General features: G+C 35.2%; 5 protein-coding genes and 1 long non-coding RNA gene across 11 annotated transcripts in view; 4 read left to right on the plus strand and 2 right to left on the minus strand.

Moving 5' to 3' along the window:
- Positions 1 to 5,270, plus strand: part of LOC138336744 (uncharacterized) — a 23,072-nt gene extending 17,802 nt beyond the window's left edge. Inside the window, exons 2-5 of one of the 2 annotated variants that reach the window (XM_069286294.1) lie at positions 1,802 to 1,930; positions 3,295 to 3,373; positions 4,147 to 4,183; positions 5,110 to 5,270. In XM_069286294.1, the coding sequence (XP_069142395.1) occupies positions 1,802 to 1,930; positions 3,295 to 3,373; positions 4,147 to 4,183; positions 5,110 to 5,200 (336 nt within the window). In that variant the 3' untranslated portion in view covers positions 5,201 to 5,270. The remainder of the gene's footprint in view (positions 1 to 1,801; positions 1,931 to 3,294; positions 3,374 to 4,146; positions 4,184 to 5,109) is intronic. The other variant, XM_069286293.1, reaches the window with a different exon arrangement.
- A 16,230-nt stretch (positions 5,271 to 21,500) lies between these two features.
- LOC138336747 (uncharacterized) lies at positions 21,501 to 34,153 on the plus strand. Of its 3 annotated transcripts, none has more exons than XR_011210460.1 (4): positions 21,501 to 22,878; positions 27,428 to 27,532; positions 33,438 to 33,634; positions 34,014 to 34,153. It is a non-coding gene; the product is annotated as an uncharacterized lncRNA (long non-coding RNA). The 3 variants fall into 3 exon arrangements; XR_011210459.1 differs by having other exon boundaries at positions 27,428 to 27,511; XR_011210458.1 differs by lacking the exon at positions 27,428 to 27,532 and having other exon boundaries at positions 21,503 to 22,878.
- Positions 28,056 to 53,777, minus strand: LOC138336746 (proton myo-inositol cotransporter-like). 2 transcript variants are annotated; one of them, XM_069286297.1, is made up of 9 exons: positions 53,175 to 53,777; positions 43,893 to 44,052; positions 40,975 to 41,186; positions 39,436 to 39,547; positions 35,713 to 35,876; positions 34,589 to 34,703; positions 34,021 to 34,262; positions 33,217 to 33,369; positions 28,056 to 32,913 (listed from the first exon to the last, which is right to left on the minus strand). In XM_069286297.1, exons 1-9 carry the CDS (start codon positions 53,689 to 53,691, stop codon positions 32,744 to 32,746), a joined length of 1,845 nt encoding a protein of 614 aa, XP_069142398.1. In that variant the 5' UTR covers positions 53,692 to 53,777; the 3' UTR covers positions 28,056 to 32,743. The 2 variants fall into 2 exon arrangements, with proteins under 2 accessions (XP_069142398.1, XP_069142399.1); XM_069286298.1 differs by lacking the exon at positions 43,893 to 44,052 and adding an exon at positions 44,106 to 44,265.
- Positions 53,778 to 55,291: 1,514 nt separating this feature from the next.
- Positions 55,292 to 70,377, minus strand: LOC138336751 (carnitine O-palmitoyltransferase 2, mitochondrial-like). The gene is made up of 15 exons (XM_069286304.1): positions 69,629 to 70,377; positions 66,385 to 66,428; positions 65,349 to 65,554; positions 64,902 to 64,961; positions 64,272 to 64,375; positions 63,805 to 63,938; positions 63,470 to 63,583; positions 62,864 to 62,961; positions 62,054 to 62,200; positions 61,561 to 61,681; positions 60,872 to 61,068; positions 60,452 to 60,621; positions 59,860 to 60,088; positions 57,208 to 57,399; positions 55,292 to 56,652 (listed from the first exon to the last, which is right to left on the minus strand). Exons 1-15 carry the CDS (start codon positions 69,689 to 69,691, stop codon positions 56,504 to 56,506), a joined length of 2,028 nt encoding a protein of 675 aa, XP_069142405.1. The 5' UTR covers positions 69,692 to 70,377; the 3' UTR covers positions 55,292 to 56,503.
- A 1,363-nt stretch (positions 70,378 to 71,740) lies between these two features.
- Positions 71,741 to 89,645, plus strand: LOC138336750 (muskelin-like). Of its 2 annotated transcripts, none has more exons than XM_069286301.1 (21): positions 71,741 to 71,835; positions 72,094 to 72,163; positions 73,300 to 73,442; positions 74,008 to 74,096; positions 74,348 to 74,457; positions 75,391 to 75,528; positions 75,831 to 75,885; positions 76,209 to 76,283; positions 76,643 to 76,717; positions 77,733 to 77,845; positions 78,020 to 78,133; positions 78,331 to 78,488; positions 78,922 to 79,066; positions 79,823 to 80,051; positions 81,020 to 81,090; positions 81,535 to 81,611; positions 82,292 to 82,403; positions 83,399 to 83,476; positions 86,856 to 87,020; positions 87,265 to 87,322; positions 87,644 to 89,645. In XM_069286301.1, exons 1-21 carry the CDS (start codon positions 71,756 to 71,758, stop codon positions 87,772 to 87,774), a joined length of 2,286 nt encoding a protein of 761 aa, XP_069142402.1. In that variant the 5' UTR covers positions 71,741 to 71,755; the 3' UTR covers positions 87,775 to 89,645. The 2 variants fall into 2 exon arrangements, with proteins under 2 accessions (XP_069142402.1, XP_069142403.1); XM_069286302.1 differs by having other exon boundaries at positions 79,823 to 79,958.
- A 7,371-nt stretch (positions 89,646 to 97,016) lies between these two features.
- Positions 97,017 to 121,502, plus strand: LOC138336754 (VWFA and cache domain-containing protein 1-like). Its single transcript, XM_069286307.1, has 25 exons — positions 97,017 to 98,082; positions 100,428 to 100,555; positions 100,983 to 101,148; positions 105,423 to 105,549; positions 105,805 to 105,875; positions 106,596 to 106,706; positions 107,510 to 107,617; positions 107,895 to 108,069; positions 108,271 to 108,423; positions 109,241 to 109,398; positions 110,021 to 110,185; positions 110,551 to 110,682; positions 111,099 to 111,219; positions 111,695 to 111,782; positions 112,771 to 112,854; positions 113,237 to 113,347; positions 113,923 to 114,019; positions 114,561 to 114,613; positions 115,428 to 115,527; positions 116,306 to 116,497; positions 117,327 to 117,471; positions 118,000 to 118,093; positions 118,664 to 119,212; positions 120,015 to 120,133; positions 120,357 to 121,502. Exons 1-25 carry the CDS (start codon positions 97,573 to 97,575, stop codon positions 120,464 to 120,466), a joined length of 3,867 nt encoding a protein of 1,288 aa, XP_069142408.1. The 5' UTR covers positions 97,017 to 97,572; the 3' UTR covers positions 120,467 to 121,502.
- Positions 121,503 to 128,729: the final 7,227 nt, after the last annotated feature.

Consider the following 128,729-nt stretch of genomic DNA (forward strand, 5'->3'; position numbering starts at 1 on the left):
TAGCTGAAGTTAGAAAGTCTTTTTTGCATAATCACTTTTTTCACTTAATCAAAAAAAAATCTTTGTTGACTTAAGCTGAAATAAGTGATAATGCAAATAAACCTTATTCAACTTAAACTAAAAACAATCCGGTTGTAGATAAGTAAATCGTATTTCCAATATTCAACCTGCCATCCCCTTATATTTATAATGGGTTAGGCTAGTCCATTTGTACGTGTTCCCGACAAGCTTGAACAGCCATATTGCATTAAACAAAATGGCCGACGACGTGCTATCAGCAATTCAGATAAATATTTGAATGGTATCAAATCAACTACTTCAAGGTAACCCCAACAAGAAATGTTTTATGCATAGAAGACATTGTAAATATGGGGCGTTCCATTATTTTTTAAGATATGCACCTTGCTAGTAAGAAAATAAAGGTGCTGGATTTGAATAATGCCTTAAAAATAATTTTTCGTTAAAAAAAACTAGTATATATTAAATAATCTTTTCAGCTTAAAACACTTTTTAGCTTAAGTTAAAAAAACTTTTCAGCTTAAGTTATAAAAACTTTTCAGCTTTTTCAGCTTATAAAGTTAAAAAAACTTTTCAGCTTGGTTGTGATTAATTGTAGCTGGTCTAATTTGACTTATTTAAAATGCAATTTTTTAGATGAGCGACAGGAGAATGTGTTTAATCAACATTTGAATTGACAAATAACACAAAAATGCAACGTGCAATGGGTACTCGGCATATAAATATTGGGGGCCGCCATCTTGTTAGGCAGTTGTCATCGCACGCAAAGCAGTTTCGAAACGGCGACTGTGATTGGCTGTTATGTATGGAGTGTTTTCATTGAATGAATATATTGGACTAGTCCAAAGGCGATTTCACGGTTGACTTCATTTTTCTTCTTTTTTTTTCATGATCACAATTTCAATGTGTGATCGATATATTTTTACACTTAAGTTAAAATAAGTGTTAATGCAAAAATGAGAAATCTAACTAAGAATCTAAAAAGATTTTCACTTAAGTGAAAAAGATTTCAACTTAAGTGAAAAAAACTTTGATTATGTAAGTTTTTTAAACTTAAGCTGAAATCTTTTTAACTTAAGTTAAAATCTGTTTAGCTTAAGCTAAAATCTTTTTAACTTAAGCTAAATAACTTTTTAACTTAAGCTATTATGTATTTAATATCAAAACGGCTTGCCATACTAGATACCATTTCCTGAATATCTTTTACAATAAACGTGAAAACATTTAAATTATTATTCTTCAAAAATGAATCGTCATAAGAACTATGCCAGCTAACTGTGAACAGAACAATTCGTCAAGCTTTCCTATCATTGCTTCCTAATAAATAATGCTGTATGGTAGCCTTCTTAGCTTTTTGGGAAGCTAATACTTGTTATAAATTATTTACATAATTCACAATATAAGCTAAAGAAAGGAAAACTACCTTTAAATGTAGATGAGGTTGAGGTAGATTTTAATTATTTGTTCTCCTCTTTTCACTGTTCATTCCTCGTATGCTATATCTACTTTCTATCCTTCCACGATATTGAATACGTCATCTTGTCTGTTATTTCTCATCTTTAGTCTTCTTTATGTTCCTCATAATAAATATCTACTTTCTTATGCCTTCCTCCATTACAAATATCTAGAATCTATGCCTTCTTCATATTCCTTCACAATAAATGTCTAGTTTTTATACATACATCTATTCCCAAGCTTTCCTTGCCTCTTCTGCTACATCTTTTACTCTGACACATTTATTTTCTTATTCCATATTATTTCTCATATTTCAAACCCATTTCCAGCTGGTCCTCAGTACCTTATAGCCGGGACATTGCAAGCGAATGAATGTTTCGTATCGAATGGAGGACTTTCACACGAGGGCTACGAGGAAGGACAATCCTGGTACGAACTTAAGGAAATTAAGGGAGAGGTAAACAGAAATCTATGATATATATGTCGTATTTAGATGAGGTCTAAAATAATTTTTCCGACAACTTGTGTTCAAGTTATTTGCTTATTATATTATATTGATTTGTTCATATAGGTACAAATGGTATTGGATATCGCTAATGATACTAATTACAAACTTAATATCAATATTTGTAATATTTCCATACCTAGAAAAAATGATGCTTTAATTTGTTTGATATCAATCGGAGTTGTAGACCATAATCTATGACTCTTCACCACTCTTTTAAATAACATTTTAATTGTCATAATAAATCTTCTTTAAGAGGATCGAGATTAATGATACTATAATTCACTTCATTTTTGGGATCACCTAATTTCGCGATACAGAGTTGTATGATTCTACTGAGTGATGATAACGATGATGAATGATATGGTGAGGATTTTGAGTAAACGTTTTTGAAGATGATGATAAATGGATTTGATTTATGAAACTGATGATGAATGGTTATGACTAATGAGAATTTTGGGTGTGCTGGTGACGAGGATGAGAAGGCTGAACAGTTTTTAAGTTTGAATGACAATCACCGAGAGAATCATAAAAATAATTAAAAAGCGGTTTGCATGATTAGAAGGATGTGTAAAATACAAATTTGCTTTGTCTCTATATAGTACTGCTACTGGAAAATACAACAAGTACAAACAAAAATGTTCTATGTTAACAATGAAGGCTTTTTTAGATGGTTTTCTGTGTGGCGTAGTGATATTCAAATACTGGATGGCGTAGTGATGTTCAACTATTGCGTGGCAACGAGGAAGACGGCTAGAAACCTAAGACGACCCGTGTTATTGAAATTAATATATTATTCATCTATTTTAAATGGTTAACGAAGTTATGATAAGTGTAGTATCAACGGTAGGCTAATGTAATTTTTACAAAATCATCAAACTCGTTTAAACTACATCTAAAAAATAATTATCACAGTTTAGGTTAACGTATGCATTTTTTTAAACTATATAATGTCAGATTACATGTACTTTTAATGTTCATGTGATAACCAGAAAATGACGGTTATGTTTTACTTGCTTTATCGTGTTTAAATTACCGACTCATTCTATGTATATACATACAACATAATGGATATTGACGCTATTTGAATAAAAAAATAAAGTTAAAATTCGGTCGTTTAAGATAGTATCTGTACTCTAGACCTTTGCACACGGCATTGAATGAATTGTTTTTCAACACTGAATAGCTCTATGCGATCATGCATAGGAAAACTGATCTGCATGAAGACTACGCCTTAGATGTATGAAAGATAATATGTAGTACAAGATAAAGATGTTTATGAAGGAATGTATCGTATACCTCGTATATCTTTACAGATTGCCTGGGTAGATGGTTTTCATCTTCGCGCCAAGAATGCTACGTCATGCCCTAACACCGGAGCCGTTGTCCTCTCAGGTTTTTTTATCATTATTTTTCGTTTTTGGTAATCTTAGATTTTACGATGTCACGAACGTATCCGTTTACTAGTGATATCCTAGAATTTTTAATGATTTTGTGAAAATTACATCATGGATTGTGCTAAACAATTTTTTTTGTCACACTAGCTGCCTTCCTTTTGTATTCTATGCACACCTTTCTATAACACTAGTGTGTGCATACCCAGTCAACCTCTAAGGATACCAAGGGGGATATATATTTCCCACGAAAAGACTTTTTAAAGGGAGGATTTGCTGCACATTTTTTGTGACGTAAACTATGTTGTTTTCCACTTATTTTTATAGTATTAACTACAATACTTCAATATGATTTTAGCCTAATTTTAAAGTTCCCTTTTGTATTATCTTAAGGATGTTTTATCCTAATTTTTATAGTTTGTCTCGTGATAATTTGAAGAAGCCCCTTTTGCGTGTTACCAGGAAGTGTAGGTCGGGTTTTTTCCTCCTGTTACTCTGACTTTTCTAAACCTTCTACACTGGCTGACAATCTAAATAAGGAATGACTTAACACAAATAAAATGCGTAGCTAAATTTCGTTTTAATATACAAATTATCTTAAAACACTAACTAATTCTAGATTTCATAGTGAGTATAAATAAATAACGTTACCGAAATCCCTTCCCTGACATTTTCGTTCGGATTGAAATAAATCCACCGTATTCCCTTAAATTAAGTAACCTAAACTAGCATTGAAAACGAATTAAACCATCTATGTGTTTGGGTATGTTTCAGGGGCACAGAACATTCCAACATGTTTGACACCTGCAGGGTAAGTATATTAAAGATGCTCCACCGCCGACAGAGCATAAATGATATTCATCACTTGAACAATAATTGGTGTGTAATCGTGTATATATATGTCTAATTAACACAAAAATAATATAAAATAATTTATTTTGCCTTTGGTGCATGCGTAATCAATGCTTCATTCCATATAGGATATAGTGGCATGGAATTTTTTCGGGGTGCAATTAATTATTTTTCATATCTTTTAACTTGAAGTAAAATTAGAAGTTTTAACTTTTCAATGGTGGTAATGATGTAAAGTAAGTAACTTTTTGGAGCATCTTTAAAGATGCTCCACCGCTGACAAATGGTATTTTTTCACTATCAAAAACAGGAGCAGACGATTTAGTATTTTTCTTCGGTTACAAAAGTTACGTACTTTACACCATTACCACCACTGAAAAGTTTGAGCTTCTAATTTTACTTCAAGGTAAAAATATGAAAAATAATTAATTGCATCCCGAAAAAATTCCGTGGCACTATATCCTATATGGAATGAAGTACTGATTGCGCATGTACCAAAGACATAATAAATTATTTTATGTTAGTTTTTGTGTTAATTAGACAGATATATACACGATTACACACCAATTATTGTTCAAGTGATGAATATCATTTATGCTCTGTCAGCGGTGGAGCATCTTTAATGAATAAGGGTATTTATCTTTTTGAAAAACGTAAAAAAAACACTAATATGTTTATATTGAATTGTAGTATATTGTACATCAAAGGTACATGTATTAGTGTTTTCTTTACACAAAAGTGTCATAACTTTTAAGCGGCAACATCTTTAAAGTTATTAGAAACATGTTTTAAAAAGCTATGTTCAGTGCTACCACAATATTTTCAATGCGGAGGACATTATTCGGTGTAACTACTGTTCAATGATTTTGGTATCCTATTTTGTAGGTTGTTTCAGGAAGGAGACATGGTCCATCAAAGCGGACAAATGTGTCGATGTCAGAGCTCACAGATAATTTGCAGCTCAGTCGTCGGCTAAATTGATAAAATATCGGTATTCTAACGATTGTATCGCCCTAAAACCTGTCATATAAACAAGAAACGAACAATTTAGTTGCTTTATTTTTAAATTGGTATGTCTTGGCGCATTTTGAAAAAAAAAGTTATTATAAATGAATAATTTATCTTCAGTACTGCATGGGAACTTGCTTACTGTATAATTATTTACGATACCAAGAGGAAGACAGAGATGGTGGATAGATTAGTACTCGTGTACTATTTTTTTATGGGGGAGGGGGGGGGCTTTCTCGACACGCCAAATATTTGTTCTCAACAAGTGTAGAAATGTATGCTTGTTTGTTAATGATTATGAAAACAATTAACTCTTTTAGTTTTAGTTAACAGCTTTGCAGAGGGACTCGAAGTAACAGTTATTAATTATATGAGTTTAACTCCCGTTGATTACATTTCGCATGCCTTGATATCTAACCAAAGGTCTTACGACTGCCGCGTAATATGTTGCACTGCTTGTGAATTTTAACAAAATGTATACGTTTCAACAAAAATGTGCAGGAGATTCAAATCATATTTCTTTCAACAAAGAATCTAGCGCTTAAGTTAACTTCTCGATGGAATTTAAATTAACATATACATTGTCGTTATGACCATGGCATATATGACGCTTTTCATATTAGAAGCAATATATCGATTCCACAAGAAAAAATTGTCAATTCGAATTGTTAAAATCATTATTGTCCCCAAAAGTCTGCATGGTATGACTCAATACATGTACTTATTTCCATGTTCACTATTCCTTAAAGAATGGAGTTTTTGTTGAACTGCCTTCTTTTTATTTCAATAATTAAAGAAGACGAAAAAAATCATGTGATTTAAAGTAACAAGAGTCTTTCTTTCAGCCTTAACAAATGATAATATCCTACAAAATTGAACTAAAATTATCCTCACACCTCACCCCTTCCAGATGAAACTGTCATGCATGTTTATACCTTTTTGGAATTGAAAGTATTGTAGTAATTAAAAGCAGTGGTATTTCTGAAGCATAAGAGGGATTTTCTGCGCAAACAAAACAATTTACATAAATCTACAGTTACGCCTTCTGTTCGTGACCTTTGAAAGACAACTAATCTTAAACAATACGTAACCTTTCGATAGATATTTAATCTGAAACAAATGAAATATTAGCAGCCGCACTAGATCCGCCCTGATATGCATTAACACTTACCTAATCAAAATGACATTTAACCTACACCTATAGATAGACGACATTTACCGCTATGGTATTTTGATAATACACATTAATCCGATTACAGTAAATCACTTTTCTTTCGCAGCTATTAAATTTCGCGTTTTTCACAACCAAAGGTCCCGAAGATTAAAATTTCCAGATTGAAAAATTGACTGGAAAGTCTTATCAATAAAGATGCTGAGATGGTAATTCGCAGAGATAAGCTTGCGATAATTCACTTGGATCGCAAAATTCGCGAAAGTAAAAGCGAAAGTAAAATAGCACGCGAAAGAGAGTTGGTTTACAGTACTATCATGAGTAAGTAAAGATGACGTTTTGGTTATTCTCGCGATTTTGTGATAGGTCGGCATGGTTTTTAAACCGTAAAAATTCAGAATACGTCGGCTTCTATATCCAAAAACGACGTGGGTAAAGTACAATTTACCGTCGATTAGTCCAATCATGCAGTTATTATGACGTCATCATTTGACGTGAGTTTCGTGACGTCATAAGCCCCGGAAGATGAGACTAATCGACGGTAAATTATACTTTACCAACGTCGTTTTGGGATCTCGAAACCCCCGTATTAGCTAAATTTCATATTTCAATGATTAGATTGCATATGATTAAACCGATGAAATGATGTTTTTTTGTTTTGTTTTGTTTTGGTTTAAGCGAAAGTCACGACTTTTTATCCGCAAAGTGACAAGATATGCAGTAAATGAACCAGAATTAGGCTTGTGCATAAAATAACATATTTTATCGCACCTCGGACAGAAATGACCCCAAATGATTGGCGGAGAGCCGTCACGTGGTGACCCCCTATCACTTTATAGGGGGTCAGTAAATTTTATTATGGTGCAATATGGCGGCTCTCGCCTTCGCTTCAAAATTAAAACACATTATCTTCAACTAAATATACCACTTCATTACCGTAAAACTATATATTAATGATTAATTTTTGTGTAAAAATAACTTTAATCGTTTTAATACTTCAAATTAAATGAAATACATTTTTTAAATACGAGTTGCTTCTCCTACGCCAGTTTGAAAGTTGATGACGCGGCGAAAGTCAAACGTAACAATTCAAGCGTTTTCTAGACTGTGATTATAAACAAATGAAGGTGTTCGTACCTACAGATCAATCTTCACTCTACAATCAATTTATCGGCATAACCTTTAAGTGATTATCTCAGCGAAAATGCACATATGATCAAGGAGATTGTGCTTAAAATGTTAGATGGATGTTTGTGTCACTCTTGTTTGTGATGCTTTCAATATAAAGACGGTCTGGTGTCGTATTGAGGTTAGGCCTACTGTAGGAATGTCGAAATTATTGTTGATTTATGAATTATTCATTATTCTTCTGCAGGTTCCTTATACAGTATATTTGAAAATTCTTGAAAGAAATACACAGATAAATATGTAACCTAGGCCAATTATTTTAAAAGTGGCGATTGTTTGTTATCATTCGCGCCAGTATGATTTAAGTTTGATTTCAGATTTAAAAACTTCGAATAGGTTGTCTGCCCCTGAACACGTTGGTTTTAAGATTTTAAAGGTGATAAAAACAGAACGGACATGAAAAATGAGATAATACGCTAGAAACATTTGTAATGCCTATTTAAACATATACCAGTTTGATATTTGCTTATATTTTGTCTCTAAATAGTAAAATTAATGAAAGCAATCTTCACATCTTTTCGACGACAGATTTTTTTCTATGACTTACCTCCCTTGAGTTCCGATGAGTTGTGACGTCATCTGAGACAATCAACTACCGGAAGCCGGTGTGCCGATCGCGGAACTGTCAACATGCATGTGTATTTTAGCCACATGTCTTAGTACTTACGGAAATACACACGGAGAAAAATATGTTATATTTCGACTTATTGGGTAGCGTGATTTATCCCCTACATAATGACACATTATTGACGTCATAACCTATGAAATGACGTCACTACATGTAAATAATGATGTCATTAATGTCGCGGGTACATATGTCATGTGGCTTATGGTGTGCCAGGGGTTAAACCACGAATGAATAAGCAGTTCTTTCCTATTCAGTCCACCCTAGAGTAATACGACTGTGCATGTATGTAATTTATAGTTTACACATAAAATTAACCGAGGGGTTTTGATATACATAGAATCTACTGGTAATTTATGTGCGAAATAAGATCGTAGCGAAAATGGACAATTATTGGGGCCCACCTCTTTAGACCTACGTTTTAATAGAAAAATTATCTGTTACAAACATACGGAGACATGAAAAATACATGCAGATTAAAAGAAAAAAATCAATAATTTATAAGTTGTGTCTTTTTGCCCCCCATTTTCGTCGACTGAAATGTTCTCAAAATGCACATTAAAAATAAAAGAGGTCCTTCTGCACATTTTCCATACTTCATTTTAGGGATTTTCATATTTATTTTGGGTTACACAACAATGTACCGGTGGTGTGAAACCGGTATGTTCAGATCTAGTCCGCTAAACCTGCCTATATTATCATGGTTTTTTAATTTTTTTTTTTTTTTTTTTGTCTAATATATAGGGGGGGGGGGGGGGGAAAGCCTAATAATATAGGCAGGGTTTAGCGGACTAGTTCAGATCGAGCAGGGTTGCATAATGATATGACGACATTCACAGTTATCATTATTTAATTGCAGGAATTTAAATTCGAAAAATTACCATGTTAAGAACGCTCTAAAGTCATCAAAATACATCGTAAAACTCATCTCAGCAATCGTAAATACATTTAGTAATATTTTTCCTTCTCGGGGGAGACCTTAGGACCCCCAAAAACAAAATCTATGGACACGCGTTATACCTTAACGAAATACGAACTTTCATGGTACAGTTTAATCAAATCTCAGAGCATGAAATGAAATTTAAGAACAGCTTTGAAAGGTGAACCATTCTGATCCATATACATAAAATCATGTTATATGCTTCATATGTATTCGATGGTAACAGCTTAAATTTTCTTCAGAAAAAGCTTAAATTGTGTAAATAAATTGTTTGGGGAACACTTTGTCTGAACCACTGTGGCCATAATTTGGATTTTAGATGCATTGTCACTTTGCGTGGTTAACTGGCTGAAAAAAAGTGCAACTACATTATTGTTATATACGTAATCTTCTTTTAGGTTATCAAATTGCAGCTGTTGTGCTCAATTAGTAAGATTAGCACCGGGATTAAAGCCACGTGAACAACTCTTACTTTCCGCCCTTTCCTAAACAATTTGGAAATCAGGTATATTTGTAATTGAAAACCAGAAAGAAAGCTGATATCAAATCCAAAGCAATCGCATTTTCTGCGGCAGATAACAATTAGGTGTTGTGATATATATATCGGTTTTAGTGATAATGGTGTGTCATAGTGCAAATGTACTAAGACTGTACCCGGACACGCTTCACGAGCTATTGCTCACGTGTGAATTAGTCACGTTAGGTGACTGATGGTGTAAGGGAAATGAAACAACGATTTTTCATTATTCTTTAATTTACATACCTAACGTTTACGGCAATATGACCTGTAAACATTAAAAATATTTTATTGGTAGCATGGAATTCTTTCAATACCACAGAAACAACGGAAATCGTAAGCCACCTAAGGAAATCACTCAGCTATTGTTTTCATTTTGCAAAATGTCCAAAAAATGTGTTTGTTTGAAGAAAAACCATTTATGGCTGAAACTTGAATTAACGTTGATCTTTGATGGTTTTTTTAATTGGAAAATGGATTGGAATTTAAACACAGAAAAAATCCATGTAGACATGTATGTGTAAATCACGTGTATGTGTTATAAAAACGGAACGCAAAAAATGCAATTTTTTTTTATTTGTCAATTCTCATATTCAAATTCAGATATTTGTCTTTCCTTGAAAATTATACACCGCTAACGAATAGTATTTATTCTCTATCAAAAACAGGAGCAGACGATTTAGTATTTATCTTCAGTTAAAAAGTTACTTAATTCACACCATTACCACCATTGGAAAGTTTGAGGTTAAGATGGAAATATTAATAATAATTAATTGCGTCCCAAAAAACCTCTTTGACACTATTCCTCTTATGGAATGAATAATAATTGCGCATGCATCAAAAGCAAAAGAAATTATTAAATATATTTTTTGTCTTAATCATCGTCCCGAAAAGACATTTTTCCGGAATGAAGAACTGATTGCGCATGCACCATAAGCAAAATAAATTATGTTATATATAGTTTGTGTTAATTATACACATATATACTTGATAAAATATCCGTTATTGTTCAAAGGATGAGTATCGTTTATGCTTTATCGGCAGTGGGCATTTTTAAGAATAACAGTATGGCTATACTCATCACACATTTTGAACTTGATTGACGGCGCGGGTAAGTATCTATAAATCGTAAGATGACATTTTTATTTTCGGTATTGACTATGTTTTTGTCCACGTTTTAATCTTACAAAATGAAAAATCCTTACACGGTATCATGATCAAAACAACTTACATAAATAATCGGCGACCTTTTGTATCCTAATATTACCTGTGTCCTCTCCGATATGTTATAAAACTTACTGCATTAAACCACAATGCATGTTATCTCCATCATTTGACACCTGTCCACCTTTGGAATCTCGTTAACGGATAATCTCATTGCGTAAACAGCTTTTAGTGTTTCTTAACTCAAATAATCTATTGTAATGGTATCTATTGAGGTTCTGACGGATTGCCAGCTGTCAATCAAACCGTACCTGATTTTGCATTTTGTATTGTGTGTGCTTCGATGTTTGACATTGAAAAAATACACGTGCGTTTGCGAGCACGAGGTGTGGATATATTACACATGGCGATCGGCCAATTTTTATAATGTTTCCAGCCGAAAATGATTCTTGTATATGAGAAAAATTGAGAATCACCCTATAAGCATTCTATTTTATACATATTCATATAACTTTTACAATTACAGTTGTTACTGCGAAATAACATTATCATATTAAAAAAATGATAATTAAAAAACTAGTTTCCACTAATCCAGGTAATTCTTGTCAAGTTTAGAAGCCATGAAATTAAAATCAAATGACAGAAAAGATGGGTAGGATAACCTAATTTGCCATTTTCTAGTGTGATTTACGTAATATCAGGCCTTCTATTATAGGCCTACTGTAATGAAATTATCGTGTTTTTTTTTTTTTTTTTCTCTGCGTTTTGATTTTTTTGTGTGTTTATTTTGTCTCATCAAACATACTACTCCGGCTGTAGTAGAGAGATATCGCTAGATGTGTACAAAGAATTTATGTCCATTTATTAAAAAGATGATATTCAAGGAAATTTGATATGAAAATTATGTATGGTTGTGTGTTAAATGAATCTAATGTGTGAGGACAATTATATAATATCCTGTAAATTTTGAATAAAATTTGATATTGAAAAACAATGAGATACACAAAGTTGTGTTCGTTGTTGTTAATATATCAATACATAAAGTAAATTAAGTTTTATCTCATTTGCTAATGCAAAATGTAAATATAGACAATGAACGTTTAGTATATAACATTTGAAAGACCTTATTGAAAACCAGATGTAAGCATTCAAACGACTCAATGTTAAAATGGTGTGCTGAACCCGTAGTTGTTTCAAGGTAACGTTGAGAGATGGCTTAATTGTGAAGACGATGGTACTATCTGATCAGGGAATAATACTATGGAGTGATAGAAGAAAATTACACCAAGACAGTTCAGAAATCGTATTAATTAAGTGGTTAATGGACTAAGACCTCAACACACACTTACATGTAAATGCCCACTACTTTTCTGAAGCAAAATTTAAAGGTTTCTTAAAAACCCCATTAATAACATAAAAAATACCCATATTGATAGCCTAAGATCAGGTAATAACACCCAACATATGCAGAACTTCATGCGTAATGTATGAAAACTGAGGAGATTCATTTCGCTGTTTTTTGCCGTCTGGCGCAGTGATATTCAACTACCGCGCAGTATTTAGGACGACAGCGGGAAACATAAGACGACCCGCGTTATGAAAAATTAACATTGTAATTAAAGTTTGTCAGTAGATGATGAGTAGTTTTAATATTAATGGTAAGTTACTTAATTCTGCGTCTCTACCAAATTTTTCGATCTCGTTTTGCATTCCCATTTTAAAAATTAAAAGCCGTATCAGAAAGGTAGTGGGCCTTTAACACGTTGTACACACATGGATTGCTTATAAGTGATTACACCTATCCAATTTCATGCAGTCACAGGTATTATTCGAATCACAAATTACACGAGCAGAGTTCCAGATATTAAACCCTCGCTGAATAACCTCCAATCACAACAGCTAAAGCTGTATATGTGTTTTCTAATATTCCGGACAGGCATTGATATTTATGTCATGTGTTTGCGAACGGAATGTCATACATTTCAAAGAAAATGACGTGATATTCACACAAAACGTGATTGTGTAAAACCATTAATTTTCAATTATGGACCTTTGTTGAGCTTAATAAATTGTTACACCACATTGACCGAGCCAAAGGTTCTTAATTTTTATATTAGATATGGAGTTTCCTTACGAATATTTGATGTGAATGGGGAAAAAAAAACCACCACGTGATCTACATTTAATTCAGCAACGTAAATGGTTTTTTTTTTTTTTCGGCCACATGACTTCATTTCACATGACAACGGCGAGTCCTTAAAGGTCGTAAGAAGATATCAATAGTAGAAACTCGTACACATACATATTTAACAATTGTCTATTTAGTGGCTTATAATTAGACACGTGTGTCTTACGCAGTAAAAGGAAATATACACCCTTAACTTCTCCAAACGAACCAATTTTGCTAAAATGTCATTAAATAGGGTTCCTAGAGAAAGGAAAGAAAATATTTTTCTTTATTTTGCTCTATGATTGTTATTTTTTTCATTATTTTTTTTTTCAAATTATATAAATAGACTAAACAAAACCCTTTAATTGGTATTCTTAGGCATTCTTTTCTCGATCCTATCGCATGTTGTTGTTCTAAATGCAAACTCCATATACTTCACCAACTGATGTAGACATCTGAAATTAAAATCCAACAATGCACTTAAAGGGACAATTCACTCAGGCTAATTCTTTACATAACCAAGAAGCAAAATATGGCATAAATGTATTGTTCTACATTTCTTATGAAACATATAACATAAAATATTGACAAATTCGACGTCATTGTTTAATATTTTAATTAATATCGTTGAAAATACCAATTCGTTGATCAATACGATTAACAGGCACAATATGGACGCTGTCTCCCATCCCCGAGCCAAAGTCACGCACGTTAAACAAGTAAACTACATAACCACTGAGAAGGTGATAAAAATGATTTTTAGGCAAGACAATTCGCCTAATAAGGTAAACACACTACTGTCAGAGCGATTTGAGCAGTTCTAGACAAAAGTTGCATTACTCTACGAGCAAGGGACAGGGTTCGGCATACAAGAAGTTCGACCACAATGTGTAATGGCGGACAGCGAGCGAGTTTGAACATCTACACACGTGTCACAACCATGGGCTTTTCAGGCATATCACAGTAAAACCGACTGATCTAATTTCCATTAGAACTGGGGTTTTTCGATATATATGTACAAATTTTAATGTTTTCTTAGACTGAATTGTCCCTTTAACACAAGCAATGCATAATGTACCGGTTACATCTGAAGTAAGCGAGACAAGTCTTATGAATATGTAAAATTCACAGAGCTTTTTATAAAACTACAAAACTTGTATGTTAGACCAATTAGGTTTCGCCCAACCAAATAAATATTTTTTTGTGAATTGCGATAAGCGGAAGAAAAGATGAAAAAAACATATTAAAATATCTCAATTTAATTTCTTTATGTGTTTGAGATTCAACAAATGTGTCTTGAATACAAAATTGAAGGAAATCCTTGATTTATTACGGTGTCCGTCAGACAAAATAATATGCAAATGAAGCTGCGATGGATTGTGTTGTCGAAGTTTGGCGCATGCGCATTGTCACGCACTAAAAGTAAACAAAATGGCTGAACGAAAGTGTGTGCGATGAAAAAAAAAAATCTGAATCGGCAACAAAGTGGAGGAAAATATAATGGATTCGGTAGCACCCTAGGATATCTATAGGGAATCAAATTCAGAGATAGGCATGCTAACAATAGATGTAACTGAGAAGCCACATCGCAATGACGGATACAGCGTGCCGAATCGGGAGGGAACGCGTGTATTACACTTCATGGCACGGGGGAGAGGTGAAAGGGCATTCTTCATATGCATCGCACAATCAGCCGTAGACGACTAACTACAGGTAGATTTGGTCTGTGACAAAGGAGCAGCGCGGAGTAGGAAGCTAACATGAAGTGCTTGTAGTTTATATGATATGGTGTAAGACGTCCCCCCACTCGATGTTGGTTCGTCGTGGGGGCATGTTCTGTTGTAACGATACAGGCCGTGGCTAGACTGTCACGTCGAATCTACATTGGTTGGGGCACGCAGCCGTTTGTCGCTCGCGGCCTCCGGGTGTGGAAAAATAGACGGCAGGGGCTTATGTTAAACTGGACGGCGCGCTATTGTTTAGAGGAGTATTTTCCTGTCAAGCGACGGCCAACTGACCAACCCTGATGGGGCGCTGTAGGCAGTTGTTTTTGATCCTGGTAGTTGTATTGCGAGGGTTAAAGATAATGTTCAAGTATCGTAGTCGCGAATAGGTTAATTGGGCGGAAACCCTACTGTCAAGGTGATTATTACATCCTTGATCTTTAAAAACAATGTGTTTAATTTTTTGATTGTTCTTTTATACTCTATTTTAGATAAGCGAATTAAGGCTTTATTTCAAAGCGCCTGCTAATTTATGCCTGCGAATGTGCTGGGGAGTTTGGGTATCTGGACAAATGTCAATACAGAGTGTTATACGAGAGTAAAAGTAATTACATCGTAGCATGGGATTTTAGGCATGTAGTAGTTACCAAGCACATGGACATACATACTATGTCCGCCGAGTGATCTCCACCCAGTTAAAGTTCTGTTATATTTGCGTTCAATGAGCGACCTCGAATAGAATATATGGCTGTGTTGCATATACCTTGTATACACCGGAGTAACAGAGTTATACAGATCAAAGTGCCATAGAACGTGAAAATTGCCGCGACTTCCCAAACGCAGGTGAAATTTTTTGGTGTAATGACTGCAGCAGAGAGAGATCTGAGCATGAAGAGTTCGTGTCATTCTTTAGGTGTGGGATGCAAGGTATTTAGTTTTTGCGAAGTGTAATAGTGCGAGGACTTGGTTAATTTAAATGTTTCTTTTCTATTAACGCTTCTGAGTATTGGGTGATCAGTAAGAGATCATACTAGCACTCACCATCGTCCTCTCCATTGTTCAAGGTCGAAGATCGGTTGTCTCGTAAACGTCTGCCTAACCCTCAGTCACAAAACCCTAGTTGACCACTTTATTACGCCCATATATCAGAGGGTTCTTTTCAAAAATTATGAAAATTTAAACTGACACCTACAGGTTAACTGAAATGGCAAGATGAAATTTTCATTAGATGACAGAAGAGTGGAAGAATGTCACAGTGATCGGCAAGTAGAGTGGTCACGCTAAACAGAGCTTCCGACAGATATGTAAAATTACCCATCTATTTTGGGCACCATGGAGTTGTGCATAAAAATGTCGGGCAGACCAGAAATTCGCTCAGTATCAGTGTGGGAGAAGATAGGATGGTTAAAAAACTGCTCTGTTATTTGATGCTATTTTCACCGTTATAACATTGTCTGTATCTATGGCGGTTGTTAGTCACAAGTACCACCTGACTCTCAAGTCACATGCTCCGACGTTACCTGTCCACCTGTACGTTCTGATGTCCTATTTATCAGGTCCATTAGATCTCACATGCGATCTTGGTTCAACCCGAGTCAGCGGTACATGAAATACAATATGTACATGATATTCATGAACAGCGTATTAAACACTACCACAACGAAAAACCGTGCCCCAAACTAGTTCAACGTCATCAAACGAGAGAGATCACCAAAACAAAAGATAGGAGTCTCGCATAGTCACACTTGCCCACAACACGGGTGCCAATTTTTAAATGGTAGTTATCTATACTACCTTCATCAAAACACACATCGCATAACAACCAAAGTCCCACCTATGGCGAATGAAACTAGAGCCCCGCCTCCAGCAACTCAAGTTCCAAGGGTCCACCATCACAAGGTATCTCACAGATCCCAAAAACCAGGCACAGCCACAAACTTATGTCTACAACGGCCTCGAGCTCACAGCCTCCCGTACGCATCATGGGTCCGACTTCTTGATATTGGCAGTAGGAATTGACCCTCTTCAGTGTCAGAAATATTATCATGACCTGATATACAGGCTATAGTCCAACAACAGAAATAATGCCCCTCAGAGCTGAAAAATTAATGTGCTTAAAAATGTTGAAAATTCTCTCATTCGACGATCTGCTCGTGGGCCGGAAATGTTAAGTAGACATCCTGTGGATATTGATCTCTGGTCCGATAGTATGTTTGTGCTTGAGGAGACCACTGAGGTGGATATACACAAACTGAAATGCTTCTTGAATATGGTCAGCAAACTTACCTGAGCACTACTTCGCTAGGACCGGAAGGACTCTGCGGTAGCGGCGCAGATACGGGACTCGGAACCTCGTAATAACAACAAACCGCGACATATACCAGGCGTCTCGGTTGGCGAGTCGCGAGGCCAAACGGTATCGCGCAGGATGGCGAGGTAACTGTCTCAAGGATTGGCCTAGATGGTAAGAACAGTATGGTCAAGAAGTGAGCGCTCATTGATTGAGAATAGTGCCAGGCGTGCTATAAGCTAGAAACGGTCAGATAAAGCCTTTCAAGATCCGCTACACCTGGAATATCGGACGGGAAAATCTTCATAAAAAAATCTCTCCGGTGAAAAAAGACTCTATCCGACGCGAGAGTGATCTTGTACCCTATGGACATGTCCACACAACAGTCCACAATGGTGTCTCGCATTTCCAGTGAATGACAGTAGGGTGTAAATTCTATCTACGACACTGAATGTAGTCACTTACCTCATATAGAATTCATATTGATATCATGTTTTAAACTCTCTTCGTTGACATTGGAATGGGAGTTGAAACTTTTCAGCAATCGTCATGATCGCTGAGTACTCTGTGCAGCGTCAATTTAGAGTGTTGCATACATTTGCCGTTACAGATGTTGTATAACAGTACTAATTAAATATGATTGATATGAATCAAATTGATTAAAAAATGACCTTGATTAAAAGTTTGAATGTTCAATATTTTTACTTACCATTATCACTCTGTCGGTGCAAAAGATGTCTCCAATATCTCTTCCTTTTTATGTTTCTTCTTATATTTGTATAGTATATTTTGTTGTTGCTATTGCTGTGTATGTTGATTGTATTGCTAAACCTCCGGGGTACCCGATCCATCAATTCACATTTTCTTTCTGAATAACTTCCTATCACTGATCACTTATATATGTTGTCCTGGAAATACTTTATAGCATTAGAGGCGTGCGGTTTTAATAATACTAACTTCTCATTTCTGCGCGATGTCGCGTATTAGACACCTCTGATCCGCCGACTTAGATTGCATATATTCCCAAACATTAATTAAAACGGCTGCCTTCTATGAAACGAAGTCGCGTTACCTGAACAACGTGATCCATTACTATAGCATACGCGTAGCACCACTGATGAGATATTAGTACTTGTAAACCTAGTATTCCTCTATCAATGGAAAGCCTTACCTGTAATTGTAAAAAAAAAAACCCACTAAACTTCAATGGCTTCAGTTTCGTATTTCTCATTACATTCTGACCATCAATTCAAAATTATTTAAGTAAAGTATAGACCTAGTAGCTAGCCCTATGTGTACTTTCTGTTATTCTGAGAGAGAAACAATAATTAATTTAATGTGGGAATGTCGAGAAGTACAAAATCTATTGCAAAACTTTGAAACTCTTTTAGATGCTCTTTATATTCCTTCTTCAATTAACAAACAATCTTTTCTTCGTTGTCTTACAAACTAAAAACATTAATGCACCAGTTGATAATTTTATACTTTTAATCATTTAAGACGTTTTCATAAAACCTTAAATATAAACACATTGGCGAAAAATATAAAAGAATATCATAATATTCAAAGACGCATATCAAATGGTTAAAATGATTTTTCGAAAGCAACATTAAAGTTGTATTGCTGCTAATTTCACTGTAACGATATGTAACTTAAACATTTGATATTTAAACATTGACATGTAACTTGATGATTTAGCTCCCCAAAAGCATATGTCGGCCTATAAGAAAGCCGAAATCTAGGAATCATATATTCCTGGTTTTGAATAAAGCGCCTTCAATCACCGCCATGTTCAGTGACTTCGGGTTTTGTCGGATTCCTAATCGTATCATGTGACTGACGTTCGACACGACCTGCACGTGGTCAGCCAGGTAACTAGCGTAAGCACACATGTGTTTGTTTACGTTTTCCTTCTGGCCTATATGAGCAAATCATGCTAGTATATGTCCACAGATTGAGTATTTGAAACATCCAATTTACACAATACCGTAAAATGTTGTGTGTATCAAATAATGTAATGTGCGAGCATTATTTTCTTTGTAGATAGAGTCTGATGAGGTCGACCACATATTTTGTTTATGAAAAATTGTTGATATTTTCTCTTGGTTTCACAACTCTCATTTTACTTCGAGATTGTCGCGACGATGTTCGGAAGAGTTCGGAATGATTCGGCATCTTTCGAGCCTATTTTTCACGTGTACACGTTAAAAAGATTTTTAACTTTTATAATTAAAGATACTTCCAGTGCTGCAACTTTATAAAAAGTGGTAAAATTAGAAAGTTTAAACCTCAGACAGCCGGAGAAAAATATGTATAACACTTAAACAGTTTTCACTATGAAAAAAAGAGCGAAAGTTATAGACCATACAACATTAAAAAAGAGATGGAGTAAGTGGAAACCTTTGATACAATTTGATATATAAACTCTTTTATATTATGAAAAAATTAAGAACCAAAGATATTTAATTTAAATCCTGACAACTAATTACTTATACAAGAAACTCTCTATCTTTAGATAGAAAATGCATTTATTCCACATCTCGACTCTATCCTCCTATTCAACTGTTTCCTGTCTAACCGATCATCTCCATCTCTTCTAAATGTCATGCATGTCTGAACGAATGTGGTTGTATGGAAACCTTTGAATGTATATAATAATTTAAGTAAACTCTTTAGTATATGTGTGGGAGATGGTGAGTGTGTGTGTGTGTGTGTGTGTGTGTGTGTACATGACAGCGGCGTAGCTAGGTCTGTATAGGCCTGCATGCCTGGGGGTGCAGGGGGCTATCGCCCCCTGCTCAGGGTCCAGGGGCGAAGCGCCGGTAGGGGGTGTGGGGGAAGCCCCCCAGAAGCTAACGGGAAATTGTTTCAATGTAGTAACCATTTTACTTCTTTGGTAACTTTTAACGTATATACCAATGGTTAAATGGAGGTCACGATATTTAGGTGATAACCATGCAAAACTATATACATTGTATACATACTAGACTCCCGTGACAAGTGCTCGAACAAAAAACACGGATTCGGGTGTAAATATTAAATTAGTAAGTAATGGAAGAATTTTGAGTTATTTTAACTGATGAAAAACTTATGGAGAATATTTTAAACAAAATTATAATTAAGTTTACGTGTTGGTTTGTTTATGACAGCGAGTCAAAGACCACTGTCAAAATGGTGGAAATTGCGTAAGAAGGGACCAGTCCTCGACCACCTCAATAAAAAAAAAATTGTATTAATGACCTATTTTTCTACTTATTCTGTTCTATTTCTAACAATTACAACAACAAAAATTCTTTTCTAAATCAAAAATCTGTTCATATTCGACAAAAATAAAAGTCAACTATTTCGTGACACCAGAAATCACGGATTAACACGCGTTTTAACGGGGCGGGAAATGAACCAAATTGATCAATTCACTTTTTCGTTACTAAGGTCAAGAACATGTTGCAATTGCTTTAATTAAGTTATTTTGCTATCATTTTTAAGATAATTATATGTTTTTAGAATATTTCTAACTTTTCATGCGATGTTGTTTATTTTGGTATTCGTAAGTGTTTCCCGATTCAAAATCCACAATTGCTTGAGGGATTTTGGTGAAGAAGTCTTCTTCTTAATTTAGTCTAATATTGTCTTCGACAAAATTCAAACATATTTAACAACTTGGTAACCGGAAATTATAGACTATTCTGATAAATTTCCAGAATGGTCAATCTTCAAGTCTTTCAAATGTGCACAAAGTTATGTTAGGCATACAGTTGGGCATATCATATGTATTCATACATAATTTATATTCTGCAGCGTCACGTGTATTCAAATGTTGTGTTTTTTTCTGACTGTTCAAAAATGTAAGTCAGATTAATTTTTGCATGCTTGAGTATGCAAGCATGCACGGGCGCTACGCCACTGCATGAAGGTGTGTAAAAGTATCAATGTGAATGTCATGAAAAATTGATACAAATGAAATACTTTTGTTTTTGTATTTATGATGTTAAATCTTTGTCTGTATTGTCTTACAAATGAAAATGATTTCAAAAATAAAAAAGAATATATAAAAAGTTAAATAAAAAAATAGTGAGATCTCTAAAGGATAATTATGGATATATAACCTAACTATTACTACAAGTTGAAACTGTTCTAATCTAACTATCCTCGTGAATTCTTTTATAAAAGACCTTTGACTCAAAACTTTTCTATAAATATATACATCAGCTTCACACAAATCAAATTACAACTTTACTTCATTTAGACGCTCGTAGTTAGGTATAAAGTCAAGATCTATTCAAACAAGGTAAACCGATCTAAGTCGGCGTCTCCCGCCTACAAACTAATATGCAGAAACACGAACTGGTTTTGGAATGAATTAAAATATATATTTTTTTCTATTAAATAAAATAAATACGAGAGTATTTTTTTTCTATTAAATAAAATAAATACGAGAGTTTCGAAATCCCAAAACAACGTGGGTAAAGTACATTCTACCGTCGATTAGTCCTACCTTACGGTGATTTTGACGTCGTCCTTTGATGTGACTATTGTGACGTCATAATCACAGGAAGGTGAGACTAATCGACGGTAAATAGTACTTTACCCACGTCGTTTTGAGATCTCGAAACCACCGAATAGAGATGTATTTGTATAGTTAATTAGGTTTTATAATTGTTGTGTGTGCCGCACATTTTCTCGATCCGTTCTAAGAAATAACGAACCGCTCTAGCTTGTTTCTCGATTTTCATGAGCCTATATAACTATGTTATCGAAACAACGGCTAACCACATGACATGCGCGGGGTTCTTGCTAGATTGTCAAGTACTCGTCTGCTGTATGAATTTTCACTAACAACTGTTGAATCGCTGTAGAGACGTGTCAATAGGAGGCTGCCTTCAAATTTCACAGCAGTAGGCCTGTACAGCAAGACATCTCAGCGGCTGTTGTCATTGTCCTCAGTGGTAGAGGAATTCAAGGCATTCACAAGTGTAGACTGGTCATTACTTTTAAGGTTTCCGTCAGCAAGGTCATGAAGCCGAAGTAGTTACTGCGAATGGCTGGAAGTTGTCAGCTATCACAATCAGCACATTGGAGCTACATTGTGGGGAACATCTGTGTTGGAATATGAGGACTGGGAGTCACAAGAAACGATAAAGTAGTAACTGCGATAAGGAGTTGTACTAAATGAAACACCAACAGGGAAAGAGCCGTTGGTCACACGACAAGGTTCTAGACGCCTGTCATTTCAACAAAATTCTAATTCAGTAATAAATTGTTCTAAAATTGAATAAGATGCAATGTTTACTGTATAAAGGTTAACTTTCGCGAGAAGTTTATTTTCGCTGCATTCGCATTTTACCTGAAATTAGTCGACATCTCTGCAACAGAACAGCAAAACCATACTATGTCATACGGTTTAAGAAAATTCAACTGCTATCACCGGCCATTCACCACTTTCTTTCTAGCACCAATCTAGGAAACTAGAAAACTTCTTGTCTTTAGAAGAGATACATAGTGATATGGTCGCAGCGGCGCCGGAAAGCAATCATGGTGGATCTGACTGTGCCATGGGAAGAAGGATGCGAGAAGGCACGAGAAAGGAAGACTGACAAGTATGGAGAAGGGTTGGATGACTTGTTTGTTCCTGGCTGCGGTTGGTGCCAGAGGGCTTTCTGAACACTAACGTAGCTAAAGGAACTATAAATATCTCATAAGAGAAGGCTGGAGTAGCATCTTGCTGTTTAAGACGTCGCGGAAACGACCGGTGAAGTTATGATCCACCTGACTACGTTGTACAAAGGTTCCTACATCTCCATGCCTAGGGTGCCTTACCGAAATAGCGGTTGTAGGTTTATCAACAGCAAGTAAATCGGTAAGTCATCTCTGGTAAATTATGGGAATTTAGAACAGACTTTTTAAACAATTATATTTTCTAGTTCAATAGCTGTAAACTATCTTAATATTAGTATTATACATATGTGCTTTTGATTAGACTTTAAAGTTGAAACTGGGTTTCATTTCAGTAATACGTTACCATAACTTCAGTATGCATATCTTCCACAATTTCCCATTAATTTGTATTGAATATGAACAAAATTAAACTCCATAAACCTCCCGTTACCTGACTGTCGAGCGTACGCACGACCGGAAATACATCCTTCATTTCCATGGCGCTGAGCTGACTTGACGTGTTCTGAGCACAGCGTCATTTCCACACCTTACAGGGCGATATTCTCTGCTAGTTTCTGCAGTTATTACCGTTTGTTAATCCCGTTTGTTTGTGAAGCGTTCGGCCGTGTTTTTGGCCCATTTTCACCTCCCGTGTTCTGACACGTGGCGCCGTGTTTACGTTCTAGTTTGTTATTGTTACACTGTGTTTTTGTTGACGATATTTGCATCTTAGTCGTAATATTAGCAGTGTACCATGTCTCACGTCGGTCAACATCGCGGTACTATTGATGGGTGCGATCATTTTTATAGTGATGCCGACCCCCATCATTCATGTCCGCAGTGCCGTTCCTGCTCTGATACTTCCCTGTGTTTTTTTACTCGGTGATACTTCAGACGCGAATCCTCGCCATCCTCTGCTAGGAAGGCCAAGTCTTCTGACAGAAGAAGGGGAGACGCAAAGCTATTTCCGGCAGGTCTATGGACTCGCCGGCAGACATTATGTTTCTGACCTTTCCCTCCCAGCCCCGGCGGTATCGTTAGGTAGTCATGGGGCAGTCCCTTTATCCCAGCATCAGTCTGGTACTTTGATGGGACAGCCTGGAGCAGAGTTGGTACGCTCTGGTGCCGAATTGTCTTGGACCTCTCGTAAGCCTTTTCAGAGCTTGCCGTAAGGTAGAGTTGTGTCCCAGTCTGCAGACACCAACTCTGTTGGTGGCTCCGGTGTTCCGAGAGCTTCTGGTCCTTGAGAGGGTCCTTGTCCGGCTCCTTGTATGGCTCTGCCATCAAGTTTGGGTGCTCCTCCTGCAAATACCTTTGGGTTGCAGTTGGCTCCTTTGGTAAGCGCTGCTGGCAATCGGTCAGGGCCTCAGTAGTCCTTCCCTCCCTGACATTCCTTGCCAGGCTCCAGTCAGTCTGTGACTGGCCCTGGTTTATCGGTGTCTGGGAACCCGACTTTGTTTTCGTGCTCTGGGACGGTCGATCAGTCGGTTGATTTTCATCCGACGGCCTTCCCTAGTCCTTGGGTTAATCCTGCGTGCGCGCAGGGTTCTCTGGGACAACCAAACCAGCCTGTGAATGGTATGGGGACTCAGAATTCCGGCAGTTACGGTCCCAATCCGTCCATGTCCAGGTCTGCTACCTTCGTTCTATGGACAAAGTTTCCAGCCCCAGTCTCAGGCAGGTCAATTTGGCCAATCCTGGGGTCAATCACAACCCATGGGACCTCCTAATTGCCCCAAGGGTTTGGTTTTGGGCCTTATGGTTTCCCTCGATGGCAACCATGGGGTTTGGTCCCTCCCACTTAGCAGCATTTCGGTGAGTTGTTGGCTCCCCTCACCAACAACCTTTCTGTTCTGTTGCCTCTCTGGCCGGCACTAGGAAGCGTCACCGGACTCCTAGTGCTACTGCTTCGGCGGTCAATGCTGCTTCACGGTCCAAGGGGTCTGCTGGCTCTAGTTACCGAGCTTTTTCGTCTCGACCTAAAGTCAAGGTAACCAAGCGTTCTGCTATTAAACGCTCCCATTCGGAGTCAAATCCTTCTAGTCTGGAATTAGCTCCTTTAGCTACCCCTCTGTAGAATCTCACCATTCTGGTTTGGATTCCACAGGACCTATGGACAGTTGGGATTCGGGCACGGCAGAGCATGACGGTCTTTATCTGTCGCCTGGGTACTCTGATGTCGATGGACCTCCTTCAGAGAATCCATCTTTGGATGGCTCTCTCTCTGAGGACGAGTCTCAGTGTTCGGATGAGGCTGAGGATGATGCGGTTATGGAAGCTTCCCGCCTCATCTCGGGCATGCGTGCTTTACGCGCAGATGTTGCCCTTGTCCTCGGAGAGAATGATTGCCCAGCTCCTTCTACGTCATCGGTCCCGGAGACTTTGCTTAGTTCTGTGGTACCTCCTAAGCCAGCTCTACGCAGCGATAAGTCTCTGCCTGGGGGCACTATTGTGTCCTCTGCTTTGGACATCGTCCTTCAAAGAAGACTAGACCTAATCCCAACCAGCGGTATGCAGGGAAAAGGCCTAAACCCGTCTTCAAGGCCAAGGAGAAGGGGGAGGGTGGCAAGAGGCCTCCTTCAAAGGGTAAGTCGAGTTTCTGACTCGCTTCTTCCCTCCATACCATGTCCACGTGTCTTCCAGACCTGGATGTTACAAGGTGTTTAAACCATCTTCCAGTGTTTGGGAGGGTCTCGACGTGCCATTTCCGGATCTTCTGGAAGGAGGCCGTCTTACTTCCTTTCTCCCTCAGTGGAAGGAGATCACCCAGGACAGCTTGGCTCTATCAGTGATATAGGAGGGATTAGGCATTCCTCTAACTCAGGTTCCTCCCCTGTCTGCCGAGCCAGTTTTCCTTCCTTCATGGGATCAAGAAAAGGCTCTTGCTTTGAAGGAGGAAGTCAGGACCATGCTCCGCAAGGGTGTGGTCGAGGAGGTTCCTCTGGTGGGATGTACGCCCGGCTTCTTTTCCAGAATGTTTCTGGTTCGAAAGAAGTCCGGAGCTTGGTGTCCCATCATCGATCCGAGTGCTTTCAACAAGCACGTGGAATATCCTTACTTCAAGATGGAGACGCCACGGGGCATAATTGCTTCCATTGGGGAGGTTATGTGGGCAACTTCGGTCGATCAGAAGGATGCCTATTTTCATATCCCCATCAAAAAGTCGGCAACGAAATACCTCCGATTTACTTGCGACAGCAGAGTATTCCAGTTCTGAGCTATGCCATTCGGCTTCACCACAGTTCCTCTGGTTTTCACCAAGTTACTGCAGGTGGTGGTGAACTTCCTTCACTCTCTACAGAGTATAGATGTTCACATCTACTTCGACGATTCTTTCATGTTAAACATGGTCAGGAAATCGTTAGTGCAGGATACTTGCTTGGTCCTCAAGCTCTTGCTGAAGGTAGAGTTAACTCCCTCCAGAGAGAAGTCAGAGGTCACTCCTTCTCAGGACTTTGTCTTCCTGGGGAACCGTTTCAATACGGTTCTCGGAATTGTGTTGCCATCAGACTACAAATTTCAGAAGGCACAAGACATGGTTCTAGCCTTCATGAAAATGTCTCAGGTCAAGACACGTTGGTTCCTCAGACTTCTGGGGTATCTCAACTCCCTGGCAGATGTGGTCCCATTGGGACGCCTTCACATCAGGCCTCTGCAGATGTTCCTTCTTTCCAACTGGGTCCCTGCCTCCAGGGATTGGGAAGCAATGCTTCCTTTAACTCAGACTTTGCCTCTTGGTGGACCAATCAGGACAATGTCCTTCGCGGAGTTCCTCTTTGCAGGCCGAGTTCCAACATGACCCTGTACACGGATGATTCCATGACAGGATGGGGCGCTTACCTGGATGGTCACATACGGTCCGGGGAGTAGGAAGGGGATCAGCTCTCGGAGCACATAAATGTGCTAGAGAGGAGAGCAGTCCTGCTGGCTCTGTCATCCCCACGGGATGTGCTGCAGTAAGAGGTGATCTGCCTGGCGACTGACAACTCTACAGTTGTCGCTTACCTGGAGAGGCAAGGGGGTACCAAGCCCCATGTACTGTGCGCCCTGGCCATCAAGGTTCTCTTGGTTTGCCAGGAGATGCATATGACAATACAGGTCAAGCATCTTCCAGGCTGCTTGAACATCCTGGCTGATACCCTCTCCAGGCGTCGTCAACCGGTGTTGACGGAATGGCAGCTAAAACCGTCTATATTTCAAGTAGTTTGTCAGGCTTGGTACAGACTACATGTGGATTTGTTTGCCACAGCCCTGAATGCTCAGTTGCCAACCTATGTCTCTCCGGTTCCCGACCCACAGGCTTGGGCAGTAGATACCCTCTTCTTTCAGGAGGTCATGTCTGCAGCTTTCTGGCGTGGACAGACCACATTCACAGATTTTTATCCGAGATTCTTGGCATCTGTGTCGGATGACCTTTTTTCCTTGGGTCCTTTGGTGGTGGCACAGTCTCTGGCTGTTCCTCCTCCTAGTAATTATTATGCATCGCATGTGTCGGTACATGGGTGGCTTTTTGGTTCTGATATTTTTATACATCCCTGCGGGGTTTTATTCTTTTGGCCCATCTTACTGTCCTGTATTGAATTGCTTGCTTGCTGGGATGTTAGAGACTCCACTACGGTAAGACAAATTCGCATACTAAAGTTATGGTAATGTATTACTAAAATGAAATTGAGGTTTTTCTTGTAAAACCAATTTTCATGATATAATACTTACCATAACTTTACAGTGTCCCACCCTCTTTTTGGTTTCAGTCCAAAATTCTTGCCTCCCCTTTTCCCAATATCCTATGCTAGGCATATGTGGCTTCATGGATAAAGAAGGATGTATTTCTGGTGGTGCGTATGCTCGACAGGCAGGTAAGAGGGGCCTCCTACGGGAGGTTTATGGGGTTTAATTTTGTTCATATTTACATACAAATGAATGGGAAATTGTGGAAGATATGCATACTAAAGTTATGGTAAGTATTACATCATGAAAATTGGTTTTACAAGAAAAACCTCAATTTTCTTATAAAACGTTTTGTGGAATTTAATTATTTTCTTACCGTTTTTTCCCAAATTGAAATTACTTCCTTAAGTCCAATCTGTGAAATAGTGTAAAAAATTCTTACATTATAAATTATTAAAATCAAAGATGGGAACAGTCAAACATTTTGTTGGATTCGTATAAAAATGAGAGTTACACAAAGGTGTCCAACATTACAAAATAAGACATCCTCCCAGAAGCAGTTTTGAGAAATGCAATTTTAAGTATTGGTAGACACTAGAAGATAGGAAATTGGAAAAAAAGACCATCTGATCATGTGATGATGAAAATTGGGGTAATAACATTGACTCGATCTAAGTTAACCTAAATCTATCAGCAAATAACAAAGCTTCCTTATATTCATATTTTGTTTTATTTTGAAAACCATCCAAGCAATATTACAATTATACTTCAGGTGAAAACAATTGGTTACTTTGCTATCACATTTTCGGGGTACAAAACCAAAGCTCATGAAAACATTCAGCAGAGGTACAGTGTATTGTACAGTGTAAATTGCTAACGTTTATATGTAATATATATAGGTAATAGTCGAGTATGGTGTACTCTCACTGGATCTTTTAAGTAATTTGGAGATATAATTATGCAGGATCTTAAACTGGGTTATCACGAAATTTTGTGAAACAAGTCTTGGAAGTTTTTTTTTTATTTCATTTTTGTAAGACTTGCTACATTATTCAAGACCAGTTTCATAATAATTTTAATCAAGTTACTTGTTATTACTTATAACTAAAACAACCTCCATTTCAAAGAATTTCAATGCTAAAATATGGGGAAAAATCCAGTAAAGGCAGCCATTTTGTCCTGCCGTTCTCAAAAATCTGATATTGCGTCAACTTATTGTTTCTGTTATGACTTCACAATAGATCTTTTGCATGGCACAGCCAATGAAAATTGCTCCGGGTCATATTGTACTAGTGACATTTGCATAAAATATTACACAAGCGAAAACAGTTAATGGATATTAGGCAAATTTTGTGAAAACTTTTTCAATGTTTAATGTAAGCCTATCAAAACTGATCAACAATACACAAAGGAAAAATAATAATTATGGCATTACAATGTAAACTATCAAATTTAGTTTAGACTTAAAATGTCTTTCCTACCTTCATCTGTAATCGGAATTGGACAAAATAATGAATGAGGGAACAGAATGCCATTTTATCACGGGATATATAATAAAACAACTGGAAACATGACAGCAGGTAAGTGCGGCTACCAAATATAACTTACTTGTAAACCAAGTAATCCAAGGGATACAACTTATACAATAATAATGTTTTAATATCGTGAAAATTGTGAAATTCTTGTCAATATGAAGATTTTGTTTTTATAATTAATATTTTTTTACATGTACAGGTAAAATGCACATTTAATAACCATATTATTACTTTTGGATTATTAAACGCAACTTATGCAATGTGGTAATATGCTTTCATTGAGTAAAGTTACAATAATTGATACAGATACGGCAATCTTACCATTGATTATTAAAAATCCTGGACATCATGTCACAGCATTGTTGATTTTTGTTACGACACCATAAAATAGTGATTTGTGTTTATTGAAAATACAAGCTTTTTGTTTGAGCCACATTATCAGCTTGATTGTTAAAACAGTTAAATTATGAGTTTATCTATTACTAGACATGATTCAAAGATATGGTTATTGTTTCACTTAATGACAAGATGCTGTAGGGTTGTGACAGAAACATATTACATAGAAATTGGAAACATCATCATTGCCTTTGCTAAAGACAGAAGGGCATCCGGGTTATAGACATTTTCCCTTGGCTGACTACAAATGTATATATTTAAACATGATATTTTTGCATAAATATAAAGTTTAAACATATATATCATGGTCTCAAAACTTTACTCACACCATCTGAAAATTATTGAACTTTTTTAACACATCAAAGTTACCCTTTTTTATTAAACTATTTATGAGAATAGGGAAAAGCCTGAGGCACATACAGGGATGCTTCTGTCAATCGTAAAACTCTCTATCATATATGTTTCTGGTTGTGATACTGTACAAGAAATTAGTATTCTTTGTGTTTTGTAGAAAAAATATATAAGATATATGAGACCAAAATATAGCATCTGCAATAATATCTGAAGACCTAATGGTATGTCAAAATATGTATTTTGTTCTCATTCCTTGTAATCTAGATCAAATCAACATGCTCTACATCTACATCAGATCTCGATGAGTATTAGAATTTATTATATACTATGTACGCATTTTCTTAATCTATATTATAAATAACACATCCATATCATAAATAACATACAATTAACATATTTTTATATTAAAAGCTTTGTTCATGAAAGTCAATTAACTTAACGATTGATGCAAACATTCAAGGTTGAAAATCAATAATTCTTTTGTGATGGTTTAAAAAAAATAAATATAAAACTTGTATATTCATTCCTCCTTTTGAAGAAAAACAAAAGCATAAGTAACATCTTTAATATACAAGAGCTGTTTGAAAACAGCAAAGCGCATCTCTGGATTTTTGTTGATTTAAATCAGGTTCCTTGTGATTTACCAGTATTATAAAATATAGCATATCATTACAAATCGTAACTTTTCAGCCCCTTGGGACTCTTGAAATTCTCAAAATTAAGCAGTTTCCCCTTTCAGTGATTGTCAATACCTAATTATAATCCAAAATGATTGTAGAAATCAATGTCAGTAGTAACGGATAACAATATTACAACACTTACACCGAAACCTTAACCTGGCTATTTCGGCCTAATGGACCTCTTTAAATATCCACATCCATAGCAACAATTATAATCCAAAATGATTGCAGTGATCAATGTCAGTTGGCCTTTTGAAATTCTCAAAATCCAGCATTTAGTTCCTACGATTGTCCAAACCCAAAGCAACATTATATAATCCAAAATGATTTTAGAAATCAATGTTAGTTGTAACAGATAAGATTTTTTCAACGCTTACACCAAAACTTTAACCTCCGACGCCAATGTCAGATTCCATAAGCCCCCCTCTCTTCGAAAATTTTGCAACCTTGATATTCATATCAAAAAATCTTTGTCATATTCATGAAACAACCAATTGTGTGCCCATAATTTACATTTCCACCAAGTAAAAATCAACTAACTGAAAGTTATAAGGTGAAACAAACAGTTGTATTAATAAATACATTCAAACCATGTGAAGATTTTAAGTTTGCTTTGTAAATGGAATGCCTAATTACTCCCCTTTTAAATAATGTTTTGAACCAAGAAACCTTCCAACTTTATATGGATGCTCTAGCTATAATTGGTCAACATTACCGGTCAAGCACTGCGATAAGTAAATATATAAATTTTAAGCTGTCTGGTAAAAAAATCCCACCTCTGAAACGATTTTAAGTCTGACACCAAGGAAAAAAATAGTAAAACCTACAACACCTAAAGTGGTATAATCAAACAATCACCATACCATACAAATAACTGCATGTGTTTTAAGTACTAATCATGGAACACCCATAAATCAAAGGTAAAATTTCATCGTTCTATCTTAAAATCTTGTCCTAATAAGGAAATAGATGAATTTATGAAATTCATCAAAGAATCATTAGACAGCTGGTTAATGTTTTTGCCTAGGCTCTCGCATCAAAGCAATGCAGTCGTTAAAATGGTATATGCCTCGGTACTTTTGACACTCCATAAGAGCTTTTTGAATTCAGAACATTTCTTTTATATACCTCTAGTTCCTGTTGTTCCGTATTTAAGTACAGCCTGAAGTTTGAAATAGGAGCACCCTGCTTTGATGCGAGAGCCTGAGCTAAAACAATGTTACCAGTCTGATCATGTAACATGATGGCGAATATTAATGTGTTACTAATTAGTCTATAATACAAATTCTATCTAGGGAATATAGAGTCGCTAAACTATTATCTGAATACATTGCATTAGAACACAATTGATATTGTACATGTAGTATGTGAAAATCAGAAATGTATAAAGATATAATCATATAGCACCAATAATATAATAAAAATATATATACAGTTAATTGTGAAATACTTATTTTAATTTGTTCTTTATTTATATAATTTATAAGAGAAATATAAATCCAATATTGCTTATACATGTTTCACAAATAATCTAACATGATGAACATAATTATGTGCACAATAATTTATATTGGCCTTTTTATATCACATGATATTTTGGAATGTTATCACATAGGAAGCGACAAACAAAGGATTGTAGATAGGAATTATAAGACACAACTTTAATAAAACATAACCGTTTTGGTTTGGCAAAGATGAGGGCAGTAAGACTATGTATAGAATCATCAAGTTAGAAAGACATATGAAGGGAAAAGAAAATCAGAAAGGTAAAAAAATGAAACAGGAAGGTGCGAATTGAATTCGATCTGAACGAAAAAAATACATTAATAGAAATGACTACTGAATTTGAGTAATTTCCACCGAATTCCAAAACATCATATATACATAAAGCAGAAAGGGTAAAGAACTTTTTTTAAGTAAAATAAAACAAATATATATATCCTTTAAGCCTACGTAGAAAGTTAAAAAAAATATTTTAGAACCATGATAGAAGTATGATATTGTTCATTAGCTTTGCATCAACATTCCTGAGAATTGAGCAGAAAAATGGTGTTTATTTGAAATCTGAGATCTGTCTGAGAATGTATCTGTCTGCTGCCGATCGACACATCAGGGACAAATTCTTCTATTGCCAAATCCTTTCTCTAATAAGACCCCCTCCCCTTCCTCCACTCCCAAGTTTATTTATCCTTAACCAAATCTCTATAGCGTGTAAGTTTATTTGAATTTGGAGTAAACTTATAAATAGTTTATCAGTGTCATACTTTAAAAGCTGCTTCATGAACAAAGACTGATATTATTAAAATTTAAAAAAAGAATTGTGACATGGGACTAGTTGCTGTTAAATATAATGATGTTACCCTTATGGTGTCAATAACATTTGAGCAAATTATCTTATAGAGAAAATAACAAAATATGAACTTTTATTGGGAGATCACTCTTTTGTTGAAGTTATCTTCCCTGATCCACCTGAACATCTGGTGCACCAAGGCCCTTCAAAAAGTTCTTCAACTTCTTCCAAACGCTTGCCTTTAGTTTCTGGCACAGTAATGATCATAAATATCAAACCAATAAAAACAATACCAACAAATAACCAATATGTTCCTGCAAAAGAAAAAAAACAAACCTAAATATCAAATTGATACATTCAGGTATGCATTGAAAAAAAGGATTAGTAAACAAATTGACTAAAACTGATTGTTGTGCTTACAAAATGAAGTTTCATACAATACATATTGGATATACGAATTACATATGCTATGGTTAACATTTTTTATATTACTCTTGGTCATTAAAAGAGAAAATTTGAATTCACATTTATTTATTTTTTTATTTCAATTTCATTCCCCATATTCAACAAAAAGCAATGTAAAAACCAGTTTCTGCAATAATAGAAAAAGAACTTACCATATTTTGTAAGTGTTTCTGTAAGTGTGAGGAAAGACATGGAAACTACTAAATTGAAGGTCCAGTTAGTTGCCGTGGCGAGAGAGCCACCAGCACTTCTAGCCCAAAGAGGATATATTTCTGAGTTTATTGTCCAAGGCATTGGACCCATCCCTGTCAATAAAGAAAATTAATTTTAATCATAAGGTTCTTAAATTTGATAAAGTTTGCTTTTGCTTTAGGTCCTTTAACAAAATTCTGGGTCATTAAAGAGATGTCAGGTTTGGTCACAGATGAAAACCAGAGTTTCCTTTGAAAAACCAAACCCTATGGCTAGTACCTGGGAATTGCCAAAGTATGTTGACTTCAAATTCTCCATCATGAACTACAGGAGTAGACAAATAGATTTTTCAAACACCTTGGGTTCTGCAGGATATAGGTAATTTCTAAAACAAATTTTGACCCGAAACCATTTAAACTAAAAGGCATGTATCGTAAAAGGAAATGAACAAAAGTAAAAGAAGAGTTTTGATTTTGATTTAACAGAAACAGCAATAATTACAGGTAGCTTTTCATACTACTCTTGATAACTTTCAACAACCTTTTATTAATTTAGCTCATAAATTTTCTACTGCTTATAAATCCGATAAAATTTGTTTAAGATCTTAGAATATATACTTATGCAGTGAATAGCAGACTAAAGTTGATAACTTGCTATAATTCTGTGTAAACGAAAATTATATGCAATTCATCACTGACCATAAGACATAATTTAGTTCCCATTTTCGGTTACTGATAGATAAACTTACATTCCACAGTACTTACCCGGAGCAAAGAACATGAGGTAGAGGACAAGGCCAAGAATTCCCATCCAAGAGTAATCAGTTGGACAGTAGCCTTCGGCCCAGACTGTGTCTGGAGGAGGAGTGGTAGAGTTACACACACCCATGAGGGACCGACTCGTATCATCTGTAGCCTTGGGTAGACAGGAGCCATTCACAGCAGACTTCCCTACCTCTGTGTAACAGTACCCACAGTCACTATCCTCAATACAGCCTTCACACCAACTGTCAGAGAATAACATTCACTATCAATTTTAAGTGTTAAGAATTAATAAATCAAATTAAAAACTGAATTATGTAACCCCTTTTTAATTTGATTTATTAATTCTGTTAAGATAATAGAATTAGCCTCAATTTCAACCTCATTTTCAAGGAAAAGGAAAAGTGGATATCATTTCATTTTAAAATATCTTCTTGTCAATATAAACCTTATAGATACAAATTAGGTCGACTAGTCCTTTCCATAAATAATTATTAGATAGTAGATTCACCACTGCATAGAATTTAAGACTTCACTTGGAATTTTTTGATGTTGTCAAATGACATCTTACTTGTATGAAAAACATGGTGATGAGGTATTGTAGTTACTGTGGAATGAAACTGGAGGTGAGTTGAAGGCCATCAGTTGGAATCCGACAGCCAGCAATGCTAAACTAAGTAATACTCCTACAAAACAGACAAAGGGAGGTAATTCTATGTATGCTACAATTCAAAGTATAAAGAAATTAAAAGGACAGAAGTAATGCAATTACAACACTCAGATGTAGTGATTGGGGAAGGTATATAAAATTTGTCATCCTACAAAACGGACAAGGGGAGGTAACTCTGTGTATCCAATAATTCAGCATTATAAAATTTGCAGGTAATTTGCAGGTTTTCGGCCTCATTGGAAGTCAGGAGACTTATGGAGAGCCATTAATGGGCTCCGTGCTTGCGGTGCCTGATAGGTTTTTTTTAACCCCTCCCTACACCGACTAGAAATTGAGTTCCGGCTGCGCGAAAGGAACCAAATGGACAGAAAATATGTTTTCAAAACAATGTAATTACAACACACAGATGTAGTGATTGGGAAAGGTAATTAAAATTCATCATCCTTAAAAAAACCAACCCCAAATCCATGTATCCAATATGTAACACAGCATTAGTAAAAGACCGAATGGACAGGAAATCTGGTTCAAAAGTAATGTTCATGTAATAACAACATATGGAGGTAGTGATTGGGAAATGTAATTAATATTCATCATTCTAGGTGGAAGACTGACAAATAAACATAGGATAAAGTTTATAATTGTTAAATTAAAATTTATTAGATTTTACGAAATAGTATATGAAAATTTGCTCCCATAAGAAATATATGTTTCCCGAGGGCAAAGTCTGAGGTACATATGTTTTTTTGCGGGCGAAATGTCTGGTAGCAATTCATTTGAGGTTTCTGAAGAGGTGAAATATGATGCTTTCAGAGGTTTAGGTAACATTTTGGTCAGTCAACAATATATATAATGCTAGGCTTAAAACAGACCCTGCTCTATTAGGGGCATATCATTCTAGGTTATTCTTTTAGGCAGAGTCATGTAGGTGATAAACCAGTAACTAACTAATAAAGGTTATCCTCGATGTGTAGACTAAGCACCTATGAGCCAAGTTACTATTTCTAACATTGTACATGTATACATACCAAACAAGCTGCCAATGATAAGGGGGCGTCGTCCAATTCTCTCCACCAACCACAGCCCCACCAGAGTAAAAACAAAGTTAACCCCAGCGGTACCAGCTGCGATCCAGATAGCTGTTGATTCATCACGTACACCTGTCATTTTTACTATACTGGCACTATAGTACCTGCAAAATCAAAGACATCTTTCCATAGATTAGTTGAAATATTTCAACTTTTAAGAAAGCTGTATGGTCTATTATTTTACATATATAGTAATACATGTATATGTACTTGATCATTTTAAAAACAATAAATAAAGCATGACATCATTGTACAGTTAACCTTGATTTATCTCCACTCAATAATATCGCATCCCTCACATGCCAGCAAGTTGTCCCATAAAACTGATTTCTGCATTCTTTCCTCTTCCTGTTAAGTCAGCCACTCTGGCATACATAATACAATGCCAATGAAAGTTACAAGTTTTGTCAATGACGTCAAAATTCTCTATGAAATTGCCAATTATTTGATTACATTGTACTTACATAACATTGCTAATGATTTAACAGACCTACATTGTAAATTAATTACTTGATATTTCTAATGAGTTAATGGGCCAATATTACATTGACAGTTACTTTATAGACCTACATACTATTGCCAATGATTTTATGAACTTACTTTAATGGCATTATCACTAGGATAATAATAATAATAATAATAATAATAATGGACGCAGGCATAATGCCTATATATCCAGATCGCTAATCATACTATACATCCCGACTAGTAATAAGTTCAGTATTATCTATCTCATGATTAAAGTAGCATTCGGGCTGCCCCCAATGCTTATCCAAGCGAGAATAATGGACCTACATGACATTTGTTAATAATTCAATGGATTTACACAACATTTGCAAATGACTTAATATATCTACAGGCTTTTGACTACTGTACATATATACATATACTGACACCATTATACTGTTAAACCTGCCTATGTGTCATCCTGTATATTAATTAAGTCACCATGTCTAATGTATGTATAGATGGGTCCTTATATCTATAGAGTCAAACGTCTGTGATATATCTACATGACATTGCCAACAATTTAATGGACCTACATGACATTGCCAATAACTTAATGGGCCTACATGACATTGCCAATGAATTAATGGGCCTACATGATATTTACCAATGAATTAATGGATCCAAATGACATTGCCAATGAATTAATGGGCCTACATGACATTGCCAATGAATTAATGGACCTACATAACATTCAGCCACTAAAGTATTTATACACTGAAAAAATAAATCCGTGAATGTCTAAGAGCTGGCTATTATAGGATTTTAATGGGTCTACACGACATTGCTAACAATCTAATGAGTCCACATGACATTGCCAATAATTTAATGGGTCTACATGAGATTGCCAATAATTAAATGGGTCTACATGAGATTGCCAATAATTAAATGGGTCTACACGACATTGCTAACAATCTAATGAGTCTACATGACATTGCCAAAATTCAAAGGACCTACATGACATTGCCAATGAATTAATGGACCTACATGACATTGCCAATGAATTAATGGACCTACATGACATTGCCAATGAATTAATGGACCCACATGACATTGCCAATGAATTAATGGACCCACATGACATTGCCAATGAATTAATGGACCCACATGACATTGCCAATAATTTAATGGGTCTACATGAGATTGCCAATAATTAAATGGGTCTACATGAGATTGCCAATAATTAAATGGGTCTACACGACATTGCTAACAATCTAATGAGTCTACATGACATTGCCAACAATTTAATGAGTCTACATGACATTGCCAATAAGTTAATGGACCTACATGACATTGCCAATAAATTAATGGACCTACATGAAATTGCCAACAATTTAATGAGTCTACATGACATTGCCAATAATTTAATGGGTCTACACGACATTGCTAACAATCTAATGAGTCCACATGACATTGCCAATAATTTAATGGGTCTACATGAGATTGCCAATAATTAAATGGGTCTACATGAGATTGCCAATAATTAAATGGGTCTACATGAGATTGCCAATAATTAAATGGGTCTACATGAGATTGCCAATAATTAAATGGGTCTACACGACATTGCTAACAATCTAATGAGTCTACATGACATTGCCAATAATTTAATGGGTCTACATGACATTGCCAATAACCTAATGGATTAATGGACCTACATGACATTGCCAATAATTTAATGGGTCTACACGACATTGCTAACAATCTAATGAGTCTACATGACATTGCCAATAATTTAATGGGTCTACATGACATTGCCAATAATTTAATGGGTCTACACAACATTGCTAACAATCTAATGAGTCTACATGACATTGCCAACAATTTAATGGGTCTACATGACATTGCCAATAATTTAATGAGTCTACATGACATTGCCAATAATTTAATGGGTCTACATGACATTGCCAATAACCTAATGGATTAATGGACCTACATGACATTGCCAATAATTTAATGGGTCTACACGACATTGCTAACAATCTAATGAGTCTACATGACATTGCCAACAATCTAATGAGTCTACATGACATTGCCAATAATTTAATGGGTCTACATGACATTGCCAATAACTTAATGGATTAATGGACCTACATGACATTGCCAATAATTTAATGGGTCTACACGACATTGCTAACAATCTAATGAGTCTACATGACATTGCCAATAATTTAATGGGTCTACACGACATTGCTAACAATCTAATGAGTCTACATGACATTGCCAATAATTCAATAGATTAATGGATCTACATGACATTGCCAATAATTTAATGGGTCTACATGACATTGCCAATAACTTAATGAATTAATGGACCTACATGACATTGCCAATAATTTAATGGGTCTACACGACATTGCCAATAACTTAATGGATTAATGGATCTACATGACATTGCCAATAATTTAATGGGTCTACATGACATTGCCAATAACTTAATGAATTAATGGACCTACATGACATTGCCAATGATTTAATGGGTCTACACGACATTGCTAACAATCTAATGAGTCCACATGACATCGCCAATAATTTAATGGGTCTACATGACATTTCCAACAATTTAATGGACCTACATGACATTGCCAATAACTTAATGAATTAATGGACCTATATGACATTGCCTCTAATCTAATGGATCTACAAGACTTTGCTAATAACTCAATGGACCTACAAGACATTGCCAATGAATAATGGGCCTACATGACATTGCCAATAACTTAATGAATTAATGGACCTACATGACATTGCCTCTAATCAAATGGATCTCCAAGACTTTGCTAGATTCAATGGACCTACAAGACATTGCCAATGATTAATGGACCTACATGACATTGCTTATAATGTAATGGACCTACATGCATTGCTAATAATTCAATGGACCTACATGACAATGGCAATAAATTAATGGACGTACATGACATTGCCTATAATGTAAGCGACCTACATGATACTTACCAATGATTTAAAGGACCTACATGACATTGCCTAATATGTGATTGACCTACATGATATTTGCCAATGATTTAATGGACCTACATGACATTGCCAATGATTTGATGGACCCACATGACATTGACAATGATTTAATAGGCCTAAATGACATTGCCAATGATTTAATGGACCTACATGACATTGCCAAAGAATTAATGGACCTACATGACAGTGTTGATTCCACTGAGCTGCTGAAACAACTGTAAACCACATCCTACAAACACAGCCTTCCTCACGGCTCGGTTTTGGAAAATCTTCACCAAAACAAACTGATTTCCTACAAAAAAATATGATAATGATAGTTCATTTATTTTCCTTGAAATAAAAGAGGAAAGCATGTATTATATGAAAATTACATTTCATCATATATTTACAATAACAGGAGATTGAGAAGGTTGAATACTAACACAAAAATCTTCAACAAAACAAATTGATTTCCTACAAAACAAGAGATCCCAGAAGGATCTTGGCGCCCACCTAAGAACGATCTTTGTCTGACAAAGGAAAGAGGGATCTTTTCTCTGCTTTTCAAGCTTTTACTACATATTACTACACATGAAATTTCAGAAAGATCCTTTGACTGCTTTCTGAGATTGTATATAACGGTAACAAACTTTAATTATCAAAATCCTTGATGGCTACCTGTCGGCCATCTTGTTCACCGATCGGTCCTAAAATGCAATATGCACAACTAGACCCCTAGAAGAACCTGCACATACAATTTGAGACAGATCCCTTCAGTACATTCTTAGACATAGCGGAAAAAAACTTCAATTGTCAAAATCCAAGATGGCATTCTGTCGGCCATCTTGTTCACTGATCGGTACCAAAATGCAATACGCATAACCAGGGACCCAGGGGAACCTGCACATGAAATTTGAGACAGATCCCTTCAGTACTTTCTAAGAAATAGTGGTAACAAGCTTCAATTATCAAAATCCAAGATGGCGTCCTGTCGGCCATCTTGTTCACCGATGGGTCTGAAAATGCAATATGCACAACTAGACCCCTAGGGGAACCTGCACATGCAATTTGATACAGATCCCTTGAGTACTTTCTGACAAATAGTGGTAACAAGCTTTAAGTATCAAAATCCAAGATGGCGGCCTGTCGGCCATCTTGTTAACCGATTGGTCCCAAAATGCAATATGCACAACTAGGCCCCTAGGGGAACTTACATGTGAAATTTGAGAAAGATCCCTTCAGTACATTCTGAGAAATAGCGGTAACAAACTTTAACTATCAAAACCCAAGATGGCTGCCTGGCGGCCATTTTGTTGACCGATTGGTCCAAAAATACAATATGCACAACTAGGGCCCTAGGGGAACCTACATATGAAATTTGAGAAACATCCCTTCAGTACTTTCTGAAAAATAGCGGTAACAAGAATTGTTAACGGACGGAAGGACGGAAGGACGAACAGACGGACAGAAGGACGGATGGACGGACGGACGGAAGGACGGACGACGGACCACGGACAAAAAGCGATTTGAATAGCCCACCATCTGTTGATGGTGGGCTAAAAATATGATAATGAGAATTAATTTTGTTTTCCTTGGAGACAATGGGGAAAGCATGTATATATTAATATGAAAACAACATTTTTTTTTCAGATATCAATATAATGTGAGATTCAGAAGGAGACACATTTAAACACCAATAATTTTATTCAATCACATAATATCATAAAGAAATAAAGTAACCTTGGACTCGAGCCATTTCTTCATCCTCCTCACAACTTTGTTGTATAGATTTGACCTCTTGGTCCACGTTTTTGTTACCACGGATGAACTGGAGGACTTTTTTGGCTTCCTCTATTCTCTTTTTCTTAACCAGCCATCTTGGACTCTCGGGGAGAAACATGAATCCTATGAACTGTATTGCAGAAGGAATTCCAGCCAACCCTAACATCCACCTATAATATTGTGGTTTATAAAATTGAAACAAAGTAAAGCTATATATATATTTGTTTCCATATTAGACCAAGATAGTACTACTACTGCCCATGTCCATATATGTCTCCCAACTCCTTCCCTAATCCAAATTCTTACAAAATACTACATGAACACTGTAAAGAAATGTTTGTTGTTGTTGTGAACCCTTAGATATAATTTGTTATCATTGTTCCTCAGGTGAACCAAGATTATGTCTAACTACAAAATAATTTTGGAAGTTCAGAACCATGAAAAAGATTTCACGTTATATAGTTGACTGATGGATAGATGGATGCATGGATGAATCAACAGAAATCATTACATTTTGTATTTACATGTATTACATATTCTAAGTGAAGCTCGGGATAACAATTTCAGGAATGAATGAACGCTGAATTGGGTGATTCACAAGTTGCGACACATGCATGAAGATGTTAGCATTCAAATCAAGGTCACATGATTAAGTAACCTGAAGGCCATGAACAATTAATCACCAACTAAACAATACTAGGACAACTCAATGTTCACATGGTATAGAAAAAACTATGGAGTGAAAAGTCCACTTGATACATGGACTTGCTTCATAACACGTATGTGTCAAAGTCACAAGTCACCATTATTTATACAGAATCTTAAGTGTAGATTAAATAACGCTATACAGTTAAATTTATTTTAAGCGACCACTCAAGGGACATAAAATAGGGTTTCAAATGGAGAGTTGCACTTCTCTATCTCTCCAACAATGGTTTAATTCTTATAATAGCTTATAGTTATGTAGCTGTTATTCAAACATTCCCATGACCACATAAGACTTTGCACTGTACGTAAATGTTTATGCTCTAGCAGTCACTTTGACATTGGATGCATCTTCACATGCACAGGCTGTGCGGTAACTAAATACTGACTGATAAACATTTACAGACTAACCAATACAACAAATAATAACTGTAAAAGATATATATATATCATAGTGATTTTAGAGAGCCTCAGCTATATATAGCTAGTAACATAATTAGACTACAGTAACACAATAAATATATAATCTGATATTCTACAATAAAATGTTAGATAGAAACTTATGTAATCTACTATGTACATGTATGAAATTGTTAACTTGATACAAATTACTGATTTACATCAAAGAGAATTTAACATACCGATATGAGTTTAAATGCCATTTGAATGGTTGAATGACTTTATAGCTTCCATAAAAACTAGTATGAATTTCGCACCAATGTAATTGTAAGTCTTGCTAAGCAGCAACCTTGATACTCGAGGGATTACTATCACTTATAATATCCACCCCAGGACTATCACATAGTAAAACTGAATGCAGTGCAGAAGGAAATATCTGACTAATCACAGGCCTGCAAAGACTTTGAAGGCTACAGAGAGAGCGACGCCTAACATCAAAGCCACATACTCAACAACATTGTACTTTTATATGATTTTTTTATGTACATCAAAAGACTGAATTACCTGTTCTGTTGCCTCCAGTTTTACTATGAGATAGTCCAGGGGTGAAAAAAGTCAGTGATAGTAACCCCTAGAGTATCGAGGATAGGCAAGCAGGATCTACAATCAAACTTTGATTGCACATTCTTGCTAACTTTAAATGGCTAATAGCTATAAAACTTACTAACAGGAAAGTTATAAATTGTTGGACTCATTAGCTTAACTTTGAGTTAACTTAACTGTGTCCAAAATATTGCAAGAAAGTTTTATTTAGAACTCATCCAGCTTAAACATGTGATCACTGATATACAAAAATGTATTTTTAAAATGTTATTAGACCAAAGTTTGATGGATATATACAGGTAAACTCACAGTATTTGCTGTAGAAAGAATTAGCACACACTCATAATTTAGTGACAAGCTATAAATGCAGAAATTTGTCTAAACATGTATTTGAAGTGATGTATAGCTTAGCTGCATGACAAATATACTAGGGCACTATACAGTATACTAGCAAATAACTTAAGGGGTGTGGACATTGAAAAGTATTTCTGGGAATACTATACTTGCAGAAGGAGATTGGCAGATTACATGTACTTTACACGCTATACTACTTTAGGGGCGTGCATGCTGGACAATATTCCAGGACACTATACTAGCAGACAACTTTAGGAGCGTGCACGCTGAACAATATTCCACAATGCTTTACTAGTAGACAACTTTACGAGCATGCATGCTGAACAATATTCCAGGACACTACACTAGCAGACAACTTTAGGGGCATGCACGCTGGACAATATTTCAGGACACTATACTAGCAGACAACTTTATGGGTGTGCACGCTTGATAATATTCCAGGACACTTTATATACTAACAGACAACTTTAGGGGCGTGCATGCTGGACAATATTCTATTACACTATACTAGCAGACAACTTTTGGGACATGCACGCTAGACAATTTTCCAGGACATATTATATACTAGCAGACAACTTTATGGGCGTGCACACTGGACAAAATTCTAGCTAGGACACTAGAGGAAGCAGGCAGACTGAATAATATTCCAGGCTGCTATACTAACAGACAACTTTAGGGGAGCATGTGCACGCTGGACAATATTCCAGGACGCTATACTAGCAGACAATTAAGGGTTGGGGTTGTACACATTGGACAATATTCTAGGATGCTTACTATCAGACTAGCAGACAACTTAAGGGACTATACACACCTACCTCCAACCATTTTCCTTGTCGTAGCTGAAGCCCCCGTCGACAACACTGGCTATGAACTGACCCCCGGTGATAAATAAATTATTAAGAGTAACAAGTCGCCCTCTCATTTGTGGAGGGGCACATTCTGCTATATAAATGGGTACTGTCATTGATGCAAGACCTGAAAATTTAAACACACAATATTTAGGACTTTTCTGTGCTGTATAAACCTACCTCCATCCATTAGTCTTGTCATAGCTGAAACCTCCGTCAATGAGGCTGGCTATGAACTGACCACCAGTGATAAATAAAATGTCTAACGTCACCAGACGGCCCCTCAAATGAGGGGGAGCACACTCTGCTATGTAAATAGGTACGGTCATAGATGCTAGACCTGAAAATGAAGAAAAATATTTACATACATCCTAAAATGATTTTTTTCATACGAACTCGGATAATTCGACAACCCGGCTTAATACGAAGTACTTTGCCGGTCCCGGCCGAATTCCCTCTTTATCTTTGTTTAAGGAACTCGGATAATTCGAATTCGGAAAACTCGAAGAACTCGGATAATACGAAGTAAATTTTGGGTCCGAATTACAAAAATCATACATAAAATGTTCTTATAACTCGAAATGAGATTTTTTTGGACAACGAGCTCGCCGAAAATGCTGATTTTTTCCCCAAAAAACCTGCTGTAGAAAAGCATTTCAAAATATATATCTCGGTTTTAATTGTTATAATTTTGCAACTACAATCGGCGCTTTTTACATCTCTCTTGTTCACATCATTTTACGACATGGAACTGGTCTGTATATACCAAGTAAAGAGATCGTCATTAGACATGAGAACTCGCTTAATTCGAACACTCGGATAACTCGAAGTTTTATCTCGGTCCCTTCGAGTTCGTATTAACCGAGTTCCACTGTACATCCCAAAATGATTTTTTCATATTAATTACGGCACAACATCGTATTACTTTGATATAAATCAGATAGGGTCCAGTACATTCTCCCAGGGAGTGAGCAACTGGAAGCTATGGACAAAACTATTTTGCTTTATAAGGTCAAGAAACAAATAATCTTTTACATCTATGTGATGCTTATATCATATGAGTCTTTCACATTTGAATCAATCATAATGTAGTCACGTGTCACAAAGACAAGAATTCAACTGAAGTGGGTGTGTCGCCTGTACAGCATCACAAAAATAGTTATTTACTGTTGAAAATATTGTTAATAATTAGGTGAAGTTATCAAGAACCATAACTCTTGCAAATATTGATGGATTTTGACTAGTATCAAACCAATCTAAGATCTCATTGAAATAAAGCAATACACCAAATTTGGTTGAAATTGGACAATAAATATTCAAGTTACTCTTGCAAATATTGACGGATTTTGACCATTATTGAACTCATTTGAGATCGCATTGATTTATATAATAAAGTAATTTATAAAATTTGGTTGACATTGTACAATAACTATTTAAGTTATTTAGAAACCATGGATTTATCTGTTTTGACAATTTCAAAGTCCTGTAACCCTTGCAAATATTGAAAGATTTTGACCATTATAAAAGTTATTTGAGATCTCAGTGATATAAAGCAATACACCAAATTTGGTTGAAATCGGACAATAAATAATTAAATTATTGCACAGAAATCATCTCTCGGACGCCAACGCCGACGCCGACATAGTGATACCTAAGTGTCGCCCTTGCGTTGCAGACGACACAAAAAGAAGGCATATACATGTTTACTATAACTGATAATGTGCCATGAGTACCAAAAGACGTTAAAATATGTAAGACTTTTTTTACAATTTTCTAAGCACCCTGAGTGGGCTTTAATTACAGCAAATACAGTATCCATTTCCCATATTTCTTACAAGATATGCTACTTTCATCTATAATATTAATCAATTATTTCAAACAAATTTCATTTTTTGTTGTAATTATTATAACATAGATATATAAATATAGGAAAATAATTACTTTATTCGCCGTAATTAGCGTCCTTCCCCCTATAAGCGCCCTACCAATTTTGTGGTGAATAGTTGAAGTTGTATTATAATAGCCTCCATTCCATGGATTTAAGGATGTATTCTTCTGAGGTTTCAGTCCTGTTGAAGTCTCGTTTCGACAAAGATCAAAGAAGTTATGAGATTTTCAAATATGATCTATCAAAATCTGCAGCATGTTGCCAGTTGCAAACAAATTTTGCCAAAAAATTACATTTCTTTTCCTAATAGATTTTTTTAAATACAGAGATTTTAAATAATGGCCCATTTGGCAGCCATTTTGAAATTATGTTGCTTTTTTTTTTTGTTTTTAATAGAGCCACAGTTTTACCATTTTTTACAGAAATTGTTTTTACTTAAATCATCACTGTGCCGGCATTTTTAGTTGCATCAAGCTAATTTTTGCTGCAAATCTTTACTAGGTTCGTGGCAAATAAAATGTTGAGCATTAATGTGTGAAATTATACACTTTTGTCACTTTATTTTTAGGTTTTTACATTTAATGGTAATTTGGACACTTTTATTTTTTAATCTAAAATACATGTATTGAAAAATAACAAATATTCAAATGGGGCAAAAAAGTAAGCACACGGACCCCACATTTTTCTGCCTGATTTAGAAAGAAACAACCCTTTCCCTATTGATATTCAATATTATTTTCTATATAAAGGGTTAAATTTGGCAAAAATGACTGAAATGGTGCATTTCGTAGCTCAAAATTAAGGGGTAGCGGTAGCATATGTTGTTATTCTGAGACAAAATATGAGTCTTATTAATCAAAACTGGTATATATTCAAAGAAGACCACTGGGAAGTGAATTCTACAAACACCCATAAATGTCAAACATTTCATTAGGAAATTATATATATACGTACACAAGACCGGTCTTATGAATACGAAAGTCATGACAAATTAGTTATCGACCACAAACTATTTTATTTAGACCTGGCTATAATTTAAGACATGAGCACGATGAAGTAGACTATACTAGCTAGTGACAGTAAGTTTAGATAAGGTCGTCGTAATTCGGCCGTCAAATATATTTAAGACATTGATAATCAGTGATGGTTTTTTTTTTTTTTAGAAAATGGTGTAAAATTCAAAGAAGTAGAGAAACTGTAAGGCACAAGATAAGGAAATTTCAGTGAACTCCTTTGAAAGCCTTCAATATTTGACTCGGCTAGATAGACCGTCTCTATAATATTTGACTGTTGTCACAAACATTAGTCCCGGTCGCTGAAAATTTGACCACCATTATAAAATTAGACTGAGGTCATCAATATTCGACCCGTCGCTTAAATTAGATCATTGCTGTAATATTAGACTGAGGCCATCACAATTTGACCACAACTATAAAATTAGGCTTGGGTCATCAAAATTAGACCCGCCACTGAAAATTAGATCACTGCTGCAATATTAGACTGTGGTCACTGAAAATTAGACCGTTCACTGAAAATTAGACCCATGACCAGGTCACTGAAAATTAGACCAGGTCACTGAAAAATAGACCACCGCTGGAATATTAGACTGGGGTCACCAACATTAGACTGTTCACTGAAAATTAGACCCACCACTGAAAATTAGCCCGGTCACTGAAAATTAGACCCATCACTGAAAATTAGACCCATCACTGAAAATTAGACCGCCGCTGTAATATTAGACCGGGGTCATGGAAATTAGTACCATGGTGGTTATTTTTAGACCAGATTATTTGGTCATTTTCTATCAATATTAGGCCTATTTTGAAAATTAGGGCAATTTTTGAAAACAAGAGGCCCAGTTTGTAATGCCAAGTAATGTTCTGAATACAGGTTCATCGTTTCTTTTCTGAAGGAATTTTAATATTAACCTCTAAATCCCCTATTGGGCCCCACCCCTCCTGCCCCAAGGGGGTCAGAGCCAAAATTTATACAAGTTCTGTTCCCCTTCCCCCAAGGATGTTTGTGGCCAAATTTGGTCACAATCCAAGCAAAACTCTAGCACAAGTAGCGATTTATAGGATTTACCTCTATTTCCCCTATTGGGCCCCATCCGTCCTGCCCCCGGGGGGCCAGAGCCAAAATTTATACAAGTTCTTTTCCCTTTCCAAAAAAGGATGTTTGTGGCCAAATTTGGTTACATTCTATGCAGAACTCTATGACTAGTAGCAATTTAAAGGATTTACCTCTATTTCCTCTATTGGGCCTCACCTCTCCTGCCCCCGGGGGGCCAGAGCCAAAATTTATACAAGTTCTGTTCCCCTTCCCCCAAGGATGTTTGTGGCCAAATTTGGTTACATTCCATGCAGAACTCTATGACTAGTAGCGATTTAAAGGATTTACCTCTATTTCCTCTATTGGGCCCAACCTCTCCTGCCCCCAGGGTGTCAGAGCCAAAATTTATACAAGTTCTGTTCCCCTTACCCAAGGATGTTTGTGGCCAAATTTGGTTACAATCCATACAGAACTCTATGACTAGTAGCGATTTAAAGAATTTACCTCTATTTCCCCTATTGGGCCCTGCCCCTCCTGCACCCCGGGACCAGAGCCAAAATTTATACAAACTCAGTTCTTATTCTCCCAAGGATATTTCTGGCCAAATTTGGTTACATTCCATGTAGAACTCTATGACTAGTAGCGATTTAAAGGATTTACCTCTATTTCCCCTATTGGGCCCCGCCCCTCCTGCCCCCGGGGGGGGGCCAGAGCCAAAATTTATACAAGTTCTGTTCCCCTTCCCCCAAGGATGTTTGTGGCCAAATTTGGTTACATTCCATTCAGAACTCTAGGACAAGTAGTGATTTAAAGGATTTACCTCTATTTCCCCTATTGGGCCCCGCCCCTCCTGCCCCCAGGGGATCAGAGCCAAAATTTATACAAGTTCTGTTCCCCTTCCCCAAGGATTATTTTGGCCAAATTTGGTTCCAATCCATACAGAACTCATTGACTAGTAGCGATTTAAAGAATTTACCTCTATTTCCCCTATTGGGCCCCGCCCCTCCTGCCCCCCTGGACCAGAGCCAAAATTTATACAAACTCAGTTCTTATTCTCCCAAGGATATTTCTGGCCAAATTTGGTTACATTCCATGCGGAACTTATGACTAGTAGCGATTTAAAGGATTTACCTCTATTTCCCCTATTGGGCCCCACCCCTCCAGCCCCCGGGGGGCCAGAGCCAAAATTTATACAAGTTCTGTTCCCCTTCCCCCAAGGATGTTTGTGGCCAAATTTGGTTACATTCCATTCAGAACTCTAGGACAAGTAGCGATTTAAAGGATTTACCTCTATTTCCCCTATTGGGCCCCGCCCCTCCTGCCCCCGGGGGATCAGAGCCAAAATTTATACAAGTTCTGTTCCCCTTCCCCAAGGATAATTTTGGCCAAATTTGGTTACAATCCATGCAGAACTCTAGGACAAGTAGCGATTTATAGAATTTACCTATAATTTCCCTATTGGGCCCCGCCCCTATTGCCCCCCCGGGACCAGAGCCAAAATTTTTACAAACTCAGTTCTTATTCTCCCAAGGATATTTCTGGCCAAATTTGGTTACATTCCATGCGGAACTCTATGACTAGTAGCGATTTAAAGGATCTACCTTTATTTCCCCTATTGGGCCCCACCCCTCCACCCCCCCCCCCCCCGGGGGGGCCAGTGCCAAAATTTATACAAGTTCTGTTCCCCTTCCCAAGGGATGTTTGTGGCCAAATTTGGTTACATTCCATTCAGAACTCTATAACTAGTAGAAATTTAAAGGATTTACCTCTATTTCCCCTATAGGGCCCCGCCCCTCCTGCCCCTGGGGGATCAGAGCCAAAATTTATACAAGTTCTGTTTCCCCTTCCCCCAAGAATGTTTGTGGCTGATTTTGGTTACAATCCATGCCAAACTCTAGGACAAGTAGCGATTTAAAGGATTTACCTCTATTTCCCCTATTGGGCCCCGCCCCTCCTGCCCCCGGGGGGTCAGAGCCAAAATTTATACAAGTTCTGTTCCCCCTCCCCCAAGGATGTTTGTGGCCAAATTTGGTTACAATCCATGCAGAACTCTAGGACAAGTAGCGATTTATAGGAAATGTTGACGGACGGACGGACGCCGGACGCCGGACGCCGCGCCATGACATAAGCTCACCGGCCCTTTGGTCTTCCAGTGATAGCTTTAAACTCTTGCGTATATGGTTAAAACGGCAAAATTCCCATAAAATCCATTATTATGTCAACTAGGTATCGATCTATGAGTGACAATAGCTCAAAAACGAGCACAAAGACATATGTTTTTTCTTCCATTTTCTTTTATGATATATGAATTAAAACCCCTATTTCCAAAAATCTATATAAGAAAAAACGTTTAATACATGAAAATTTTGACTTCTCAGAGGAGTAATTCCTTAACAATGTTTTACAACTTGTGATGCCTCTAACATTAGCATTGTATCCCATATATTACATGAACTTGTGAGTCTTTTACATGTGAATCACAACGAAATGATAATACATCTGAAAGGAATCTTAAAAAGGAATATACATGTTCACACATAAATGTATCATTTGTACAGAAAGATTTAAAAAAATTTAATGTAACATAATATGATAATGTAATAAAGCATATTACTGAAAAAAGCAACCTTTGTAATAGAAAGATGCATGGAAAGATGGAAGAAAATTGATGGACTGGTGTCAAACCATTGCTGAAATACATTCACGGATACTTGAAACAGTAATTTGTAACATCTGAAGTATAAGCTTCAAAGCAGTAACATTTCAATGTAGTCAACAGCTGTGCTTTTACATATGTTGCTGTGCTTTTATATGTTATGTGTTGGGCTAAATACATAATTACAATATTCAGTTATGATATGGTGACATTCTTGTTTATGTCTCACGTCAATGCATTTAAATATCCAGGCAATATATTCTTCAATGTTTCCATATTGCTTACCGTATTGGACCCAACAAGCGCCCAGGGCATATACAAATTGAAAAGAATGAAATGCTGCTAATAGAACGAAATTGTATTGCAAATTTATACATTTTTGTGTAGTTTTGGTCTTAATTCATGCCTGGACAATTAAAATCGAGGCCTCAAAAAGGGGGAGGGGCGCTTATAGGGATATGAGCACTTACGGTATTAGGTCGAATACGGTAATTATTATTTATTTAATTGCATCTAATTATAATTAGTGATCTTTAATTACTGTAGTGACCTTTGTATACTTATATATATAATTATCATTCATGTTTGCCTCCTTCTTTGTCTTTGGTAAATTTACAGAGACAATATTGCACAGTTTCCTTTATAAGACTCACTGATTCCCATGATCAAATAGTCTTATAATTACTGAATGTAAAATGTAATGACTATACAGTATTATCATTTTTTTATAACTTTTGTTTTTGGGTTTCTTTAACTTGAGTATTACGAGACATGTATTTTAAAGGGAGAAATAGTCACCTTGAGAATTACCAGCTGACATTTTGGGTTATTTCTTGCTGCTAACATATTCCTATCACCCTGGAGACTAACATGACAAGTATCACAATGTACAAATCCACTGATATACATGACACAATTTCTTGGCAACCAAGCTACAAAGTATGTAGATCTATAGTAGCTCATCAATAAACATTTAGTTCTTTTAAACACACAGTTCAGCGGATACTCTCTTCCCAGTTATACAACATGATTTTGTTACCAGGATATCAAGGAACAACTGTCACAAATATGGCTCATAAAACCATTGACATCTGTATATAATAGATTTAAAATCATATATAAATAGTGTTCAAAGTTCCCCTTATCTGTATTTGACTGAATTTTGATAACAGAAAAATGTTTCTTTGTATGGTATCTGTTGTAGTGCAGATAAAACCAAAAAGAATAGAATCTAAGCAAACATAAATTATATATATATAAATTAAATCTACATCACTTCTGTCCAAGTCAATAGCCTACTGGAATGAAAGGAGAATGAATGAGTGACTGTGTGTGTGGGAGCAGTTAATAAACTAAAGTAATATTTCAATTAATTGAATTATATACATCACTAAAGATTTATATAGGCTTAGTCTATTATCTAATCCATTTAAAGTGAACAGTCGGGCAAGGATGGCTAAAGTCGGTAAAAATGGTGTGAATGTATCCAGTATAATTTCTTATGAAATGGAAAAATAAAATCTCTCGTCAAAATCTGTCTGCGTACGAAGAAATTAATTTGAAGTATGGAAATTCTAAAACGTCCTCCCGGCTCACTATGTCCGTGGTTACATTTCCACGCAGCCTCGCTTTCAATGCTTTCAATTTTTCTTTACTTTAATGGTCAGAACTGGGAAACTAAGCAGAACTTGGCCGTCGTATTAATATACGAGAACTTTTGGAAGGCCAATGAACGCATTTAGACTGGTTTTCTTTGCCCGACTATTCACTTTAAATGTATTTTTAATTTGTTGAAATAAAAAATAAGCAAACATCACTGATGCTTTTTTATCTCTTCTCCTTAAGCTTTTCTGCTTTTGAAATAAATCTATATCTTATATCATAGTTTAATATATGTACCAGAATTCAGCACCAAAGAGAAAGAAAACATGATGCAGTGCAACAGATCAAACATATAATCTACCAGCAATAGAACCAAAAGGACCATTATAATATAAACACACATAGAAAACTGTAATAGGGATTGTTTGTAGAAAAGTATGATCTACTTTTTTACTCTCATAGGACAAAAATAGATTTACTAGGATGAAAACCATTTAAAGACTTCTATAGCCCCAATTGTTCAGTTTAAAATACAGTTTAACTTGTGCATTCTGGATCCCTGTGTATTCTGTATAGCATTTCCCTTTTAGATTTATAGTAAATCATGTATGATTCAGAAACCTGGCTATACCAGCCATACATACTGGTCTCTTCGACAACCTCCGTTTTAGAAAAAATATACTGTACAATAGAAACAAAAATGTACCATCATTTTGATACCAATATTTGTAGGAGAGGATGAATGATAATTCAGATAATTTGCACATGAAATATGTTTGAATAAAAACAATGATAATTTTTTTAGTGTTTATGGGATCTACGGATTATGCAATCATATACATGTAGTTATATTATAGTTTAATTTATATCAACATACATTTACAATTGTGTATTGTAATTTAGGTAATGATAATAAATATTACAAATGAAGCTACATGTATTAACAAGACTGGCTCACTACAATACAATTAGGTAAAAATAACCCTACTCTCTCAAGTACCATCTTCCTGACATCAGGATTGTTTAAATGAAAAGAAAAAAAAAGGATCACCTATTCCAATTCCAAGTATACTTCTTCCAAAGACAAGCATGGTGATATTTTTAGCACATCCTAGGATGACTGCTCCTGCTGTGAAAACAGCACTAGCACAGACAGTTGTAAACTTCCTGCCGAAAAAGTCATTCATAAATCCTCCCACTAAAGCGAAGATTGCAGCAAACAGAATAGTTGCACTGACAATAATTTCTTCCCATAACGATGTCAACTGGAATTGTTTTTTCAGCAGCAGCATCGCACCCGAGACCACACCAGTGTCATATCCAAATAAGAAACCGCCAATAGCAGCGAAGAACGACAATACATAGAGAAAACCTGATGTTTTTGCATCGTCTGTGCCAACATCGGAGTTCGTCGACGTGCCGTTGACAGTGACGCGGTCGTCGCCCTTCACGTATTTTGTCTCACGTTCTGCCATCGCTGACGAACTGTTCAACAGAAGTGACGTTTCTTGACTGCTTGACATCTCGAAGTCCTCGTAGTCTATATTACTGTTATCAGCTAAACTCATGACCCAGTTTCAATGTTTACATTACCAAAGCCTAACGTAAATGGTCGAGCCATCAGCCGATAACAACTTCCGGTTATTAAACGTTTTAATAAAGGGGACGTAACTGTCATATGCATTTTAAAAACGAAAGTAGAATAAATATATAGACTTAAAAATTACAACTCAGAGGGTATGTTTTTGCAAGTTGATAATATTTTTGTCCTAATCTGAATGGTTTTTAAATGTTATTCATTAGATAAATGATCGTCAAAGCTTTCTAGAGATCATTTTTTCAAAGTGAAAGTAAAAGTGAAAGTAGAAAAGAAAAATAAATTTTAATAAATACTTTTATTTAACAGTATAGATAAACTTAAATTATACTTTGACTTATTTTGTATTATCCAGGTGAAAAGTGTACATATGTTGTTAAATACACGCAATCTCAATAACACAGCTGACAGGCATATGCATCCTTCTTTGGCTCATGTAATAAGTAGAGCTGTATAGGTTAGTTACACTGAAACCCTAGCCTTGGTTCAATTCCTGGTTGGGACACTTGGCAGGTCTGTGTACATATTTCTCCTACCTATGCATCTACATTGGTACCCAACTAAATAACCCACCAAAGCATAATAATTCAATTTCAATTATCAATTTTAGAGGTTTTGGTAATCAACAGCCATATGTTGTTAGCAGTCTTAATATGACTTCCCTTATCTAATTCTACTTCAATAGATGTAAATGTCGCAAAATTGGAAAAAGTTCCATATGATGGCTTGATAATAAATATTACTATACTGTACACAAACTGATTTTCGCGGCAATTAAATTCATTTTGCATTTTCAAACTGAATGACATTTTCACAACAATTAAATTTCACAATTTAGAGTCATTTCTATATAAAATATATATATGTACCTGCATGTGCCTGGAACATTTCTGCAGTGATTACAAATGTAGTTAAAGAGACAATTCACTCAGTCTAATTCTTTTACATAACCAAGAAGCAAAATATGGCATAAATGTATTGCTCTACATTTCTTATGAAACATATAACATGAAATATCGACAAATTCACGTCATTTTTTAGTATTTAAATTGATACCGCTGTTATTATAAATCGTTGATCAATATGATTAAGCAGGTACAATATGTACGCTGTACCAAAATCCGAGCCAAAATTTTGCACGTTAAACAAATGAACTACATAACCACTGTGGAGGTCATAAAATGATTTTTTAGATAAGACAATTCACCTAATAAGGTAAACACACTACTGTTAGAGGGATTTGAACAGTTCTAGATTAAAGTAGCATTTCTCTATGAGCAAGGAACAGAGTTCGGCATACAAGATATTCAACCACAAAGTGTAATGGCGGACAGCAAGCAAGTTTGAACATTTCACATGCATTTCACCACCATGGGCTTTTCTGGCATATCACAGAAAAACCGACTGGTCTAATTTCCATAAGGACTGGGGTTTTTCCCGATATATGTCCAAATCCTAATGTTCTCTTAGACTGAATTGTCCCTTTAATGTAGTTTTTATTTTTCAAAATTTAATTGCATGCACAATTAAGTTTGTATTCACTTTACAGAAATAAAAGAAAACAAAAAGAATACATTAGACCACTTTTTAATAATATTGTTCATCCATTTTCATCTTTTCCCCTTTATTATAATAATATAACTACCTAGTATTTCACTTGGATATTCAGGCATTTAAAGAAAGGTTAGGAAAAAGACTTTCATAGAAAAACAATCACATTCTTTCCTCAAAACATTGATAAGCTGTACACTTGATATCACAGTTAAACAATATTTTCTAGTACAATAGTTCAGCTATTTTCACATTTATCTTATCATACCAGTTAACTATGTGAGGAGAAAAATTTTGCAGCATTTTTCCCCTCCTCATAACAACTTGTTAATTTACAGAAGTTGTGCAGTAGTACAGATGTTCTTATAACTAATTAATACACCGTCTAACAAAAGAAAAATTCTTCCCTTCAAACATTTAAACTTAATCATATACATTTTAGGCAAGTTAAGCAACAAAATAGTTTTTTTTTCTAGTTTTGTTCTCTAATTACTTTTTACAGGTAAATAAAATAAACATTCATGGTCCTAAAGTATGATTTACAATCATTACAAACTTCAATGTAAAAAATAAGGACGTGTAGCCATATATCGGACAAACATTAACTGAATTGAAACACATTACACCCCTGATTCACATGGACAGAAAGATATAATTGGAATATTGTGCATACATTGCATGTGTTTTTTGAGCACAGACCTGAGTGTATATATTATATTTGATATTCATCATCTATGAAATATCATTTTCATTATGTATTATTAATACAATCATAAATACCTCCTGTCATAATAATATAAGTTTAAAGTCTCATCCAAACTGCTTATAAAGCCTATTTCTGTTCAGTTCAGTTAAATTTAAGAAAGTGCAGTGTTATAAATGTACAATTTCATATTTTTATAATAAGTAAATGAGATAGCAGAAATTTAATTTACTTGATGATAATCATATTTTTAAACACCATCTATTCAGCATGGGTGATTGCTTAAATGATATCATCATATCACAAACATTTTTATCACTGAAATCACATTCAATTTCTATTCACACATTTTATTGCCTAATCAACTAGTAGATCTGAGTAAAATGCTCATCAGTATTAAGATCTTTGATCATTCCTCACAAAATAAATATTCAACAGCATATTGATATTAATCCATTACTGCAATAAGTCAAGACAGTTCCAAACGGCATCAATCCATTCCACTCAATAAATAATCATCCTCCATGGTTCAAGAAGAGCTTCTAGGACTGGCTTTATTCATGACATCAAACAAATCATTCAGACTTATTTGTAGACAGTCTATAAATTCTCGTACATTAGTTGCTGGAGGGTAGCTGGTCACATTGAATCCAATTCTGTTACTCTCAATAGCATAACCTGTTAAATATACAATATATAAGAGTGAATATAGTCAATTCTGGGTCGCTTATCACAACAATAAAAAGCCAGTAAAATAACATCTAAGACTGTTACTCTCACTTACATAATATGAGTGAATCTTATTATAAAGCCTGTAAAATTACAGTTAGGTATGTTACACTGAAACAAATAACCCACAGATTTATTCAGCCTCTACATGAAAAGCCAATGATATATTTTTACTTGAGACAAAACAAATGTAATAGTCACTCTAGACTATCAAAAGTAAATAGCGAAACAAAAGCTATTGTGACAGTACTGTAAACCCAATCTTGGATTTCAAATTTTTTACTTCAAATCAAGTATGCAGATTTAAAACTGAATTGAAATACCTTTTAATTGTAATTGTTGTACATGTATATTTTTATTTGTGAAAACAAACTTTTCCACAAAAATAAATTGGTCTACAGGTATTTACAAGAATTTAAACCCATATGTTGACTGTAGTTAATGCAAACAGAAGATCTTTTAGGCTTTATATTCTATGGTTTTTATGAACAAAAAGACACCTACCAATTCCGTATCCGTCCGGAACGACTGGTGCGAAGCCTCCGATAATCACAGCAGGACTACTGAGCGTTGAGGTAGACAGGATTATGTGGTTGAGCTTCTGGTATGCAGGATCCTCAAATATCTTGTGAGGGAAAAAATTATTTTCCTCAGCCAGTGTTCGGAGAGCAAACAAGTGACGATCAAATCCTTTTCCTGTGTGAAGACATAATTGTAGAGGAATTAACCAAAGGATATGATCCATTGGGATTTTTTGATTGATAACATGATATCATATTATCATATACATCTGTACCTGTAATTGTAGGAAGTATAGATTTACAGATCTAAATCTTTAAACCAGAAAACTGATGTCTCTCAGAAAGAGCCTTGATAAAGTGGTCCCATATGTAGCAGTGATTGCCAGACCACATGGAAGTTCATGACCATGATATTTGGTGTCCCCATGAGCCCATTTTAACATCTTCATACCATCAGCTATTACCATGTCAGTTGTCGATGGACAGACTGACAAATGGATACGATGATTACTGTATTTGTGTATATTACAAGATTACCTGTTCCTGGAAAAGCTACTGATTATGATGTATTGCATTTAAGAGAGCGTAACATTATGTTTTGGATAAAATTATGACAAAATATACAACAAATTCCTGACATTGTAATGACACCCTGACATTATACTGACACTCTGACACTGTACTGACACCCTGACTTTGTACTGACACCCTGGAATTATACTGACACTCTGACACTGTACTGACATCCTGACATTATACTGACACTCTGACATTGTACTGACACTCTGACACTGTACTGACACCCTGACATTGTACTGACACCCTGATATTGTACTGACACCCTGATATTGTACTGACACCCTGACAGTGTACTGATAGTCTGACACCCTGACATTGTACTGACACTCTGACGTTGTACTGACACTCTGACACTGTACTGACAACCAGACGCTGTAATGACACCCTGACATTGTAGTGACATCCTGACATTGTAGTGACATCCTGACATTGTACTGACACTCTGACATTGTACTGACAACCGACATTGTACTGACATCCTGACATTGTACTGACACCCTGACATTGTACTGACACCCTGACACTGTACTGACACCCTGACATTGTACTGACACCCTGACATTGTACTGACACCCTGACATTGTACTGACACCCTGACATTGTACTGACACCCTGACATTGTACTGACACCCTGACATTGTAATGACACCCTGACATTGTACTGACACCCTGACATTGTACTGACACCCTGACATTGTAGTGACATCCTGACATTGTACTGACATCCTGACATTGTACTGACACCCTGACATTGTACTGACACCCTGACACTGTACTGACACCCTGACATTGTACTGACACCCTGACATTGTACTGACACCCTGACATTGTACTGACACCCTGACATTGTACTGACACCCTGACATTGTACTGACACCCTGACATTGTACTGACAACCAGACACTGTACTGACACCTTGACATTGTACTGACACCCTGACATTGACTGAATCCTGACATTGTACTGACACCACTGACAGTGTACTGACACTCTGACATTGTACTGTTAGTCTGACACCCTGACATTGTACTGACACCCTGACAGTGATGTACTGACAGTCTGACACTCTGAACGTTGTACTGACACCCTGACATTGTGTACTGACATCCTGACATTGTAATGACACCCTGACATTGTACTGACACTACTGACCCGACTGTACTGACTGACACTGTATGACACCTGCTGACACTGTACTGACACTGACACTGACATGACTGTGACACCTGACATTGTACTGACACCCTGACATTGTACTGACACTGACATTGTACTGACACCCTGACATTGTACTGACACTCTGACATTGTACTGGCACTCTGACATTGTACCAACACCCTGATATTGTACTGACACTCTGACATTGTACTGATAGTCTGAGATTGTACTTATTGTCTTGTACTCTAACATTGCAATGATTGTCTGATACCTTGACATTGTACTGATAGTCTGATACATTGACATTGTACTTACACCCTGACATTATACCTACACCCTGACATTGTACTGACACCCTGACATTGTACTTGCACCCTGACATTGAACTTGCACCCTGACATTGTACTGACACCCTGACATTGTAGTGACACCCTGACATTGTACTGATAGTCTGATACCTTGATAATGTACTGACACCCAGACATTGTACCAACATCCTGACATTGTACTGACACCCTGACATTGTACTTACACCCAGACATTGCACTGACACCCTGACATTGTACTTGCACTCTGACATTGTACTGACACCCTGACATTGTACTTGCACCCTGACATTGTACTGATAGTCTGATACCTTGATAATGTACTGACACCCAGACATTGTACCAACATCCTGACATTGTACTGACACCCTGACATTGTACTTGCACCCTGACATTGTACTGACACCCTGACATTGTACTGACACCCTGACATTGTACTGACACCCTAACATTGTACTGATAGTCTGATACCTTGTCATTGTACTGACACTCTGACATTGTACCTACACTGACATCACAGAATACATTTAACTGAGCTTGCTTGAATTAGGATGTAATAAAATAAAACATACCCATAGCTGCATTCTTGGTGAGTTCTCCATGTGTCTTAGAACATTTGACTAGGGCATCAAACAGGTCATCTGGGCTCTCTTTGTTTCCTCGGTCCACGATCATCTCTGTGGCCCTCTTGGTATCCATGGTAGCAGATCTCAAGGTCTCCGTGCGGCCATGTTTGTATGCAGCAGTACTACACGACTCGTATGTTGCTACAAACTTCCTGTTTTGTCGATAATATGCCATCTAAACAAATGATAAAGGCTCTATCATTAAATGAATAATTCTAAAATCTGATCAGTTTAAAAAGTTCCTATGGGTTTGTGACAAAAAGAAAAGTACTAATTTCAATAGAATTTCAGAGAAAAATTTAGAGTAAATGTTGAATTCTTATTTACCTTGATTCTTCAGAAGAATATTTATATATAATTGATGATATATAAGTTGGCTAAATGAGTGAAGCATATATATTTTGGACTAGTTTGTTTAATAAATCACCAGAAGGTGCGACTAATCAACAGTAAATTGTATTTTCCTGACATTAGTTTAGGGATCTCAAAACCCTTGTATTGAGAAACACTTTCACCCTAGAGATTTGGCCATGGATACCTGTATAGCTAGCTGCATGATTGAGTCAGGACTAATCTTCTTTGCTTTAACGAAATCCTTTGTGTAGTTGTCATACTCCAGGTGATGTAGATCCAGTGATCCAACCAGTTTATCAAAGTTAGCCTTGGCCGTCTGAACCCCTTCCTTCAGAGATGCATCTAATTCAAATTCTAAAAGAACAGAGGAAAACAAATAAAATTTAACCAAAAATAAGAACCCATTTTTTCAGGGATGCATCTAATTAAAGTTAAATAAGAACAGGGAAAAAGAAATAAAATTTAAATAGAAGAAAATCCTTGTAACAATTTCCCCTTCATTTTTCCCCCCTGCGTATTAGCATTGCATTGATATTAACTTCCATCAAATTGGTGGTAATTTTATTAATTTTTTTTCTAGATGCATATAGAATGGTATCCTTACCTAGTCTCTCAACTGCACTGTCTGAGTTCACATTTGGAACTGCAGTGGACGGATGTACAAATTGATTTTCTGTTGAATCCTTGAACACTTCATTGAAGTAACGCAAAACAGCTACGCCATCACCCCAGGCATGTTCAAAATTTACACACGCTCTTGAGTCTGGAGTCATGATGAGACTGAAGCTCTTGTCGAACCACCTAAATAATAAAATCTTATGATTAATAACTTACAGTATTATAGCTTATTGCATAGTTAAGTGTTTTTTTAAATGCCAAACCATATAAAAATAGAATAAACTTTTATACTGTTATAAGTTTCTTGGATATAAGATAAGTCAAACTTATCTTTTACATTGGCAATTCAAAATAAAGATGTAAAATATGAAAACCATTTAAATGAATATGTTTAAAACTAGAGCTTTTAGTCAATGGCTAACTATTGTATCATCTCTCATACACATCAACACATGTACATGATCCCCAACATTGCTGCCAAGTTTCAATGAAATTTATCCAGTAGTTTAGGAATTTTCTATGGATGGACAGACAGACACATTGATTCAAATTTAACCCCTCCCCTACCCCCATACCCCAACTTTGTTATAGAATGGGGTTATAATTAAATGTATTCTGCAAACCTGTAGTTCCCCTGTTGGGAAGGTTTATAAATGTTTAGATAATAACTTGTACCTGTTCATGCCATCGCCATGTAGGAACTGTCTGGTGATATCATTAGGATCATTTGAGTTCTTGTCATCCAAACACAAAGCGAATAAAGCAGTGTCAATTTTATTTAATGTTGGCCCATTACCTGGAATTACAATAAAATACTTTAACATGCAATTTTTGAGTTTTGTTTTTTAATATTATCAAAAAGAAAACACTAAGATCACAGATTTTCTTCACTAAAAACGATAAACACAATTTCACTTTGAAATATTCATCATAGAAGATTTTCTAATTTTCTAGAGAGGAATATAAGATTTGAGAAACATTTATTTTCATTCTTTTCAAAATTATCTGTATAACAGAGAATATAATTTTTTTACTCCTAGATATTTCCATAAGTTTGCAAGCTAAGAATGAAAGTATACTAACTTAATTTGTGAAGCTGACATTACTTATACTTGAAATTTTCTATTTTTTTTTTTAAACGGAAAAGTACTTGACGGAAACAACAAACCTTGAGCCAGTAGTTGGTCCCTATATGCTGCCCATTTGTCTCGGTTCTCAGCTGTGAAGTAGCCGAGAGGATACTCTGGTGGTGGTCGATTATCTTGTAGTATATACTGGATATGACCCATGATCTTTTCTGGACTTTCAATATGACCTACGAAAATTATGGTCAAATTGATTTCTCACTTAAATGAATCAATAACTTACATATTCTGTATTTGCAATATATATTACAGAGTTGTTTTCCTTGTGGGAAGGTATGGATCAGTTGTGATGTTGTTATGTTGTGAGTGGAATTCGCATCGCTTTCTCTGAAAAGTTTGATGTTACGATTGCAAACACATGATATCACAAACAATATATATCCACAAAATATTACTTGCATTGGCAATTTTTCGCAGCAAAAAGTTTTTCTTATAATTTAAAGTGGAAATTTCCAACTTGCGTTAATTTCTGCATTAACAGTGAAGTATTATTTCCCAGTGATTCGAAGTAGGAAAACTACAAAACTAGACAAACTTTGACCCATTTGTGATATCACAAAGGTTGGGATTTATTTTGTTTTACATTCTTCTGATAGTCAAGTTCATTTTCAGGATGTATGCCTGGAGTTGCAGGAGAGCTGGAGCTCATGGAGAAAAGCCATCAACCTGCAGTCAATATCTTACTAATGATTATAGCATCAGTCATAGATAAACTACAGCCAGGACAAGGCAATATGCATTGGGTTGGATGTAACTGTCATCTTTTCACTTCTAGTACTGACATAAATACTACTGCACAATCATTTGATAACAGAACTGTTAATTCCACTCACCTTCGTTATTTAAGACATCAAACACGTAAAAGTGACCATTTCTCATAACCAGCATATGTCTGGCGTCTGGATCTGTCAAGAACTCATCTTTACCCTCTCTGGAAATTATTTACATAATAGACTGATATTTTGGTAACATATCATCAAAATCTGTCAATATACAGTCAAGCTTATACAATATGTACTAAAGTTTTATTAAAATTTTATTCAAGTTTGTTTGTTTGTTTGAGTTTTACTTCCCATCAACTACTATTAAAGGTCATTTGGGACCAATCTACAAGTACATTGTGACGTAATTTAAATGTATAAAAGACATGAAATCAGGTTTAATTCAAACTGTACATAAAAATACAACTGTTGGTTGTATCATGTCATAGACCTGGATTCTTAGACAAAGATGGGCACTGGATACAGATATGTGTTTGAGTTATCTCCCTTATGAGGTAAAATAACCTTTCAAACTTACGTTTGTGAGATGGCATTAATCAATCAATTACTCAAAACAATATTCTTCATTTCAATGCATGCTATGATTTTAACAAGTTTAGAAATATTCTTTAAAATAAATAATGAAATCTGATTCTCAACACAAAATAAGAAACATACTTTGGAATGCGTGTAGAGTTGAAAAGACGTCCGTACTGACTCATGTCCAAAGGAAAGGCAGACTGCCTACTGTGTAGCAATGCTCCATGCCAGGCAAATCGTCTTGGTACCTTTCTAAATATGAAGTTAAATGATTTGATTACGATAATATAATTCAGAAGATGACATAGGCATGGAGAAAAAAGTTGGGTGAAATATAAAGATATAACTATAATGTTGATATAAAATAATGACTACCTGGTACATGTATATAACAGAACAAATACATAGAAAAATGGTCAATCTATCATTAACGTACTAATGTACAATACAACTACTGGTCATTGTATATTTACCTGCAAAATTTATCAAACTTTTCATTCTTTGTTTTCTCTGGTTTCAAATGGTAAACATCAGGTTCCAAAATGTTTTCCCTCAAAGATTTGAGAAACCGTAAGGAAGATATTATCATATTTGTTGACCTTAGTAACTGAAAAACATCAAAACTTCATTGATAGTGAGTGAAATTATTTTTCAGGAATTTTGAACTACTATACAAATGAAGACGGGTACAGGTCAACGGGCAAACCACATACAAAGATGAAAATCAAGAAAAGCAAAGATGTAACTATACTTACTTATTAAAATATCTCTTCTATCTTTTGAACTCATTTATAAGACAAGATACTATTCGATTATCATGCTAGTCCTGATTGAACTTTTCATAACATAATTAAGTGAAATACCTTATACACTATGATAAGCTAAAATGTAGCCATGGTTCAGCTGTTTTTGAGTTTTAAAAGTTTGACCATGTACATACTTGTGTACGATACTCAGGTTTGGGGTCATCAACAAATGACATGAATGGATTGAAGTTCAGTACAATAGGTAGTCGAGATTTCAAATACATGTCGAACCAGGGCTCTGAAAAATAAAAGATTCAGGTCAAATTAATTGCTCTTTATTATATTGTCATCAATCTTTCATTTACTTAAGCATCGGTTGTTATCTTTGACATGCATTGGTGTGTAACATACATTGGGTGTTCTAGCATATCTTTTAATGGCAATGGTGCAATTTGGGCTCATTGTTCTTAATCTTCTTGATAATACAGGTACAGGCGGTATCATAGATTTATCTTTTATAAAAAAAAAATAAAAAAATAAACTTTGATAGGACCAAAAGCAATTACAGGACATTCTGATCCTTTTTTTAATTTTGTATTTTTTCAAAATTATCTAATTTTCAAATTTTAACAGCGACTGAATGCACCGTATTCTTTCTAAAGTTTATCTTTTTTTATGCTTTAGTAGTAATAAATACTAATATTTAATTCAAACCTAAAAGTATAATACATCATTTACAGGTAATATAATTTTTTTAAATAAAAATAATAATACAGGTAATAAAATTATTGTATTTATTATACATTAGGGAAATGACTACCTACTGGAAACATAACTGGTGTGTTTGTTTGCCTTGTCCAATTTCTTCAACTCTTGTTGTAGATCTGAAATTAATCAAAAAAAGAAGTAGAGAATAAGTATATCTGGTACATATAAAATCATATATATTTGTATGTTCTGTAATGAAGTATATTTTTGTTAAAAGACCTTTTCTGAAGCTATTTTTATTTCATAATTTGTTTCAAGGTCATATAATTTCAAACATTGAATTCTAAACCAAGTGCATGTATCTTCATATCTAAAATCTTACTGATCTGTTTACTGATTAATCTGGTATGTTTTGTTTGGTGTGTAAAGGTATCTTTTTATACTCTACCCTCTATAGAGATGAGCGTATCAATAAACAACAACAAAAGAAAAGGAGCTCAATTTAAGAGACAGATTATTCGGTCTAATAGAGATACTATAATGGAATTTCTCTGTAAACTAACATTTTCCGTCTTCCTCCATGAATTTCATGGTCTTTTCCCGTGTGTCTTCCCATTCTTCTGGAGTGAGAATCACTTGCTGGGACTCCAGATAGTTATCACATGTGGCCTCTAGTTTGGGAATCGCTAGTCGAGGGAGACTGTCCTGGAAGTAGTCTGTTGGGACGATACTGCGTTGTAAATACTCCCAATCTGACCCAGACCTTGTACTGGATACATGAAATGAACAAAGGTATTGTCATAATAATAAAACAATTAACTAAAAACAGATCTATTTTTTTTCATTTCAACATACAATTGTACATGCAATAATCCTTAAAGAATCCAAAGTTATAAAATGAAATATATAATTTATATGTATAATAACATATTGCAATTTACTTTGAATGCACATGTGTTATTTCTTAATAATTCAATTTTGCTTGCTACGAGCATTTTCACTGGCTTCAAAATTTACTTTAACATCCCATAAAAGAAAAAAATGGCGTCGCCATTCATAACGTTGCTTCTGATTAGCTGAGAATCTGAAAAACTCACTGTTCGCAACAGTTATTCTTATTTTTCAAGATGCTTTTTCATAATGATACTGATATCAAAAAAGATTGTTTTACTATGGATAAGAGGCTGCATACTATGGATAAGAGGCTGCAGTATGCATAATGATATCAAGAAAATTTCATAAGCATTGGGATCATTTTTTGGAAAGTAGAGGCTAGTGTCTATAGGGACGTCTCCAAAATGGTACCTGATATGCCAAAACATAAGAATGCCAAGATGTTGAATAATACATGTACTGGGACCCAACAAGTAGTTGTGATGGAACAGTAGTCGTGATTGTGTGCATATTCTACAATGCATCCAGATTTCCGAATATCTGGAGCTGTTGACAAATACTTCATGATAGTGTTGACTACTAGGGTCCCAAGTATAACATGTAATAGTGACTGACTGAAAATAGGAATGCATGTTAAATCATTTTTCCGTCAAGTTGATCTTATATTAAATTTTTGCTTAAATCTGGATGTCAAAATAATTTTACCTGTAAACTGCTCGTGATCCGGTTTTTAACAACTGATCTGCAAACTGCAAAATAAAATAAAATTATACAAAAACATCATAACTGATATACAAATGCACTGAACTTCAGCAAGAATAGTCCAAATAAACAGGTCCGGTAGCAACGTTAAATCTGGCTACAGATGCATGTATATATAGCTAGATTTGACTATATATAGCCAAATCTGACAACACGTATGGTGTTCAAATGTAAACAAAAGTGACATACCTGTTCACAAAATCAGCGTACACATCGAAAATTTAATTACGAATCTTGAGAATCGGCAAAACAAAATATTTTTGTAGATTCTCAAGATAATTTTTGATGATTTTTTTTTAAAATCTGTCGTTGCATTTTTTGGTACTTGCATCCATTCATCATGTTCTGATGAAAAAGATATAAAATCCTAATTTTCTATTTGAAATATACCACATATCTTGTTGTTTATGAGCCAACTGAGCAATTTTTGCACGTCATGGTCAATTTTGCACGGGACCTGCATGCTCCAAGTGCACCTGTGGCCTGAATCTTCATCAGGTGGATGCTTATCTGTAGACAACACAGCGATGCCATATTGGATCGCCTCGCTATAGTTTTATTACCAGGGAATAGTGATAATGGATAAACAATTGCAACAATGGAATTTTAAAATGTCGCCTGCAAATGAGCAAGTAGGCAAACATTATTCATTTCAACGACTTACATGTTTCGTCATCCATGCTTTCATACTGCACAAGAAAAATGTGACCAGACCTCACCTGTTTGTTTACACTTGTCTACTATATGTGTAGTCAGATTGGCTATATAGTCAAATCTAGCTAAATAGCCTCACTTTTGGCCTTGAGTTGAGCGTTCGCCCCTGTGAGGAAGGCTCTGGGTTCTGTCCCCTGGCCGAGACACACCAAAGTCTATAAAAGTGGTAGTTTCTGCTCCTGCTTAGCGTTCAGCAAACAGGGAGTGGGACGACTGGTTCGCCCGTTGTCAGTATAATGTGACCGGGTGGGGTGTGTTGCTTGGTATCTTCGGCGGCATGCTTCAGTGATATAGCACTATAAAAAGGGCAACAGTTCCACTATACAAGAAGCCACAACACGAACATACCGCAGTCTCCCAGTCAACTCATCTCGCACAACATACACGCAACACACCGCATACATGGGAGGCCGTCCTTACATGACCATAGCTGTTAATAGGACGTTAATAAATCAAACAAACAAACAAAAGCTAAATAGCCAGATTTAGCGGTGCTACCGGTCATGATAAACAGTGTCGTATTGTGGTATATTTACATAAATAAAATACCAATAGCATCCGGACCATGGTTTATTATATATTGGAATTGTTTTCATGCTGTCACTGCCTGTCAGTAGGATATATCCAAAATGACTAGATACAAATGTAGATGCGACACCAATTGCAAGTTCAGCTCAAGTTTGACTCGATAGTCACTTTTACCCACAGGGACTTGTAACGTAGGTTGTGAGAAAGTCTGTTGTGTATACATGTGTACTAGGCCTATATACTATATAAAAGGACAAGGGAACCAACGGCTCGCTTGGAATAGGTACACCTGCCTCTACAAAAGTCGCCGGTATTCCGTCAAACACGGATAAATATATATATATTTAATACTAATATATTCTTAAATAAATTTTCGATACGGAAAACACAACTTCAGACACGAAATAATATATTAACATACCTTTATTTCATTATGAACGTGGAAAATGCAGTCAGATATCCTCACTGTCGTTATGCCTGTCCAGTGAAATCTAGGTCAAAGGCACTCATATTCCCTTGTAACAAATTTTGTATGCATTCATTTCACTTTCTGGTGATATTTTCCCATTGCAAATACAAATAGGCTATAACCGATAACGCTTTCATTAAATCCAATCCAACAACTAAGCGAGGAATCACACTTTTTTTATCCAGAACTCGACTCTTGTTCGTATAATCCGCCATATTGTAATTGATGATGGGTACCTTTTTAGTGTACTCGCCCTTACCCGATACTGCACTGAAATTCTGTACCCAGACTCTGTATAAATTAAGTTTCATGGTTAAGGTTCTTAGAAGTACCTTTATTTGAAATATACGTATCATTAATTGAAGAATCTAACTTAAGTCGAGACTCTAATGTTTTACTTTACCGTTACCACATTAATATTGTAGCTTTTAGCATACAGGCACTGTGTATATGGGGTTTCCAGTTCGGGTCCGGGTATGGGGTACACAATATCCACTCAAACGTGTTTAACCTAGATTTCAGTGGACAAGCAAAACGACAGCGAGGAAATCTGACTGTATTTTCCACGTTCATAGTGAAATAAAGGTATGTTAATATATTATTTCGTGATTGAAGTTGTGTTTTCCATGTCGAAAATTTATTTAAGAATGTATTGGTATTATATATGTACATATTTATCCATGTTTGACGGAATACGGGCGACTTTTGTAGAGGCAGGTGTACCTCTTTCAAGCGAGCCGTTGGTTCCCTTGTCCTTTTATAAGAGCGCAGCTCTCTGCGCGGCCAAAGGCCGCGTAGAGCGAAGCTCTACTAACCATAACACGTGTGTGAGCATATAGATTCCAATACATTCCAGTACCCCTTGGACTTTGAAATCGTGTCCCGCGGGAAAAGTCTCGCGCCTCCATGTAGGCAGCCATGTTTTAATTCTCGTTATCAGCACGGCGAGATTTGAGATTTTCTGTACTAGACGAAACGGGTCATCGGGATACGCTTTAAAATTACTTTAACTTACATATATACAAGAACAACGCAACAAATGTATTGGCCAAATATAATAATAGGGTACACTGTATGTTCTCAAGCGCACGGCACCGTCAGCAGTGACGTCACAAAACCTGACGCCAAAGATGACAGCACTGTTTCCCGCGTATTTTTTATAACATGTGTGGCATATTTCCAAGTTTTCTCCGCATCTGATGAAAAGTAAATTGAACTATTGCATTTGGATTATATCGAATTCTTTCCAACTATTGATATCCTGTGCATGTCAGTGAAATATATTTTATTGTTAATCTCGTAGAAAAATGTAAACAATATAAAGTTATGATGTTATATAATCCTGTATTTACATGACATGGAGCTGCGCTCTTCTGAGGCTTTGCCTTAAATTCATATTATAGTATATAGGCCTAGTACACATGTATACACAACAGACTTTCTCACAACCTACGTTACAAGTCCCTGTGCTTTTACCTTTTTGGCCTGATGAAGCCGTTTGCAATGTGAGGCTAAGGATTTTACGCTTGTCCTCAACATTATCTCGTTTTCTGGTATGCTGCAACGGTCTAATTGGAAGAAATTCCACAATAACAAAGCGTTGGACTTTGAACTTTCCGCATAAAAGAAGGTTGAACAGTCGCTATATTTACAACCCAACCGGCATCTTCAAGCCGGAAGTCCTTTCTACTTTGTAACTTTTCGACACGGAAAGAGGTTTCTCACTAATTCGGATTTGTTCAGTCTGTGGTCTGCCGGGCCGTGTACGATATAAATAAACCAATTACTACGGCAATTAGTCTCTGATTTTGATACATGGGATTTGTTAATGCTCAACTGAAAGTAATATAAAAAAATCACTTACCTTGTTTTGTGTGTGTGGGTTTTTTTTTTTTTTTTTTTTATTATTTTATTGTTGCGTGAAGCAAGGATACGTCCTTGCGTGTAGGGAGGGGGTAAATATAACTGACGACCCACTACATGCAAAAACACTTTCTGTATAAATGCGATTTTCAAGAAAATGGGAATTATTGATTTAGACCTAAAAACGGTGATCTTCCAAACTAGGCTCTGAGTATAGATATTTAGGTACAATTTTATGTAGTAATGGTAAATTTGTACTGACTGCTAAGGAACTTAGTATAAAAAGTAGACAAGTTTTGTTCTCAATATTAGGTAATAAAATACATGTAGCTGATATGGCTATGGAAAAAGTTGTTTAGTCAAACCAATCGTAACATACATTTCTGAAATACATGTATGGTACTTTCACAGCAAAAATTCAAATACAAAAGTAAAAGAGATAATATAATGTTTCAACATTTGACGAATTTTCATATTACCTTTTGTACATGTATAGATAAAACGCAATTTGAACAAACGAATTAAAAAAATGCAAAATGGCCCTTGCGGGTTGGAAAGTATGCAATAAATGCTGCTTTCAGGACTGAATTAGGGCAGTATACACGACGGTTTCAAGCATTGTGTTGTGTTGGCTAGACTATAACAAGATAACATGAATAGTCATGTAAAAGAAACTTTGAAGGTCGATCAGTAAAACATTCAAAGTGGATAATGTTCATCAATGAAAATAACATCATATTTGACAATAAAATAGGAAATTTCAGTAGGAAGGAACAAGTCAGATTAAAACGGTCATTTAGAAAATTTATACGTTGAAGAACTGCCATTATCTTCTCAAGCAAAATGTAGCTTTTAGGCTGTAGTAACTTATAAGCTATTTCTATATGTAGTAAACTTAAATAAAACCATAAAGAGGAAAGTTATCTTTCTTTGCAAAATTTTGAATTTCTAAAATTGCTGGCAAAACTTAGGATCAGCAATTACAACCAAGAAATTAAAGCTGGTGGGATAAAATATATACCTCGCCAACATACAAGTACATGTGTATATACAGTATAGCCTACAGTAAATTCTACTGAAAGAAAAACTTTCTTATCTTAATGCAAAATTAACTTTATATTCACGGACGATGAAAATCTAGTAAAGTTATTGTCATCTAATGAACCACAACTTCTGCAGGATTTGGGTCTCTTTATTAAAAAGTCGTTTGAAATAGCAGGCTTGCTGAAGGGTGAATGCATAAGTTGTTCTTGTTTGATACATGTAACATAATCTTTACTAATTTTCTATCGGCCATTGTGTGTGGTAGTCCGCTTAACCTGCCTATACTAATAGTTTTTATTATTATTATTATTTTTTGGCCTAAAAAATAAATAAATAAAAAATATAGGCAGGTTTAGCGGACTATGAGTATGGATGTAAAATTGCAAATAAAAAATGTATGATGGACCCACCAAAGTACCCTAAGACCATTTCAGACTGTTTAGTGTTCTAGATGAAAAACTTCGGTATGCTTTTCTAAAATGGTCTTCGGGCACTTATGATCCGGAGACCGTTTTGTTTATTAGAATCTTTTCCATTAAAAAAATTACAGAAGTAAGTGTAGAATGATTGGTTGTTTTTACTTTACTATGCCTTGTTCTCAGTTAGTTATCATTTTAATCTAGACTTCAAAACGTTTTAATACGAAAAAAATAAAATAAATGACTTCCGGTTTACAGTCCCGCAGTAAAGAAAACTATGGCCGCGAGTGCGGGAACGCAAATTTTGAAATATACCGTACACAAGTGGTCCAGTTTTTCATACAACTATGTACCAGAGTAAGACATTGTCCCAGTTTATTTTTCTCTGAAGATTCTGTTTTCATTATTTCCTGTTTATGTAACTATTTCGCTCGTGTATCGAACATGTCGTCTTTGAAAAGACTGAGCTCTGAATTGTTATGAGTAATATTTTGAACATCGAACATGACAGATAAATATGACGATATTGTATGAAACATTTACTTTTAAATAATACCAGAACCTTCAGATGCATGACATTGACAGTGTTTAATTTGTTTTACGTCGCTTTTGCAGAAATGTTTACGTAGATAACCCCAGTGATCAGTCCTCGCGGTGGTCATCCGATTCTAATCATCCTCCACAGGTAAATTTTGGGACGTATCGGACCTTCATCTGTGATGTTTTATCACTATTCAGCATGATAGAAAGCAAATGACATCGTAGTATAAAACAAGTGGTTGCTGTTATAGAAGTAAACAAACAATCGGACTGGGATAATGATATGGCATATACCAAATCTGATTTGTCTGTTGCATATAGCAGGTTGGGAACCATCCCGTATATGCAGGATAGTCCTGCATTTGAGTAATAGTCCTGTATTTGAGGGATAAATTTGTTACTCAAATGCAGGATTATGTGAAATGAAAATGGATAAAGTTGTTTTAAAAATTTGTATCAAAAAAGGGCGTCATCATTTTCAGATACCCATATAACTAATTGAAAACTTTATGTATTTGTTTATGAACTATTGAATTCTATTATCTCACTTTGTAATAAAGTGACAATTTAGGTGCTCTCCATAGACTACAGTGTATAGCCATCAGGGAAATTCAGTGCAAATGTCATGGTTGATTGACTTTTACCTGTGTTCTATTTTTAGCCCCATAGTAAGCAATAGAGGTGATTTTATTTGTGACTTTTACAAACATTTAGATGATGAAATTTGTTTCCATTTGAGTAATAATGTGGAAAGTTGTATTAGTGATGATGCCATATAAAAATTATGATGCCCTTTTTTGATGACAATGTTTAAATCAACTTTATCACTTTTCATTTCATAGAATCCTGCATTTGCGTAACAAAATTATCCCTCAAATACAGGACTATTACTCAAATGCAGGACTATCCTGCATATACGGGATGGTCCCTAACCTGTATAGAGGATCTGACAACATCCCATTCCGAGTCAAAAGTGAAGATTTGTGTTATAATTCATTCAACTACCACCCTTGATACTCTAAGGGCTACTATCTCTGTGGTAATATGTAGGACAGTCCACCCTTGGAATATTTCATAGCAAAACAGAAAGCAGTTCAAGGGGTAGATATGTTACGGCAGTGATAGTAGCCCCTAGAGTATCAAGGGTGGCAACATTAATAATTATAGTTTTTTTTACGCACATTGTCATATCATAGTAAAGTTGAACATGATAATTGTTTGATGTAAGTCAAATATGTATATTATATGATTTATGAAAATTCTGCCTGTATTTTCTTTCAGTATTTAATTTTGAAACTAGAAAGACCTTCAGTAGTGAAATCTATTACTTTTGGCAAATATGAAAAAACGCATGTTTGTAACTTGAAGAAGTTCAAAGTGTTTGGTGGCCTCACAGATGACCATGTTGTGGAACTGTTAGAAAGGTAAGCACATGCATATATATATTGGCTCTCTGCCTCACTGAATAAATATTCAAATGAAAAAGTTTGGCTTCAAGTTATAATGATAATTCTACACTTTGCATGCTCATTAAATGTAATTTCTAACAACATTGATACACAGGAATGCTAAGTGACACCGACACTGTTGTGATCACTTCTGCTATGATTAACATTGCATAACATTGCAATTCAAACACGGTATACAAAGTAATTATTCAAAATGTTCTGACCCAGCTTTCTCTAAGCAAATAGAAGTAAAAAAAAAATAGACGTATTAACATTAACTAAATTGGGGCTTGGTGGAAGTAGTAAAACATGTACCTAAACATTATTTGTATGTCGCTATTCACACTCACCTGTCAATTAAATATAAGTTATCATTGATTTGTGTCACTCAAAAAACCTATAAATTTGTTAAGTGATATAATTCAGTTGCAGAGTGAGAAATTAACTGATATCTTGAGACATTTTACATTATTACTAAAGTCATTAAATTGAAATAGCAGTATTAGATTTGTATATTATTTCTTACTCATTTCCATTTTAGTGGCTTGAAGAATGATCACCTGTCAGAGCAGTTTGTGCTAAAATGTGAAATTGAAGACCATTTTTTCCCCTGTAGATACATAAAAATAGGTAAATATCTGGATCAAGTGTTGGTGTATCTTAAAAAACTTTTAAACATCGCACTGTCAAAGATACGGATCATAAATTGGATGAAAATGTTTGATTTGGTATTTGATGCATTTAGTCTTTTTATTTTCATTTGTTATTTTTGAAATGGCTACAAAATTGTCCGCCAATAAATCTTTAAAATGTGAAGTATATATACAACATGTACATGTATGTGTATTCTGGAAATGAGAAAAATCGTTTTACTTTCACAGTGCCAATACAAGCCTGGGGCCCCAACTTTAACTTCAGTATTTGGTACATTGAGTTACAAGGTACAGACCAATGGGATATTGTGAAACCTTGTATAAATTGGTTTAATTCAGTAAGTATATACATATCAACAAACCAGGGTAATTTACTTTATGAATGACTAACATTTCTATATTCTGGCTACTTTAATTTTATCAATAGGGCTTGAAGTTGTTCCCATAATATTTCAAAGTCTAACAATATCATTGTAAAAAAATCCCTAATTTTCAGGACTTGTTTTTCCTTGTATAGAAGGTGTAAAACAATCCATATAATTTACCAGCATATAGAAACTGTAGGTAAGACTGAACCTTAAAGGGACAATGCAATCTAAGAGTACATTAAAATTTGCAACTATTTCGGAAATAAACCAGTTGTAATGGAAATTAGTTTGTTTTACTGTATGTTATATGCTAGAAAAGCCAACTTTAGTGAAATTTATGTGAAGTGTTCAAACTCGCTTACTGTCCGCCATTACACATTATGGTCGCATGTCTTGTATGTCGAACCCTGGCCCTTGCCAGTGTAGTAAGGAAATTTTTGTCTAGAACTATTCATATCTAGTGTGTTTACCTTATCAGATGCATGTTCTTGTCTAAAAATAGTTTCATCAACTCCTCAGTGGTTATGTATTGCATGTGTTGAACATACGTGACTTTGGCTCGGTTATATGGGTACAGCATACATTTTGTACATGCTTAATCGTATTGATCAGCGATTTGGAATTTCAACAATATACTGATCAAACAGTCTCTCTTGTTATATGTTTCATAAGGAATGTAGAACAATACATTTATGTCATATTTTCCTTCCGGGTTATGTAACAGAATTAGCCTCACTGAATTGTCCCTTTACGTCTAGATCTAGTGACTTATCATTGTCATTTCTTCTTTGACATCTTCAAATGTACATTGTCATTTCTGAAACTGTTTGAAAAGTTTGACAAGAATAGTAAATATTCTGTTATACAAAATGTTAATTTTGGATTTCTGATTGTTTTTCTTAGTATAGAGAAAAGGAAGCAATACGTTTGTGCCTGAAACATTTCCGACAGCGACAGTTCATCGAAGCTTATGATGCCCTACAGAAAAAGACAAAAGTTGAATTGGAACATCCTATACTGACAGAGCTCCATGATAAATTGGTAAGATTATAATGTTTGGAATGATGAGTGTTTTACACACTGTATTTATACTTAGGTAAGTGTGCCAGGTCCACAGATTAAAATTTCAAAGATAATCAAGAATCAAATTATATAGGTCCATCTAAGTGAGGGGATATTTTGCATACCAAAAGTAGGTCACTGAAACTGACCTTTATTTTGACCTCATTTATGATAATTTCATGCTGATATATGTACACACTTTTGTTAAGATTTCAATTGGTTTTTTTTTTATGTTAAAAAAAAAAGAAGCTAAATATTTATATTTTGTTTTCCTGGTACAGGTAAAACAAGGTGACTTTGATGCCTGCGAGTCTTTAGTTTGGAGAGCATGCCAAGGTATATTGCAGACGTTGTGTAAATCTCATTACTTAATAATGAACTATAAGGACATTATAAATGACATAAATTCACTTTTAACAGAGCATTTGACTTTCAATTCATTTACCCTATAGTTTAAAATGTCCAGTATGTATTTTTACCCCCATCCTCTACCGTTACATTGCATATCATCCTGTTTCAATTTCACGTGAAGGTGTCTTGAATTGGACATGTCTAGGTTAATTGTATAAAACATCAAGTTAGTGAACAAAAGATTATCAAAAGATTGAAGTTTTGTAAATTTAAACAATGTTAATGTTTGAAATGTTTTCTGTTTTCAGAGAGACTGTTTGATCAGTACATTGGTATGCTAGACTATAAACCAAAATGGACGCCAATAGAACCAATGACAAAAGGTTTGTAGCGTTTTGAATTATTTGCATATACGTCTGAATTCTTAATACAATGAATGGTTGGTTATTACAATACTATGTTGGACAGTGGTATAGACAATATCCTAGACAGTAAATTTAAAGGTATATTATTTGTTTTAATAAGTTGTGTGTTATTTCAGTAAATTTTGGATTCTTGAAGAGGTTTCCAGAATTAATTATCAAAACGTTGTGCATACTGGGTGCTGGAGAAAATAGGTTTTGATACAGTGTCAGTCGACACTTTGTTAGTGGTTATAAATTATCTGAATTAACTCTTGAAGTTTTGTAATTATTTTTAAAGGGACTTTGACATCTCATGGTATAAACAATTTTATTCTCAGCTGTTGGAGAATTGATGACAGAAAATCGTCCAGGGATGAGGGGCGGACATCAAATGTGTGTGGACATTCTAGCAGGTATAGACTATTTTGCATTCAAATTTTAATAACACGCTCCTAATGTGTAAATAATCAGTAGATAGATGTTGACCATATACAGTCCACTATGTACATTATCTAAAATGTGATAAAAACAACAAACATTTAGAAGCTGATTACTTTTACATCTTTAATTTCACTCTGACATAAAAGTAATTAAATGTAGGCTTAAGGAGAATCTTTCTTACCCTATTTCAAATCAACCACAACTTTGAGTTGAGTGGATTTTACACGGTTTTGAATGTTTCCCCAATTGAATATCTATAGTTAAATGGGAGGGATAGAATTAGTTATTACTGACAACAACTTTCTAGAGCTTTCACCCTTGCTGAGCGCTTCAGGAAATTCTTAAAAGGACAATTCAGTGAGGCTAATATGTTGCATAACCATGAAGCAAGATATCACATTAATGTATTGCTCTACATTCCTTATGAAACATATGGCAAGAAATAGTGACAAATTCCACAATATTGTGAGGTATTTTGATTAATACCATTGAAATTCCAAATCGTTGATCAATACGATTAAGCAGATACAACATGTACGCTGTACCCTTACCTGAGTCAAGGTCATTCACGTTAAACAAAGGCAATACATTACCACTGAAGAGTTGTTGAAATTAATTTTAGACAAGAACATGCATATAATGTTAACACAACTGTAAGAACGATTTGAGTAGTTCTGGACAAAAAATTCTTTACTACACAGGCAAGGGTCAGGGTTCGGCCTACAAGGCTACATGTATTCTGTGTAATGGCGATTGAACATTTCACATACATTTGACTACAGTATGCCTTTCTTACATAACACAATAAAACTAAATAATCTAATTTCCATTAGAACTGGTTTGTTTCCGAAATATGTGCAAGTTTTAATGTACTCTTAGACTTAATTGTCCCTTTAAACTTTTCTGAAGAACTTCGCATCATGGTTTAAGACGCTAGAACATTTGTAAGTATGGCTGAGTAACTGTGTGTTACTTCTATTATTACAGAGACTCTGTATTTGTTTGGGGGATGGGACGGAAGCCAAGACTTAGCAGATCTGTGGGCCTACCATATTCCCTCTCGGACGTGGTCCTGTGTCTGTAAAAACACTGAGGAGGAGGTACGTTCCTACATAAAGTTTTAAGTTCAAACTTGGCTGCTACAATGTTTCAATATTGTTATCATTGCATTGTCATATGGTGGGGCATGGTGTCTGAACCTAAATCAGAAATACAAATAAGCCTTATTTGAAATTATGTAGGTTGATGGATCTTTATGTTTTGATATTTTGCAGGGTGGTCCTTCTGCTAGGTCTTGTCACAAAATGTGCCTTGATCATGAACGAAAGCAAATCTTCATACTTGGACGGTATTTAGACTCTACAGTTCGTACATCAGACAATCTCAAGGTAAGATGTTATTATTGAATGGGGAAAAAATTGCTGATTGAAGAAATGCACTTTGAGCTGCAATTTCACTGGTTTAGCAAGTTATGCATTTTCACATTTAAGAAAATTGGTCTCACAGTTGATAATCATAATGTTGAATGTTGTTATTTGTAGCTTATAGGTATTTACTGATAAGTTTGACCTTTGATGGATTTCAGAGTGATTTCTACATGTATGACATAGGATCAGCCAAATGGACTATAATTACAGAGGACACCCATGCAATGGGGGGACCAAAATTAATCTTCGATCATCAAATGGTCATGGATATTGAAAGGCGTACTCTGTTTGTATTTGGTGGACGAGTACTCACAAGGTAGCTTAGAATTTGATTAATTTTACTTTAGAATGATGACTATGATATACAGTGTAACTTATCTATTTCAAATTGTGACCAGCATATTTATGGTTGTTATAGACAGGTTTCTGGATTATATAGGTTTTAATTAACAAAAATTAAGAAAGATAATGCCATACAATTATGTTCGAATATGCAGGTATCTGGGGTTAGACAATGGCCGGTTTTGAAAAGTTATACTGTATAATTACATGTGTATTGGATGGTTCAGCTTTCAAAGATGGTACTGATAAGTATTAAAAGGAATTTTCAGGAACATAACGGAAAATTAGTGGGTTCTTTTTAAACTGTAGTATGTATAGCCATATTTCCTATGTGTATACACAGATATAACTGTTGAGAAAGGAAGACTAATTGGTCATGTTTATCATTTTTGCTTCCATGTTTGTAGTGCTACTGAAGGGGGAGAGCGGATTAGTGAGCCAGAGTTCAGCGGTTTGTATGCTTACCATGTTCCCACAAACACATGGAAACAAGTGATGACAGATTGTGCAGAGCTTCGGTCACGTATTGGACACTCCATGCTCTTTCATCCTGTAAGTTTGTAGGTGATTGGTTTGATCAGTTTAATGTCCTAATAATTGCCAGGATTTAAAGGATGTACCAGATTTAGATAGTGGAGGAAATCTGAAGGACTCCCGAGAAAAATCACCGACCAGCGGTCAACTGCCCTACATGGGATTTCGAATGCATGACCCAGAGGTGGATGGTTTGTGGTAACATGTCAAGACATCTTAACCACTCAGTTGCAGCGTCCCCTTTGTGTAGATCTCACGAATATCTGATTATCAACAGATAGTAAGCAATAATGAGTTTTAAATGTTTTGGGGTCGACTGTCGCTGTTGCCAAGTGATTTTAGATCATTTTGACATAATGACCATCAGTCATCAACCTCTGGATTGAAATTCCAAAATCTTAGTGAGGCAGTTCCCAGTTACCAACCAGAGCAGTTTGATGGTTTTTCTCCAAGTAGTCTGGCTTTCGTCAACCCTATATATATTCTAAACCTTGCACATTCTTAAATTACTCTGACCTTTAATAAGACATTTAACAAAAGAAAAATATTTCCATAAATTCCCAGACATTGAAATCTCACACCAACACATATGTGGGCCCATATGAAGGGCTTTGTTTTTTGGTTTTAGCTAGAGAAGATTGCTGATCTGTATGAAGATTACATGATAATCCAATTATACAGATATAACCAATGGTTGATAAATATGCACTGCTTATAGGATTGTTTTCTTAGTTTTAAGTTTGATTTTAGAATCCTAATGTATTTCTGTTCCAGAAAAGGAGAGTGCTGTATGTGTTTGCGGGCCAGAGAGCTAAGGAATACCTAAATGACTTTTTCTCATATAATGTTGATACGGGACAGATTGAAATGATTGCAGATGGAAGTAAGAAGGAGCCGAACTCTGCAGGCGGTATGCTCACTTGTCCTAACCCCCTCAATATTCTCTTGGATGAAATGTCCTCTCATTATCATCCTGCGCTGAAAGAGTTCGTCAGAAAGAGTGGTGAGGGAGTCGGAAGCCTAAGGCTTCTCATTCATTTCTTATTTCAAATTCACTTTCTTTATTCAAAACTGTTAAGTTCACTATTACTGTTATTGGTTTTTGTAATATTTGGTATCACTGTGCGGTTGGCAGTGAAGAAACCTAGTGATAATTCAAGTACAATTGAGTTGATCAAACTCAATTTCATGCAGATCTGCCTTTATACCTGAAGTGCTTGCTCAGGACTGCTTTTCAAGTGCAAGGGTCAATGGTCACTGTGAGTGGAAGTAGAAGTTTTCTTTTATATCATGTTTTACAGCTGTGTTATGTTTTACAGCTGTGTTATTAAGAAAAATATAATTCAATTTCATGAGGAATATGAATAGTTTTAAAATGTCTTCACTACCAGTTCTGTTTTTGAAATTGGGTCCACCTATCATTTTAATAAGAGTAAGAGCAAATTTTCATAAGCAGCAACATGTAATATGTTGTATCGGACAAAAATATCCGCAGATATTACAAATTCTTTAAAACAATATTTTACGACCAGAATGTTTGCATTGTTCAATATGAGGAAGTTTAACATTTAATTGTGATATTGAATGAGTGTTTGTTTTATGAGTTGAGTTGTTGTTTCAATGTTCTGGTTTGTTACTTGTCTCACACATATTTTCATTATTTTGTATCAATTCAAAAGATGTATATATGTATTGTTTGCTTTTCCTAAAGCTAGTTTCAACATAGTCATACTGATAGTAACTAAAACAAAAATTGGATTACCATAAACCATGGTTCACCATTTGGCAAAGATACTTTGTTTTAAGGAAGAAAGCTTTTCTTCAGCTTCAATTTGTAAATTTGTTTTAAATTCACATTAATGATGCTTTGCTAGTCAATTTAAAGCTTGATTTTTTACCTATGAAACCACTTTAATACACTTGCAACTAAATTTATGATATGCCAGACTAATGATCGTTTCTCATGAACAGCAATACCAGCTGCTGGCTTTACACAGCGTGCTACTATAGACCCAGACTCCGATGAAATACATGTCCTTTCAGTAAGTAAGAAAGTCTCTGATGAAATACATGTCCTTTCAGTAAGTAAGAAAGTCTCTGATGAAATACATTTCCTTTCAGTAAGTATTAAAGAAAGTCTCTGATGAAATACATGTCCTTTCAGTAAGTAAGAAAGTCTTTGATGAAATACATTTCCTTTCAGTAAGTAAGAAAGTCTCTGATGAAATGCGTGTCCTTTCAGTAAGTAAGAAAGTCTCAGATGAAATACATGTCCTTTCAGTAAGTAAGAAAGTCTGATGAAATACATGTCCTTTCAATCGAGAGGTGAAGGATTTCTGGTAATATTACCAACCAAGTTTCTGATCTCAGAAAGTTATTAATGTGTAATGTCTGGATCTTAATATGAGAGAACAGATCTAAAGACTAAATAATAATTACGTATTTGATATTCTAATATTTTGATAATGTTCTATTTGAATTTACAGGGATTAAGTAAAGATAAAGACAAAAGAGACAATGTGAAAAACTCTTTTTGGGTATATGATATCAGTAAAAATAAATGGTAAGTAATGAATGTATATTATCAAAAATTCTGTAAATAATATATCTAGATAAAAGAAGTATTCAGCAAAAAAGACTAATAAGTGAAATCAGAAACTACTTTGAAATGTGAAATAAGAAATAATTTTGAAAAATGAAATTAGATATGTTTACAATGAATTAAGAGATAAAATAACTGAACACAATGAAACCAAGTTTAATCAAAGGGCTGACTATGGTATTGTGTAATGAGGTTAAAAAGTTGTTTCTGGTTAGTTTTGTTAGTCTGAAGACATTGCCATATTCCATCTTTGCATATTACAGAGTTACCTCCCTTGCAGTTATATATCTATTGTGATGTCATTAATTTGTGAGTGAACTCGCATCGTTTTCTCTGAATATTATGAATGTTATGCCTCCAATCTGATGAACTTACAATCAATACCTAGCTGCAAGGGCAGATAACTCTGTAACATGCAAATGCAGAATTAGATGTGAAAAAATAGGTGTATCTAGTCTACTATAAAAGGTATTTAAATAGTTGACGTAAGAAAAAATAAAATAAAGAGTATTTTGTCTTAATCATAATGAGATTCTTAAGTGCTGGGAAATGAAACTTTAAAAAAACATTAATGATTTTTAAATGAAATCAGTGTAAACATTAATTTATGACCAATGCATGTCCAATTTTATTGTGTACAGGTCATGTGTGTACAAGAATGAGAACTCCGGCCAACAGTACTGGACAAAGATGCAGCATGTAGAACCAGTACCAAGGTTTGCACATCAATTGGTGTATGATCATGTTCACAAGGTAAGAGTTTGTATTTGGATAATATAGCAATCTGCCCTTGTGATGAGGTTTGATTGTAATTTAATTTTAATTTAATTTTAATTATTGATGTTACAATCGATACCTATCTGCAAGGGAGGTAATTCTGTAATATGCAAAGACAGAATTTCCAGCACTCTTTATATCTCTTCCTGATCTGTGCCCATAGCATCTTTAACAACGATTGTGTGACCTATGGAGTGTGCGGTTTGCAAACAACGATTGTGTGACCTATGGAGTGTGCGGTTTGCAGTTTTGTTTAAATGAATTTGAAAATAAAAACAAGAAAAAATTCATCCCAAAATTGTAAAAATGCATGGCAAATAACTTGAAATGAAGTTTAGACAGAATTATCACAAAAAATAGTGTAAGTACAATTTGTCCCTAAAGCAGAAACATGTATTAGAGAGATTGGCAACCCTGCCAATTTTACAATCGGCAGCTGTACCTCTGTATGTGCTTAGGGTTTTTAGATAAATAGTTAAATACAGGAAAATAACTTTGATTAGTTACAAAAAATCAGTAATTTAAAATAATATTATAACTTATATACTAATAAAACAAAATGCACTTCCGGTTTTGAATGTTTGATTTTCGAAAAAACAGGTAAAATTGGTAATTTTCATGCTTACAAATATCATATTAATCATGACAATTGGTCATATTAAACCATGATATAATGTTTAGACTTTGTATTGATGCAGAAATATCATGTTTAAAAGAATACACTTAAAAGGAGTTAGCCAAGAGAAAATGCCTTTAAACCAGAGGCCTTTCAACATAGACAAAGAAGAAGTTTCCAATCTCTATGTTTATATGTTTCTGCCTAAACCTTTAACAGTTTGATCTGTAAAATGAAAATCTTTTAAGTTAGATGTGGAGTTAAACTATATACAAAATATTCAAAATATTTATATACATTAATGTTGTAGCTCCATTAGGTACACCATGTAACTATGTTATCTATGCTACTGTAGGTACACTATCTGTTTGGTGGGAACCCTGGGAAGGAAAGTTTACCAAAGATGAGATTGGACGATTTCTGGACGTTAAAAGTAAGTCTGCTTCAGGTGATTTACAGGTGAAATTGAACGATGCTTTGGATAGTTTTGGAGACGGAATTTAAGGATTCTGGAGCATGATAATAAAAAAAAGTTTTGTCTTCGTTTACAGACATGTTCAAGGATTCAAAGTTGAAGAAGTGTAAATTTGCTCAGAATGATGTTTCGATAATGTCTTGACATATTCAGTTTGATGATTAAATTCATTCTTCTCCCTATAAATCAGAAAAAGGAAAACTTTTTCTGATTTATAGATAAGACTTTGCAATGATTTTTGAAATTGAATAATTCAATCTTCTTGGATTGAATGATTTATTGCCATTAAAGGGACAATTAAGTAAGGCTAAGTCTGTTACATAACCACGAAGCAAAATATGGCATAAATGTATTGTTCTACATTCCTTATGAAACATAAAACATTGATGAATTCCATGCCATTGTTAAGTATTTCCCGTTGAAATTCAAAATGGTATAGCAATACGATTAAGCATGTACAATATGTTCGCTGTACTCACACCTGAGCCAAAGTCACAAAAGTTAAACAATTGTAATACATAACCACAGAGGAGTTGATGAAATTGATTTTTAGACAAGAGCATGCACCTTATATTAGGTAAACACACTACTGTAAGAGCAATTTCAGTAGTTCTGAACAAAAGTTGCATTTCTCCATGAGTAAGGGCCAGGGTTTGGCATACAAGACGTCCGACCACAATGTGTAATGGCGGACAGCGAGCAAGTTTGAACACTTCACACACATTTCACCACCATAGACTTTTTTTGCATATCACAGTAAAATTAACTTATCTAATTTTCATTAGAACTTGTTTATTTTCGATACATGTGCAAATTTTAATGTTCACTTAGACTGAATTGTCCATTTAAAACTTCACCTTCAGGTGGTATAATGTACACTTTGGCATGGTTATGGAGGTTGTTAAAATGTTTCACAAAATAGAGACTTGATTTGGGATGTACATAATATAGTGTTCACTAAGAAAAAGGTCTTAATGCAGTATTTCTGATAGACATAAAATTTGTTAAGAAACTATTGGCATTTTGATTTTGATTACTTATATATATAGACATGTATTTAATCACAGTGTGAATAAAGTACTATGACTTGAAAATAAATACAATTCTGATAATTTGTGTCAGATTTCTTTAAACCAGTCAATTGTTGATTCGCCAGTTTTCGATCAATCTGCACGATTATTGTGTGTAACTTTGCATTTGGTATGCTCCAACATTTACTCCAATACTGAGTACATACACGTCTGTGTGTAACATTTGGTATGCTCCAATATTTACTCCAATACTGAGTACATACACGTCTGTGTGTAACATTTGGTATGCTCCAACATTTACTCCAATACTGAGTACATACACGCCTGTGTGTAACATTTGGTATGCTCCAACATTTACTCCAATACTGAGTACATACACGTCTGTGTGTAACATTTGGTATGCTCCAACATTTACTCCAATACTGAGTACATACACGTCTGTGTGTAACATTTGGTATGCTCCAACATTTACTCCATATGATACATACACGTCTGTGTGTAACATTTGGTATGCTCCAACATTTACTCCAATACTGAGTACATACACGTCTGTGTGTAACATTTGGTATGCTCACACAAATGTTACTCAATACTTACTACACGTCTGTGTGTAACATTTGGTATGCTCCAACATTTACTCCAATACGTCAAGCGTTGTAACATTTGGATGCTCCAAATTTACTCCATACTGGTACAACACGTCTGTGTGTAACATTTGGTATGCTCCAACATTTACTCCAATACTGGTACAACACGTCTGTGTGTAACATTTGGTATGCTCCAACATTTACTCCAATACTGAGTACATACACGTCTGTGTGTAACATTTGGTATGCTCCAACATTTACTCCAATACTGAGTACATACACGTCTGTGTGTAACATTTGGTATGCTCCAATTTACTCCAATACTGAGTACATACACTTGTGTACATTTGGTATGCTCCAACTTACTCCAATACTGGTACATACACGTCTGTGTGTAACATTTGGTATGCTCCAACTTTTACTCCAATACTGAGTACATACACGTCTGTGTGTAACATTTGGTATGCTCCAACATTTACTCCAATACTGAGTACATACACGTCTGTGTGTAACATTTGGTATGCTCCAACATTTACTCCAATACTGAGTACATACACGTCTGTGTGTAACATTTGGTATGCTCCAACAACATTTACTCCAATACTGAGTACATACACGTCTGTGTGTAACATTTGGTATGCTCCACATTTACTCCAATATGAGTACATACACGTCTGTGTGTAACATTTGGTATACTCCAACATTTACTCCAATACTGAGTACATACACGCCTGTGTGTAACATTTGGTATGCTCCAACATTTACTCCAATACTGAGTACATACACGTCTGTGTGTAACATTTGGTATGCTCCAACATTTACTCCAATACTGAGTACATACACGTCTGTGTGTAACATTTGGTATGCTCCAACATTTACTCCAATACTGAGTACATACACGTCTGTGTGTAACATTTGGTATACTCCAACATTTACTCCAATACTGAGTACATACATGTCTGTGTGTAACATTTGGTATGCTCCAACATTTACTCCAATACTGAGTACATACACGTCTGTGTGTAACATTTGGTATGCTCCAACATTTACTCCAATACTGAGTACATACACGTCTGTGTGTAACATTTGGTATGCTCCAACATTTACTCCAATACTGAGTACATACACGTCTGTGTGTAACATTTGGTATGCTCCAACATTTACTCCAATACTGAGTACATACACGTCTGTGTGTAACATTTGGTATGCTCCAACATTTACTCCAATACTGAGTACATACACGTCTGTGTGTAACATTTGGTATGCTCCAACATTTACTCCAATACTGAGTACATACACGTCTGTGTGTAACATTTGGTATGCTCCAACATTTACTCCAATACTGAGTACATACACGTCTGTGTGTAACATTTGGTATGCTCCAACATTTACTCCAATACTGAGTACATACACGTCTGTGTGTAACATTTGGTATGCTCCAACATTTACTCCAATACTGGGTACATACACGTCTGTGTGTAACATTTGGTATGCTCCAACATTTACTCCAATACTGTGTACATACACGTCTGTGTGTAACATTTGGTATGCTCCAACATTTACTCCAATACTGAGTACATACACGCCTGTGTACATGCAGTGGACATAACGAGGTACTACCTAGCATTAGGACAGTCTCAAAGCCATTCACAACATCCTTAATCTTGCTTCAAATGAAAAAATAGAAATTCAAAAGGTTCTCCATTTTTTGTGTTGCAGCTATGTCGCCCTACTGCCGAAAATTTGTTACGGCGATGCAAATATTTGATTAGGAAGTTTAAATTCCAAGAAATGTCAGAATCTGACTCCCATGGGGCAATGTTATACCTCCAGGCCAGTCTGGCAGAAATCGTGGATCACAACAACTCAGAGGAACGAGCGGAGGTCAGTATTGTATTTATATCAGAATATACCAGAAAGTAGCACACATCCTCAAACATGGCAGTTATGAAATTACTAGACCCCCAACTCAGAAGTATGGGAATTCTTTGCTGAAATTCTAACATAATCTATGAGTTATCTCTTTTCAAACAGTACTTGAAAAAAAAAAAAAACCAAAAAAACAACAAATTTTTAAAATGCATGAAAAGTTGGAAATTGAACACGTTTTCTGTCTTTTATTCTGTAGTTTCAATTGCTGGCTTCAACGCTATTCAAGGCTGAAGAAGAGGAAGATGGTATAAATGGTAAGTCAAATAATTATCTACATAATCCATATTTATACTTTTATGTAATATAAAAGAATATGGTAATCAGAGATACATCCTCTAAATAGTTGTATTTTAATTAATGATAAAATTAAATCTGCTCATCCATACAAAAAACCTTAACAATAAAAAAACAACAACAACAAAAACTCACATTTTGGTCCTGTTCTACAAAGTTAAGAAATTATTATACTGTCAAAAACATAGTTTTATCATCTTTGGTATAATGCTAGATTAGGAATGCAGTAGCACTTTTACGCTGGAGTTGCTTTATAAAATCTTTCATGTTTCTTTGTACAGATATGGCTGGTATAGAGACAAGTGAACATTATCAGTCGAGAACAGAACTCTTTGACAAGTTAGTGGCCTTTTTCCCGGAACAGATGACCCAACCCAAAGGCAATCTGGTTGACCTTATCCCCATGATGTGATAGTTGTGAAGGTCAAGGATGTTTTCCTATTCCTCAGTCAGACCTGGGCTTCATGTAATTAACCAATGGCAAGGATTACCTTTATTGATAATCTGATTGATTGGTCAACAATTCCCCATGATGTGATAGATGTGCCGGATTATACCCTTATTAATAATCCAACATAAGGTTGATTAATCAACTATTCAGTGATTTATAATACCAGTTATGATTTGATTGGTCAACTTTTCCCAAGATTTGGTTACCATCCATGATATGATTGGCCAGTTCTCGCAATGATGTGACTTTTCATCACCATCACATTTGATTGGCCATTTGATTGGCTGTATTAACTCCATCCAAGATTTCATTGGCTGACTTTTTCCATGGAGTCCAATTCCTCTGAAGGTGTAATTAGTCACTTATACATATAATGTAATTAGTCAGCTCTTCTTGTGATGTGAGAACTCATCATTTGAAAAAATGAAAATTGATTAAATGTATTCACAATGTGATTATTTACCATATCTAACTGACTATATATATGTCAGTGTATTTCTCACAAATTCAGATGTTCATCTTGATTACCGGATCCATGCCAGTTGTCATGACGATGGTAGACTAGTTACCTAGGTATTATGCATATACCTGGTGTAATTTGAAACACTTGAAGGCATATTTTGTTACCTAGGTGATATAAATATTCCTTGTGTATTTTAAAACACCAGAGGGCATTTATTGTTACCTGGGTTTTATGAATACTCCTGGTGTATTTAAAACATCGGAGGGTATTAATTGTTACCGGGGTATTATGAATATTCCTGGTGTATTTTAAAACACTTGAGGGCATTTATTCTTACCAGGATATTGTGAATATTCCTAGTGTATTTAAAACATCGGAGGGTATTAATTATTGCCAGGGTATTATGAATATTCCTGTTGTATTTAAATACACTGGAGGGTATTTATTGATATCTGGGTATTAAAAATATTTAAAAATATTCCTGGAGTATTTTAAAACACCTGAGGGCATTTATTGGTGATATACCATATACTCTATTGTTACGGAAGTTGAACGTTTGGTATTTGTTGATATTCATTAAAACAGAGTTTGGTTTGGCAGAGGTGGTAAGAATTAGCCTGATATATAAATTGTGTGATCACTTTCAACTGCCAGCATGACAACGAATGTAGCGTTGTCTGTGATAACTACCACAAACTTGTATTTATGACTGTTGAGACATCATCCTGTGACATCTGTTACAGTAAACCCTTAACTAATTCCCAATTGTTACAATGTCATCCCTGACAACCGATAAGACATGCAGTGAGTCATTTGTAAGTGATAACTTGCAAAACCCCATCTTTGACAACTGGTTATCGTTCATTCCACAATAATTAAAACATTGCCCCTGACAAACTTGGAAGCTGTTTTCCTAAACAACAATTAAAACATTGCCCCTGACAAACTCGGAAGCTGTTTTCCTAAACAACAATTAAAACATTGCCCCTGACAAACTCGGAAGCTGTTTTCCTAAACAACAATTAAAACATTGCCCCTGACAAACTAGGAAGCTGTTTTCCTAAACAACAATTAAAACATTGCCCCTGACAAACTTGGAAGCTGTTTTCCTAAACAACAATTAAAACATTGCCCCTGACAAACTAGGAAGCTGTTTTCCTAGACAACAATTAAAACATTGCCCCTGACAAACTAGGAAGCTGTTTTCCTAGACAACAATTAAAACATTGCCCCTGACAAACTCGGAAGCTGTTTTCCTAGACAACAATTAAAACATTGCCCCTGACAAACTAGGAAGCTGTTTTCCTAAACAACAATTAAAACATTGCCTCTGACAAACTAGGAAGCTGTTTTCCTAAACAACAATTAAAACATTCCTCTGACAAACTAGGAAGCTGTTTTCCTCCTAAAAATACTGGAAGCTGTTTTCCTAGACAACAATAAAAACATTTAAACCCCTGACAAACTCGGAAGCTGTTTTCCTTCAACTAAACAATCAATTAAAACAATTAAACCCCTGACAAACTAGGAAGCTGTTTTCCTAAACAACAATTAAAACATTGCCTCTGACAAACTAGGAAGCTGTTTTCCTAGACAACAATTAAAACATTGCCCCTGACAAACTTGGAAGCTGTTTTCCTAAACAACAATTAAAACATTGCCCCTGACAAACTTGGAAGCTGTTTTCCTAAACAACAATTAAAACATTGCCCTGACAAACTCGGAAACTGTTTTCCTAGACAACAATTAAAATATTGCCCCTGACAAACTCGGAAGCTGTTTTCCTAGACAACAATTAAAACATTGCCCCTGACAAACTCGGAAGCTGTTTTCCTAGACAACAATAAAAAACATTGCCCCTGACAAACTCGGAAGCTGTTTTCCTAGACAACAATTAAACATTGCCCCTGACAAACTAGGAAGCTGTTTTCCTAGACAACAATTAAAGAAGTTGTTGTCCTTGCACAATGCAACCAATTTATAAAACGCTATTCCCGACAGTTGATATGGGACAGTCTATAACATTATATTAAGATATATATCAACAGCAAATTTTATGACACTTGATATTTTGTCATGATATTGTCACGATACATATATGTAAAGAGGTTGTGCATTAGAAATATGGCATGTATTTTAGGGGATGATTCAGTAATTTGATCATACTTAAATGAGTTATACAGTGTTGTGTGATATTCACACCAGTCTATCACCGTTTTTGAAGGCAAATACTATAATATGAAGCCAGATGTAAAGCATGTCAAATGTTAGAATATGAACAGACATATTTCAACCTAGCTTGTCTATTTTGTTGACTGCTGTGTTTGTATGTATGTGTTTTGCATAATCCAGTTATGATGACAAGAAATGAACCTGCAGGCTGTTTTTACTTTCTTATAAGCTGCATCTTAGCTTACAGGAATCGGCTTGATCTAAGAGAAACGAACAGAATCATTTCCAACATGTGGAAACTTTCCTTACATGGTATGCAGCACAAGGGGGAACCGGATTAAGGTAACTGCGGTTACCCATATCCAACATGGCGACGGTACAAAAATACGAGAAAATCGTACAGTTTGTTCACTGAATAGATGGGTATTTTTCTTGCATAACTGCCGTAGATTGTGTCTTCAAACAATATTGGCAAAATTTGAAACGTAAGTCATATGCACATAAAAGTTGTTTTCTTTAAATGAACTATGGCAAAGCTATGCAAGCTTCGAATTCTGAATACTGGCTTTCAAACTTATCTTTAAAGACGCTCCACCGCTGACAAATGGTATTTTTTCACTTTAAAAAAGGAGCAGACGATTTAGTATTTTTCTCCAGTTACAAAAGCTACTTACTTTACACCATTACCACCATTGAAAAGTATGAGCTTATGATTTTACTTAAAGTTATGAAAAATAATTAATTGCAACCCGGAAAAATTCTGTGACACTATATCCTATATGGAATGAAATACATGTACTGATTGCGCATGCACCAAAGGCGAAATAAATTATTCTATATTATTTTTGTGTGTGTTAATTAGGCGTATATATACACGATTAAACACCAATTATTGTTCAAATGATTAACATCATTTATGCTCTGTCGGCGGTGGAGCATCTTTAAGTGCGGTTGCTTTGTAGTCATCTCTTATGTTTTTAGGAAGCTAATGCTTGTTTATTTTCACGTAAAAATATTTATGTACAAATTTTCATGAATATTGAAACAATAGAATACAACAATTGGGGTTTGTTTTGCTAAAAAAAGGACAATTGCATGTTTCTTGAATATTACTGGTGCTTAGGGACTTTTTGTAGGCATAAACGATTCTTCTGTGAAGATTATTACTGTAAGTATCTGGATTGATAATTGTTCAGGTCGTTTTAAGATGTGTTGCCACATTTATCCTGTTTTAACATAAAACGTTGAGTTACATGTAGATCATGGTGGCATAGCAGTAAAATAAAAACTATTTTCAGCGTTCTACAATTGGCCCTTCACCACTGGTACACAGTTGCAGATTTCGTACTTATGGTTGTTAAATTTTGCAGGCACAAAATTTCACAATTTATTGTCTGAAACTTATTTGCGGGGATTTGCTTATGCCATTATGTCATTTATGTGACAGAGTGTGCTATGTAAATCCAAATTCTGTATAGTATTAAATCCCAAATCCGAAATTGAAACTGCCACGAATATTAACAACTAGACAGTAGTATGGATGTCAACATTGTTCTGGTTGTGCGACTACAGGCTGTAAGTTCAAACCTGTTCTGGGCATTTACCAGTCTGTGGTTACAAGTCTCTGCTTAATCCTCTATCAAATCCTGCAACATAGGATGTAAAGCAAAGGCTAGATCACACCAACTTCACGCATTGCTGACACAAGGGAATAAATCTTAATCTGATCATCTAGTCAGACCCTACCATTAAAGTATTCTATTCTGGATCATAGAAACGTTAAGTATTGCCCAGTTTTATAGGTGAAAGTTTGTGTAAAAATGGTCTCATTTGTATGGTGGCGATCTGGCTCAGATTTCTCAAAAAAAAAGTGCTAGACTTGAGTTAAAACTTAAGTTTTTTCTTCTTATGTGAAAATATTGACTTTAGTTTGCTTTGAGAAGTAAGATCCAGATATACATATTCGTTTATATGCACGATGTCTTAAAAATCTATGATGTTTTAAAAGTGTCGCATTTGGCGTGTTGATAATGATGTATATCTTAACTGTTCAGATATTATTTAGTATGGAGATGTGGAATGTGTGTGAGTATATGTATGAAAATGATATTGTATTATGAAATGGAATAAATATACCATTTTAAAGGCATCATTTGAATGTTTTTTGACAATGAATTGGCAACACACAATAAAAGCCCCACTACCTTTCAGAAACAGCTTTCGTTTTTAAAATTGTAATGTAAAACAAGATTGATAATTTTATAGAGTCACAAAAGTTATTTACCAACCATTAATACTACACTTATTGTCACATTCTTAACAATTTAATGAAGATAATTTAAATGTTAATATTTATAACGTGGGTCGTATTATGTTTCCTGCCTTCATCCTTATTACTGTGAATTAATCTTCATTTTAACATAGATTACCCAGGTATTATCGTATTTGTTTGATGCTGTAACCTCATCTTAGGCCATTGGTATCATTTTTTTCAAGAAACTATTATTTTTATTAAATATCTATTTCAATATGAAAGAGTAGTTTAAACCAGTTTCTGAAGAAAAAACGATCGCCATTAAAACCAGATATTGAAAGTCATCACCATAGAAACTATTAGCAGAAAAAATATATTATCATCAAAACTAGACTCTCGAAAACATCACAGTTAAAACCAGCCCAGAAAAAACATCACTATTAAAGCCAATCACTATTAAAGCCAGACTCAGAAAAACATCACAATTAAAGCCAGACTCAGAAAAACATCACAATTAAAGCCAGTCTCAGAAAAACATCACAATTAAAACCAGATTCTAAAAGACATCACCATAGATACAAGTCATCAATGTCAGCATCAAAAGTGCTACTTAAACATCGTCATTTAATTCAATCTATGAAAGCTGGTCACTAAATCCCGTCTCAGAAAAAAAAAATGTATCCAGTGTCGGAATAGTCGCCGAATCCACTCCTAAAACTGTTACTGAATCCATTCTCGGAAAAAACAGTCTACGAAAAGTATTTGTTATTACACTTTCAGAAAAAAAAACCGTCACTGAATTCAGTTTTGGAAACTTATTGTTACTAAAACCAGTCCCTGAAAAACATCAATGAAAAGTCAACTCATGAAAACGTTTCAACGTCATCTCTAAAATCAGTCTAAAAAAACCATCACAAACTAGTCCTTGTTTGATAATTAAACATGGTTAATAAATCCATTGTTTTCATATGTCATCTATAAAACCATTCCATGAAAAAAGACCTTCACAAAAAGCTTTCTCTGCAAACATCGCTACCAAACTATTTTCATAATAAAACATCGACACTAAAACCAATGTCTGAAAAAATATTTATTGAAACCAGTGTCTCTAAACTATCGTCCCTAAAACCACTTTTAGAAAAAAATGCCGAAATTTTTTTCTGAAAAACCAGTCTGAAGAGAAACCATATCTGCTGGTAAAAATAACCAGCACCAGCTTAACTAATTCAACAGATCGAGTCATTAAAAATAATCACCAATTGAAAATAGTATATTATTCATGGATGCAAACCATTATTTCTTGATGATACTGATTTACATGGTAGCCGGTGTTGAACAAAAATTACGGCGTGTTACAATAAAGACTGTACATAACAGATAGCACTGACACTTCTAAAAACTTGAGAAAATGCAGTAAGGTTTTTGTCGGGAGACGACATGTTTAGATGTTTTCGAACGGTTCTATTTCGTGTAAATCAGATAAAATAAATCTGCGTACGAATTATTTATGATAAGATTTAAACTCCGTGTACCCTGTCTCGGCCTATTCTGAGGGTTGATATTGGATTGAACGTGTAATTGATTATGTTTGGGTTAGTTCATACTAACGCCAGACCTAGACACCGTTGAGATAACATTTTCACCGGAACCCGGTAACGGCTGATCGTGTCTTTTTGTCGACACAAATGTTTATCTGACCTGGAGAGGCATACCTCATAAATATCCGGGTATTCGTCCCCCCAACATTCGCTTTGTCGTGGTTTGCTTAAGCTTGCTTCACCATTTTCCGTCATAGTACAATATTATTTGTTGAATTGGTAATAATTTTGTTGCATAGGATAGCATTCATTTAATATAAATATGAATAAATATGGCGATGTACTATGTACCTGTTATCAGCATCAGATCAGTATCCCTTCCTCTCACAACGAAGTCAGGGTATTGTGGAATCAGCTGGTCTGTCTATCTGATCGTCTCTCTCTGTATAATAAATTTGTCCAGGGAACTTTTATAATGTGCCGTAATTTCCATATCACAAATCAAGATTAGCTTTTGATATGCTATTTATCATCAGAAGTTACCAACATTTTGAGAATTACAGTACGTTCAATGTACAGGTTTTAATTTTACAAGTACAAATAATAGCTGAAAATGATTTTGGCAGTGCCAAGAATCATTATATTTACACATATTGTGACCATCCATGAAGCCAAGGTGTCATCTACAATTTCATTTCATATAATTACAGTGTTATTAGTAATTCTAAATATATTTTTGCTGGTATGATTTCATCTAAAAATTTTACAGTGCATATTTTCAGTGCATATTTTTTTTGTAACTAATGTTTATAGGGCATCAAACATGTTTGTCTGTCCATTTGAATGATTTTCACAGCTTCATTTTATCAAACCTTATTGTTTTCGATAGATTTTTTGGCCAGTAATGAAACATATAACATTAACTACTGGGCCGATTTTAATTAACTTGGCAGTATTGTTTGGGACCATGTGTAAGATGTGGTTACCATGGTGATAACATGGTAACCAGGTCACTTAACTATACACAGCTTTCAAAATAAATTTATCACGACAACTCCAAAACTACTGGATCAATTTTAATGAAACTTGGCAGTCATGTGATATGCATGCATGTTTTGTTTGTCACGGTTCCCATGATAACCAGGTCAATATAGACATGTTATTATTGAACAAAATAAGTAGCCAGACACCTGATAAGAGCAAGCGTGGATATAAGTCAGCCATCGGCTTACAATTCTAATGGATTATCGTAATTTATTTTTTGATAATCCCTATTCCGAATTAGTGGAAAGGGTTATTCCTCCATGCTGCATGGGTGACGGAGATAAATTATCAATTATAATTATCAGCTTCTAGAGTAAAGACATGGCAACCAGCTACGAAGTTTTCAGTGAGTATTAAAAAGACATCGTCTGGTAATTTGTTTTCTTCAATTTCTTTGAAAATATATTAGGTGTATGATGTATTAATATAAGTATTGAAAAGTAAATGGAAACACATGTTGGACATAATGAGATATTCAATTTCCCACATCACCGTTTCTTACTTAAACGAATTTGGAAGAAAACCATGGTAATATAAATAAACTGAGTTCCTTATTGTTATTTGATGAATAAATATAACGAAAACACGAAAGGAATTTTCACTTGCAGTTAAAAGTATATGCTTGGTATCCAAATGACAGTTTTGTAAGAAACACAACAGAGGGAATTCGAAAAAAGGAAGCTGTAACTAAAATGATTCAACTTTAGAATATAATTCTAAAATATAATTTAAGTAAAGAGTTTGTTACCGAAGAATTTAAAAAGTACGAGAAAAAGCATAGGTTGTTCAGAAAATAGGTAGATGAGGATCACGAAAATGACTTGGACTTAGTGTATCCTTGACACCTACCTGGTTTCATGGTCTCTGCTTTCTTCATGAGTTGCACACATATCAAGTTTTAAGTAAATTAGGTTGATGAATGCCTATTATAATATGATTAATGAAAAACTATTGCATTTAATCTCGACTTTCACAAGACTTGCCCTGCTAATGAGAAATCATTTGCAGGTGTGTGGTCAAATAAAAATTTCGAATACTGCAGCTTATGACGTTCTGGATCAATGGACCGCATCCTTTTTTAAACTATCGGAAAAGTTTTCTTGTAAATCAATAATATTTTTAACTGAAAATACCCCATTTTATTGCAAACAATATCGCCGAGATGAATAAACACATTCGCAATAATACCGATATACATCTCAAAATATACATATTAGAAGTATTATACCACTAGTACTGTAAACCACATTATATCGCGTATATAAATAGTATCTCTAAAATCTGTCGCGTCATTTCCAACATATTTCGCGAATATATAAATTTACGATCAAGAACTCTTACTGATATAAGTTTTATACAATCATTCACCAAACATAAGCGTTCGACTTTTTACACGAAAATTTGTTTTCGCGAAATGAAATTGATTTGCAGTAATTAAAGCAATGGTATTTTAGCACAAAACTGTTTTAAAAAAGATATTAACACATTACAAGTTTATTATGTTTTTGATTTTGAATTTGGACTGTGTTGTTTTGTGATTATTGTAAGACTCTTCAATATGAGGGTATGATAAATAGGGATATTCCACCCGATGTGTTACTTAAAGGAAAACAATCCGAGTCTCTACCTTGGGTTTTACCTAATTTAGTGACTCCAAGAGTGGAGCATCACTATCCTTCATACACAACATATGAAAGAAAGTTTTTTTCATTCAAATCACACCATTTACATTTTGGTTTTGATTTTTATTACATTTTCTGCTTAACTTCGGCTTTTTGAGTCCGCCATTTTTAATGACGTCATGATGCACCAAACGTCAAACAATTATTTATATGTACTATGCACAGGTACCTTGGAGAAACCAAGACCAGAAAGATATAAGAGAAAATGTTATTAGGTCCTGTTCAAGGGTATGCCGGTTCTATTGGAAGCATGCCCTACTGCCCAGATCCAAATATTCAATGACCAGGTTTTAACGCTTGATCCCCCCCCAAATTGAATTAAACACTCTGTCAATACTTCTATAAAAGGGCTGTAGGTGAAATTTGCGATTTCATTTATTGATCAAATGTTAGTGATATCGGGTTGATAAGAAATATTGCTTTATAAGAGGACGGCTTATCGTGTACTTGTACACGACAACATTAAGGGCTACACACAAGGGTACATTATATAAACATTGTCAGCTCGGACATGATGTCAAACAGTACTTAATTTCATTGGTGCATATTGGTTTCAAGTGGAATATGTAAATATATGAATGTCAGTGATGGTAATTGTATTTCAAGATGGATTATCAGAAGAGTTATTGCTTTGTTGTTGTGTTTGTATTACTACTGCAATGGGTGAAAGCTGGAGTTACCAAAATAGAACCGGATGAAATTAAAAACAAATGGATAGTGGACTTTAAAGCCAGTGTAGAAACTTTTGCAGAAAATGTATTGAATATAAGTGAAATTAAGAAACGGTTAGATAATAATAGAAAGCACGACGAAGTTCTATTGATAGATGGAACAGCAGAGTTTAACAGGATACATAGGGACGTTTCGATTCATTTATCGACCGTCCACGAAGTTGTTTTAAATTTAACGGCTGCAATCGAAAAAGAGCTTAATGACCATGAACTTGGGATGCCGTCAAAAGCTTTGGTACCACTGCCAGTTTGCTGCAGTGTGAATACCACTGCCTTGAGTTATGAAGGTAGACTCAGGCAACACGTGGACCTCACGAAGCCATGTATTGGAACAAGAGGTGATCTGTTCAAGACGGATGTCTGGGCCTCTCTAAAACAGATACAGGTATGGCCAACCTTCCTTCCTCTCAAATGTGGTAATCAAATTCTGCTTAGAATACATTCTTACATTGCTTTGATATTTTGATATAATTGGGATAGAAAGATGTATTTAGATACTTGAAGAAGAACAACAATACCAACTGGAATTTGACCAAGGGAATTTGTTATTGGCTTCCCTACGATAGTACTAACTTGTATAGTCCCCACTTGATCCAAAATTTAGTTATGTGATTCGAAAAATAAATTGAAGGATGTTTGGCCATCTTGACTACAATTTAGGCCGATAGACATTTTAATACTGCTAACTGATGACACCACATTTAGTTTGTCTTCATCAAGCGCTTGAAGGTTATATTGTTACTAAAATCGGTAAAGTAAATCTATAATGATAATAATAACACCGTTAAACCAGGAAAACACGGTTATAACGAACCTCTGAGATCAACAATTACTTCGATAAGAGCATAGCAGGTTAAGTATATAGACTGGGTATATGCATATATTAGAATCTTATTAGACCGTTCACGAGGAATGGAAAGTACTGTATGTTATAACCACGAATTTCTTATACGCATGTTCGTTCTAAACGTTGGTTACATGCATCTGCTCGATGTTCCACCTTTCCCGGACACTTTAGCTAACATATCAATCTACTTTGTAGATCTCGGTAGAACTTCTACTGACGGTTGAAAATTACTGCTTGTTGAAATAGTTTATTTGTTATGTTCAACCTGTAACCCCAATTTAACAGAAACTGCTCAGTTATTTCACCTCTCTTAGTTATTGTGATACAAAAACAATGGGGGGGGGGGGGCGAAGAAAATTGTTGAAAGCTTTATTTGTTCAATATTACTGATAGTGATGCAGTGTATGAGAAAGTCATGCCCTTCTCGGAATTCAGTGCATTAACTACTGTGAATAGGGGATCTTACATGAGTGGCTCTGTAATATGAAATTTATCAAACGAGTTCAATAATTTGATATGCCACGAACCTTTAGCCGAATTGCATATCAAATTTTTTTCAACGAGTTTGATCAATTTCAGTCACAAGTGTAAGTTTATATGTATCACATAACTTTTATTAAAAGAAATATAAGTGAAACGTTTATAACTTTGTCTCTATATAAAATAGTAGAAATCCGGCTCGGATGTGACTTTTCCGTCCTGTTTGGATAACAACAGACATATTTCAATAAAATGTTTGAAATACAATTTCGTATGTATCGTGCCATAACCTATTTTGTGTATGACTTTTCCGTCTACTGAGACAATCATGCGACGTCATATATAGATTATGACGTCAAAACTACATGTGACGTCATAATACGTGTTTAACGATTTTTATGACATGGCCGTATGGGCAGACCAGTTAATTTTCTCATTCGATTAATAGAGAATACACGGTTAGTATCTTACAATACAAGGTTTATTTTGGTGCGAGACTTAGGAAAGCCGAGATGACGAGGCTTTGCCGAGTCATCTCGGCTTTCCGTGTCGAGCACCAAAATAAAACTTGTATTGTAAGATACTAACCGTGTATTCTGTTTATCCTGCAACCATTATGGCTTTCAAAACGAAAGCAAATTGACAGTTCCTTACTTTGTTTCGCTCGAAGCGAGACGCTTCTTTGCTGCGGAGGTAAAAGATTCATTCACTTAACCGAATGAGAGTGTACTCCTTTTTACTGCCGTGGGAAATAAATAAGCGCATTCACAAACAGTAACCGTAATTCTATTCAGGGTGATATATCACTGAAAGGAAATGAAAATACTCGAATAACAACCAATACCCATTAAAGAATTACTTAACAATACATACCTTTGTCATGAGCCAAGAAAAAGACGACACCGCCATACGAGATTTTCGATATCGTAAAAATGACGTCATTTCGATGAATGTGACGTCACGTTTTAGCGGGACTGAATGACGTTTCATTCACCGGAAGGTTCAAGTTCTGGGTCAAGTTAGAAAAAGTTCCGTAAGATATGGAACAAATTCACGTGATCGTATTGACGGATAAAGCATATCGTATTGACGGATAAAGCACAAGTTTATCCGGCAGTAGTTATCGGTCAGTATGTGGGACAGTTGCAGGATAAAATTTCTTAAGCGATAAAAACCGCGAAATTTATTCGCCACGAAAAAGATTCATCTACAAGTTCTATCGAGCCTTTCAACTATAAAACTATAAATAAATGTTATTATTCTGTGGCATGAAAGTGCGATAAGTTGATTTGGAGTACGTAGTTTACCTAAGCTGACTGAAGTTATTGTTATCTGTATCCATTTCCGTGATAGATCAGATTTTAAATACATAACGTCTGTATAATTACTGTTTTTTTATATAGCAAAACTATTATGACACACCAAAAGTACTATGGCAGTACTTCTCTACCGTGGACGGCAAATTTACACAGTATCCATCAAGTAACCGGCATTGTGACAGTCTGGGTCACCTGGTCAGCCCACTCACACAGTAAGTAGCATTTACTAGAGTTTCCAGATCGTCACAGATGTATAATATTAAACTTTCTTTCTCCATAATCAAAGTAAAATGGTAGACTAGTAGAAATAGGTTGGGAAAGAGCTAGTTTAAAGGAAGAAAAAGATATTTAACATTGTCATCTATAAGGTTCCAGTTTCTTAAAAGTGGAAATGGGTTTCTTATTGTCCATAATTTGGAAAAAGTATAAATATTCATTTATTATATAGGCAACTTGGACATATATGGTATCTGTCCGTAATGATTCTTTTGCTTTGCTCTGAAAGGGGTTTTTAGATTCATTCTTTTTAAAGTTTAAGCTTTGTTTCATGATAAAAATCTTCCAAAAATCCTTTTTAAAGTCTAAACACATTCATTCTAACAGTGAAGATTGATATCACGTGTATCGTGTTATTTCAAGGGAGTGGTTTGTGGATAGATTAGTCCCACAAAGAAAGAACATTGTGATCGTGTATGATGTCGGGGCCAATGCTGGTATGGTTGTCGGACAGGAAAACAAGACACTGAGCCAGTATATCCACGAAACCGTCCTCCGTATCCTAGACACACTAACACCGGACGACCAGGTTCGTAAAGAATAGAAACGCCGGACGACCAGGTTCGTAAACATAGTAACGACGGACGACCAGGTTCGTAAACATAGTAACGACGGACGACCAGGTTCGTAAACATAGTAACGACGGACGACCAGGTTCGTAAACATAGTAACGACGGACGACCAGGTTCGTAAACATAGTAACGACGGACGACCAGGTTCGTAAACATAGTAACGTCGGACAACCAGGTTCGTAAAACATAGTAACGACGGACGACCAGGTTCGTAAACATAGTAACGACGGACGACCAGGTTCGTAAACATAGTAACGACGGACGACCAGGTTCGTAAACATAGTAACGACGGACGACCCGGTTCGTAAACATAGTAACGACGGAGACGACCAGGTTCGTAAACATAGTAACGACGGACGACCAGGTTCGTAAACATAAAACGACGGACGACCAGGTTCGTAAACATAGTAACGACGGACGACCAGGTTCGTAAACATAGTAACGACGGACGACCAGGTTCGTAAACATAGTAACGACGGACGACCAGGTTCGTAAAACATAGTAACGACGGACGACCAGGTTCGTAAACATAGTAACGACGGACGACCAGGTTCGTAAACATAGTAACGACGGACGACCAGGTTCGTAAACATAGTAACGACGGACGACCAGGTTCGTAAACATAGTAACGACGGACGACCAGGTTCGTAAACATAGTAACGACGGACGACCAGGTTCGTAAACATAGTAACGACGGACGACCAGATTCGTAAACATAGTAACGACGGACGACCAGGTTCGTTAACATAGTAACGACGGACGACCAGGTTCGTAAACATAGTAACGACGGACGACCAGGTTCGTAAACATGTAACGACGGACGACCAGGTTCGTAAACATAGTAACGACGGACGACCAGGTTCGTAAACAAAGTAACGTCGGACAACCAGGTTCGTAAACATAGTAACGACGGACGACCAGGTTCGTTAACATAGTAACGCCGGACGACCAGGTTCGTTAACATAGTAACGACGGACGACCAGGTTCGTAAACATAGTAACGACGGACGACCAGGTTCGTAAACATAGTAACGACGGACGACCAGGTTCGTAAACATAGTAACGACGGACGACCAGGTTCGTAAACATAGTAACGACGGACGACCAGGTTCGTAAACATAGTAACGACGGACGACCAGGTTCGTTAACATAGTAACGACAGACGACAAGGTTCGTAAAGATAGTAACGACGGACGACCAGGTTCGTTAACATAGTAACGCCGGACGACCAGGTTCGTTAACATAGGAACGCCGGTCGACCAGGTTCGTTTACATTGTACGACGGACGACCAGGTTCGTAAACATAGTAACGACGGACGACCAGGTTCGTAAACATAGTAACGACGGACGACCAGGTTCGTAAACATAGTAACGACGGACGACCAGGTTCGTAAACATAGTAACGACGGACGACCAGGTTCGTAAACATAGTAACGACAGACGACCAGGTTCGTAAACATAGTAACGCCGGACGACCAGGATCGTAAATATAGTAACGACAGACGACCAGTTTCGTTAATACAGTAAAGACGTACGACCAGGTTCGTATTTAAGGCTTATAGTTAAGAGTCTCTTCTTCTATATGACATAATTGTATCGTTGTTTCAGCCAATCATAGACGGTATTACAACAACGTCATTTTTACGTTATGAAATGATGACATAATTTTTTAGCCAATGAAAATGTTCGTAACAAGTAAGATTAAATTGCATTAGATAATTAACAGTTCTTCATAATAAAAAATTGAAATTAACCTGGTCTTTTTAGCGAATAATCTAAGCTTTGATGATCAGCGCACACATCACAAATCGACAGGGCAATATACAGAATATATAACTATTAAATAATATTTTGAAGTGGAATGGTGTATGTACAACCTTTTAAACAATAATTTGCATTTGGAATGTTCTGTGTCGTAACCTCCTTCGTCGGTTAGATGGACGCATGCGCAACCGAATACCTGATGACTATTATTCTTTTGTTCCGTGTTAGCGGTTTGGAAAAAAAAAATCAATCAGTCGTCTTATTTAGCCTCAAAGTTGGTCATTTGAAATGAACACATTTTAGCGGAAGTCATTTTATTGGAAATTCTCTGATAAAATTTGTATGCGCTTGCATTTTTTTCTCTTGTTAATAAAGAATATTATTGCAAATGCGCTCATTCTTTATTGCGCTCATCTGTACAAGGTCAACGCTGCGCCAAAATAATAGTTTGATACATTCGGACAGTCAATCACCTTGTGAAGGGACGCAAAGATGAGAAGAAATAGCACATTCCCATTTAAGCTATGTTCAGAAAGTAGGGTGTAAACCTGCTATCCCCGTTGTATGATCACTTTGGAATATCAATATGTTTTCGCGAGGAATTACTTGGCGTTATCATATCTTGGGTGCTATTCGGTGTCTGAATGTTTGCTTTGGATAGCACCATAGAATCGACAAATATTCCCACTATTGCAAAAAGACGAATATACCACAGCCCGAAAAGACGAAAATTAAATATCAGTGGAAAGCCTAAGTTATTGCAAAAATTGTTTCCTCTTGATAGTGTTTGAGGACAACTTAATTCATTTCATTTATATGGACAATTGCCCAATGATATTGAGGGATACGTCGTCACACGGTGCTATAAAAAGAATTGAGATGCTTGTTAACATGTTGTATTTGTAATCATATCATCAATTACAATATGTTCAATGTTAAAAATAGGTCAATGTAGTGGCATTCAATGACACCGCCCACACACCTTCACAGTGTAATGAGAGAGACTGTTCGTGGCCAATCAGGTCAACTGTGACAAGATCCGTCGGTTCCTCACCACGACAGAGGTCTCTGGAGGTAAATACTTAATGGTCCTGAACTCACTTTCACATTATAACAAACTTTCTTTGGTCTCCACCAATTCCATTCTACTACAGCATTAGTATCAATTGAAATAAAATATGTTTTGTTTTTGCTAGAGTAACAAGTACAATTGCTTGAGCGTAAATAGTGTAACAAATACACGAACTCGTCTTCACACAACTTAATAATTCATGGATTCCATAGCCATCTATGTATTGTTTAACAAAGTGGACATTTTGCTTGACTGACAGGTGGTTCGGATTTCATCTTAAGCGGACTCCTAAATATACAGCAAATGTTTTGATAAGCGTAATTGCTAAAGAGGGCGATTAGAACACAAAAAAAATAAGATATTAATGAATTTTAAAAAAATGTATAAATCACGCTAAAGGATTTGCGGAATGATGTGGCACGTGGCATATGCCACGTGTGAGAAATCTACGTAACTGCTGTAAGCAAACATGTTGACTTCTGTTTTAAAACTTCTAATCTTAGTTATTGATGAAGATACTTGTAATACTATCAATTTAATAAATCGATTGTTATCATAAACTTCTTTGATGCTTCCATATTGAACAATTAAGTCAATATTAAGATAAAAAGATTTCAAAATGACTTCCACACCGGACCGGAAGGCGAAAAGACGAAAAGACGAAATTTAAGGTTTGTTAATTTTCGTCTTTTCGGGGCGAAAAGACAAAAAGACGAAATTTAAGGTTTGTTAAATTTCGTCTTTTCGGGGCGAAAAGACGAAAATTAAGGTTTGTTAATTTTCGTCTTTTCGCAAAAGACGAAATATAAGGTTTGTTAATTTTCGTCTTTTCGGAGCGAAAAGACGAAAACACGAAAATTAAGGTTTGTTAAATTTCGTCTTTTCGCCCTTTCGTCTTTTCGGGGCGAAAAGACGAAAAGACGAGAATTTTGAAGGCGAAAAGACGAGAATCAAAGTCGCTAATTAGCGTGTATCACTTTCGTCTTTTCGTGTTTGACTTTTCGTCTTTTCGCGCGCGAAAAGACGAAATTGCGGCGAAAAGACGAAATTTAAATTTGTTAAATTTCGTCTTTTCGGGGCGAAAGGAAAAGACGAAAATTAAGGTTTCTTAATTCTCGACTTTGTCTTTTCGGGGCGAAAAGACGAAAAGACGAAATGGCACAAATCAGCCACCGTACAAAACACTGTATATTCAGTGGAAAGCCTAAGTTATTGCAAAAATTGTTTCCTCTTAATAGTGTTTGAGGACAACTTAATTCATTTCATTTATATGGACAATTGCCCAATGATATGAGGGATGCGTCGTCACACGGTGCTATAAAAGAATTGAGATGCTTGTTAACATGTTGTATTTGTAATCATATCATCAATACAATATGTTCTATGTTAAAAATAGGTCAATGTAGTGGCATTCAATGACACCGCCCACACACCTTCACAGTGTAATGAGAGACTGTTCGTGGCCAATCAGGTCAACTGTGACAAGATCCGTCGGTTCCTCACCACGACAGAGGTCTCTGGAGGTAAATACTTAATGGTCCTGAACTCACTTTCACATTATAACAAACTTTCTTTGGTCTCCACCAATTCCATTCTACTACAGCATTAGTATCAATTGAAATAAAATATGTTTTGTTTTTGCTAGAGTAACAAGTACAATTGCTTGAGCGTAAATAGTGTAACAAATACACGAACTCGTCTTCACACAACTTAATAATTCATGGATTCCATAGCCATCTATGTATTGTTTAACAAGTGGACATTTTGCTTGACTGCAGGTGGTTCGGATTTCACTAGCGGACTCCTGAAAGCGTACGAGCTGTTGATCACAGAAAAACGGAACTTCCCTGTAAGTAGGATAATTGGTGGCATTCCAGGCTATCTTCTAATGATATTCCTGTATGAATACCACGTTAAATTTATATGTGTCGTAATTTTCATACTCACGAATAATCAAGAAGCAGCTTTTGATATATTATTCACTGACTGACTTCAAACATGAGCGGCAAATAAGGTCGATGTTTATATGCAAAATCTTTTTCAAATTTTGAAGAAAGCATGAAACTTTGCATATGGCTTTTTAGGACATCAGGTTTAATAAATACTGTAAAAGTTTAAATGAAATGATAGACCACAATTTGGCTTCTTGGTTTGGCCGTATATACTCATTGTTCTGCATTGTAGACGTAAATACCATGATTTTTGACGGTTCTGCCAAAATGAAGTTTGAATTACTATTATTTGAATTAGTTTTGAAATTCTCAAAATGTTAGTAATAGTGGGGCGGCTAAGATATATATGTGTCGTAATTTTCATACTCACGAATAATCAAGAAGAACTTTTCATATATCATTCACCACCAAACATTACTAACATTTTGAGAATTACAAAACTAATTCAAATAATAGTAATTCAAACTTCATTTTGGCAGTACCGTAAAAAATCATGGTATTTACAGCCAAACCAAATTGTGGTCTATCATTTCATTTCAGTTTTTACAATCTTTATTAACATACATATTAAGCTTAAAAACAAGAACTATTACATTGCATAAATTCTGTATTGTCAGGAGAAATTTCAGGATCGTTCCACTCAACTGGTATTTCTTACTCCTGGCAAACCTACAAACATCGGCATTGAAAAACTCTTCACCACCATATCTAACAAACAACAGGAATTGGTAAGTTCAGATTTTTTGTGCTCGTTGTGCTCGTTATTTAAATTGTATTGTTATGATCATACCATGTACATGACGTGAAAAGATTTTTTGATACTTTTGTAATATTAGTTTTTGGAGAAAATCATTGAATAATATATTCTTTGAGAAAATCAATGTTTTAATAAACCAGAAAGCTAATTAATTTAAATGTACTAGTAGTGAAAATAGTATTTGTTGGATTTTGCTGTTAATATTTATAAATCTGTTTTATGTCCTATTTGTTTCGTGTCTTTTATTAGCAAGGATATTTTGTTGTTAATATTTTTTCAATCTATTTTATGTTTATTTCGTGCCTTTAGTACGGAGTCAATTCATCATCGTATGAACCTATTTGTTCATTTTTTCATTCATACTGAATTTTGTTTTCAATTGATTTATTGCAAGGATCTCATATACGTCCTTGATTTATTGATATAATTTTTAATTTTCGTTTGGCAAAGGTTTGACTTTACATTCAATTGTATTTTCATCATTTATACTCTTTCGTTTTCTTTCTCACTTCAGTTACCAAAAACAATATTTCAAACTTATTATAAAAATACACATTCTCTAATTTTCCATTCAAGACAATTTCTACTAAGAAGAAGCTTAGAATGAAACCGACGGAGTATTGTAAGCTTAACTATTTTAAAATATACTTATTCTAATTGTATTGTCTATAATGGCCGGTATTCGCCATTTTGCTGAATGGTAAACATCGTTTTAATGTTAAAATATTAAATACTTTTACAGTAACCATATACATTACTTTATATGTTTTCTAGGACAAGAGCGTCAACCACTTCGTCTACACATTTGATGTCAGTCTAGAAGGAGGAGTTGGCGATGTTTTGTCTAATATTGCTCATCAGGAAGTGCCAGGCTGGCCGAGGGTTTGTTATATTTCATTAACGTCCGACATGAGCAAAAGAGCATTCCTTAAGAAACAAGTGAAACGTGACTACTTAGAAATCTTAAGTTTTAAATTTATTTATATCACTAATACAAATATATTTATTTTGTAACAGAAGTACTTATACTAAAGTACGAAAAAACAGTTGACCGTTTTAAACCGTTTATCTTACCACTTACAGAAGGGGGAGGCATTTTTATATATCATCTTTTTGTCATTTGTATATTTTTTTCCTTGATTGATTTGTTTGTTACCAGATAGATAATTTCACCGTTTTATTTACCCCTCCCGTTGGCCCGCCTGGAGATTTCCATGTGTACAATGTGTCCAGGTTCGTCCTAGACGCTTCCACCTATTACCGCAAGTTAAATCCCCTGATGAAACCAGGTAGCAGTGTGACGATATTCGGTCCGAAATCAGACTCGCATTCTGGTAAGACTATTTTTTTCTGTATTATATGATCTACTGTGAGAATAGTCATTCATCTTGTTATTGATACAAGAGTTAGCTACTATATATTAATATTATCAACTGATTTAATTTCTGTAGTAGTTTGAAAGCATCCTCCTTAATATTGAAATGTTTTGTATAATATAAACACTACAATGATACACACTTATCCTACATCTATAGGTCTGATCCTTACATCCGCGATTCCAGTCTTCCATCACAACTCTGTATACGGGATCGCAGCCGTTGATACTTCCATGGCAACAATATTTGCGGAAATACTGAATTTTGATATTGGGGTCCATAGCTATGGCTTTCTAATGGAAAGTCATCATGGTAAGGGTGCTTTCTTGTTATTATCGAAATAAGAAGTAATACAGATAGATGAATCATACGTAAGGTTATTGTCATCTCACGAAATTTTGATTCGCTATAATTTGATTTTCAATTTTGAGTCAAAATCGCAATTTTCCTCCTCGAAAATAATAGGCTATACGGTACAATATACTGCAAAACTAATTATTGTTTAGGAAATTACAATCCGACAGAAAAAAATCAGGAAAAATCATGTAATTGTGATATTTGAATAAGTTAATGCAAAGAGTATATATAGTAGCAATACTGAATTAAACCAGAATTAAGATTAGTATCAAGGAATTGCTGACAATGATGACATAGTATTGAAGATATTGAAATAGTACATGTATCTTATTTTCGATTATAATTAAGCATTGAACGTCTTTCAGTTGGCGTTCATAGCCAATATGAAAGCCAACTGGACAGAGGCAAACAGAAAGCGTGCTTTAATAACAATTTTATGATGAAATCTCAATATATTTTGTATCTATAATGAATAAAGAATTGATCTTTTTTAACAGTCATCTTTCGTGATCACTGGCACGAAAATTGTGTCGTTACAATGATAATGACGTCATAATAGGCAGATGTCAGTTCATAGACTGATGAATGTCAACTGCGCTTGGTAACGCTACATAGTAGGACTGCAGTGAAAATTAAAATATTGTTATTTGTCTTTCCTTTATCTCTTGGTTGAATGTCACAATTTTAATTCTTTTTAGTGGTGAGACTAATTCTGCTTTTATTCTTAGTATTTTTTGATCTGTGTTTTATTTGATTTTGCGATTTCTTTAAGGTAAAGTGATACTGCATCCCAAGCTCCGTCCTCCAGGTGACATACTACATGAGAATCCAGTATTCCCACACCTGTCTGTGATCGAACCCACACTGACCGAGGACCAGATATATAACGTCACACACGCGGGACGGGAAACACAACAAATCAGAGTCGAGGTATTGGGCGTTTTTTACATTATTTGAATTGCATCTTCTCCCTCGAAGCAGTAAATCAACGCGATTTAAGCATTCTGTGCAATGCATACTGAGAAAAGTGTACTGCTTTGAAGAAAAGCGGATTCCTTTAAGGACAGGGTAAATTATATTAGTTCATCTAAACATATGATTCTTATTTAAAATGTATAAAACTTGGTAAACAAAAAATAACGTATTAAAGCATATAGTAAGGAAAGGTAGGATAATATGTTCTTAAAATCATCAGTGTTTCCCGATATTTTGAGTACGAAGATGTTCCTATTTATCTCCTTCCCCAACCCACTCACCCATACAACTCCAGCATATGTTTGTTTTTGTTTCTGTTCAAACACTTAAGCTATCTGATATTAAAACTTTATCATTGATTCGACTCGATTGATTCGAGTTCAAATATATATAGTTTCGGATTTATCTAGGCTCCTTAAATTTGGCTTTGATAGAATACCGACGAAAAAAGAGGAGAAAAAATGGGGATTAAGAAAACATTTAACTCATCCGACGTATTTGATTCAAGTGTGTTCAACACACTTGAGTTTTATTGTACTTGGTCCACTGATTTATTGGCACTCATTGCTCTCTATAGGTGAGGACTGGAAGGAACTCGTACAAGTCCGGTATATCTCCGGAAAAATCATTGCCTCAGAATGCCACAATGATATACTCCAAATTACCTGCAACACAATTTGTACTCGTCCTTGTCAAGTTTGATTTGGATTTGGACATTCTCATACCCCGGAATCTAGCACAGGTCGGTACATCTTTACCCATGATCTCTAATAGGGATTTTTTCTTTAGGTCAGTACCATTTGTCTATATCAGGACCAAACTGACTTTCGCTAGTTAGTTGAAATGGGAAATTTCATGAGGAAACACGACTACAGCAAAACCTGTTTTAGCTACTGCCTCTGTAATATAAAGCTCACCTGGCTAAAAGACCGTTTCCCTTTGTCCCTTGGGTGTTCTTTATAAACAGGTCTGACTGCATAACATGATTGAAACTAATGATGTATTCTCATTGTAATGTGTTGCACCTTTTCATTTTGATGAAGATGCGTTTATAAGATCTAGTCTAATGAGTTAACTGTAAGCAAATACATATCTCTTTGTTTAAAGGACGTAAAGCTACACGCACCTTACCACCGTCTGGACGAAATTTTCCAGTCCCCACTCAGTAACAAACCAAACGATGCTGGTGTCTGTGCCTACAATGACAGTTTTATAGCTACGGAAGAATCTGTTATCAAGGTAACTACATATATTCGTAACGTCTTCCAAATTCATGCTAAATAATGTCAACTTTATCAACTTCATGGTGTTTATTACATGTGTGTGATCCTCAACGTCATGAATATTTGTCCCATAACATTGTGTCAGTTCGTATCAAGGTTAAACTATCTTTATTTTTCTTTACAAATATTTTATTTACATACAGTAGTGTAAAATGATTTTGATGGAAACATTATATTTGGTATCACTCTATACAGAGATTGCTCTATATAACACACATAGTGAGTGTCTATGGAAATTTCCATTTTTACATGAATCGACTACATAAATGTTGCGTACATAAAGTGTTTTGGTATATTTTGACTTTCATTATAATATTCAAATGCTGAAATATACTACATGGTTTATTCCATTGTAATCTATTCAATCCCCAGCTGTCCCCTTCAGTGTTTGTGGATCCCGAACAATACAAATACTCTGACGAGGATGTAAACCACGTGTTAGAAATAAATAGTTTCCTGGAACATTCCAAAGATACGCCGCTAATAAGACTTGGTATGTAACAAAGTGATTCTGTCATTTCATCACCACCGCGAGGTCAGATTGGTGACGTATTACACCTAGATTATCTTCGATATTTCGGGGGTTACACTATACCTCCCTTGAATATATCATAGCAAACCTGACGGCATTTCACGAGAAAAAAACCCTGATCAATCATGATCATAGGCCGGGACTTCCTTTAACTTTCTCATATGTCGTCATACATTCAGTTTTACTAGGACTTATCCGTGGGTTTGTATTACGACAGTAATAGTAACCGTATATCATTCTTATAATGATCATGTAGAGTGTATAGATTAACAAGTGAAGTTACTTCTGTTAATTAAACTAGTGTAGTAATGTATGATCGTGCAAAATAACACTAGATTTACACTAAACATAAACCTGAAGATATCTATCATACCATTTTATTAAAGTATCAATATCAAATCCTGTTATTCCATATTACATTCTGTTATATTTTCAGAAGTAAAAGAGGAGATCGAACATATTTTGAGGTCAACTGATGAAATTGATAACCTGTGGAGACCTACTACCAAACAGGTCATAGAAAGGTACAGTAACCCTTACCATGTCACGAAAACTGTTATATTGTTGACTCATTACAATGAATAGACCTATTTATTTTTGTCTTTTCTTTTTACAAATGTACATATGCTTGAGCATTAAGAGGTTCTAAAGAGGGGGAAATGAGTAACTGGTATCTACTGTTATGGTTTGCTTGATTATATTAAGTAATGTCCTTATAAAGGCCATGGTCATGTAAGGACAGCCCCCCCCCCCCCATGTACCCATGTATACGGTGTGTTACATGTATGATGTGCGGGTGTGTATTTTGGGAGACGGTGGTATAGTCATGTTGTGTCCTACTGTATAGAGGAACCCTTGCCCTAAAGTCATCATGCTCCGTCTTGAAAACACATTTTGAACTTCTTCTCAAGTTCTTCCGATGCGATTGGCTGAAACTTGCCTGAAATAATCATGACATGGGTCGATTTGAAGTCCAAGATGGCTGCCACAGCCGCCATCTTGAAAATAAATTTTGAACTTTTTCTCAAGTTTTACTGATGCGATTTGGCTGAAATTTGCCTGAAATGATCCCGACATGGTCCCGACAAAGGATTGTTATTTTCGGATCGATTTGAAATCCAAGATGGTCACCACAGCCACCATCTTGAATCACATTTTGTATTTCTTCTTAAGTTCTACCATGCGATTTGGCTGAAAATAATGTGAAAGGATCATCACATGATCTCGACAAAGTGTTGTTTCATCACTGGTTGATCCCAAATCGAAGATGGCTACCATGACACCATATCTAATTAACATCATATTCGACTATTGCCAAAGTAGTCAGATGACCGTTAAGGCCCTCGGATTTCCTGCTATAGTGCTATAACACTTAAGCATGTTGCCGCAGATTTATACTTTTGGATATGAATGTTCATGCACCTATAACAATCAATAAACCATTTATCATAGTGTACAACGTGTGTAGAAGATTCTTACTCACCGGAAAGCTCGTCTCTTTCTAATCTTTAGATATTTTGGTACGCCTACTGGAGTGTTAAGGGTCTTTCCTGGGATGCCGTTTCGGAATACCTTCAACCACCTCAATCAGATATGGTAAGTTTAATGAGCCTAAAATAAAAAAAAAATGCAAGGAACACTGTTTTCTATTAGCAGTAATCATTTTGTAATTATGGAAGCATCATTTTCATTACTGTGATTAGTGTATGACTTAAATGGAAATGTTCGAAAGAATATCGATACTTTTTTATATAAATCAATGCCTGTTTCATTTATATTCTTGGAGAAGGCATTATCAATGTACAATGTTTTCTTCAAATCCTTTTTAATGCCATGAAAAAATAGTTAAGCATGAAAACGCGAAATTAATTCATTGCGAAAATTAATAGTTTTACAGTGTGTTATATGATGTATCATCCTCAAAAATTAATAGTTTTACAGTATGTTATATTATGTATCATCCTTGTTGTATAAACAGGTTTAGGAGAAGTGTGGCTCTACCCCACGAGTTCGTGTTTTCAACTGGACAATTTAGTCGCTTCACGCACAGAAATGTTGTTCTGATAAGTAAGGCTATATCGGAAAACGTGTGAGTATGATGTATTAGGATTAAAATGTATTGCAATGTTAGTTTTAGTTCCCTTTCGAATGTTTGTAGAGGGTACTAGCAGTGTTTTTTTTAAATATTAATTTCTATGAATGTCCTATATACAATATGTATATAGCTATCAAACCACAGTTGCGATATATCGTTGATTATATTAATTACAAAATTGTATTTCAGTCCTATTATCAATGCTTTTGACTATTATAAATCACTGTAATATGTAATATGTTTCGCACTTTTATAATCGTGTTAGTGTAAACTCAATGATCCTTGGTGCTCAATCATCTCTACTGAGTCTTAGTCAGTTTCGATGTGCTTAATGCTAATTTATTATTTTGAAATAGCAATTTATCCTGTAAACAGTATAGAAATGTAATGAAGAAGATATCGTTTAGCAATTAATTTCCACTGGGATGTTTTTTTCAATTCTTCATGACGTTAAAGGGTAAATTAGCTTGATCACTTAAATGGTAAAATGATTATAAACTTTAAGATTACATCACTTCCTTATCGGACTACACATATATATAGCCTTGTATGTCAATACCTTTTTCTAGAGCGGCTGATTCTGAAGGTCTGCCCATGGTCAGACAGCTACAGGGTGTGGCGGGGGTGGTGGTATCACACAGACAGGTTACCGCCATGATGTATCAGGTAACATATCGATAAAAACTGTAAAGGTACTTTTCCAGTATAGACAATTTTTAGCGAAAATGCGTAAAAATGTAAATTATTAAGCATGGATGTAAATTAGCGAAATTCGGTGGTTTGATACCGGGAAAAAAATCTTTTACGAAATTTAGCGCTTTGAATGAATTAGCGTTTAAAGACATCGCGAGAAAGAATTATTGCTGAAATAAGTACAATTTTATATATATATACATATAAACGATGAATACGTCATAATTTTTAACTGAAATCGAAGATCTAAATATATATGAAACCCAATGCATAATACAATGTGAACTAACAAAAATAATCATTTCAAATGAGCAACTAGAGGTGACAAGAATGCATATGACATACAAATGTATTTAGTGAACAAATGAACAGGTCCAACATTAAGTTGCATTGATTCATTGATTTGCGTTGAAGTGATTTATTCAAATGATTCAAAGCGTCTTTTAAATAAAGTATTGTGCATCATTAGAAATAAACATCTCATTATCTATATAAATGAATTCAATACTTACAGTTGTCCAATTGTGGAGGAGACGACATAAATTGCCATTTACTGGACAACAATGGGTTTGTAAATCTTTTTTCTGTCCATTACAATAGCGTGGTATCGTAACATTGACTATTACATACATTATGGCATACATTTGGTAAAGTTGATTCATTGCATGTCTCTGATATCTTATATATTAGCCACTCATATGTCTATCCAAAATTGGTTTCCGTAAACCTCTATGGCAGATTGTTTTAAGATTGCACATGGCAATAGTCTATTGTACATATGCGTAGATGTGTAAAAAGTGTGTATTTTTCTATTGTCAATATTCCCATATCGGATATTCTATTTCTGATGTGGTAAATAACTTTTAATTTCTGATATCGGATGATATCGGATATTCTAATTCTGATATCGAAAATTATATTTCTCATATTAGAAATTAGAAACAAATTTCAATATCAGAAATTGTATTTCCGATATCGGGAATTCAATTTCCTATATCGGAAATTTAAGTTATTCTACCACATGCAAACAATAAAATTGTATTTCAAATATCCATTACCTGCATTTTCTGGGGTTTCTGGAATTTCTGATATCGGAAATAGAATTTCCCAAATCAGAATTAGAATTTTTGATATGAAAATGTTTTCTAATTCATGATATCAAAAATAGAATTTCCGATATCAGAAATTTAATTCCGATATCGGAATTGATAGAATAAATAGTAACTTGGCTTGTCATATAACGATACCTGTGCAATGATGTGACATTTTAAAAAACCCTGTTGGTATAAACGGGCAATTTTTCGAACTAACATCTTATAAAAACATCACCATTTTTTATTATATCAAATAATAAGGATACAAACTATACTTCTGTCGACAGGTATTTACTGACCTCTGGTGGCCAGATCACCGCCTCATCTCATCTTACTCAGCTGTATCCATGGCTGGCCAGTCATCTCATACAAACCCAGAAAATGGAGGTAATGGATGTCGCTAATTTGAACATTAATATCACAATATGTTTTGAAACTCTTTAAAGGGACAATTCAGTCAAATAGGACATTAAAATTTGTACATATATCGGAACAAAACCAGTTCTAATGGAAATTTGACTTGTCGGTTTTACTGTGATATGCCAGAAAACCCCATGGTGGTGAAATGCGTGTGAAATGATCAAACTCGCTCGCTGTCCGCCATTACACATTGTGATCGAACATCTTTTATGCGGAAATATGTCCCTTGCTCGTAGAGTAATGCAACTTTTGTCTAGAACTGCTGAAATCGCTCAAACAGTAGTGTGTTTACCTTATTAGATGAATTGTCTTGCCTGAAAATCATTTTATCACCTCCTCAGTGGTTATGTAGTTCATTTGTTTAACATGCGTGACTTTGGCTCGGGTATGGGTACAGCGTACATATATTGTACATGCTTAATCGTATTGATCAACGATTTGTAATTACAGAGGTATCATTAAAATTATTATTATTATTATGAATTCGCCAAAAGGACACAAAAATATGTTGATATTTGTTTTCGAACGTGTACAATATAATTAAATTTTAACAATGGAATAATGTAGATGTCGAAAGCACATCTTTTCGAAATTATTATTGGGTTTTCTTAAAGTTACATATAATCTCTATTTAAATAATAATAAAAAATATTTCCTTAAAGGCCTTAACATTGACAAGAAAATCACACCTATTATTATTCTGCATTTTCGTTTTATTGTTTCTGTTTTCTATTTTACCACGCAGCCGTTTTGGTGCACTAGTCTATCGGAGGGTCAGCACAGATTATCGTACTCCTTGACCTTGACCTTTGACCAGAGAACAACGCCAAACAATTGTGAAAGTTACGTCATAGGGAAAGTACCGGGTACCAACTTGTTCCTGTTAGTCCTCTACAACAGGACTAAAACGAGTTGCCATAGCGATAACGATACTAGTGTAAGTAAGAAAACAGACGAACACGGAGTACTGCCCATATAACAGTTGTTTTATGGAAAACATATATCGATGTATTTTCGTTTTAAACCCAAACATTTCGTAGCTACATAAAATTAATACATTCGCATAGGCGTATGGAATATAAATACTACGCAGTTATTTGATATTTTTGAACATCTTTGTCTGCAATGTCTAAAGGCTACATTCTAATAATGTGACCATAAGCCACATTACATCTAGAGAAGTTTACAGTACATGTATATTTAGCTCTATTCTTACTTTAGCACTTTTCACACAAGCATTCTTCCGCTAAAACATGTTTGTGTATATTGTGTTTTGTGTATATTGTTATATAGTCTTTATGATAGAACTGCGCCATTAATCCATCCCTGCGCTATAACCTATTGTATACGCCAAAATTAATACGTTTACAGTATTTCAAGGAAGTTGCTATTTAGTTTTAATCTTTACCTATGAATATGTGGATGAAATTCCTATTCAAGGCACTATTCAAGGCTTGTCAAAACTTGTTTTCGGAAAAAAACGTAACGAATTTCGAATAAAATCACTGAAACAGGGGGAAATGTAAACAAAATAAGTTACTATTCGGAAATTAAAGAAAACGTATGCGGAGAACAATGCGTGTCGGAAGGGGAAATGTTTTTTATCAGACACAGCCGCTGTACAGTCAGGTCCTCGATAGTTGCAAATGTGAATGGTGGGGACATCAATGTAAAACACACTTCTTGTGAAAACTCAGTAATAATATTTTTTGCACGTTTCTGTATTTTATACAACATGAATATCCAGTATATATTTTCTATAACAGAACTGTACTGTGGGGACAAATGGTCAGTGTAACAAGTGTCTGACCACTGACCAGTCATGTCAGATTCCATGTCAGTGTCCAGCCGACTTTGACCAGTGTTCCAGTCATTACGACATCAATGATATGCACACCTCCTCCTGTTATGGTATTTATTCTATATCGTTGCGTATTCTGTACCTTTGCGTATTCTGTATATTTGCGTATTCTGTATCTTTGCGATTCGTATCATATCGAAAACTTTAAAAACAAACGTGTTTTTTCCGTCAGATTTCTATATCTTGTGAGGAGACTATATATAAAATGTGTATTTATTTCCATCTAATGAAATGATATAATATTTCAGTAGAAGCACTGTTAAAGAAATCTTGTACCACATGATTTTCAGATTTATTTTGAAAATATTGTTTTCTTTCTTCCTTTGAGGAGATACATTCAACTATTTCGAATTTTCATAACACGAGTTTTATTGTTTACCTCTTTTCTCCATTCTCATGGATTAAAACTGAATATCATTTTTTCTTACATTCCGCCACCTCAACTTCTTTTGATTTCAGGAAGTAATTCTTACACTGATAGTTCTCCAGAATGATGTTTTATATTGAAATGTGTCTTTATATGATACAGAATTACACACAACATGTATTTAACACTCAACGCTCCGTTTCAATTACAGATGACCCGCCTGAATACAAAAACGTGCCATCAACTTTCCAACCGAAGTCACCCGGAAATGCTGTCAGAAGTTGTTCGTTGCCTTGTGTTGTTGTGTATGTATCATGTCGAAATATTTCACATGTAAATGAATACACTATGTCTGAATATGGTCAAAAATTGTATTGTTCACTTACTACCATCATTTTGCTTAATTTTTCAGTAAATAATGCCAAATGGCATCGTATTTAGGGTGCGGTGGAATTGTAGTTTTTGTGTTTGCTTTTGCTATTATATAAGGAGTAAAATGCGACACAAGGTAAGCTGACACGTGCTAGTAATGCTCTATTAAATATCCCATTAAATTTGACTCCCTATGAACTTTAATCTTATTGGGGGGAAAAGCAAGGAAACGAAGTAATAATATTAATTTGGTAATTGATAAAACAAATTGAGATTATGCTTTAAAAGACGTACATTGTAGCTCGTAGAAGAACAATCAATGATATGACGATGTACGTTAATTATATCTTCATTAATGCTTTGCTGATTTCATTCACTAGAAGCATTTACTCTTTGATTTTGTGAATAAATTCTAGATTTCATTCAGATTTCTTTAATTTAATGAAGACTTTACACAATTCATCCCTATACATGGTGACATGTTTATAACTGTTTTGCTATAGAGAGGATGAGGACGATTGTCTCGGTTTACCACACTGTCAGTGGGGAGATGATTACCCTCCCTTCCCTACCTGTAGCTGGAGAAATGAATCCGACACTATACCTTCCACCTCACCTGGAACCACACTGGGAATACCGACCCCGCCATTAAAACCACCGACAAAGCAGACACCCTTGTCTCCCCCAGGTCCTGGAATTGTAGGACCAGCTGTTCCTCAAAAACGAACATCAACAATCCTTCCTCAAACTGCACCCGCCAATATCCCACCACCTAAGAAGACCTCTCCTAATCCAACACCGCAGCCAATGAGTACTGCTCTGACTGAAATGCCGTCAGAGACACCTAAAACGATGGCGAGCCCTACTGGTGATCTGACACAGACAACAGATATCACATCTACTGAAAGTTCTACAATGTCCACACTGACCAATGTCCCCCACTCGTCAACATTGACCCAACACGTCACTAGTGGTCAGTCACCGACAACATCAGCAATCGCTCCAGTTCACAAGTCAACACATGAAACCGTGCGTCAGAACCATCGTAAAACGTAAGCGTAAAATTACGAAAATGGCGAATAAGTCTTAAATTTTTCGTCGGTAATTCAGGTACTATCATCCTTGTGATTCATTAATTCCTAACAGACTTAAATAATATCTTGTGGGTACATGTACATGTATATGATTTTATTTCATTGAAAGTTTCAAGTTTCAAATGATAGTAAGCTTAGTTGACAAAATGCATAAAAATCACTCAAATTTTCCATAATAACGAAATTGTGTTTTTAATGGGTCAATGGGATAATTTGGTTTTAAATAAATCAGATAGTAGTATCAAGCAAGATTACATGTCGATCATGTACCGTAAATTTGGATATTTTGACGTCGGAAAAATTTGGCGTTTTTGTATCAAAACAGGGTGGTTAAATTTTGGACGTTTAGATATGGCGTTTCCCTATGCCATGTGAAATATTAGCGCATAACTTGATTTGATCAAAAGACTATTTTTAGGAAAACGAAGAAGTTTTCGGAAAATTACTTGAAAATAAGGACATTGATTAAAAAACAGATTATACGGCGGTGACATTGGTTGGTTTGTCCTAATGAATACATTGTATATATTAAAGAACTAATATATATATTAAAGAAAAAAAGGCTCTTAGACTTTGGATTGATTTTTTAAAAGCAAAAAGTGTAATATTTTACATTAATACTAAATACTTAAGTCATACATACCTGGTTTTTGTTCAGAAGAAAATGGATTCACTAGTTTGATACTTTGTATTATATGATGAATTATTTACATATTGTGTTGCCTTTAGTGATTTTAGATAATAACGTTGTTTATCACAGTGAGAACACAGACGATAAGACTGGTTTGGTGGTAGGACTAATCATTGCTGCTATCGTTGTATTACTCATTGCTGGATTTGTCATTTACAAAGTCAGGAAGGGAATGAAGAGTCGAGCAAGTAAGTGATTCGATTACGAGTTTACGAACTATAGCTGCATACACAGGGTAGGAAGCGAAATTATTTTAGGTTTCTTTAAAGTCGTAATTGGTAATACATGAGAGAACATTTACTTAACACATTTCTAAAAACCATTAACTGGTTTTATCAGTTCAACACATATATTTGGGTCAATGTAAGGTTCTATGTACAAATTGATGAACATCTTTACATTTAATTGCAGGTGGTACATACACAAGAAAGGGTAGTGTGTTTGATGGAGTTTTGTTCAAACGGACTTCTGAGAGAGCTGAACTCACACAATCCTCTAGACCATACCAGCAAATGACGTAATTCAACCTCAAACCGAGAATATATTTCAGTAAATAGTATTATCATCGGCTAATGAACAACATATTCGCAGTGTAAACTTTGCCATTGGATTGGATTGCATTTTGTAATTTTATATCCATCCATGATGATTTCCTTTATAATAGTAGCATGCAACACGAGTAGAACAATATTTGCATACTACATTGTATGTATTTTATACTGAAGTACATTTTGTACAACTCATTTAAGCCTTTATGTCACAATCGTTTATAATTTCATCGGAGTATGAAAGAAATTATTTTGTTTGAAAACTCTGTGAATCCGCGTTATATTTTCTGATTTAATTAAAGTGCCAAAGGTTTCCGATTGGCATTTACTGTACTTGTAATTTATATTTGAAGGGAGAATTCATTTTTTCGTTATTCCGTACTTGTAATTTATATTCGAAGGGAGAATTCGTTTTTACGTTATTCTGTACTTGTCATTTATATTTGAAGGGAGAATTCATTTTTACGTTATTCCGTACTTGTCATTTTTATTTGAAGGGAGAATTCATTTTTATGTTATTTACCCCTGTGCCATCATTAGGGTGGCGAAAGGTGTTACTCCAACATAAGAACTTGGAAGAGTTTTCAGGAGTGAATGAGTTGTAAGTGCTATTTTGATATATAAAGTAAAATCTTAATCACTTATTTTTGTTCTATTACAGTTATTTGTAAATAATTTTATCTCGAATCTCATGGATGAGGTAAAATAGCTAAATGATGGCGAGTACTATTTGCATTCACAATAAAACGACATTAAATCATTAATTGTTATTCTACGTAAATGCATTGACGATAAAATGTTAGATATGTTTATAATGTTATTATAAGACTTTTGTACAATATATACCTATTAGTTGTTGCTATATTTTTACAATGTATCTAAATAACAAAAGTAATTTAAGTATCCTTAAATATCGTTGGGTTTTTTTCCCATCGAGACGTACGTGGGTTTTGTAGTAGTATTGAGTTTGTCACACAAAATAAAGCTTCAGTCTGCTGCTGTACATCTCTACACTGTCAGCCTCATTATTGTAGTAAGAAATCAAAATTATGAAAAGAACAATAACATTTTAGAAAGATTAAGCGAATTGCCGAGTTAAAGAAGTTGTTAAAGCTGACAATGCAAGTTAAAATTATTAAAATGTTGTTTTTTTAAATCAGTATACTCAAATTTAAAGAATCGTTTATGAAACATTCCCCGGTTGACAGATTTTTATTTTGCATTCCGACGACTCAACGACCACTACATTCTATATAAAGCAGCGGGTGAATAGTGGGAGAAATATGTTCCCATGTACCCCTCTGCCAGTTTTTCGAAATATGGTTTTTAGGACCGGTATGATGTCTAGTTTCATTTTATGCTTGCATTTGTTGCCATTGACAACTTATGTCCCATGGGGGTCATATGACGGCCATTTTGGATTTCAGGTACCAAAAATGGCCAAAATGACACATTCGCATATATATGCGCATAAATAGAGAACCAGACAACAATCAGAGGCGAATAAACAATTTTTTTAATATGATTGAAACATGCTGAGTACGATTAAATCATAAAAATGACGTTACGTCTTCTTATTTTTGTGAAATGACGAGAAAACAATGCAATTTTCAGCTTTTTTCCCTAAAAATTCGATAAATGTCATAATTTTTATCAGAAGTAAAAAAAAAAAAAAAATGATGGACAAATCACCTTGTAACAGTCATTTTGAATTGCACTAACCCTTGTGTAAACATATGTGTACTATAAAAAGATAAATCGCATAAATGGGGTCGGAAAAAGAGAGGGACCCCTCCCCCCTAAAACATTTATAAAAAATGGCCAAAATGACACATTCGTATATACGCGCATAGATAGAGAACCAGACAACAATCAGAGGAAAATAAACATATTTTAAATATGATTGAAACATGCTAAATACGATTAAATCATAATAATGACATTACGTCTTTTCATTTTTTTGAAATGACGGGAAAACAATGAAATTTTCAGCTTTTTTCCCTAAAAAATCGATAAATGTAATAACTTTCATCACAAGTAAAACAAACTGATGGACAAAACACCTTATACCAGTCATTTCGAATTGCACTAACCCTTGTGTAAACACATGTACATGTACTATAAAAAGATATATCGCATGAGTGAGGTAGGAATAAAGCGAGAGAACCCCCCCCCCCCCCTCCACCGAAAAGTAAATGCAGAAGAAAAAATTAAAAAAAAAATTAATTAATTAAGATTCCAAATATTCTGTCGACACACATTGTAACAGTTATTCTGAATTGAACTGACTCTTGTCAAACAGCAGTGCTCAAATTAACGATTAGAATTTAATACAGATATACAGGTATCTACATTACTTCGTTCGAAACTGTGTCGAAATAAAACCAGATAGTATGGCAAGCCAAGTTACTTTTTATTCTATTAATTCCGATATCGGAATGGAAATTTCCGATATCGGTATGGAAATTTTTGATATCAGAATTAAATTTCTTTAATTTCCAATATAGGAAATCCTAATTCCGTTACTGGAAATTCTAATTCCGATATCGGAAATTCTAATTCCGTTATCGGAAATTCTAATTCCGTTATCGGAAATTCTGGAATTAGAAAACAATTTTCCATAACAGAAATTCTAATTCTGATATGGGAAATTCTATTTCCGATATCAGGAATTCTATTTCCGATATGGGGAATTCTATTTCCGATATGGGGAATGATATTTCCGATATGGGGAATTCTATTCCCGATATCGGAAAATCTTAGTAATTGCTGATAAAAGAAATTGAATTTTCGATATCAGAATTAGAATTTCAGATATGGAAAATTGTTCTCTAATTCCTGATATCAAAAATAGAATTTCCGATAACGAATTAGAATTTCCGATATCAGAAATTAAAAGTAATATCCGATATCAGAAATAGAATTTCCGATATGGGAATTTCAATTTCCGATATCAGGAAATATAATTACCTATATCAGAATTAGAATTTCCGATATCGAAAATTCGGAATAAAAAGTAACTTGGCTTGCCGTAAGATAGAGAATATGTACTTTCACTGAAACGCATTATCTGCTAAATGGTAACGTAAAGTTCTAAAAATCAATGATTCGATCCACCAATAATTACCGCAAAGCCTACGACATCGCCAATTTCAGAGTTTTCTGTATATTCAAATGAAAGTATTCCCTTTAAAATTTACTTTTCGTGTACATTTAACAGTTTTTGTACCGTGTCATATTGGGAAACTATGTCGAATACAAACCAAACACAACCAACACACCCAAGGCACTAACCGCCGTTTTGTGCTGGATTAAACAGAACAGTTTGTTTCCCCAAGTTATGTTTTTGCACCTAGATGAGTGAATGTAATCACAAGTGTTATCAATAATTATTCCACGGATGAAAAAAGAAACCTACCTTTGGTGTCCTAGAAAAAACAACTTTCGTCAACGCGGGAAGAAGAAAACAGGTGAGTAAAGAAGATAACAACGTAGACGTTGTGAAACATGAGTAGCAGTTTCAAATATTTCCACGAGGACGCCACTACAGGTTTTAATTTTAAATAAGAGCTCAATTTTGGTAGTACTGTCAAACACCATGTTATATGTGTGTGCAGTGACATGAGTACACACGGTCAAACTACGGAGCCAAGCTGTGGTTGACAATATCATTTCCCATTTTCACGGCAATGTTAGTAATTATAACTAACTGACTTCCTCAGATGTGTTTTCATTGAAACATACATACAGCATGAAAATAGAAGTATAAAAGTGCACAAATTCTGTGCTGCTGCAAATGCTTATAAAATATCATACTTGTTCGTCAGGGCCTTTGAATGATTTTCACAGCTTAATTCATCAAAACTTTATGATTTTTCAATAGATTACTGAAGAAAAAATAGCATGTCAAAATGTTTGCCCAGTTATGACATATACATGACATTGTATAATTGGTCCATTGTCATGGTAAATGTAGTGATCATTTGAATTGCTATTCTCTTGTGCAATTGTTAGATTACAGTTGAGACAAAAAATACTGAGTGGCTTACAAATTTCAGAGAGCTTATGCTCTCTGAAGTAAATTTTCTTCTTACAAAGTGACACTTTATCTGAAATGTCAGCTAAACTGACCAATTGACTATGTACATAGCCTGCATTGCTTATCCCAAAATATGTAATTTATGCACCAGTTACCATGTTATCTGTGATTCAATCGAGTTAATGTTATAACATTTCATTCATGTAAGACATGTAATCTCAATATTGAGGAAATAAAGAATCTGTCGGTCTCTGTCTGTCTGTCTATAACTGGTATCTCAGCTTGGTTATTTTTGGTCATGATTGACGACTTGGCGGTGGAATTGGACAAAGCAGGCTAAGGTTTAGTCATCCGAGACCTCCACATACCTTGTGTGTTCCTCGCAGATGATACTTTGTCAACAACTATGCAAAGCTATGTAGACTTAACTATAACTCTGCAAAATCATCGTTAATGCAATTTACAAACCGTAAACGATCACAGAACGAATTGAATACCTGTTTCTCTTGGAAATACACCGATTGCTTGGACAGCATCAAAAGTGTACGCAGGGATAACGTTATGCCACAATCTGAAACCGGATATGCACATCGTAAGTTCTTGCGTGAAAGGGCGTAAAGCTTTAAACAGTCTTATTAGTGTTGGTATACACCAAAATGGAATTAACCCATTAAAAAGCGTGCGCATAATTAAATCAGCTGTCCTTCCTGTTATACTCTATGGATGCGAGCTATGGGCGAATCCACCAAAGTCATCTCAAACCAAGCTACAGCGAACACAAAGATATGCGGATAAACGATGTCAGGGTTTCGAAAAAACATTATCTTCACCGATAACGACAAGAGCCCTTGGACTTACGGATATTTGCTGCGAAGTTGAAAAGCGCAAGTTATTCTTTTGGAATAAACTTTGCAATGCAAGTGTAGGCTTCGTGTGGAAATCACTATTTTTAATTCGGCTTTGTGACTTTATATTTGGAGAATACAATGTTTGCAATACCAGCTTCATTAAGGATATATCAGAGACAATGCTGAAATTTGAAATACATTCGTTTCTCCTCGAATTTGTCTTATCATCGGTGAAATGTAGTGCTAGACAATGGAAGACTTTTGTTAAAAACATTACAGAACATTTTTATTTTAATAAGTGGTGCCGTGAATGTGATCATAGTGTACTACTGAGGCATTTCAAGTGTATACATCCGAACATTGGCCCAAATCCTCTATGGGAAGTAAGTTTGAAGTATCCGAAACAGACATGGGCTATTGCGGAATTAGTAAAACTTTCATACAGATCAGAAACGAATAGTGTCATATGTAAATTGTGTCGGAAAGAAACGGATAACATTGCTAAGCACTTCCTTATACAGTGCCCATCCTTATACGAATCCAAGGATGCATTGTTAGAACACGGTGTAAATACTTTAAAAGTTAGTGACTAAGTGAAATTTGACTTACTCGAAGATGATGATCAATATTTGTTTCTTCTGGGTAATAGACTTTGCATGGAAATAGAAAATGACGAGTGGGAAAGCTGCATCATCGGAGTCCCCGATACGTAGAGCTTATGCTCTCTGAAGTAAATTTTCTTCTTACAAAGTGACACTTTACAAATGTATCTGAAATGTCAGCTAAACTGACCAATTGACTATGTACATAGCCAGCATTGTTTATCCCAAAATATGTAATTTATTCACCAGTTACCATGTTATCTGTGATTCAATCGAGTTAACGTTATAACATTTCATTCATGTAAGACATGTAATCTCAATGTTGAGGAAATAAAGAAACTGTCTGTCTATAAACAGGTATTGGTATCGTTTGTTTGACCTTTGACTTTATAAAGCAGGTATTGATATCGTTTGTTTGACCTTTTACTTTATATAGCAGGTATTGGTATCGATCGTTTGTTTGGCCTTTGACTTTATATAACAGGTATTGGTATCGTTTGTTTGACCTTTGACTTTATATAACAGGTATTGGTATCGTTTGTGTGAACTTTGACTTTATATAGCTGGTATTGGTATCGTTTGTTTGACCTTTGACTTTATATGATATAGCCACTTTTTTTACCACGGAATAAAAATGACGTCTTACGCTGTAAAGGCATAGAGAAATGTACATTACCTTATTGCAAACTTTAAGAAACACGAAAATACGATTGTTTTGAGAGGAATACAGCAACGTAATTCCGCTAGTACGTTTTAAAGTTTAACATTTTGACTTACTACATGTCTTAACAGTAGTACTAAATAAATGTTCCAATGCCCTCGTTTTTATTTTAAAAGTAAAACGCGTAATCGATGTTAATAATTTTATCAGTTTTATATTGTCAAACAATTGGTGGTTGTACCTGCTACAGATGCTAGTAATAAAAGAATGGTTATTTGTTGCACGAAATGCGATCGGAAGTAACTAGAATTGTCTTTCTCTCGTAACTACACATTTTGGCGAAATTTATAAACATCTCAGAGGACCTTATATTTTTCCTTATTTAACATCACAACAAACCAATACCAGAAGGACCTTTATACTTTCCTTATTTAACATCTCAACAAACCGGTACTATAAGGACCTTATACTTTCCTTATTTAACATCTCAACAAACCAGTACCAGAAGAACCTTGATACTTTCCATTTTTATATATCAACAAACCAGTACCAGAAAGGACCTTTATACCTTCCATATTTAACATCTCAACAAACCAGTACCAGGAGGACCTTATACTTTTCCTTATTTAACATCTCAACAAACCGGTACTATAAGGACCTTATACTTTCCTTATTTAACATCTCAACAAACCAGTACCAGAAAGGACCTTTATACTTTCCATATTTAACATCTCAACAAACCAGTACCAGGAGGACCTTATACTTTTCCTTATTTAACATCTCAACAAACCGGTACTATAAGGACCTTATACTTTCCTTATTTAACATCTCAACAAACCAGTACCAGAAGGACCTTTATACTTTCCTTATTTAACATCTCAACAAACCAGTACCAGAAGGACCTTTATACTTTCCTTATTTAACATCTCAACAAACCAGTACCAGAAGGACCTTATACTTTCCTTATTTAACATCTCAACAAACCAGTACTATAAGGACCTTATACTTTCCTTATTTAACATCTCAACAAACCAGTACCAGAAGGACCTTATACTTTCCTTATTTAACATCTCAACAAACCAGTACTATAAGGACCTTATACTTTCCTTATTTAACATCTCAACAAACCAGTACCAGAAAGGACCTTTATACTTTCCTTATTTAACATCTCAACAAACCGGTACCAGAAAGGACCTTTATACTTTCCATATTTAACATCTCAACAAACCGGTACCAGAAAGGACCTTTATACTTTCCATATTTAACATCTCAACAAACCAGTACCAGGAGGACCTTATACTTTTCCTTATTTAACATCTCAACAAACCAGTACCAGAAAGGACCTTATACTTTCCTTATTTAACATCTCAACAAACCAGTACCAGAAAGGACCTTATACTTTCCTTATTTAACATCTCAACAAACCAGTACCAGGAGGACCTTATACTTTTCCTTATTTAACATCTCAACAAACCAGTACCAGAAGGACCTTATACTTTCCTTATTTAACATCTCAACAAACCAGTACCAGAAGGACCTTATACTTTCCTTATTTAACATCTCAACAAACCAGTACCAGGAGGACCTTATACTTTTCCTTATTTAACATCTCAACAAACCAGTACCAGAAAGGACCTTATACTTTCCTTATTTAACATCTCAACAAACCAGTACCAGAAAGGACCTTATACTTTCCTTATTTAACATCTCAACAAACCAGTACCAGAAAGGACCTTGATACTTTCCATATTTAACATCTCAACAAACCAGTTCCAGAATATGAAAGGACCTTATACTTTCCTTATTTAACATCTCAACAAACCAGTACCAGAAAGGACCTTATACTTTCCTTATTTAACATCTCAACAAACCAGTACCAGAAAGGACCTTATACTTTCCTTATTTAACATCTCAACAAACCAGTACCAGAAAGGACCTTATACTTTCCTTATTTAACATCTCAACAAACCAGTACCAGAAAGGACCTTATACTTTCCTTATTTAACATCTCAACAAACCAGTACCAGAAAGGACCTTATACTTTCCTTATTTAACATCTCAACAAACCAGTTCCAGAATATGAAAG

The sequence above is a fragment of the Argopecten irradians genome, chromosome 12 (genome assembly GCF_041381155.1).
Source record: "Argopecten irradians isolate NY chromosome 12, Ai_NY, whole genome shotgun sequence".
Lineage (NCBI taxonomy): Eukaryota > Metazoa > Mollusca > Bivalvia > Pectinida > Pectinidae > Argopecten > Argopecten irradians.

Excerpts from the sequence above, each read along its gene's own strand:
- LOC138336746 (XM_069286297.1), bottom strand. The coding sequence starts at position 53,691 with ATGAGTTTAGCTGATAACAGTAATATAGACTACGAGGACTTCGAGATG. Across the intron at positions 34,704-35,712 it reads TATCATTGGCAGCTTGTTTG|GAGTATTACTTAGTTTAGCA; the intron begins GTATGTATACAT and ends TCTGTTTTGTAG. Across the intron at positions 33,370-34,020 it reads CCTCATGTTCTTTGCTCCGG|GGATGGGTCCAATGCCTTGG; the intron begins GTAAGTACTGTG and ends CTTTATTGACAG.
- LOC138336750 (XM_069286301.1), top strand. The coding sequence starts at position 71,756 with ATGGCCGCGAGTGCGGGAACGCAAATTTTGAAATATACCGTACACAAG. Across the intron at positions 72,164-73,299 it reads ATTCTAATCATCCTCCACAG|TATTTAATTTTGAAACTAGA; the intron begins GTAAATTTTGGG and ends ATTTTCTTTCAG. Across the intron at positions 75,529-75,830 it reads CAGAGCTCCATGATAAATTG|GTAAAACAAGGTGACTTTGA; the intron begins GTAAGATTATAA and ends TTCCTGGTACAG.
- LOC138336754 (XM_069286307.1), top strand. The coding sequence starts at position 97,573 with ATGGATTATCAGAAGAGTTATTGCTTTGTTGTTGTGTTTGTATTACTA. Across the intron at positions 108,070-108,270 it reads GAAATCAGACTCGCATTCTG|GTCTGATCCTTACATCCGCG; the intron begins GTAAGACTATTT and ends CTACATCTATAG. Across the intron at positions 116,498-117,326 it reads ATAGCGATAACGATACTAGT|AACTGTACTGTGGGGACAAA; the intron begins GTAAGTAAGAAA and ends TTTCTATAACAG.
- LOC138336751 (XM_069286304.1), bottom strand. The coding sequence starts at position 69,691 with ATGTTGAGGACAAGCGTAAAATCCTTAGCCTCACATTGCAAACGGCTT. Across the intron at positions 66,429-69,628 it reads GGCTTCATCAGGCCAAAAAG|TTTGCAGATCAGTTGTTAAA; the intron begins GTAAAAGCACAG and ends TTTATTTTGCAG. Across the intron at positions 62,201-62,863 it reads TGATGTCTTAAATAACGAAG|GTCATATTGAAAGTCCAGAA; the intron begins GTGAGTGGAATT and ends TAATTTTCGTAG.